At 47.5% G+C, this 111,096-nt stretch overlaps 5 protein-coding genes across 9 annotated transcripts; 3 read left to right on the forward strand and 2 right to left on the reverse strand.

Annotated features, from left to right (window-relative positions):
- Positions 1-14,206: 14,206 nt before the first annotated feature.
- Positions 14,207-15,826, reverse strand: TOMM5 (translocase of outer mitochondrial membrane 5). The gene is made up of 2 exons (XM_042787866.1): positions 15,420-15,826; positions 14,207-14,691 (listed from the first exon to the last, which is right to left on the reverse strand). The coding sequence occupies exons 1-2, from the start codon at positions 15,538-15,540 to the stop codon at positions 14,657-14,659; spliced, it is 156 nt and encodes a 51-aa protein (XP_042643800.1). The 5' UTR covers positions 15,541-15,826; the 3' UTR covers positions 14,207-14,656.
- A 14,740-nt stretch (positions 15,827-30,566) lies between these two features.
- FRMPD1 (FERM and PDZ domain containing 1) lies at positions 30,567-74,749 on the forward strand. 5 transcript variants are annotated; one of them, XM_033008246.2, is made up of 18 exons: positions 30,588-30,680; positions 44,134-44,233; positions 45,136-45,297; positions 46,624-46,728; positions 47,526-47,683; positions 50,655-50,757; positions 51,085-51,130; positions 53,605-53,712; positions 57,856-57,951; positions 61,007-61,132; positions 62,290-62,409; positions 62,715-62,851; positions 64,072-64,198; positions 64,596-64,691; positions 65,929-66,111; positions 66,589-66,733; positions 67,442-68,254; positions 69,528-74,749. In XM_033008246.2, the coding sequence occupies exons 4-18, from the start codon at positions 46,628-46,630 to the stop codon at positions 71,873-71,875; spliced, it is 4,707 nt and encodes a 1,568-aa protein (XP_032864137.2). In that variant the 5' UTR covers positions 30,588-30,680; positions 44,134-44,233; positions 45,136-45,297; positions 46,624-46,627; the 3' UTR covers positions 71,876-74,749. The 5 variants fall into 5 exon arrangements, with proteins under 5 accessions (XP_032864162.2, XP_032864137.2, XP_032864170.2 ...); XM_033008254.2 differs by lacking the exon at positions 30,588-30,680 and adding an exon at positions 43,306-43,421; XM_042787943.1 differs by lacking the exon at positions 30,588-30,680 and adding an exon at positions 43,306-43,421 and having other exon boundaries at positions 45,139-45,297.
- On the reverse strand, positions 74,149-79,306 carry TRMT10B (tRNA methyltransferase 10B). The gene is made up of 8 exons (XM_042787944.1): positions 79,104-79,306; positions 78,927-79,035; positions 78,722-78,846; positions 78,042-78,194; positions 77,246-77,324; positions 76,324-76,391; positions 75,888-76,011; positions 74,149-74,870 (listed from the first exon to the last, which is right to left on the reverse strand). Exons 1-8 carry the CDS (start codon positions 79,260-79,262, stop codon positions 74,764-74,766), a joined length of 924 nt encoding a protein of 307 aa, XP_042643878.1. The 5' UTR covers positions 79,263-79,306; the 3' UTR covers positions 74,149-74,763.
- A 448-nt stretch (positions 79,307-79,754) lies between these two features.
- On the forward strand, positions 79,755-92,153 carry LOC116965364. The gene is made up of 5 exons (XM_042787946.1): positions 79,755-80,275; positions 82,083-82,244; positions 84,666-84,765; positions 87,306-87,436; positions 91,821-92,153. Exons 1-5 carry the CDS (start codon positions 80,225-80,227, stop codon positions 92,097-92,099), a joined length of 723 nt encoding a protein of 240 aa, XP_042643880.1. The 5' UTR covers positions 79,755-80,224; the 3' UTR covers positions 92,100-92,153.
- A 45-nt stretch (positions 92,154-92,198) lies between these two features.
- On the forward strand, positions 92,199-107,276 carry DCAF10 (DDB1 and CUL4 associated factor 10). The gene is made up of 7 exons (XM_033008211.2): positions 92,199-92,887; positions 96,567-96,680; positions 98,343-98,540; positions 98,978-99,180; positions 101,241-101,351; positions 102,651-102,796; positions 105,677-107,276. Exons 1-7 carry the CDS (start codon positions 92,199-92,201, stop codon positions 106,043-106,045), a joined length of 1,830 nt encoding a protein of 609 aa, XP_032864102.2. The 3' UTR covers positions 106,046-107,276.
- Positions 107,277-111,096: the final 3,820 nt, after the last annotated feature.

The raw sequence follows: 111,096 nt of genomic DNA on the forward strand, positions 1-111,096 counted from the left end.
CAATTGCCGGCAATACCCTAATAATCCCAATAACTGTCGTATTTGCCTTTTAGTAGTGGGTGCGGTCAGGGACAGAATCCCTTTAACTCTCTCAGGATCCAATTTCTTATACCCCTTTGTAAGCCAATGTCCCAGGTATTTTACTTCTTCTTCAGTAAACTGTAATTTAGGCTTGGAGACTTTTAGTCCTTTGAGACCCAGGAAGTTTAACAATTTGATACTTTCATTCCTGACTTCTTCTTGAGTTCTTCCAGCAACTAGTAAATCGTCTACATATTGTATTAGAATCAATTCCTTCCTTAATTCGTAAGATTCTAATAGTTGTTCTAAAGCTTGTCTGAACAAGTTTGGAGATTCTGTAAAACCCTGGGGTAAAACAGTCCAGCGTAATTGTTGTTTCCTGTGAGTCTCAGGGTCTTCCCATTCAAAAGCAAAATAATTCCTGCATTTTTCTTCCAGGGGACAAGACCAAAAGGCATCTTTTAAATCTATAACACTATACCATTTGTAATCTGGACTCAGTTGGTTAAGAATAGTGTGTGGGTTGGCTACTACAGGGAATCGAGTAATAGTTTGTTCATTGACTGCTCTCAAATCTTGTACAAGACGATAGGACCCGTCCGCCTTCCTTACCGGCAGAATAGGGGTATTGTGAGGGGACATACAAGGTTCTAAGAGACCTTGAGTTAAAAGTCTCTCTATTATTGGTTTTAGTCCCTCCCTTCCTTCTCTAGAGATGGGGTATTGTTTTATTCTAATTGGCCGGTCCGGGTCCCTGATAGATATGGTTATTGGTTTTATATTTAATTTCCCTACTGACTCCGAATCATACCATGTTTCTGGGTTGATTTTAGCTTCATCCTCTGCTGTTAAGGCATAGAGCCTCACCTTCAGTTTTTCTTGATCTGTTTCTAAGCTAACCCCTAATTCTACCATTAAGTCCTGTCCCAGAAGATTGTATGCAGCCTCCGGGACTAATAAAAACATTCCTATACTGTATTTATTGGGGGTTTCTATCATCACATCTTTCACCAATGGAACTTTAAAAGGTTCACCTTTTGCTCCAATTACTTGTAATTTTTCCTTTGATTCTATACAGCCTGATGGTAAGCATTGAACAGTTGATCTCTCAGCGCCCGAATCAACTAGAAATTCGAACACTTCGTGCTGGGGACCCAGTTTTAATTTTATCAAGGGCTCCATGACCTTAGAAGTCCCCAGCAGATGGAGCCCCTGACCTCCCTAATCTTCCTTAAAGACCTCTTCATCCTGCATTCTCTTTCTGCAATTTTTCTTTAGATGTCCCCTTTTATGGCAGTAAAAACACTCCATATTCTGCGGGTCTGGTCTCCTATTTCCCACAGGATTCTTTCAGAGGCTCTCCTTTCTCCTATCATGATTTTGTCCTTCTCTCACAGCTGTCATCAGGATTCTGGCTTGCCTCTTTTGGCTTTCCTCCTCTCTTCTTACATACACCCTCTGAGCTTCTCATAATAATTCCTCTAACCCTTTTTTCTTGCCAGTCTTCTATTTTCTCTAGTTTCTTTCTTATATCTGTCCAGGACTTAGCCACAAACTGAGTCTTAAGTAGAGCCTGACCCACCAGACTATCAGGGTCCAGACCCGAATATAATTGCAAGCCCTTTCTTAGACACTCTAACCATTCAGTGGGGGTCTCGTCCGTCTTTTGATGTTCATTAAAGGCCTTATTAATATTCTGCCCCCTCGGTACTGAATCTCTAATTCCTTGAACTATCATATCTTGGAGGTCGATCATATTATTTCTATGGACCGGATTTTGATTATCCCAGTTAGGTCACTGGGGGGGGCACTTTATATCCCCAGTGGGTCCTTGTTGATGTCTTTGGTCCCAATGTCTCATACCAGCAGTTCTGATCATTCCTCGTTCCTCACTAGTAAATAGGATTCTCAAGATGGATTCCATCTCATCCCAGGTGTAAATATTTGGGCCAAGGAACTGATCAAACCATTCTGCCACCACTAGGGGGTCCTCCAATAAGTGTCCCATTTCTTTCTTAAATTCTCTCACATCCCCGGAGCTGAGTGGGATCGATACAAAACCAACTCCAGGCTGGGGTCCTCCCATTGCTGTTTCCCTTAACGGATATAATAATGTTTCCCTTCTGTTTTCCCGAGTCTGACTTCTAGTTGTCCTCCTAGGTGGAGGAGGAATTACTGCCTCATCAGACTCAGAATTTAGTTTTTTAATTAACGGGGACTCTGGGGGAGCGGAGGGAGAAGAATCCTGCCCAGAGTCTTGGGGAAGATTAGAAGAGGAAACATAGGGAGGAGGAGGTGGAGTGTCATCTATATCCTTCTTTTTCCTGTTGTTTTTCTTTTCCTTTAGCGGAAATAAATTTGCGGTTCGTGATGTACTTAGAATCCATAAGAAGGCGTATTCACTCTCCTTATTAAATGGCTGTTTGTCATTTACATAAATATTTAATTGTTGACATATCCAATCTTCAAAAGAGCCATAAACTGGCCAATATAAATCCCTTCTTATCTCCTTCCATCCCACACTTCCATACAATAATGGATCATCTTTTCTCTAAATTTTTCCCTTCGGGTGGGGGAACTATCCCAATGCTGAATCATAAGCCCTAACGGACTATCTGGAGGTATTTTAGGGAGTTCACCACCCCCACCCTGCTTATTCTGTATGGTGCCAGAAGCCTTACTTTTGCTCTGGCCCATCTTCCGGCAGTGCCTTCTGTCACACAAGTCACTCGCTTTCCCCTGTTCGTGGCCCACGCCTTTGTGGACAATGGGAACCGCACTAATGGGAGGTCCACACTCGCTTCGTCCGTTGGACTCCTAAGTCCGGTGGACACCTCAATCACCCACACTCTGGGTACCCAGTCCCCAACCAAACGGTATCGCAATATACTCACTCAGTCCAGAGTCTTCATTTGGTCTTCGTGCACAAATATTACGGGGAACGGCTGTCTTGGGGTGTTACCAGGGAGTCCGATCCCCCACCCCGTATCCTCTTTGCTCTCCTATCTCGGTTTGGAAAATCCAGGTGAGCTAGGTCGGGATTCCCCCTGGGACCATCCAAGGATGGGGGCGCCCTCCCAGAGTTGAATTCCGAGTCAGCTGTCTGGATCCGAGTCACGGCACCAAATTTTGTTATAGGTAGATTAAGGCAAATCACATCCAAATATGGATTAATGAATCTTTATTAAGGTAAGAGAGCAAATGCAGTGCTGGGGTGGCTGAGGAGTCGCAGCTCCGTCCAGGCTCACCAAATTGTTTAAACCCCCCTTTATCCACACAGCTGCCGGTTTCAACACCTTCAGCACGCCTCCTGGCTCCTTCTACAATCTTATCTTCTTCTTTCTTCAGTCCTGTGGTCACTTACACCTTGTCCTTCAAGTCTGGGCCAATTTGCAGCTCCTTTGTCTTTTATGGCTCAGTGGTTTCAGTTCCTCTCTTATCTCAAGGACAAGGGATACCAGAGATGGCCCATTCTGTTATTTCTCATTCCATTGCAAAGGAGTTACCACTGTTTGATATGGATCATCTGGTGAGCATCCCAAGGAGGGGGGGCTGTTGGGTTGGTGTTTCCTCAGATCAATTCCCCCCTTTTCCTTTCCCAGTAGTAAAGTCTTTTACTTTTCTTAAAATTTGGATCATTGTACTAATAATAGCTTTAGCCTAAGAAGTAATTGTTTAATTACTTTTAGCGAAAACAAAATTCTTCTATTATTTATCACAAGGTAATCCTAAAAAGATTAAACAATTTAAATGAATGTTTGCACATGCCTAATCGGTTCTTGCTTGGCAAATATATCAGCTGTGTTCAGTCAAAAAGATTTACAGAGTCCTTCAGATTCTGAACAAGGCAGCCCCAGGAAAAAATACACCTGTTACACAAACTTTTCATTTAAAAGGCTGGTTGTAAATGGAGAAAATGTAGGAGATAGGGCTTCTCCAGCTATGTGTTGTTTTATGTTTGTGATAGATTTAGGAACTAATGGAGGCCTAGAATACCTTCTTGTAAAAAATGTGAAGGGTCTTCATGCATGAGGGCCACCCAAACGTCATTCAGTTTCAGATGCAAAGCTGTAGTTAGCTGAATTAAGCTATTTAATTGACGTGCGGAAAACAGACTCCACAATCTGATAGATTGTAAAGTAGGTATGTTTATTCAGCGCTGGGCACACAGGGGATCACTCCTCCTAATGTGTGTGCAGCCATGTGGCACCGTTGCCTTAGATTTATAGAGCAAATGATTACATATTCATAATATTTCGCAATACGCCTATACATATGCATCACCTATCCCTGCTTCGTATTAAAATTAGTATTTCCATGATCTCCTCCCAGTTGAGTCTGCGCAGTGAGTTCCTTTGGTCCTGGGCAGGGGTCGTGAAGGACTGGGCGGTGGTCGTGGGAGGAAGTATCTCCTCTTCCTCAGTGCTGAACTTTTCACCCCGAATTCCTGCGCAGTCTCTGTCACCCCCTGGACCCGCAGAGCAGGTTTGTACTGGTTGTGGGGTAATCTTCACTTACTCAGGGGTGGAGGAGGCTTTTTACTTAAACAGGAGATAGTGGTCGAGCAACACAAACACAGCACTATCTATCTTGTGCAATCTAAGCAAACTCTTATCTCGACTATTTCCCTTGTCATCCCCTTCTTGCTATTCCCATATTAACCCTTACATCCCCTGTTCCTATCTAGGCCCTGTATCAAATGTTCTGCATTAGAACTGTTATTTGAAGACCGAGTAGCACAGATCACTCACATTAACCTTTCAGGCAATTAAATGTAATGCACAAATCTAGTTATGTTTTCCTTTTGCTAGCAATACACAAAGAAGGTTGTCTGCTTTTATGTTCTTCTGCACTTTCTTCTTTATTTTAAAATCTCTCTTGAAAAAAAGTCTAAAATTTCAAGTAGTTGGAAGAGAGCTGCTATTAGGATAACAAATACCATTACTAAAAACCCATCATAAACTTCACAAAGGTACTTTCTTGTTCTCAGAGACCTTATTCTTTTTTTAAAATCCATTTTCTACATTTCAGAAATCTCTATATTGTCCCTAGATGTGGAAATGCTTTTTTACCAGTAGCACAATCTTGCTGTTGAATATATGTATTGCAACAGCCATCATTTGTGACCATGTAGTACACAGACATGGAATTTTCCTGGGAGCTGTGCACCTGTGAGGCCTAAGCTCCTGGGATGTGTTGCCTGTATCCACCAGGAAGGAGACCTGGTGCGCCTTGCTATTCAGAGATGCAATGTGACCTGGTGTCCTGCTGTGCTTGTTTTCCCAGTTAATGGGTTTGACAGAAAGGACTAAGATACCAACAGAAACAATAGACTTACTTTACTATCTATTGCAAAATAATACAAAACATAAGATAATACTTTTAGTCAGAATGGTAAGCTTATTACACTTTAGTTATAAACAGTGAAGAGGATAAAGAAGATAATACTCCTTAGTCCTAAAACAGTATGACAACAAAATAAAGCAAGACAAGGTAATGTACCTCATCATTACTACTGTCCTGGGTTGAGTGAGTGGTGGAGATTTTTTGGTGGCAGGGGAGGGGGCTATAGGGGCGGCCCCCTGTGAGAAGTTTCTTGAAGCTCCCCCAGCTCCAAGTCATCTCCAATTCTGTTTGGAAACTGAGCTAATCAGCTGCGCCTCTGCGATAACGTATTTAAGAAGGCACATGGTGACTTGCAGTCGGACTTGGGAGGAGGAGTTGCTGCAGCTGTGTGAACACCAAGGTCAGTGGAGGAATGGAGGAAGAAAGGAGGGGGGAGGTGTGCTGGAGCAGAGACCTCCCTGTATCCTGTGGTGAGACAGCAGGGTGGCCCCCCCGCTGCCATGCATGAAGATCTACAGTGGAGCAGACACTGATTTATGGCCTGTGTTTTGCATGCATGATAAAGGTGACTGTGCCCAAAGAAACCAGGGTCTTGTGGAAAAAAGAATCCCTCGCTGTTATAGTTCAGAGCTGGAAGGATTGCAGCATGCGGGGGAGTCCCACGCCGGAGCAGCTCGGGAAGGGCTGCAGCCATGGGAGGGAATCCAGTCAGAGAAAGTTGGTGTCCCACTCCAGAGCAGTGTAAGGAAACGCTGTGGCCTGTGGGAGGAACTCATGTCAGAGAAAATTTGTGGAGGACTGTCTCCTGTGAGAGGGGGACCACGATGGAGCAGGAAAAGTTCCAGAAGCTCCCCCCACTGAAGATGGAAGAAGTGGCAGCACTGACTGCACCCCCCCATTCCCTGACCTTGTGCCGCTGGGGGGAGGAGGTAGAGATATCGGGAGCAGAGCTGAGCCAAGGAAGAAGGGAGGGGTGGGGGGAAGGTGCTGTCAAGATGTGGCAATGCTTCTCACAGTACTACTCTGTTAAGTGTTGTTATTAATGTCTGTAATAAATCTATGATCTTTTTTATTTCCCCTAATGAGTCTGCCTTTTGTCCTTGACCATAATGGGTCATTTGCCCCTCCCAGTCCTATCTCAAATCCTAAGCCTGGCTTATTTTTCCCTTCCCATTGCTGGGAGGGAAGGGAGGAGTGAGTTGCTGTGTGGTGTTCAGTTGCCCTCTGAGCAGAAACCATGACACAGTCAGTGGCCACCTTTGCTTCCTTTGTCATAGAAGTCTAGAAAATGTTGCATTAATACTCTTTCTGTAGGTTTAATGTCAGTTTTACACATTTTCCTACTTAGAAAATATGCAATTAATTTTGAAAATATGTAGTTGAAAATATGCATTAATACTTCAAATTCATGGAAAGTAAGTAGGGAGAAAACAGAGCAGTAAAAGCAGGACTTTTAAAATAATTTTAAGTGGCATACTATCTGTGGCCCATTTTCTCATGTTTCTCAGATAATGTTAAGAGTTCCTTATCCTGAGGAAAAGGTCACCAGTTGTTAATCCCACACATGTTTGCCCCCAAGAGAAAAACCTGCAGCATAATCAGGAAGACTAAGCATTTTTAGAGCAAACCATTTTTGAGCAACCTGAATATGTAAGTAAAGCTTTGCTAACAGATTTCATCTGCTTATGCAGTTGCACTGGATTTGCTCCCCAGCTTGTACCGTACAGTTTGGAGGAAGTGGAATTCTCCCGTTTGGGGCCAAACATCTGTAATTGTGCTGGGACATATTTGTTCCTACCTGGCTGCACAGTGGAGCACTCTGGGCTCAGGGTGCAGAGTCTGTGTCCCATGCACCAGCCAGAGGACAGAACAAAGATGACATACTCAGAGTAAGGACACACAGTGCATGCAGTGGTGTGGCGCATTCGATCTGCACCAGACTGCTGGTGCACCAGGTGTAGGGGTGGGAGGAAAATCCCCCCATGCTGCTTTCCTCCTGTTATTACAGGAGGGCTGCAGTCAACACTCCTCCCACCCCTGTGCTCAGTACTCTGGCATACATGTAGGCTTCTCGTGTGTGGGCTGTGTGTGGACCTTGCTGCCTGTGTTTGAGCTTTCCTCTGCTGCTGCAGGCCAGTGGTGTTTTCAGAGTCATGATGGACACTTGGCTTGAAGCCTGGCTTTTTCCCCATGAAGCACCAGCTGCAGGGTGTGCCATGTTGTGTGCACAAGAGCTGAATAACAAAAGAATAAGCACCATCACCCCCTGTCTGAGTCCTATCATCAACCTCTCTGCTGAATATACAACATAACATGTGCTCCAAGAATGTTTTGCTATAGATGCTGTCACGCCCAAACATGGAATTGTTTCTGGAAATTGGTAAATTGTGGGGAGTCAATTGCCCTGGAAATTTAAAGTTCCTGGAGATGCTGATGGTATTGCACCCAGGATTGGCAAAAGCAATGTAGCCAAGCTGTGGCACTTACTGGGTTGTAAAGGTTTGGCTTCCATAGGGCAGAAATGCAAAGCAGAGTTGTCTTGATGTAAAAAAAAAAAACATATAAAGGGAGAGTTGTCTTCTAGAAAAGACATAATGCCCTCTGCTTCTGTCACTGTGGTGCATCTGGGTCAGAATATGCTTCCATTCAAAGATGAAATTACATGTGGGAAAGTCCAAGACAGGCAAAATTAAGAACAAGAAGTGGATGTGATCTAGAAACAAAAAAGCTTATGCTAATAAACATGCAGAGAGCTAGAGATGTAATGCAAGACAAGCAGAAGTCCTTCATGACTGCTTGCCTGCTGCAAATGAAACAGGACAGTGAGTCTATTCTAGTAAACTGAGGATATGAAAAAAAAAATACAGAAATCCATTTCCCACTACATACGTTTGCAACTCTGGACCACTTTTCTCCCAAAGTACTGAGGGCTATCTGATGAAGTCTCTGCTTGCACGTATTGCCTATAAAACGTGTAGATTCTGAGAAAATGACATAAAGTCAGAGACATACAGATGAAGTGCTGCCACTGTTAACTGTTTGCTGAATCCACATAACAAACTAGGTTACCAAAACACCAGTCAACTAAGAACAGAGAGACAGGGAAGAAATACCAGTCCAGGCAGTTTCTTTAGCTAAGGGGGATGTGTTGGTTAACCAGGAGACCATGAGTTCAAACACATGTGTCTTGGTTTGGGCTGGAATAGTTAATGTTTCTTTTTGGTAACTAGAATAGTGCTGTGTTTTGGATTCAGCATTGGATTTGGTATGAGAAGAATGCTGATAGCACACTGATGGTTTTAGCTGCTGCTGAGATTTCAAGGGCTCTCCAACTCCCCATGTCCTGCCTGTGTGCAAGTGCACAAGAAGCAGGGAGCTGGAACAGGGTCCCCAGGGTCACGACACCAACTCTGTCAGAGTTCAAGGAGTGTCTGGACAACACTCTTAGTTATATGGTTTAGTTTTAGGTAGTCCTTCGAGGAGCAGAGAGTTGTACTTGGTGATCCTTATGGGTCCCTTCCAATTTGAGATATATGATTCATGGGCTAGCTCCCCGACACTGGCCATGGTGGAGAAATATGATGTAGAATTTGGTTAGTAAAAGGTAGGGATGCTGGCAAGGGTAGATGCTGTGGGTCTAGGGCAAAGAGGTCAAAGAGAAAGTATTTAATTCTGCACGATTAGTAGCAGCTTTTGTACTTATGTGAGACTTCTTGCAAGAGTTTTTTCAGCATTGTTTTACATAGCAGCCATTTTAAGGCAGTACCAGTGTGGGCAATGGGTCACATACACCTTTAAAGTGGTTTAACATAGACAACCCTCAGATGCTGTGGGTATTTCACAGGGGCTTGTGTCCTGTGCAAGTACTCACAATTCCCAGTAGCTCTCTGAAGCTATGTACAAAATGACTGTTGAGTTGACCTGCAGGGGAGTCAGAGTGTGGGGGATCCCAGGCTGCCTGAGCACATGTACATTCAAGCACAGGGTCTTGGCAGGAATCTAGGAGCAGACAATGTGAGTTCTGGAGACAGAATTGGGGCCTCTAGAGAGGTGCTGGAAAGATTTAGGCATGGGAGTGGACAAAAAAAAAAAAAAAAAAAAAAAAAAAAGAGTCGATTACATGGTACAGTTATCTATGTAACAAAAAAATGTGCATTAGTAACAGGTCTTAAATGCAGGAGAAGTGCAAGAACAGTTAATTGGCTGGATGATGAAGTAATTGGTTTCACATTAGGGGATAACTGTAAATACCATTGTATATTACAATGAGTGTACTTTACAATGATTAATTACTCTTGCTTTTAAACAGCACTTGGTTTCCACTGCAAGCAGTTTATGTTACATACTAATACAACCATGTTAGTCTTTGTCAGTGTGATGTCACGGCTGTGAACAAAAAGGCTGCATTGTATTTAACACTGATTTAGAGAGAAGTTGTGCTGCTTTTCAGTCCTTACACATTACACAAGTTTTGCAGATGCGCTTTTCTACACTTTCCAGTCCAGTATTTTTATCTAAAACAAGCTGCACGCTAAACACTCTTCTGTGCTAATTCTTAGTTCTAAGTGCTTCACAATTTCCTCATTATTTTACTAGTGTCTTTGACACGCTGCTACATCATCGAATCATAGAATGGTTTGGGTTGGAAGGGACCTTAAAGCTCATCTAGTTCCAACCCCCCGTGCCATGGGTAGGAACACCTTCCACTACATCAGATATTTCTACACACTGTGCTGCCTGTCTATAGCCAGCTGTTCTCCAGTTGAGTGCTTGTTTTCCATCACTAAGTGCAGAGATGACTAATCTTCCTCAGTCATAATTATTTTGACTGAACTCATGTACCTGCAGCCACTGGAACACAGTTTTGGCAACTAGTACTTTTTCCATTTCCTCATTTTTCTTCATTTCCAATCTCAAGAGTCAGTTTGGAAGGCATCTTGATCAAATGAGTCACTGAAATCAGCTCCACAGTTGAAGGGATAGACTGCTTTCCTTTGCAATTGCTTGGTGTGTAGCTACCCATCCAACTCTAGGGAACGAAATCACAGCTTGTTGGTCAGTTAACAGATCTATGTCATGGAAATGACAGAATTCTGCTTAATTTTCACAGAATAGGATAATTTCAGCTGGAAGAGACCTCCAGAATTGTATAGACCCTCCTGCTCAAAGCAGGGTCAGCTAAGAGCCAGACCATGTTATTCAGGGTTTTATCCAGCCTGGTCTTGAAAACCTATGAGGATGGGGACTGCCTGGCCTCTCTGGACAGCCTTTTCCACTGCTTGACTTCTTCTTGTGGAAGAAGTATTTCCTTATGCCCAGTCAAAATCTTTTTTTCAATTTCTGCTTGCCGTCTCTCATCCTTCTGCCATGCACCACTGTGAGAAGCTTGATTCCGTCTTCTTGATCACCTCCTTGTAGTTACTAGAAGGCTGCTACTAGGCACTTCAAACGTGATGCGAGGGCCAGGAGGCTGGTGCAGGGGAGTAGCAGCCCTTCCCATCTGGAGGCACCCCAGAATCTGCATTCATTCATCCCAGGATTTCACACGGTCTGTACTGCAGAAGCTACCGATTTTAAACAGCACTGCCATGTGCTGCTCTTGCCTTTCCTGTTACCTATGAACTAAACCCAGTTGAGGAGGCTGCCTGATTCATTCATGTCTTCCTGGGGATACTGTATAATGGCATTAAGAGGTTTTCCTTGCCCCCCTGCATGCCCTTTTCCCTGAAGTGTTAGCAAGTCCCACACTCCTCACCTTTGAGCTCTAACACTGTTGAGCATCGTAGCACAGTGGTGAAGTCACAGAGCTGCTGAGCAGGACAATGTCAAGGACTGACTAGAAAATGGAAGACAGATGCCACAGTGGGAAGAGCACTCCATTAGCAAAACAAATACCCTGTAAGATGAGTAGGAGACCCAAACTTGAGATAAGCCTGGGAAGAATTTGCAAATAGAAGCCTGGCTAGTGCTGGTAAACCATACAGAGATTCTGTATTTTAGGTCCAAAACTATTATGATGGTAAGGTTATTTTAGACAATGCCGAGACATTGAAATAGCTGCTTTGAGGAGCATGAGTGCATGGAAATGTCATGCTGATATTGTCACATGCTGGACTTAGGAACATCTTTGTTTTCACTCTTATTTCCTTATGCAGGTAAGCCTGCAACTTACTTGCATCAAATTAACTGTAGTCAGACAGATAAGGATTCCACACAGAGAGTTTTGATGCAGGCCTAGACTGGCCCCAACACTAGGACTTGCATCACAGGGGTATGATGGAGGTCCCTGAGACAGAGCAGAAAGAAAATTCTGTTACTAAGAGCCTAAAATGTGAGTGAAAAAAAATTAGTGCCTTCCTCCTACTGCCAACAGCCATAAAGTCACCCGAGAAAAGGTACCTACAGGATAACCTGAGCTCTGAGGTACACAAGGACTTATGCTCTACTCCTCTTGCTATCCTGTCCCTACACTTGACATAGGCACTCTACTTCTGCTTGGAAGATGAGTAGCTGTTTCTCCAAGGTCTGAGACCACACAGCAGCACATCTTGTAGCTTAGCAGGATAGGCCACAGAAATGAAGAGGCAACTCCTAAGATGGGAGTCATTGGCCAGACTGCAGTCTGACATCCTCGCCACCCTCCTGCCGCATATCTCCTCTCCCTGAAGGAGAAATAGGCAATTGCTCGGTATATCAGAGATTGCAGAAAACCAGTCACAAGATGTGCCTGAAAGCAGCTTCATAGAAGAGTCTTTAACAGCTCCCAACAGCCAGTTTGAACCCACCCTTGAGCAAGTACATTTCTCCAAGATTAACGGTATGCAGAACTGCTATCAGGTCAGCCATGTTAAGCCTTGAAATGTGCTTGTAAGCACACAAAAATGGGTGCCATATGCATGATTTTAAGTAAAGTGAAATTGCCTTGCTAGAAACCTTCACATCCCTGTACTTCCTGAGGACTCTACTGTACTACCTCTGACCCGCACAAAGGCCCATGACCAAAAGGGATACCGGTGTCTCATTCTCCATAGCAGGGCAGAGGATAGGATGGCTGAGGATTCTGGCAGGCACAGGCAGGGCCAAACTCTTTAATGTATTTCATTACTCCCACCACCAACATTATACCTTCAGTGCATTTACCTGCTGCATTAATTCGTCAACTGGATAGTATAATCCCACAATTTATTCAATTGTGGTTGTTCCCTTTTACAAAGATATCAGAGTAATTAAGCTCAAGAATATACTTGCTTTCATTTCTCAGCAAAATCCAGAGAATTAAATAGGACTGGGTTATTTCACTTGACTGTAGTGGGCATCCAAGGCTCCAGAGCCATATGTCAGCTCTGGTAAGAAGTCTCCAAATTATTTGGTTATGCTTCCAAATTAATACCCAGTTTTCCAGCCTGCTGTTCATGAACTGCACTTTCAACCCCTGCCTGTTTTGGGGATGGGTAGTTTGGCAGGGGGCCTTTTTACATCAGGCCTGAAGCAGAGACAATATACAGTCCTGCGTTTGTCCCCACTCCTGTATCTGTCCCTCTTCCAGCTTCAAACCTACATGTGCCTCAAGAACAGCTTTCTGCAGGCAAGCTCAAGCTCTCAACAAAATGGAAGGGTAGAAATTTTCAAGGGTCAGTCTCTCCATTATTTGTAATTCCTCTCTCTTCTGATGCCAGCCACCAACATCTGCCCCTTCTGTCTGAACTGACCTAATGACCTTTTCCCCCTTGCTTTTCATAGAAGACTTCATGATCACAAAATCTGGGCAAGCATAGCAAATATTCCACCGTGGTTCATACAGGTACTATGCTCTTAGCCAAGGGCACAATAAACTGCAGGAACAGATTCTTCTTTCCACCGTGGTTCATACAGGTACTATGCTCTTAGCCAAGGGCACAATAAACTGCAGGAACAGATTCTTCTTTCAGCTCAGCAAGTGAGCAATAGAAAAGAGCAAGTGGTGCCTTTGCTGCAAGTGGCTCTGCAGGAACTCCCTTAACCTGAGATGAGAATTATTTCAAGGAGCCAAGTACACATCCGAGAAACATTTAAGTCTCTCTGGAGACCTGGCATGTAGCTATCAAGTCAAATCCTACACACATCTTTTAAGGCTTAGGCAAACAGAGAAGTAACCCTAAATGGCTGAAAACCCAACTCCTACTTTAGCAACTCAGTTTAGGGTCATCTTAAACAGATGCATACTAGTAAGCATATGAAATCCCTTTCAGAGAGGACAATCAGAACTCTTCACAAAGCAAGCTGCTTCTCTAAGGAAATACCCCGGTTTGACATTGGCATAAGCAGTACAAGGTAAGAATACAGCAGGTGGCCTCTGAGTAAAGTAATATTCCTGAACTACTAGAATACAGCAGTTTGTCACAGTAAAAAGAGCTCAGTTCAAAGTATGACTAAAACACTGTAAGTAGTGGCACGAGGCACAGGCATTGTAAAAAGTCTGCTGTGACTAAAATTCAGTTACTAGCTCATAGAAGAAATACGGCCTTGTTCCTGCTTTAAGTTGCATAAATTCAAGACCCTGGGAGTTCTAACTGAAGGGAAAACTGGCACAGATCTCTTGGAAAAAGCTGAGCCACAGTTCCCCCTTTAATTTCTCGGAGTCTTGACTACATGTTCATGTTTCACAGCTGCTACACATGTAGCAACTTGAAAAATGCATCATCTTGTCTTTTTCACTCCCCTTTGCTTTTCCTCAATACAAGTTGATTTTAAAAGTGGAGAAGAGAGCAAGATTAACACAAGAGCCAGGGAAACAATACCAGATAACCACTAGTTTAAGTGATGATTATTAAAAATAAATCACTATCAGAGTTCAGTGACATGACTGCTATTCCATTTATTTAAAAATCAAACTTTTTGTGAGCTGGGTTCATTAAACACTTCATTTTTATACAGACAAGTTCAGCAAGGTTGATAGCCATAGCATGTGCCAGTTTAGAGGTAGCTGCGTAACAAAGCAACTTGCTAGCACTTCACATTTTGTACAAAATGGAGATGGACCTTTTTTTAAACAGTACAAGAAATGTTCCATCACAAGTGATTGCTTGGTGATACCAGGGAGTATTGTTACCAAAATTCACCTGCAGGGACAACAGATGTCTTCCCTGTGACCCCAACTAGGCCACAATTCTCAGGTCAGATATGTTTAAGTGAAACATTTTTAAACTATTTAGTATCGTATGTTGCCTCAGGCACGATATTTATTTAACAAAACAGAGGAAAGCAGCGACAGTCCATTTTATGTTTTAATATACTGAGTCTTCTTAAGTGTTCATATACTGTCCAGCTTCTTCAGGATAAAAGGAGCTGAAAAGAGAAAATAAAGCAGCATGGACTTAACTCAGCTGAAGAGAACAAGAAGTCTGCAGTGAGTCTGTGATGAAACTACTGCACACTTACATGGCATCTAAAATATTCAGATTCTGGGTGAAACGCCACCCTCTACCTCCCACATAGTCCCTTTTCTCCCTGCATGACTGCTTTAACAAGTGAGGCAGCATGATTCATGGGGGGGAATCAGGTATGCCTTCTTGTGCTGCACGTCAGAGCCTTGGTCCTGTTCTCGACACCACCGAACGGGTTGGGGTGGAGGCGAGGGAGGAAAGAAAAAGAGTGACCCAAACATGACGTCTTGCTTGCTAGACAGAAGGGCATCCTGGAGGGAAAGTTGCAAGCCTCTGATGCAACACACTAACGCACTGCCTACGAGACAAACAGCATGCCCCCGGCCGCTCCTGCTCGAGAAGGCTCAGAAGCGCGGCTGTTGGCGCAACACGCGCTGCAGGCCCCGCCGGCGCTCTGAGGCGCTGCGGGGATGCCGAGCCTCCCCCGCTCCCCGGGGACGCGCCCAGCCCCCGGGACACGGAGCCCCGCGCCGGGCCGTGGCGGCTCTGCCCCGCCGCCTCCGCGGGCACCGAGGCGGCCGCGAGGCCGCCAGAAGCACGGACGCCCCGACGGGACGCGAAGGGGAGGCCGCTACCCCGCCGCGCCCGGCGGCCCGCGCCGCGCCGCGCCGCGCCGAACAGAGCACTCACTGATCCGCAACAGCGCGACGTAGATGAGGAAGTTGCGGACAGAGGTGAGGACGTCGCGGCGCATCTTCCGCTTCAGCTCCTCCGGATCCATCTTGGGCCCCAAGCCCTCGATGCGGAACATGCCGACGGCCTCCGCGCGCTACGGCTCCCGAGGAGGGACAGGCACGGCTGCTGAAGCCGCCTCGCGTCGCGCATTCGCACGGAGCTCGGCGAAGCCGTGGCCCGGAGTGGGGCGGAGCCGCGGGGCGCTGGGGGCGGGGCCGCGGGGCGCCGGGGCCGGCTCGCCAGGGGTGGGGGAGCCGTGTCTCGGTCGCTGCCCGCGGGGCGACCGGGGCTCGCGCGGCCCCCGGTAGCGGGGCGAGGAGCTGGTAAGCGGGCCCGCGGCCTCGTCCCGCCCGGCTGCGGAGGAGCCTCCCGGAAACGCGGCCCGCGGCCTCGTCCCGCCCGGCTGCGGAGGAGCCTCCCGGAAACGCGGCCCGCGCCTGGGCTGCGGCCCCTTTCTCCTCCTGGAGGGATCGCAGCGTCATCTTCGGCAGCCAGAGGTGCTGTCAGGAGCGCTGGCCGTGGTTGCACCTGCTTGTGCCAGGCCGACAGTACAGACGCAGGGTTTGGCCAGGGGCGGGGAACTCGGGGTTCCTGCAGACAGGAGTTCCTCTGGTCCTGCCTCCAGCAGCGTGTGCCTCTTTTGCTCCTGACAGGTTGCAGACAGTAGTGTGCTGTTTCTCGTGGCGAAGAGGACAGGGATGGGTCAGTGATGAGGAGCTGTGACACCTGAGTCACTGCTCCTCCAGGGCTGGAGGGCAGCTCTCTCCACCCTGGGGCTAAGATTTACAGACAGAGCAGCCTTGAAGTGGCCTGTTCTGGTTGCCCCGTGCATGTGAACTCTGGGAGACTTTTTGCTGGCAACACACTGGCACAAGTGCGTTGAGCTTGAGTTCTTCTGGTTAAGCATAGCTGTCATGGAGGAGACTTACGCAGGAACCTCTCTCCTTTGCCTAGTGCCTTCCCTTAGAAGGTAGAGAGTAGGGAGCAAGCACAGAACAGCCCTACATAGTAAGGCACAGAGAAACTACAATGCCTTTCAATTCTGTTGCAAGTAATAGTGCTTGGAACATCTATTACTGACAAGGCCTGTGACTAATGATTGGCCTGAGCGGCTGGAGTTAATGTCTGAGCAATAGGTACCAGATACTTGTCTTGGGAATAGAAGTGCATTGTACAGCTCTGTCTATGGGAAATAGACACAGATGAAGCAGAGCCTGCTTTTGCACATCACACCTCACGATACATCAAAGCACACCACAGTATGACAGTCTCAAACGCAGCAGCTGTGGACGAGTGTTTGCATCTCCTGCTGCAAACCCCACTGGCTTCCCAGTCTCTGTTAGGTGTGCATGAGAACACACTCCTGAAGTGAAAACTAGTCTTAATGTGCTTGATATCAGGGGAGAGAGGGTTATAGCCACACCATGAAGGGCCTTAGTCTCTGAACTCTGCCAAGTGTTTTCATTCTGGGCAATCTATTTACAATTAGACTTAATAGATATCTGTATTTCTCTAATTGGAGTCAAGAATTCATGTGACTGTGAGTCAATGTGCATCTGGCTCTACTAGCTTTCCTGAAATATGCACCGTTGTCTCTGGTATCACTGCTGATCTGCAGAGTTTGTTAATGCTTCAGCAAGTAACTGACTTATCTGTGCTGCTTCATTTAGTACACAGGAGCCTTCACCCCAGCACAGAAACCCATCATGCAAAGTCTTGAACAAAGGCAACTCCCATTCCCAAACAAGCCCAGGAAGATGGTTGGAGGCCAGAAATATTTAACAGGTACAAAGAGACTGAGAGGGACAAGGATCTGGGCTTTGGAGAGACCCCTTGTCAACCACAAAGCCACTTCTCTGGGAGTTGGAGTTCACAAGAAGATGAGCTGTGGATGAGTTTCAGTCAGGATAATGGATGACCACGAATGCTGACTTGAATTGTGCCCTTTTTTTAGGGACAGGAGCTGTTTCAGGCCTGAGACCAGGCTTACCCAGAGAACTGTGCACACAGTCCTCTGGAACTCTGTCTGCACCATGCAGGCTTCAGCCAGCCAAACTCTGTATCTCCTGCCCATAGCAGGCAGGTGGCAAGGCAATGTTTTCAGATGCACTCCTCAAATGACAGGAATGCTGTCAGAGATGCACACAGGTGCTAGTGGTGCCTGGAGATGATCAAACAGGGAGTGTCTCGTGACTCTCCACCAGCCCCATAATATGTCTGGGTTCTGCAGCCCACCCTGCTCTGCCTATGCTACTTGGGACCAGGCAATGCACAGCATGCAGATAATTAAAAAAACCCCAGATTTCTCTCAGCTAAGCTGTCTATGACCTGAGGCAAAGCCAATTACAGAGCAGCTGTTTTAATTGTGCCAGTGATTAACAGGGCTAATTGCTTCTCCCACTGGCTGGGGGAGCTTTTCTGCTTTCTGTGCTACCTTAAGGGCCCTTCTTGACTTTGCGAAGGATGGCAAAGGATGAATGTTCCCATACCACCCTACTTCCAGCATATTTACAGGACATTAAATCCCAATCCTCAGTGCAAATGAAGGGGCAACTTCTGGTCACAGAAGTTGTAAGGCTGCCTTCCAGAGAGCTTTACAGCAAGGCTCTGGAGGAAAATACAATAGAGCTGCCCACATCTGCAGATGACAAACTAGCCTTGTTCTGCTGGCTTCCAGGAAATCTTGTTGATTTGCTCAAGGTTTCATTCTGAATAGTGGCTTTCTCTGGTCTTTGCTAGCAGAAACAGATTGGCAGGTACAAAGCCCATCTTGGCAGGAAAGCAAGAAGTCTCATCCTATATTTCAAGACTCCCAGTCTTGGTTTGTATGTCTGTCATGGTTTAATCCCAGACAGCAGCCAAATACCACACAGCCACTCACTCACCCTCCCCCATCTCAGAGGATGGGGGGGAGATTTGGAGGGGTAAAGGTAAGGAGACTCATAGGTTGAGATAAAAACAATGTAATAATTGAAATAATAATAATGTTAATAATAGAATATACAAAATAATAATGCACAATGCAATTGCTCACCACCCATCAAACAATGCCCAGCCTGTTCCTGGCTAGCGGTTCCAGAGGAGAGAAAATTCCAAAACTGCAATCCCAGAAGGGAGAGCGAGCTTCCCAGCCAACCCTCCTCTATATACTTAGCAAGACATTTTATGATATGGAATATGCCATTGGCCAATTTGGGTCTGGTGCTCTGGCCGTGCTCCCTCCCAGCTTCTTGTGTACCTGCACACTAGCAGGACATGGGAAGTTGAAAAGTCCTGGATTTCTTAGCAACAACTAAAACCATCAGTATATTACCAACATCCTTCTCATACCACATCCCATACTGAATCAAAAATGCAACACTATTCTAGCTACTGAGAAGAAAAATTAACTCAATCCCAGCCAAAACCAGGACAATTTTAAAAGCAGAAGTTATGCTGTTTTCCCAAGCATTGCTCTGGAGAAGATAAAGGAGCTTGAGCAAATCTGGGCAAAGCTGAATCAAACATGAAACAGTATTGAAAAGTGACTGGAGTAAGAAGACAAAAAAAATGCTGTTAAGAAGCAATGTGAGCAAGGACTCTGTCAGGACATTGACTGGAAATTTGCTGCCACAAGTTATTTCACTGGAGCCACCCCATTCTCCTTGTCCTTTTGTGAGGTGGGAGTGTGAGAAACTTTTTATTTGGGAGACATCCACATTAGAAACATAGGAGACTTCAGGTCTGGAGTGACTGGCAAGGAACAGAAAGCTTTGGTTTTGACAACAGGATGAACAACTTCCTGAGCTGTCCTTGAAATATTTGTGGCAATTTTCCAGAATTCCCTCAAAACTCCGAACTATGTAGTTTTGAGAGCTCATACCATGTCCTTAGTTTTATTCAGTCCTATAATTACATGAGAATTTTGCCGTTCATTTCCTGGGGCTACAGGCAGATTACTAGCCACTGACCAGGCACTGGCTTGAGGTTAAGGTCTCTGAACAGAGCATGGACAACTGCACAACTTGGTATGTGAAATGTCTGCGTATGGCAGGTAACAGTGTGAAAAGCTGACAAAAGTTGCAGATAATGCCACAAGGAGCATCTAGATTTCCCAAGTGATTATGGAGCAGTGATGTGAGGAAGGGCCAAACTTCACAGGTAACTGGAAAGAAGCACCGAGGTCCTTCTGGGGCAAGGCCAGCAGTTCCTCAGTAACTGTCAATAATAGCACATCATGCCAAGATTACCTGGTAACAGTATCAGAAATACTGAACTGGACACAGATGTTAAAAAAAAAAAAAAAATCATGATACCAATGGGGAAAAAATAGAAGTCAGTTGTTCCTTTGGGAGCAGACTGGTACAGACAGATGAAGTACAAGGATTGCAAGAAGGAGGGTCAAGAAACAGGAAAGGGAGTACCAAGGTACGCAAATGTTGTGACCAGTGCTACATGGAAGAAGTAGCCAAGCAGCCCTGTGTTTCATTACCATTGTTAGATCAGAATCTTAAACTGAACCTTTTGTTTTGGCCATAGCATGGATATCAAACCTACTGTCCTGGTCAGGAGGATGAGGGTGAAGGCACGTTGTTTACCCTACAGACTTGAGAACACTCAGGTGAAGGGACTGAGCTTTGCACTGTTACCATGTAGCTGCACCTTCTAGGTGTGATGGCTTTGGCAGCTGCCTATTACTTCCTAATGTTTAAAAACAAGTTGAGCTTTTTCCAGCCTTGCTGAGAAAAGATTGACAAGGTGACACAGAATATGAATTTGCACTGGTTTACATACCAACCTAGCAAGGAGACCATTCCACACGTCAACCAGTTAAGGTCCACATAAGCCACGGTGCATTTCACGTACCAAGAATAGGCATGATCTGTCTGCCTCTACCAAAATGACAAAATCACCAAGAAGCAGGCCCAGGTCCAGGCATCCCCCTGTTTGCACAATAAATAAAGCAACATTCCCCTGTGTCTGTGATTTGGATGACTTGTTTGTACCTGAGTGAGGAGCGTTGGTTCTGGCTGCTTCTTGCCATCACTGTGGGTGGGTGGAAGCTCTCTGGAAAACTGCAGGATCTAGGTGCAAACAAGCTCTGTCGCCAAGGAACAGAGGCTCCAGGTGAAACTGACAAGGCTGCATGCTGGGTGGGAAATGCAGGGAAGAGGGGCTGGCTGGGCAAGGCTGCCTGGGGACCCAAGCTAGGACACACTAGTGAAAACTCAGACTTCTTGGCCCAGGAGTTCTCCTCCCATGAAGTACTGGCACTAGCACTGGGGTAAGACATAGCTAGTGCAGAGGACAGGCAAGAAATAGTGCTTAGAAATGAAATCTGCCCTGATTACCCTTTTTGAGATCCCAGGCAAGTTTATTGGGAAAAGGAACTTGCCAAGATGGCTTGATCCTCCTTGATCAAGATGTTTTGTGAAGTCGCCCTCCATGAACTGTTATGGGGTGTTTCTCCAGGGCTGTTCCTACATGATGGAGATGGATCATCAGTCATCTGAAGGACAGCATGCCTTTCCCTTAGGCAAGGCAGCATTAGCCTACCCTTGTCCCTTGAGCATCTACCAGTAAGATCAGAGAAGTGCCAGAAAACTCCACTTCTGGAGTTGGATCAGGACATTTATCACAGATGCATATCAAAGGCATTTTAGAAGCCCAGGGGAAGCCTTGCAGAAACACAGGGGAGCGGCAATGTAGATAGTGCTGGAACCTTGGTGCTACCTACCATGTTGAACCTTTCACCCCATCAAAAGAATCAATATTGATACATACACTAATGGCAGCATTTGCCTTTGTGCAAACAAAAAGACTTTTTCTTTGGCTAATAAATTTCAGCTTGCCATTCTGTAGTCTCTCTCTGTGGGCTCCACACAGTCGGACTGATACATTTTCTGGGGTTTATCAAACCAGTCTGAAAAGCAAATTAACGTGACTGCCAAGTCAAGCTGAAGGGGCAGTTCCAACCATGCTACTGATGCCTCCCAGCTTCTCAGGCCTGGTGTAGAAGGAGATGCCATCTCTCCTAGTGCATGGATGTACAAATAATGTGCATGGCCCTTGCTGCTGGAGTCTGATGCTCAGTGCATTGGCTCCCTAGCATCCATACTCACTGCTCTTAGTTCATCTGGTCTAAAACCAGATGTGGCTAAAGACCAGGTGTGTGTTGGGTCTAGGACTGATGCATCTACTGCAGGCAGTGCTACACAGGTGTGTGAAAAGATACAGGTATCTAACCCAGGCTTACTCAGGGCAAAGACTGACTGACTGAGTTAGGCTGGTGTAGGATGGTTCATTTAATGCAAGGCAGGTCTCTCTCATAAAGAAGCAGATGTTCCCAAACAGGACTGCCCTGGCAGTATTGCCTGTGAAGCTTGGTCTGCCAATTCAGTCCACAGGCTGCTTTCTTTTGGGACAGCCACTAGTGAACAACTTTCCCCTTTATTTCCTCTGTTCTCCAGCCTGGATCTTCAGCCTCTGGTTTGAAGGTCAGGAAAGAATGCAGGGGCTATTATATAGGATTCTGCAAGTTTCCAGCAAGTTTGTCTATGTATTTAGTTTGAGTGTGGTGGAGTTTTGGTATCAGAGATGGGCTCCAGGGGTGGTTCCTGTGAGAAGCTTCTAGAAGCTCCCCCAGCTCCAAGTCAGACCTGACTTTGGCCAAGGCTGAGCCAATTAGCAACAGTGACTGCACCTCTGTGATGATGTATTTAAGAAGAGGAACCTGAGAGGAGGAGTGCCAGTTATGAGGGAGACACCTCTGCAAACACCAAGGTCAGTGGAAGAAAGGAGGAGGGGTGGGGGAGGTAGGCCAGAGCAGAGACTCCCCTGCAGCCCATGGTGAGAGGGCAGGCTGTGTCCTACAGCTCGTGGAGGTCCACAGTGGAGCAGATGCCAACCTGCAGCCCATGGAGCACCCCACACTGGAACGGGTGGCTGTGCCTGAAGAACGCTGGGTCTTTGTGGGAAGCCCGAGCTGGAGCAGTCTGTTGCTGGGATGACTGCAGCCCAGGGGAGGGACCCATGCTGGAGCAGTTCATGAAGAGCTACAGCCCATTGAAAGGACTCATGCCAGAGAAAGTTCATGAAGGACTGCCTCTTGTGGGAGGGAGCCCACTCTGGAGCAGGGGAAGAGTGCAAGGAGTCCTCCCCTTGAGGAGGAAGGAGTGACGGAGACAATGGGTGACAAACTGACTACAACCCCTATTCCCCATTCCCCTGCACCACTAGGGGGGAAGGAGGGAGAGAAATCAGGAGCAAAGCTGAGCCTGGGAAGAAGGGAGGCGTGAGGGGAAGGTGCTTTTAAGATGTGGTTATATTTCTCACTATCTTCTGATTTGGTTGGTAAATTAGCGGTGGTGGTGTTCAAATTAAATTTATGTGTTTTTTTTTCCAAAGCTAAGTCTGCCTTTTCCCTGTGATGATAACTGGTGAGTGAGCCCTCCCTGTCCTTGTCTCAATCCCCAAGCCTTTTGATATATTTTCTCCTCCCCATCCCCCCAGAGGGGAGGAGTGAGTGAGTGCAGCTGGGCCTAAAGCATGACAGCCTACTCAAATGGTGTGCAGCTAAATGCAGCTATTGCACATGGTGTCTGGGACAGCTGTATAGCAAGATCAGCACCCATGGCTCACACAGGAGTCATACTGTCCAGGGCTACAGTAACAGACATGCAGAGATGACGTGGTCTTCCATCCATTCATTCCCTCTCCTCAGTTCTGAGGCAGGTAACATCATCCCCATCTCACTGGGGGGAAAGTCTGTAAGATAGGCACGTGACTGTACAAGGTTAGAGCTCCACCTCTGACTTCACCAGGTCTGAAGTCTTTTCCTTTCAACTAATTCCAGACAGAAGTTCTGTCATGGACTGCAGTTAATGGCAGCTATTTAAGGCTAGGAACATCAGCCGTGCCCATCACTCCTTTCCAGCAGGACTCCTCATGACTGTACAAGGGGGAAGATGCTCTGGCACAGATAACTCAATTGAATGATCGACTCCAAAATGGAAGCTATATCAGCTCCTTGTAACACTGTGCTGTAGCAGAGCTGTCAACTGGATGGCTAATCCAAAAGGGAAGCAAAATGGTAAGGAGCTTAAGCAGAGAAAGATTTAAAAAAGTACATCATACTGACCTCTTCTAGGAACAAGGTAGGAGACTCTAGATGCTACATTCAGCATAGTACTGCTGGGGAGAGTGACCACCGTAGCTGATGCTAGGACTGTGGGAGAGATGTTACTCTTCTGCAGAGCAAATAACAAGAAATAAGGCAGCATTCAGGTTCACAGGGTATCCTGAGGGTTATGTAAGCTAGGCAATAAAAAGGAGCAAAACCACACCAAAGCAAACACTCCAGCAACGTATATTGCTGTTAAAACACAGCTGAACAGCTCCAGGACAGGAAGATTCAGCCCTCCTCTTATTTACACTTTGCTGTGGACACAGTGAAGAGGTGCAGTGGTGCCCAGAGAGATGCAACGTGAAGAGACAGTGCCAACCACACGAATGGCTGAGTCCTTAGGGCACCTTGGGCTGGAAGTCTCCCACTTCACAGCAGTGTCATGATTTTACCTATCTCCCTCATCCATTTTGATGGGGGTTGTATCTCCCCAGAAGCTTCACCAGCTACTTCCTGCTTGGTGGAGACCTGGGGCAGAGGGGCAGTCCTTGATGTGTAATAGAGGAGAAGGAACAGCAGGACAGTGCTCACTCAGAGCACTGGTCTGGCCTCTGCCCTGGGACCCTTGCATGATTGCCGAATGTCTGGACATCTAGGGCTCAGCACCTTAGGGTCCAGACTGGCACAGAAAACCAGAGGCTGGCTTTCTGTGACGGGATTTCCTTTACCATCAGAGGTCACCATCCCACCATGCATCCCCAGGCTAGCAGCCTGCCAGCCCTATCCCAGTGACTTTAGTCCACCCCCTTCCTCACTGCCTGCGTTGGCAGACAGGTTAGCACTCAGGCAGCAGGGCTAAGTTTGCTCCTCCCAGAGGGAGCACACCTCTGACAAGGGGTTCTTCTGCTTCTCCTGTCACTTCCATATGCAATACTCAGGCCACCTCTGGCTCTTCTGTGAAAGCCTGAAGCTGTACCTGTGGTGGCTATGCCCCAGAGCTGAAAGAAGACCAGCACAGCAGCCTCACACTGCAGCATGGAGGGGGCTAGTGGTGATGCTCCAGCTTCTCCTGTCTGCTTCTGCCAGACTGCTGGGACTGGTGCATGCGCACACACATACACACATTACAGTACACACACATTACGGTATACAGGTACACATATATACTTTGCTGGCCACACACATCAACATAGACACCTTAAGCACTCACTCAAACACAGACAGCATAAGCAGCCTCAACCTGCTCCCCTTGCTGGCCCGAGACCATCATGAAAACACATGCATGCCAGAGAAGGTCCCTCAGGAAATCTGTTAGAAGCAAAGTTGAACAAGGTGGCAGGACAGACTTTGCTAACCTAGCACAGGGCATGTCCAGACAAGCATTCTGACCAGAAGACCATTTATGTGCTGCTGGCGCTTTTTATTCCCTTATCCCTCTGTTTTCCCATGTTTGTTCTCCCCAAACCACATCAATGACTCTGTTTCTACACATTTGGTTCCTTCCCTGGACATCCTGTAATAAGCCTTGTGCAATCCCAGAATGCTCTTCTCTTGTACCCCATAGCATGTCCTGTACCCCTGGCAGTGACCCCTGGGTCTGTGAGGTTCTTGAGAGGGGGTGGGTGTCCCCCAACCCATGGGGCTGAGCTCCCCTGGGACTGGGAGGAACTGGGCAGGGGCTCATGGCTCTGAGGGTGTCACTAGGGATCTCCTGTGACTTGAAGCTCTTCCTGTGTGTGCAGACCAGCTTTTTATCACCAAAGTTAATATTCCCAAGCTGTGATCTTTCTTTTCTGAGAGAGACAATGCTGAAAGCAATGTTATTTGACCAGTTGTGTTGGAATCTGCCTCAGTCAGCCCATGTGAGGTCAGAGAGTTTAAAATCACCCATCAGTTCTTAATTCAGGCATCCCAAGGATGTCTTCAATACTCCAGGTCTGTTTTATCACCCTTTAGTCAGTCCTATTGTTCTGCTGTGGTCTGGAACTACAGCAAAAGGGGCGCAGGGTACCCTGGAACTCTTGACATTCCAGAGGAAGATTTATCTTCCTGCTGTTTCCCCTTAAACTTGGGAGGAGCAGAATGTGGCCCTGTCAACAAGTGGCTCTGCTGCTTATGGAGCTGCACAAGCTGCTGCTTGGCACCCTGTGCTGGTTTGTACGCCAGGTGGTGAAACCAGCCCTAAAAGATTGAGTAGGAAGTGAAAAAAAAATGCTAAAAAGCAATGCCAGAGCCTCAAGGTAAATATTTCAGACTTGCTATCCATTTACGTGTGCTCTAGGACATGAAGAGACAGAGCTAACAGGAAACGTGATCCCCCAAAAACTGTTACACATAACCACAGCATGTTCTGCCTATGGTGGTTGAACATGATTTCTGATGTCTTCAAAAGGTTTAATGCACTGACCTTTATGTTGAAGGGAACCAGAAGGGGGACATCATTTGTATCATTTGTCTGTGTCACTTTAAGAGGTAATTGCTACTCCAGTAGAATTAGAGCATGTAACAGAATATTATGCTACCTGTCTGCACAGTTTGAGAGAGTTTAAACCTTCAGGACGAATGTTTTCTGGTCACTTACGTCATTAACATAAATGTTTCTCTTGTCACACTCTCTCCTTTTTGTCTTCTAGCACAGATAAAAAAAATGGAGGCTCCTTTTTGATCTTTCTGTCATTGAAACACATTGTCAAAGATGAAAGAAGGAAGACAGAAGTTCTAAGGCAAATGGTGGACTGTAGTTTGGCTGTCATTTATTTGAGCTTTTCTGCTTCATGGGTTCATTTATCCATTCCTTGCTAAGGGGTCTAACAGCATTTCCTTAAAAACAGCTTGGTGAGGGGTGCTTGCAGAGCAGGCTTTGGAGCTTCTCTGTGCTGTCTCTTGGCCTGGTTTGCTGTCCACACTTAAGAAGCTGGCTATTAGCAAGAGTGTCAGGGTGAGCTGTAATGAGGCAGGACGTGCCCTTCTTAAGCACACAGAGGCAGGCACCCTACAGGAGAGATTCAGAGAGATGCCCTGACTCAACCTACAGCCTGTCCTTCCAGACAGGTCTTCCAACTGGGGAGAGAGAGAGCTGGTGCACACAGAAAGGCTTGGACGGACACTCACCCTCCTCATGAGTGCCATTTCTCTGGGTGGACTCCAGTGTGACCACCTCTGCAACATGTTTTTCTCACTTCTTTTGTCCTCTGAGCTACTCTGTCTTCCTCTGGTCACACAGGTTGTGTTGTATTTTAAGAAGGTATCCTGGGTAAGATAAAAAGAAGCATGGCCAGCAGGTCAGAGGGAGGTGATTCTACCCATCTGGTCTGCTCTGATGAGACCCCACCTGCAGTACTGTGTTCAGCTCTGGGGTCTGCAGTACAAGACAGACATGAGCTTGTTGGAGCAGGTCCAGAGGAGGCCACAAAACTGATCAGAGAGATGGAACACCTCCTATAAGGAAAGGCTGAGAGAGTTGGGTTTGCATCCTGGAGAAGAGAAGGCTCTGGCAAGACCTTATTGCAGACTTTCAGTGCTTAAAGGGGGATTATAAGAAAGATGGGGACAGGCTTTTTAGTAGGGCCTGTAGCAACAGGGCAAGGCGTAATGGTTTGAAACTAAAAGCGAGCAGATTCACACTAGGTGTAAGGAAGACAACGGGGGTGGTGAGACACTGGAACAGGTTGCCCAGAGAGGTTGTAGATGCCTCATCCCCAGAAACATTCAAGGTCAAGTTGGACAGGGCTCTGAGTAACCTGATCTAGCTGAAGAGGTCCCTGCTTATTGCAGGGGAGTTGGACTACATGACCTGTAAAGTTTCCTGCCAACCCAAACCATTCTCTGATTCTAAAGTAGTTTCAGTCACATAATTCTTAATGACATTTGATGGATCAAACATCATCAGACAACTGGGCTGGGTGGCAGCAGCAGAATGGCATGGCCAACCACACAGAGAAGGCTGAAGATTAAAGGTGTGCCTTGCCTGCAGCTTTAGCCTGCAGAATGGCAGGCAGAATGTCAAGGAACTTGAGCTGTTCCTAAACAGCTCATGGAACCAAAAACCTGCAGCACACAGGCACTCAAACATGGCTAGGAAGCCCTACTAAGTTCAATTTTTTAGATATGTGAAATATGAAGGTTTGTGTTCCTTCACAAGATCTTAGTCATTCTTCTTCAACAGACACAGCTTTCTGGATCTTTAAGCCCAGCAATTCCAGAGCAATTATCTGGATCATGGGACATGTAGATGGGTTCACGGGTTCAGCTCATAAATAGGATAAGCTCCAAGAGCTTTGATTCTTCATAGAAGCAGCTTGGCAGGCAAGCAGCAATTGGTTGGAAGCTTCAAAATAGTTTTGAAATGTTTCCCCAGGCAGAAGCCTTTTTTTTTTTTTTTTTTTTAGGACAGCTGTGACATAATCAAAACATGAGCAATGAAAAATGCTATTTAGAAATGAAATGTCTCATAACTTTCTGGAAAAATGTTCCCCAGGCTTCTGAATCTTAGAATAATCAGAGGGAAGAAAACCACGTGTTCAGTTCCACCACATACAGGTACAAATCTAATACATTTGGTAGTTTGGCATAAAACTCTGATTTCTCTTGTTAGTGGATGCAACTTTTCATCCTCAGGAAAGAGAAGTATGGCTTAAATTATTTTATAATTAAGTTCTGCTTCCTGTGTGGATTGCTTTGAAAACACCATTCAGGGGCACTGGTAGAAAGGGAAACGTGATGCAGATTGTCCAGGAAAGCTGCATGAATCAGCAGTTGATGCAAAACCTTTTCATGGGCTCTGTTTAATGTTATATTTATTACAGATGCAAGGCCCCAACCTCAATTTTTCTTAAGTTCAGTGAGTGCATAGTAGTACTGATCATGAAAAGTGCCAGCCAAACTCAGCTTTTACATCAGCAGGAAAGAAAAATAACCATAGTTTCTGTAGGTGAGTTGATTTGGGGGAAGTGCAGTCCCTGAAAAAGGAGCAGAAAGAATAGCAAAGGTAAAGGCAGAAGGACCCGCAGTGCAGAAATACTTTTGCTAATTAGGGAGTATGAAAGAGCAAAACCAGAAAGGCACAAAACAGAAAAAATCAATACTTTTCAGTAGGTGAGTCTTAGTTTCCTGACCAGCCTTGTGCTAAATAAAGAGCTGCACACAGTTGCAGAGGATTTTAAACACAGAGCAGTGCATTTTTACAGCAAAGACTGGTGTCGGAGAAGGAAAGGAAGAGCTGACACAGTGGATGTGGGTTCCTGAGTCCCCATTTGTTCAGTGCCTAATGATAGTGCCAGTCAATCTCCAAGCAGCTTTGCACCCACTTTCTCTGTCTTTAGCACCACCAAGACCTTTATGCCCAGAGTACCAGGAGCAAGAGTACTGCGCACTGCGTTATGTGATAAAAGTGGCTCTGCACACCCACAGAGGAACACAAAGTGCCACAGCAGGGTGGGAAACCCAAATACTCCCTGCCCTGTCTACTCCCAGGCCCATACAGGAGTCATCAGCCCATCAGAGGCCCACCTCCATGAGCCCAGAGGAGCACAGGGGCACAAAGACAGTTGGGAACACAAATTAGAGACCCAGAGGAAGGGAATTCCTGTCCAGGACTCTCCTAGGGCTGTCCCAGGAAAGGCTCAGCCCCATGGTCCATGCACAAAACATATCAAAAGGAGTCAATGTCTGAGCTCCCTTGGAACCAAGGGAAGTCCCTGCCATCAACATGGGACACTCTATAGGGTGCAGAAGAGCATTCCAGGGTTGTACAAGGCTTGTTACAGGATGACCAGGGGAGGAACCAAATGTGGGGAAACACAGGCATTGGCATGGTTTGAGGAGAACAAACATGGGAAAACAGAGGGATAGGGGGATGAAAAGGCCCAGGAGCACATAAATGGTTTTCTGGTCAGAATGCTTGTCTGGACATGCCCTGCGCTGGGTCAGCACAATCTGTACTGCCTCCGCTTCTAGCAGTTTTCCTGAGTGAGGAACCCTCTATCTGCTGTGCGAGTGTGTCAGAGCAGCTCAGGTGTCAGTGATGCAGTACCTATGGTGGTATAGGTGTGCAAGAAAGTGTGTGAGTGCTGGTGACAATCCAGCTGGGTGAGCGGCGAGGAGGTGATGTAGCCAGGGAGTCGGGGCCTGTGGGTGTCTAGGGACGAGCCCACCAAAGGGGCTGGCTATTGGGGGGACCAGGGCAGCACTGAGCACCTCTGTATGCCCATGTGTTTGTGCTGGTGTGTGCAAGAGGGTCTGCTCCAGCTGCAGGAGAGGGGCCATGGCCTTAGGGACTTGAACGTGCTTGTAGGTGCCAGCAAATGGGGAGACTGGGACCCAGGGGCAGCTACCGGGCTGACAGTATCTATGCATGGCTGCTGGAGGGACCCATGTTGTATGCACACAGACACATACACACCTATGTATTTCCCACTAAGGGACCTTTATGCTGATCAACCAGAGAGAACAAGTTGAGGTGCTGGTGCTGTTTCTGTTTGTGTGGTTGCAGTGTTGCTCTGTGTGGATGGCCATGGGGGCATGTGCTATAGATGTATCTTTTTGAATGTGCCTTTGGGGAATACATTCTCAGTCTTGCTGCTGGTTGGACCCCGGGGACAAGGAGGTGCAGCAGCTTCACCTCTATCAGGCTGCTGGATTTGGCCTCTCCAAAATAACGCAGAGGCTGGGAAAACCTGGGATTTCTTTGGAAACGTGAAGTCACAAAGAGCCTCTCAAAGCCAGTGCAGGTGCAGCGAGTAGCGTCAGGTCACCTGCAGACCTGGGGGGTGGGAGGCAGCCCGGCTGCAGCTGTAGGGTCCGGCGGCACGGCTCGACTGCCCCGGTTTTTGTGCAAACCGCCTTAGTTGTCTTTATCGGCGGGGTTGTGGTGGGTCTGAACGCGGGTTCTCTGTGGTAACACGATGCCCACCGCGACGGGACCTCGCCACCGGCGCGGGGAGGGAAGCGAGGGGTCTCCCGGTGGGCGGGGCGAGGCGGGGTGGGGCGGGGCCCCGGGTGGGCGGAGCGCCGCGCCCCACCGCCCCGGCCCCGCCTTCCCGGCCAGAGGCCGCACCTGCCCCGCCGCCGCCGCCGCCGCCGCCGCTGGCTTCGCGCTCCGCTCCCGGCAGCAGGTAACGGGAGAGCCTTTCTCCGCAGCGGCGGCGGGGCTGGGCGTGGGTCCTCGTCTGTTCCGGGAGTCACCGGAGTTGCTGGACCCCCGGCCGCGGGTGGAGGCGGCTCGGGGAGCCCCCGACGGCGCGGTGGCTTCGGGCCCCGGGGCTCTCGGCCAGGAGGGCTGCCCTCGCTCTCGGCTCCCGGCGGCAGCGCGGGCGGTGCCGGGCTCGGCAGCAGCCGGGCTGCGCCCTGCGCCCCTTGCAGGGGCCGCGCCCCGCAGTCGCCCCTCGGGGCACCCCGGCCGGGTCTCCCCGCGCCCGCCGTCCTGCCCTGCCCGGCGCTGCGAGGCTCGGGGCCGGGGTCCGGCCCGAGGAGGCGGTGGAGCCCTTCCCGCCGGGGGAGCGGGCGGGCTCGGGCCGGCCCCCGGGCCGCGGTGCTGCGCTCCCCGCGCCTTGTCCAGCGCTGCCGCCGCTCTCCCCGCGGCCCGGGCCGGGCCGGGTCCCGCGGCCGGCGGTGCCGGGGAAGGTGCGGGCGGTGCGCGTCAGGCGAGACGGCCGAAGTTGGCGGTCTCGGCTGAAAGAGGTGTTGCAGTAAGTATTACTGCTGGTTGCGTTCCTCATCTACAGTTTCTCAAAAGCTACGTGGAAAACTGCTTTGCTGCTGGAGTTTATAGCCAGCTCCAGGGATGTCTGACCCGTGGCTGGCTGTATTCAAAGAAATGATTGCTGCCGTACTGGCTTAACTGGTGGTGGCCAGCCTGATACAGTGGGGGAGATTGTGCCGTACTAACTCAGGGGTCTAGCAGAAGGCTGGCAGCTCTGAGGTTTGATCTAGTGTCCTGATGCTATCTTTTGTCCAGAAATACCTGCCTCACTGGGTGGCATCTGCTTGTACTATGTCAGTGTGAATGAAATGGTCCTGACCTTGAATTTTGTGTTCGTCTTTTCTTATTTAGGTGATTCGTTTAGTGGTTTCTGGCCTGATCTTGCACTAGATGCTGTAGGAAGAAGCTATACAACAAAACAAGCAAATAAAAGCACCCCAGCACCTCTGGGTTGTGGAGTTTGTGGTCAATGATTTTGGGTTTTTAACCACAGTGGGGGACTACTGTGAAAGAAATTTCACCTGAGCTTGTGGGAACAATGTCAGAGTGGCTTTAATATGTAAGCATCAGGTACAGTACACTCTGAAGAGCTTCTTCATCACCAAGGGTGGTGGTCTAACTGGGTGAAGGCAAGGTCTCTGTGTGGCAGCTGGAGCACAGAGATTGAACTTGGTGAAGGACAGCAGATGTCAGGGTGGTAGTGCATGTTCGTCTGGTAGGTGTTACGGATTTGTGTTGCTGGCCAAAGTGCCAGGGTTTGCTCCATTTGTATGTGCTTGTGATGGTTATCTAACCGCTGAAAACACCCGCCAGCTTCCACCTGGGTAACCCGTTCTGGATGTGCGTGCTGATCTCCACCTCTTAAGCATTATGGATTTTTGCTAATACTCTGCAACAGCTTGTCTGTAGCTCCCTTGTTGGACACAGGTTTACTACAGTAGTGGGAAGCTATATGAAGTTTCTCCTCCTTGGCAGATTTGGCTGAGACTTAACCTGCCAGTGAGATGTGGGAGTTAAAGCTGAATGGTCTAAAGACGCTATAAGACAAGAAATGTTAGGAAGCCCATTAGTCATGGGGGTCTTGTCCTGGAGGAGCGGTACTGCAAACCTAGAAGACTGCAGAGCTGGAGATGGAAATGATAGTCCTGTTAGATAGGAAGCCCTCAGTGAACCATTTCCTCCACTTTATCTCTTTCTGTGGTGCTGTTCCCACTCCTGTATGGGGTTCTGTGTAGCAAGGCAGAAAGAGAAATGTTCAGAGGGCTATTCTGTAACCTGGTAAAGAAAATTCTGAAAGTCTGCAAGGCAGCATTTCATTCTCACTGCATCAATTCCAGTTGACATCGGCTAGAGAGGCACCTAACGCATGTTCCATCCTGCCATTTGTGAATCAGCCCATTCTGCTCTGGAAGGATTGAGGAGTGACCTCTAGGACCAAATTAGGTGGGAAGACCAAAAGCAAGGGTGCACTGGAACGATTGATTGCAAGGACGCAGCACAACTCAAAGGAAGAGGCTGGCCCTCTGTCCAGCTTCATGATACTAAAGAGATAACAGAGAGTGATGTAGAGACAGGTCTTTCTCAGACAAGAGTAGAGGGGTAGGAGAGCTCTGGATGGACAGAGGCCTTGAAAAAAGCTGGTGAAGCCATCCAGGAAATGGCAGCTGAATTTCTTTTCCACCAAAGCTTCTTGGTCATGTCTTGTACCAGCTGCAACTGCTATGGGAAATAGTGGCTTGGCAGCAGAAATGGCAGCATTTGGGTGTAGGTGGGTTTACAACCAAGTGTGGATCTTGCTGTGGGGAGACTCCTTTGCTTCTCCAATCTAGCCATTGGTAGCAGGCATATGGCACACATTTCCAAGTGTAGTGCTATCTAGTTTATCCTGGGTTTCACTCCTTTAAGTTTTAGGAAACTACCCTCTAAATTCTTGCTAAGAAAGCTGCTCACAAATAGAGCAGCATGTTTAATGCTATTTAGTTATCTGTGCTCTAATACTTGCAAAGAGCCTGGCATTTTTAATACTGAAGAGAAGCTCTTAGGCTGTTGTGAAATGGCTCTGTACGCAGCATGAAGTTCCCAAATCAATATTTTTTAAGTGCATATATTTTCCCTTTCTTTATTCTTCCTTTCTTGGCATTTGCCAAAAGGCTATGCAGAAGTTGTTTGCCAGCATATAGTCTTGAAGATCAGTGAAACCCAAAGCACGTGTAAAGATCATCTTTACAAACAGGTATGGAGTAACCTGCCCTGAAGTTGTATACGCTGAGATGAGTTTTCTTCTGTGTGAACAATCCGAGGAAGACACTGGAAATACTCCAGAGTGCTGAGCTTTACAGGCATGTTTGTTGGTTCAAGGTCTGCACCAGGACATGGAGACCAGTGCCAATATGTGGAGTTCTGAACAGAATTATTTTTTTTTTCTCCCTGTTGTGCAAATTGCAAGTGGCATGAATGTGTTGCTAATGGGGTGAGCTGCTTGATTTCATGATATAGTGTGTACAGGGCCTAGGGAAGAGGATCTCACTACAGGCTGAGAGGCAGCTTTCATCACTGTGAAAGGAAGTTACTCGTGGAAAGTTAAGGCGGGAAATTAAAGGGAAACATTCCTTCTGTGCTGGCAGTTCTTGTACAGAGAGATATAACTGAAGGGATGAAAGTCTTCACATACTTCAACACTAGTCTATTTTTAGAAGTGAAAGCTATTCAGGAGGGGAAGTATTGATTTTTCTCCTTTCCACCTTGAACGTTCTGTTTATCATTTTCTTCAGTTTGTGTGTAATGGACCATACATAAAGCTATTATTTCTTTTGTCCTTCTGCTCTAAATATATGTGCCAGGCAAGGATGTAGGGCCTTTGCTAAAATGATTTTTATTTGGTGCCTGAAGTCTTCGCATGCTATGTCCAGAACCTCATATTTTAAAACTAACTCAGATTTTAAGCCTCTTAAGTCTGCAGGAAACCAGAGCACAATGAGAGTGTAATGGTACAGGCCAGACTTGCAAATGACTTCAGAAAGCAAGCTAACAGCTGGCACAGCCCTTCAGGGTGTCTGGGGAGAGCAGCAGTGAATGGCTGACTTGTGCTCGTGATCACTAATGACCTCTGGCCACCAGTAGTATGTCTTGTCAAGCTAAAAAAGACAAAGGGACTATCTTCACAAGTATTGGGCAGCAATAGGTGTGATCTTGAAGCACTGGTCATGCTGCTCCTCTGATGTTTGTGTCTCTTCTCAGGCAAACTACAAGATGTGTTCCTGGGTCTGGCCAGGTGTTGCTTTGCTTTTGCTAAAAAATGCTGTGTGAATTCCTCTGGGCCTCTTGGAAGATGGCTGTGCTAAGTGATTGGTTTGGAGGATGTAGCTCATCTGGACCTTGAGGTTCATCCTTCAGCTGGCCAGCGGTCACTTGTATCTTCATGTTGTTCTGCTGCAACGCAGCTCTGCTGGGTGTGGAGCCACCTTGCCAGCAGTGCTGGCACCAGGTCCCAGCAGTGCTAAGCGTGTGCCCCCACCAGTAAACCATATGTCTGCAGGTTGCATGTGGTCTCATGCCATTCTTCTCCTCCACGGTCACCTTGACCCCAGACCGTGCCAGTCCAGGTGTGCATCTGCTGCACATCAGGTTCCCCCGTGAAGAGCACCCAAAGGGTGCAGCTGGGGCTCTGAGAAGCTCTGTCCCAGGTGACGTGCACCTGTGAAGATACTGTGGCCTTTCAGAGCCAGACTGTCCGTGTAAAACCTGAACAGTGCTGTGGGAGAGAGAAGGGTTGGAGGACTTGGGTAGTTGGGATGTGCAAGTATGGGCAGCACAGTCTGTGTCCCAGCTGTTCTTGGGAAGCCTCATCTGTGTGCAGCAACTGCATCAGGTGGTGTTCAGCAGCAGCACAGCCTGAAGCAGAATTTCTTCTGTGTTCTCTGGGTTGCCAAGTGCTCAGAATTCTCCTGCTCGCTGTTTTTGACTTATGGCATGTGGAAAGTTTATTTTGTTTTTTATTTTTTTTTTTTATTGTTGTCTTCCTGCTTCCTGGCAGCAACTGCTTGTAGTTGGAAACTTGGATTTCCAATAACATTAAAAAGCAACAGTACTGCTTTTCTTTTCTTTTTTTTTTTTTTTTTTTTCTCCTGGGGTGGGAGGTGGTAGTAGTGGTAATTCTTTTCCTGATACTACAGGGAAGTGCTGATCATCAAAGGTTTTTCCATTTTGCATGAGAAGGGAATAATACTATGGCTTGGCAGCACTTTGTGGGAACTGTGGCTCAGACACATGTTTCTGACATGGGTTGCACCTCCTGAAATACTTCATGGCTTTCTCACCACGTGATGTGCTACTTTACTCCTTTAAGACTGGATGACATAGTGCATCAGAAATTACACTCCCTCAGGCTGCTGCAGTCTGTGAGTGGGCATGGTGGTGGCTGTCGCTTTGTTGTTTGAGCTTTGGTGAGCCACTCAAGTACAAAGTACTTCCATTATGTTGAAACAGAAGCCTAAACCCCAAGATATGCTAATTAAGTCAGATTTGTGCTTTTGCCTGAGGTAGTTGATGACCACAGCTGACAAGGCAGAACTTGCTCACCTGCTCACTGAAATCATTACAATCTGAAGTGGTGACTTCTTGCTTGAAGGGCTGGAGAAGGCTTGTGAGCACTGGCACTGTAACTGGATGGTGCTGGACTTGCCTGGTCTTGGTTGGCAGACAAGGTCATGTGTTTCTGGCATGGAACAGGTTCTCTTGCAGGCTGCCAATAGCAGTAGATGAACCAGAGAATGTAGAGAAGACTCCAGGATTATTCTGGTTGGTGTGCTGCCTCCTGACCAGCCTGGAGGGATGTGGCCCATGCATCTGCACGGTGCTGGGTCATGAGCTTGTTGGCCCACTGGCTGGTGCTGTAGGGCTCCTTCCCTTTTTAACCAAGTCAAAACTGCTCATTTTCTGGGTCCCAGCTCAGCTTCCCTAACATGGCCAGACTGAAGAGCTCAGGATTGTCAGAGGGACATCAGCTCAGCTGTGAAGTCCTTGTTAAAGAGAGCAGGCCATCCTGTTGATACCAAAACAATTATAACTAGGGTGCCAGAGGTGATCAGACAAGCAGCTGATACAAGAGCGTGGAGGATAAACTCTGCTGAACAGACCTCAATCCTATTAGTGACATCTGGCACTATAGAGTGGTATCACAGGGGTGTTTTCCTTGTGAGAAGCAGCAGTGCTGCTGTGATTGATCAGGGGACTGACATCACAACACATGAGGATGTTGGTGGCCATAGGGAGGATTCTGCTCTGGACCCTCCTCCTTGGGCAGCAGGATGAGCCCTAGATGGATCCATGACTCTTATATAGCAGAAACTTGTGAACAATTTGGGATGGCCTTTGATCTGGGGAAGCCCTATGTGAATGCAACTTTTCTCTGCAAAAGCCAGGGAAACATCACAGATTTGCTCAGGGAAAAACTTCTGCTTAAAACGTGCTGACTTATGAGACAGAATGACCATAGTGATTTTTTTCCTTTCTTTTTTTTATTTTTTTTTTCTGTTTGCAAGGATTATGTTGTGTGATTGTGGAGACTGCAACAGCAACAGGACAACCACAACCAAATAATGACAGCAGCATGGCTCACCTCAGCTCATGTGCTCATGTTCCTTTTTCCTTAACTGTTCACCTGCCTTGCTGCAGGGGCTGGAGATGGGAGCCATGACAGGGGCCTGTAACACTCCTCTATTTCTTTTAAAAAACCCTGGTTGTTGGAAGAGCAAGGAGGTCTCCCCTGTAGACATCTGCTGTTTGTGTAGAGATGAGCCTGGGGAGAGTCCCAAGGGATGTGAAAGCTGGGAGATAATGGGTGAGTTCTGGCTACTGGGATGCACTTGCAGATGTGTGCTCTGCCTCCATGGTCATGTGCCACCCAGGTGCTTCTGGGCAGAACTCAAATCATGAGGCTGGGCATTTCAGTAGCATTTCAGGGTTGATGTCTTGGGTAAAATTCTCCTAAGAAAGAGGAGAGTCCTTGTGGGCCAGGTGCTACAGAGGCAGAAACATTCTTGGGGTGATTTCTAATATCTCCCCAGCTGGGGTTTGCTCACATTCTGGTGGAAGTGCATGTTGCCATGGAAACTTTATTCCCGGTCCTCTGGCTCAGCTATCTCCCCTGACCATATCTCAGAGAACATCTCTAGAAGCTACCATGTGGAAAATCTGTAAATTATTGTTCTGTCCCAGTGCCTTGTCAGGGCTGGCTGACCTCCAAAAGCTTTGCTGCAGAGATGCCCAGTCCTGCCAAAAGTGTCTTCTGATGCAGCCCAGGCTCACAATGAACTATGTTCATCAAGAATCAGTTTAGTTTTCAGCTGCCTGCCTAGGAAGCAAAGAACATGCTTACCCTTTAGTGGTATTTGGACAAGAGCAGCAGCTGAAGGAGCAGGCGTCACCAATTGTATCAATATATGCCTACCCGGTAGTTGACCCATTACATGGCCCAGATCCCTTGGCTGGCCAGCAGTGATGTGTATTAGTCTGTGTGAGAACCTTCCTGTTCTCTTCAACCTGCATCTGCCTGACACTAGCAGCTCCACATCCAATTTTGCTGTCAAGGGTGAAGAGTCTTTTCTTGGCTGAGCAACCACAGACAGGTGCTCTCATCCCACAAGAGCCCAGGCTTTCTTTGGAGTCAGAGGTGTTTCAGATGGCTGAGGAGGACTTCAACAAGAACCTGGGATGAACCTTTCTTTTACTATCCCTGTGACCTCTGTAAGCAGGTGGAAAAAAATGTGGCTTTCTGACAGCAGAGAGGCCAAGCATGAGCTGAAGGGTTTCTTTGTGCTGTTCTCCTTACCAAGGAGATAAACTGCATGGTGAAAGAGAATACCCTGCTGCTACAGCTTCAGCTTTTCAGGGCTTAGCTTGTGAAGGCAGCACATAGCAAATAACTGGTCTCCAGGATAAACCATGCCTGATGAGTTAGGGTAGCTGAAGCAGGGACCAGCCCTACTTTGTCTCTGAACTGCATAGCATGAGGATGTGTCACCCGCTACGAAGAGGTAAAATAATAGAATCTTAGAGGAAGGGAAACTTTACAGGTCATGTAGTCCAACTCCCCTGCAATAAGCAGGGACCTCTTCAGCTAGATCAGGTTACTCAGAGCCCTGTCCAACTTGACCTTGAATGTTTCTGGGGATGAGGCATCTACAACCTCTCTGGGCAACCTGTTCCAGTGTCTCACCACCCCCGTTGTCTTCCTTACACCTAGTGTGAATCTGCTCGCTTTTAGTTTCAAACCATTACGCCTTGCCCTGTTGCTACAGGCCCTACTAAAAAGCCTGTCCCCATCTTTCTTAGAATCCCCCTTTAAGCATTGAAAGTCTGCAATAAGGTCTTGCCAGAGCCTTCTCTTCTCCAGGATGCAAACCCAACTCTCTCAGCCTTTCCTTATAGGAGGTGTTCCATCTCTCTGATCAGTTTTGTGGCCTCCTCTGGACCTGCTCCAACAAGCTCATGTCTGTCTTGTACTGCAGACCCCAGAGCTGAACACAGTACTGCAGGTGGGGTCTCACCAGAGTAGAGAAGAGGGGGAAAGCCACCTCTCTTGACCCCTGGCCACAATTCTTTTGATGTAGCCCAGGATACGGATGCCTTTCTGGACTGCAAACACACGTCCCTCAGCCTGTATTGATACCAAAGGTTTCCCTGGCCCAAGTGCAGGACCTTGAATTTAGCCTTGTTGAACCTCATGGACTTCACATGGCCCCATACCTCAAGTCTGTCCAGGTCCCTCTAAATGGCATCCCATCCCTCAGATGTGTCAACTGCACTACTCAGCTTGGTGTTGTCTGAAAACCTGCTGAGGATGCACTCAATCCTGCTGACTCATTGATGAAGTTATTAAATAGTAGTGGTCCCAATATGGACCTCTGAGGGGCACGACTTGTTACTGATCTCCATCCAGACACTGAGCTGCTGACCGCTACCCTCTGCGTGTAACTGTCCAGCCAGTTCCTTATGCACCGAACAGTTCGCCCATCAAATTAATCTCCCTCCAATTTAGAAAGAAGGATGTTGTTGGGGACCATGTCAAAGGCCTTACAGAAGTCCAGACAGATGACATCAGTAGCTCTTCCCTTCTCCACTCATGTAGTCACTCCATCATAGAAGGCTACTAGGTTGATCGGGCAAGAATTGCTCTTGATAAAGCCATACTGGCTGTCTTGAATCTCCTCCCTGTCCTCCATGTACATTAACATAATATCTAGGAGTATCTGTTCTGCGGTCTTCCCAGACATAGAGGTGAGGCTGACAGGTCAGTAGTTCCCAGGGTCCTCTTTTCTACTTTTTTTAAAAATGGGTGCAATGTGTCCCTTTTTCCAGTCACTGGAGACTTCGTCTAACTGCCATGACTCTTCAAATATCATGGAGAGTGGCTTGGCAACTACATCAGTCAATTCCCTCAGGACTCTGGGATGCATCTTGTCAGGTCCCATAGACTTATCTATGGTCAGGTTCCTTAGGTGGTCTCAAATGTAATCTTCTCTTACAGTGCCCCAGTCCTTGCCTTGAGATCCATCCACTCAAGAGGTGTGAGAAGAGAAGTTGCTAGTGAAGACAGAGGCAAAAAAATTGTTGAGTACCTCAGCCTTCTCTTTGTCTGTTGTTACCAGTTTGCCAGTTGTGTTCCTTATGGGGGGTATACTTTGTTTGACCTTCCATTTCTGCCATATCTATAGAAGCCTTTCTTACTATTCTTTGTGTCCTTTGCGAAGTTCAGCTCCAGTTGTGCCTTGGCCTTCCTGACCCTCATCCCTACCCAACCGAGCATCATCCCTGTGCGCTTCCTAGGATACCTGACTCTGCTTCCACAGCCTGTGCATTTCCTTCTTGCCCTTTAGTTTGACCAGCAGGTGTAGATGCACCATTATCCACAGTATCAGTTGATTGACCTTCCAAATCCAGAGCCTCATATCTGTTGTACAGCGGCACCTGGGAAGGCGAGGTAGGGGTAGGGCAAGAATGGGGTTCACCTGCCACCCTGAGTTTAGACTTGCCTCCATTCACTCCTTTCCTTTAAGTTACTGACTTCTGGCTAGTGTTAAGAGGATACAGGATTTCTTTGATCTTGTGTTTTTTCTAGTAGATATATCTGTCTGGGGATGGGAAGGGCATGGTTCCACTACCACCTTCAGCCTTTTTGGCAAGAATAGCTACAGTTTGGATACTGGTAGGACTGTGGACTTGTTTATATTCTTCTGCCATGAAAAGGCAAAGGGGAGGGAGGATGTGACAAAATGTGCAACCCTGTCATGTATTTTTCACAGTTTGTTCTGGAAGGTGGTTTTCACATCTGTAATGCGTAGCATCCTCATAGCACTGCATGGATGGCACAGAGACCTCTGTTTTTTCTCCAGAACTGCTGAACTTCAGCATCACTGTGATTTCTTTGAAGCCCAAGAGCTCTGGTCTGGAACTAGCTATCTGCCAAAGGATAAGAGGAAAGAGAAGACACTGAGGCTGCATTAGCAGCAATGAATGGTCTTGCTGCCTTTGGGAGACTTGATAGCTCCAGGAACCTCTGGAAGAGGATGAGAGGCCATTTTTGGAGCTGGGAGCCCCTCCTGTTGAACAGCAGATTCCTTTTTAACGATCTAACCCAGTGGATAGGTTTTGACCACGTGTCAAAAGAGAGATTTGGTTTCAATGAAAAGCAGAAGGGACCAGCACAAAGCACTGTATTTATACTTTGGGCCATGGATGTCACTGCCATTAAATCTTACCGCCTGTACTTTCAAGACCACAAATTTTGACTGTGAGCCGTAAGGCTTCTCCAGTTAACAGAAACAGATTAACTTGTAGATGCATCTGCAAAAGGAATGGTCTCCCCCACAGCTGCTGGGGAGGTTCCTGCTAGTGTCGGGGTCCTGGCATGTTAGTGTGGTCAGAGGCAGGGTTTGTGTCTTCCATGATCAGACCACCTTGTTGTACATGGCAAGGCTTCCTGTGAGGCCTGTGTAGGATTAGCTGGAGATTAGGGGCTGAAGCTGAGAGTCTGGGGCTGGCTGCTCTCCTAATCTGCTGTAAGCATTACTGCAGAGTGGCTGTGGGGGCTCCCATCTTGATGATGGGAGGTGGAAGAAGCCTTAAAGGCCCTTTACTCCCTTAATAAATTCACATGTGAGGCAGGAGTACTGCGTTAATCTTTGTGTAGCTGCACAGGCTCCTGATATGTGCTCCTTAAACCCCATAGAGAGCAAGTTACATTAACTGTGTACCTGCTGCCAAGTCTGGCTTCATCTTCCACTGGCAGCAGCAGTGGTAAGGCAAATACTGATACTCTTCTTTGGAGATAGAAAAGTATATTTTTTAAAGAAAATGTAATTGTTCTGCGTCTGCTATAAAAATATGTATTCTCAGAGTAATATTTGTGTCATTGCTGCTGTTTCTCAGTATTTAGAACAAATCAGGCCCCAAACATCAGGAAATTTAAAACAAACAAAACCTTATTCTCTATTTGCCTTGTGAGGATACAGGTGGGATCGTGTATCAAGGGTGGGGGTTTTGCCACTGTAAAAGTTAGATACTTCACTCATAGTGAAAGCCAAACCAAATATGAAACTTCCAACCATAAGTGTAACTCTAGCGCAGGGGAGTTGGGAACATTAGTATGAGCGTGGCTGGGCTGTAATGAGAACAAGTTGTTAGTTATGATGTGAAGATGGAGTGATGGAGAAAGATCTTGTATGTGCACCCCCTGTGTTGGCCGCAGCTGGGCGTCCTACCCTGCCACATCCAGTGAGTCACTAATGTCCACAGGAGGTTTTGGGGTCTTTGCGGAGAGGTGCAGGTTCAAGGAAGCCCTTAAAAGCCCAAGAAAGGAATTTTCCTCAGCTGTCTTGACCACCTCTCACAGTGCCTGTGGGAGAAGGGAGAAGACAGGTTGTCTTTTTCAGTCTGTCCCAGCTCTCAGAGCTCAGCACAGACAGCTGAAGTCAGACCTGCCTATGATTTCCTCCTGACTGCTTCCCCACAGGTTGCCTGCTGTTCTGGTTGCTCTCGAGTGGTCTGCCTGATGTCCCTGGCAGAATCAAAAAGCTGTATAAGAACAGCCAGCATGCTGAATATCCTGAAGAGAGCCAGAGGTCATTTAACCAAGGTTGTCTGTGTTCTCCTTGCTGGTTACTCTGAGGAAGTCTGGATTTTTGGCCTGGTGCTGTCTCAGCAATGTGTGTTCTTGCAAGGCGCCAGTGGGGAAAAAAAATGCTGCAGAAGAGCAAGGATTGTGTTCCCACAAACCATTATACTCTCCTTAGGCTTGCAAGGCTACTTGCCATGTGCACAGTGGTTTGTACCTTGCCATCTTGCTGCATGGACAGTGAGTAAGTGAATTATGAGCAGCAGACCTCTGTTCACCCAGAGGAGTACTGAAGTGTCACAGCTCTTTGTCAGTACCCATTATTGTACTGTGCTTTCAGGGCTGGGGGCGGACAGGGCATGTTACACACTATGTGGATTTTTGTATTGCCTTCCTTGAGATTGCTCGCTACTGACTGGCATCCATTACAAGAAGTACTTGGAAGGATGCTTCCAAAAGCCAAAATGAGTGGAGAATATGGTTGGACCACATCCAGAACTGTTTTATGACAGCTTATTGCAACTACTTCTGTTCATGCAGTTCTCTGGCATCAGTGAGTGGAGACCTGGTGATTCTGACTACTGCTTCTGCTGCTAAATAATTGATGGTAGTGAACACTTTAAAACAAAGACGTAATTTAAAAAACACCAGTTAAACTTTGCCTATCAGAAAAACTCAGTTTGATGGATTATTATTTTCTCTATAACAGTGTGAGAAAAATTGAAGTATTCTCCTTGAAAGTTGGTTTTGTTTTTTTTCTCCTGCCTGTCAAATCTGGGATAGCTGGCTGAATACTCTTCCATTCGGTGCCTTCTTCACAGCTTCCTCCCCTCATACACCAGGCTGCCACCAACTTTCCATTTCACTTTGGAGCGGACAAAACCCAAATAATTTGAGATCAGATCTGTGTTTTCTTTGTTTGCAGCAGGGGTGGAATATATGAACAGGCTCTGTGCTGCTGCAGTGCCTGAAAGGGAGTCTGTGGAAAAGGAAGCTGAAGGGGGAGCAGCAGTTCTCACTGCTGTGGCAGAGGTGCATGATGTAAGTGAAGGCTGGAAGTTCTCCTTCTGTCCTTAGTTCCTCCAGACGGGTGACAATGCACTTCATGACACTGCTCTCTGTTGTACCACCCTGTGGCTGCATTCTCTGAGGTTTGCCAAGGCCCCCATCTTCAAGTCAGTGTTGTTCCTGAACAGCCAGAATCACCCACCCAGGTTTCCTCTGAGACATCCAGCAATGGCTGTCTGGATGGGTTAGTTCGCCGTGCAAATACCTAGCAAGTCTTGGTTTCCTCTGACAGAGTTAAAGGATCTTTGTGTATTAGGATCCTAGCCCACTCAAGCTGCTTAGTGACGTGCTTGAGAGCTTGGCTCAAAAATAGTTGCAAAAGGGCAGATGGGAGAAGGACTCAGGTCAGAGCTTTCATAGGACATCTTTGAAGCAAGGAGGAGGTGCCAACTGCACATGCATGATGGGTCTGTGCAAAAGGCTGGGTAATCCTGGCCCACTCAGCACAAGTGCAGGTGCCTGGGTGCCCTGGGGACACCATGAGAAAGAAGGCTACTACGTTATGTTTTGCACTATCATAGGGAAATATATGCTAAAACTGCTGCTTCTAAAATGCCTATTGTCTGACTCAAGCATTCTGGTTTACTGAAAGGACAATGTGGGATTTTTTTCCCTTTTAGTATTCCATCTGTGTTTTTTTCAGCATTTATGTTTGTTCTTCAGACTTTTCCTCCTTGTCCTGCAGGTTGAGTCTTTCTTCAGGAATTCTGTTTTGTGAAGCACAGCAGAAGCATAGGAAGGAAAGGCTGTCCTTTCTGCAAAGAAGTGAAAGATACTGGGCAAAGGTAGAAACTGCAGCAGCACACGAACATAATGAGAAACCACCAGAGGACAGTTGATATCAGTGCATCAGTAGCTGAAGCAGGTGACTTCTGGGCATCCAGTGAGCCTCTTGGGAGGAAGGACCAGCTGCAAGCAGGACTTTCCCTGTGGCTCAAAGGGGAATATTAGAGCATTTGAAGGGATGTAGGAAAGCCAAAGCACTTTATGCTACTGAGAAGAGAGATTAAGTCAGTCAGATGGTTGCAGTCACACTGTTGCATGAGTGTTAAGGTATCTAAGGAGCTGACTGTCAGAAACAGTGAAATACAGAAGCTGAAAGGGAACATAGACGATGACTGCTCAGGCCTTGGTTTGACATGTCCTACGTGTGTCTCAGGCTGCAGAACTGCTGTTTCTACTTGTTCTGTGGTTGTTTCCCAGTCATCATCTGGAAAGGGAGTAGATTTCTCATCCTACAAGCTCTAGTTTCCTTCAAAAACCACTGCTTGATTGCAAGGGTACATGGTTTTGGTTCAGAGATGCTGCTCAGAGGCAGATATAGGAGCAGATATAGTTTTGAATTGTGTTGCATAAGAAAGAGCAGCCAAGAGAATCCTCAGTGAAAAAACTCCAGAAGGGTAGAATTTTATGGCCCTCTTTTCTGTCCATTGCTGCACAAGCTTGTAGTGAAATGGACCAGAATGAATTCCTAGGAGGGAAAGAGATACCAACAAGTGTTGGTCCTGTCCTCTCACCCTTGTTAGAAAAGATGAGTTAGAGGGAGTGTTCTAAGTTGAGAGGGTGCTGAGGGGAAGAAGTCCGGTTTGTGACGAGACAAAATGTTTTGTGCCTCACTTCTGTCAGCTTCCAACCATTTCTTATATTTTGTTATTTTGAAGTTAACTTACTAATATTTCTGCTACAGCAGAGCTCCTGATATGGACCAGCAGCCCACTGTCCTGTGCACTGCCCCAGCATAAAAGACAATGTCCCTGATGTGCAGAACTTACTGTCTGAGCAGAAGACACGAGGGAGGAGCTCAGGACATACAAATCTTGCAAGCTGACCAGAAGACACAGTGTGAAAGGTGGATATAATAATTCTGTTTCCTTGCTGAAATACAATTGAAATGCAAAGAGTTTATGTTCTTTATGACTTCTTATAGATGCAGACATATTTTCTGTTTCATTTTGTGTTTGGTTCAGTTGCAGCCCACAATTCATTCTTTCTAGTGTTTGAATGAGTAATGAAAACCATATGTGACTACAGGATTTCTGTGTCTTGGAACGCACAATGTTAAAGTGGCAAATTGTCTGGTTTGATAGAGGAATTGTGGACTGGCAGGTTCAGTTTGGGGTCTGGAAGCTGACCTACCCTTTGCATCTTCAAAAAAAAAAAAGGAATGTTTTTAGGTTCAATTAAAGTCACAATGAACTAACCAAATCTGAGCCAAACCCTTCTAATGCCTCAGTTCATCAGTTCAGTAGGACTAAAAAGATCCTGTCAATGTCAGAGGGTACACACACAAGGAGCAGGTTGGGTGAGTGACCATTTTCATATTTTTGAACTAGATCTTGTAAATGGACGATCCTGGATAAGTCACTGTACTGATTTCTGGAACCACATATGTTCACAGAGCTCCAGGACTAATAGCCATTAGTACACTGGACCAGTTTTATCAGAAACAAATTTGAGCTTATGAACTTGGTTTAGAGACTGTTTCTGCTAATGCAAACAGCGTTGTGCAGGAACTTGCACTGGCCACTCAGTTTCTTGCTTCGTTACTGCTCTTTGTATAATTACTGTGACTGTATTAATCTGAGAGGAAATCTGTCGCACTGAGGGAATACACCAGCTCTTTGTCTCCTCAAGTCATCCAGGAGTTGGCCATAAACCTTACTGTCATGCCCTGAAGTGTTTGGCCCTCTGAGGCTGAAGGCTGTGTACTTTTCCCTGAGATGATGTTCAGTGGAAGAAGTGTGTCTAGTTTGAATCAGTGTACAGGTGGATGTTAACAAATATATCATTCAGAGATTCCAGACTAAAATAGAGAAGGGCTTTCCTATGAATTGGCATGGCAGTTTTCTCTTGTTGAGAAAACAGATCACTGGATCCAGAAACCATGAAAAGGGAATGCAGAGGTTACTGTGTCATTCTCTGCCATGAGTGGCAAATGCACTATGACCACCAACACGGACTAACCAGAAGCACAAGGCAAGGGAGGCTGGATGGGCAGGAAGAATCAGTGTTACAGATGTTAACATCCTCTGTTAAAGCATGTGGTCTTCCCAAGGTGCCAGTGAATCTCTTTATTACAAGAGTTGTGAACTGGTGTTAGTAACTCTGAACCGTGTCTAGAAGATTCCCTCAGTCTTTCATCATTCAGTTTTCCTGTGATTTCTGTCACTCTCAGGTAAATGGAAGATTTGGAGGCTAACTTAATCCAGACACGCAAAGCATGTAAAATAGAGCAGATGGTAGCAAAATGGCTTCATCGTTCTCGAGATGGTGCATCCAGGTAAACATGTTTTCTGTGAAAGGAATGTCTGTTGATCACATTTTATCAGAGACAGCACAAGCTTGTTTCCAACAGGCAGGGGCAGTCACAGGTTGCAGATCTTACTGTTCTGGTTGTTGGAAAATATGCATAGAGTAGTTGCTAGGAAAAAATCCAGTGTTTTTAAGCATCCCCCACTTTGTCTCCAGGAATGGATGTTCCTGCTTTCACCCATTATGGTTTTGAGCCACATCTGCAGAAATACAATACTGCTCAATGCAAAAAGTGCATTTCTTGAAGATGGGGTTGTACTTCTTTTTGTGTCTTGCCATTGGCCCATGTTTTTAGGGCAAGGCTGAGTTGCATGTACAAGGGATCTTGGCCCACAGCTGCTTTACTTTCTTAAGGTCTGTGAATCAAAATTAAGCTGGACTGGATCCTGGCAGAAGCAGGGAACTGTAAATTCTCTCACTGCCTTGCTGGGTAAAGGTGTTGCTGTGGTCTGTGGAGGTCAGGGCTTGCTGTGGGGCAAACCTGGAGTTCTCCTTCCGTGTGACCACTGGGCTGGTGTGGCTGAAAGGGTTGTGGTTACAACCAGCTGGTGCCCCTGGTCTGATGTCTTCAGCTTTCTGTGGAGCCTGGAGGGATCACCACTGGCCTGCAGAGTGCTCAGCCACCTGTGGGTACCCAGAGAGGCGCTGGCCGCTCTGTGTACTGGTGCAGTCTACTGAAAGTGAGGGTGTATGTATGTGTGTGAATCTATACCCCTTCGATAAAGTATCTTCTGACTGTATCTTAATCACCATCTTGTCTCACAGGGGCAGAGTGTCTGTGACAGACAGTACCAGTGATGGCAGTGGCCAGCCTGCCAGCCGTGTCAAACTTACTGTCACGGTATACAAAGACTTGGTCCTCCACCACTATGGCTTTGAGATTTGTCCAGACCTTCCTCTTAGGATTGCATCTGTCACTGCAGGTAAGTGCTGTTTCCTTCTCCCTGCAGTTACAGGTGTGAGAAGCCTGAACTGTCCCAGATGGCCTTAGCGATAAACTCCTGCCAGGTATTTATGAGTTTCTCAGGCACCTCTGGTTGGCATGTGATCCTTGAATACTGAGGACAAGAGCCTATGTGCCTGTGGTGTGCAGAGCACTTGAACATCTACCTGGTTGTGGTGGCACGAAAGAAATTTAAGCCAATAACAGGTTCACTGCTAATCCTTTGCTTTCACAGCTGTCCTTTAGGGATGCAAAGAGCTGCTTCAAAGCAAAGTTCTTTCTGGTGTTTTATCTGAAATGCGAAGGAAAAATTTCATCTAACCTTAGAGTTCTTATCCTGCATTGGCCCTGGGGATCTGTTGTTGAAAATGCTTTCTAGGCTTATAGCCCTGTAATGTGAAGAGGATCACTGCTAGTTACAAGGCAGCCCTTGTAACAGATCAACTCTTCCTGTTATAAAACAGAGGGATATAACTACTTTTAAGGTGATACCGTGGTTTGAGCTCAGAGTGCAACTGTGCACCACACAGCTGCTCACTCCTCCCTTCCCCCCCCCCCCCCCCCCCCCAGCGCTAAGAAGGAGAAAATAAGGAATGGCTTGGGATTCAAGATAGGTCAGGGAAGGATAATAATTGTCACGGGCAAAAGGCTGACTCATTAGGGGTAGAAAAAAAGAACATAAATTTACTACAGATACTAACAACACCACTTAACAGACAGAGTAGGACAATAAGAAGCATTGCCACATCTTAAGAACACTTCCCCCCCACCCCTCCCTTCTTCCCAGGCTCAGCTTTGCTCCTGGTATGTCTACCTCCTCCCCTCAGCAGTGCAGGAGCAGGAATGGGGAGTGCAGTCAGTGCTGCCGCTTCTTCTATCTTCGATGGGGGAGAACTGGAACTTCTTCCCCCTGTTCCATCATGGTTCCCCTCTCACAGGAGAGAGTCCTCCACAACTTTTCTCCAATTTGAGTCCCTCCCACAGGCTGCAGCCCTTCCCTAGCTGCTCCAGTGTGAGACACCCCAGCATGCTGCAGTCCTCCCAGCGCTGAACTACAACAGTGGGGGCTGCTTCTTCCCACAGAATCCTGGCTGTCTTCAGGCACAGACACCTTAATTTTTCGTGTGGCGCCCCTCACGGGCCATATATCAGAGTCTGCTCCACAGTAGACCTTCATGACTGGCAGTGGGTGCTGCCCTGCTATCTCACCAGAGGATACAGGGAGATCTCTGCTCTGGCAAACGTCCTCCCCACTTTCTGTTTCTCCACTGGCCTTGGTGTTCACACAGCTATTGCAACTTCTCCGCACAATTCCAACGCCTCCTCCCAGGTTCCTTCTTAAATACATTATTGCAGAGGTGCAGCTGATGCGCTTGGCCTTGGTGCAGAGGTGGGGATGACTTGGAGCTGTGGGAGCTTCAAGAAGCTTCTCACAGGGGGCCACCGCTGTAGCCCCCTCCCCTGCTACCAAAACCCCCACCATTCACTCAAACTGAGGACAGGTGGCTTGGAGATTTTGAGTCAGAAACTGTGAATCCATTTTTTTAATGGGTATACAAAAATGCTTGCTCTTTACCTGTTGGTGTGAGTGTGACAGCCAGAGAAAGACTATGCCTGAATGGGACAGGAAGGTGTTGTGGGGAGGGTGGCTGGAGGGCTGGCCAGAGCAATGCCTCTGGCTGCCCATGTGGGCTCTGGCATCCCCCATCTGCCTGGGGGAACAGCCTGTCCAAGTGCTTGCGGGATGTTTAGCATAAAAGCACTACAGTATGCTCTTTGTCCTTTCACAGTGCTTCTAAGTGAAATTTTCTTTTTATGCCCCTCCTGATGTGAAATGTGGCTAAATTAGCTGAGAGTTTGGGGGTCTAAGAAGCGAGGAAGGAGGTTTTCTGTTAGCGCTTTTCTTTTTTCCTGATCAGAAATAATCAACATTTTGTTAAAACTAAGGCACAAAGAAACCTGTCCTTTTAAGTCTTGACCTTTGCTGTGGGACCCCATGGCTAAAAGCCCTGTGTTTAATTCCAAATTATTGTCTTTGTGTTTTGCCTTTCATTTATGCCACTTGGCGCAGGGGTTTCCCTGAGGGAGTGGTGACAGGTGCTAGGTAGGTTTGTGGACAGAGCTGTCTGGCAGAGAAATTCAGTAGTGTGCCTCAGTGGTGGAGCTGGGGGCTGCATGCGTGTTCCTCCATCTCAGACCAGAGGTCCACCTGCTCCTGAGCCCCTTGGATCCTGTGGCTGCTACTCTCCAAGAAAATAAAGCTCAAAAACCATCTTTCTTCCTTGTCGTGGGTCCTCCCAGCAGACTGTGGCTGCGAAGGAGACCTCCTTTGTGCTCTCCCGGGTTAGAGAGGGGAGTCGCCATGCTGGGAATCCACCCCACATCTCCCCGGGGACTGCTGCAGCACCTTGGTCTGAACAGGGGCATGCTGAGAGCACTGAGCCCCAGCCTGTGTGCTGTGCGTGGTCAGCTGCAGGGTGTAACCCCCGGGTCAGGCCAGGGTGCGGACCCTGCAGAGAGAGACCGCAGTGCTTGGGCAGCTGCCCAGGCCTCACGGATGGGGAAAGGGCAAGGCAGGGCTGCTACCTGCCGGTCCTGCTGTGGTTTCCTGAGTGCCTGCGAGTCCTCCTGCTGCATCCTGGACAGGTCGTGCCTGAGGACTGTGTGGTGGGCTGTGGCAAGTGAAGAAGACGTGTGCAAGAGTGATTTTCTGTGGTGCTGGGGCAACTTGTGGGGCCAGAAGACAGCCTGGGTGAGGTGTCATGGACACACGGGCAGCAATACAACAGCTGGCATCAGGGCCCGGTGTCCTTTGGCCCCTTTTTATTTTGCCATACAGAGGCAGTTGCTGAGGCAAGTGGGTTCTGGGTGGGAAGAGCAGCGAGTGTCCCCAGTGGGAGGAGGTCTGCCAAGGTGGTGCTGTAGTGACTAACTGTGCTGGTCGCCCGCAGGGAGCACTGCTGATGGGAAGCTGCAGCCAGGTGACCAGCTCCTCCTGATCAACTCCACAGCGGTGGATGACATGTCTGTCGAACGAGCAGCTGACATCATCAGGTGTGGTCCCGCATGGCCCATGGGGACAAGGTAGCAGAGGGCTGAGAGGCGATGTGTGGGGACCAGGTCTCACCACGGGTTGCAGAGGCCTGCCCCATGGGAACAAGTCGGGCATGGGGCCAAAGGGCGCAGCAGCCCAGGAGAGCGGGGTTCCCCTGCTTCCCTCTGACATCTCAGTATGTGGTGGGCTGTGCCCTGCCTGGTCGAGAGCCTTCCCTCTTAGTGGGGTGGAGGGGCCAAAGGCCTCACCAGCACCATCTGCCACGACACTGGGAAGGAAGGCACAGGCAGCTGCTGACCCTGGCTGACTGCATGTCTCTGTTACAGGGAGGCCGGCGACGAGCTCCTCCTAACCGTCCTGCGCTGCACGTCGGTAAATGGCCTTTCTTCAGCACTCTCAGCATTCCCAACAGCACTTCCCCAAAGGGCTGTGGCCGGCAGTGTGGCTCGCAGGGAAGGTGGGGCAGTTGGGCTGGCACACAGGACGCAAGGGCCCGACCGAAGCCATGAGGGAGCTGCAGGGGTCCTCTGCTTTCACACATGCCCTTTCAGGAGGTTTTGGGGAGAGTCAGCAATAATTCCTCACAGCTCCCCTGGGTGCAGGACCAGGGTGGCTTGCAGGGCCTGTCATGTGGAGAGCGGTTTGAGCCCGTGATCCCTGAAGCTGGAGGCTTCATCAGGAGCCATGAGGGCCCAGCGGACTCCACAATGACTGGAATGCAGGCAGGTCTTCTGAGCAAGCTGTGGCTAGGTCACAAAGAGCAGCCTGCAATGCTCCCTACTTGCTGGGGTTGACTGGGCCGTGGGGACCCCCTGAACGTGAAAGGCAAGTGCTGTGGCTGCAGGCTCAGCATCTGCCCTAGGTGCTCCTTGGAAGCTCTTGTGGTTTTCCTTTCCAAGTGCTGGAAAAATTTATCCCTTTTTCTCCAGGTTCCATCTGGTTAAGGGCTGGGACCTGGGTGTGGATCATACTTTGGGAATAGAAGCGAGGTTTTAGTATGAAACTTTGGTGCTGATTGCCCGTTCTTGTAGCATAAAATTCCCCAGAAGGCATGTACTGCTGACATGCCGTGTTTATGCATGTGGATTTCAATGTGTGTAAAAGCTGAGCTGCAAAGCAAGGACAAAATTGGGTTTGTGTGCTTTTTGGCTTCTTGTGATGTATGAAAGTGGCCTGAGGGGGATTTTCCCCCCACACTGGAAAGCATTTTGGCAGTGTTTTTTGTTTATTTGGAGGTTTTCTTTATTTTTATTTATTCTGATTATAAACAAGAATGGCGGTTCCTTCAGAAGAGTTACTGGAACTCTCAGGCTTAAGATTACAAGGTTTCTTGACCATTCAGTAAAAGTACATTAAAGCGAAAATTGCTTAAATATATTTTTCCTGCTCAAAGTTCCCCAGGTGTTGACATTCAGTGGATGTGCACAAAGCCGAAGTAACAAGAAAAACTTTAAGTAAACCCACTGAACAGTGGCTGCCCTCTTTTTTTAATCTGATCTCCCTTGCCTAGTACATTGATTCTCAGTCTTGCCAGTGCTTGATCTGACCCTGGAGATCAAGGAAAGAGTGAGAGTTAGTTATGCAAGACTGGAATGCCTACCACAAAGGGGAAAATGCAATGGCTTTTCAGAGAGAAAAGGATTCGTAAAACCCTTCACGGGATTTGGAACACCCTTCACAGGCCTTCATGCATTGTTGAGAAGCAAATGGGGCACAAACCCATTTTTGTTTTTTCCTTTGCAGGTCACTTTAAGGATACCTCCAAATACAGCCAAGGCTGATCTTGGGTTTGGGGTTGGCTCTTGCCCCACTCTGAAGGCAGCTGTGCTTAGAGCTGAGAGGTAACGCCTCCCATCGATGGATACCAGACCCTCTTCTGGGGCTGCTCTGGCCACACTGGAAGGGATGTGGGAGGCCTTGGCCCTCCTAAGGGCAGCTGCAGGGCACGATGCTCCATACAGCCCAGCAGGCTCTGGAGGGCCTTGCTGGTTGGGCATAGAGACTCCTGCCTGTCTCCCTTCCTCTGTCCTTGCCAAATGGCCTTGGGATAAGATGGGACTGTGGCAGGTTGGGAGGCATCTCTGCCTCTGGCAAGCGTGTAGGAGTTTCTCTATCTTGAAGTTGTCTAGGAGGATACTAAAGGACACTGCCTCTGTTTTTCTCAGGGAACATGCTTTACAAGAGCAGGACGTTTGGGCAGAAGAACTCAGTGGTTCCTAGGCTTAGCTGGTGTCTTGTGAACTTGGTAGTCCCTTGTCATGGGAAAAGCATGGTTATGTGACAACAGTGCGATGAAGTAAAGTTGGCTTTTCTCAAACATTTGCAATATGAGAGTATGCTCTAGAAACGACAGCTTAGCTGGGAAGTGCTGCATACATGACTATTCTTGATACACTGACAGGAGATTTTGTCTATCTCGGGACACTCTGCATGTGTTGATTTCTGGTACTATGTAGCCCCACTGCAAGTCAGCTGTTGGTAGATTAACAGTTGTTCTACAGAATTCTGGCTTCATTGCAGGAGTTGGGGAGATGTTTAAACTCAGTAACTGCTTAACATGCAGTGAAATTAGGAGTGTGTACAGCATGTGTTGTACATGTGTCCACTTGCTGGACAGATGGGTTTGGGTTCAGAAGGCATCAACCACCTAGATAAGTTGAGAAGGCCTGTAGCAAGCCTGGAGGCTGAGAGGCTCCTAGCAGCGCCTGTTCCTGTAAGTGTGAGGCAGTGTGGTATGAGCAGCTTCAACCTGGGCTGTGGTCACACCCCTGCTTGTACTGTGGACCTCTGCCTCGTATGTAACTGCAACGAACTGAGCTGCCAACCAAGTGCTGTTATTTTTCCAGGGTGGGCCTAAGTCATCATTTCTCACTGCAGAGAAGAGGGCAAGGCTAAAAACAAACCCTGTGAAAGTACGGTTCGCCGAGGAAGTGCTGGTGAATGGACACACACAGGTCAGTGGGGCATGGCTGCAGCCAGTCACCGTGGGCACTGCGTGCTGGGAAGAAATGGGTCTGTCCTGTGGACAGATGCTGGGCTGAGTCAGTGTGGCCAGGAGCTTCAGAGTGGCTGCACCCTTGCTGTGCTAGTCTGCCCTGGTTATGCTTCCAAGTATCTGGCCCCAACTTGTTTCCTAGGCTCACTGGTGATTGGGGGGAAGTGCTGGCATCTCCAGAGGGTTTTATTGTTGATTTGCTTACTTAGACTAATGGAAAATACCTGCATGTACCGCTTTTGTCCTTTTAGCATCTGGTAAACTTTACACCAGCATTACACAGCTGTGGGAGGTAGCTGTCAACTCTTGAGGTGCTAATGTCTCCATAGTTAGCCTAGACTGAAGTTGAGGCATGAGAAATCCTAACCCTAAAGATGGGAGCTGAATCCTACTGTCCAGGCCAAGCTTATCTGCTGCCAGAGTAGCTGGGATATCTCTTCCTGGCCTTCAGCAGTGTTCCAGTAGCATTGCATTCAGAGAGTTTGGTACTAATGACTTTGCTTTTCTGTTAAATTTGACATGTGTTCTCTAGCTGATATGGTTACAGTTTTGTTGTGTTGCATATCCTTGCAGAGGGTTTCCGTAGAGCATTCACATGAGAGCCTCCATAACAGACCATCAGTGAGATAAGCCAATCTGTTCTTACATGAAACAAGATCACAGCTCATTGGAGGAATGTTGCAAATTTATCACAGGGTTTCTAACACTAATAACAATGAGCTGGGTAGATATGGGTCTGACTGCAGCAGAAGAGCAAACATTGAGAACACTTATAGCTTCTTCAAAGTGCAAGAAGCTCTTAAATATTTCCTTTTTCTTTCTGTGTGACTTGCTAAGCTCAGTGTGGTTGGGAGTGGACTGAGGTCATTTGGGAGTCTTTAACTCTGTTGAGTTTTCCTTTTTCCCTTTGGAACGAAAATTTACAGTGGTCAAAATCCCTCACTCCTGTCCCCTAGTCATTAGTGCTGTTCAATTGTTCAGGTCTGACCAAATTTTTATTCTTTGCACTTTGCAGTGATGATGAACCAGACACTAGGCCCTTTTCCTCTCTCCTAGGCTGTCTCTTGTTTCCCATCTTTGGCGGCAGAGAGCTCTCCTGACCCAGTTCAGGCAGAGCCTTCTCTGTGGCAGGTGTTCCCTCTTCTCACCTGCACCAGGGCAGAGGTGCAGCCAGAGATGCTATGGATGTCACCACATTATTAGACAGACACAGTGTGAGTGCCTTGGCACCTGTACCTGACTCCAGGCATGTCACGACTTCTCCTTCTCTGGCCTGCTCTCCAGAGCAGGATAGGGTCAGGTGTGACTCCCAACATGTTTTCCAGTAAGTCTCTCTAGACTCTGGGATCCTTTCCTTCCTACCAAATTGTTGCTGTATGTGCTGGAGCCACTGCAAGACTTGTCTCTGCTCTACCAAGGATGATGTTCATATCCCTCAGATCTTAATGACAGGTCGGTCTGGGATCTTGCCTGAGCATTACAGCAGCTGGGACACCCTTTCTGACATAGAAGCCAGGTAGTGGATCTCTCATGTGGTTAGATGTCAAACACAGGCCACAGAGCTCACAAGGCAGGGAGTAGGGAACAGGATGGATGTGCTAGGAAGTGGTCCCAGGCAGAGATCACTGAGAGACCTTGGGCAAGGCTGGTCATGACATAAAGCCAAACCTGAAAATGAGAGCAGTCTCTGTTTTTTTTACTGGCTAGAGGTTCGCACTAGTATCTGCTTGGGAGCTTCCATGGAGCTGTTTCAGCCAGAGGCTCGGCACTGGTGTTGCAGCATGTGGACGTCTCGTATCTGTGCCATTCACTTACTGATTGCAAGGCAGGTCTTAAGAGGTCTAGAGAAGTCACTTCCAGAGGGGACACTGTACTCCATGCTTCCTACAAAGCCTCTATCAATATTCTAGTAAGTTAATCATACCTTTACAAGTGCAGAGGAGGGACACAATCAATATATAGTTTGACATCCATTTAATGAGAACATAAAGGTAAGAGAAATTAATTTGGGTGTTGAGGTCCCGCTGGTGTTAGCTTCTCTTTTCACCAATTGAATATGAACCCTGTTTTGAACAATAAAACATTAGCACAAAGGAGGAGTAAATAAATTTGTTGCATATTTACGACTTCTTTCTGGGAAAGCACTATTTACTATAGACAACAGCTACTCTGCTTGAGCATTTTAGAACTCTCCTTTCAGTGGGCTGATGTATTAAGACAGACAAAATGGATGTTCTGGCTCTGAAAAACTGCAAAGCCTCCTGTTTCAGTAAATATACTACTCTTGTCATCTTAATGGAGCATTGCTAAATGATCTTTGTGGCAACTGGAAGGGACCCAGAGTCTGTCTTTTGCAGCTGAAACCTGAAACTCCAGTTTTTGAGCATAAATTGTTAATAAGCCTCAATGCTATCCGGCCTCCATTTTCTGTTGCAAACTTATTATGCATTTCCATATAACTGAATGATATGCAAGAGATGGGTCCCTCAGGATCCTCAGGTCAGCATCAGTTGGTGTATTATTAGAAGCTGTGGGCCTAGCTTTAACATGGAGTAAATCAACCTTGCACCAGATAAAACAGGAGGGGTACAGCTGCTTAAGCTGTAGCAGAAGCTTTCAGAATTAATTCATAGAGCCTGTACAAAAAGAGAGAAATCCCAACTGGGTGTTCTGGCCAGCTAATGGGATCTGACCAGGAGAGTGGTGATACTTAATTTGAATATGACTTTCTATCTAGATTTCAAGTTCTGATATGTGCTGGCTTTACAAGGCCCCATTCATATGATAACCTGTGGCTGCAGGAGCTACCAGAGAAAATGTGCAGTTGATGCAAACCAGCATCACTTTTCTGAAATTGATCAAGGACCCAAAGCTTGTCAAAGATGTGATGTGTTTGTGCTACTTAACATGAAGGAGTTATAGCTTGGGCTCAGGAGTAGTGTCAGTGTTCACTCTTTCTTCTCAGTGATGACTGTAGGCAGCTTGAACCCCACAAAACAGGGAGAGGAGGAGCTAGAAACAAGATTCATAAGTGTTTTATGTTTGTTCTGGTTGTATTTCCAGGGTATATGGGCTCTCTACAAAGAGGGACCAAGGTTATGAGATTTATAAGGTGTTGCACATCAAATGAAACATAGGGGAGACCATCGTAGAAATGCCATTCTCAACCTTGAGACTGTCATGACAAGTAGGTAAACTCTTTTAAGATTGGAGGAATGTGCTGGTCCAAGAACATAAGAAAGATAGGCTGAATGGGAAGTTCAGGGGTGGAGAAGTAAACCTCAGCACTGAACAACAAGAGTAAGGCTGAAAACAATAAGGAAGGTGCAAATGAGCTCTACTAAAGGAGTAAGGTGGAAGGCCAAAAGGTGCTGCTCTAGACAGCCCCAGATGGAGAAAGGCCAAGTTCCCAGATCCTTCTCAGAGCACTCAATGGAGGTGCTTTTGCTATAGGAGTCATTGCATTATCTAATGCATTTGAGACCTATCTCAAGAAACTCTGGTGACATCATCTCCTGTTTGGGAAGCCCCAGAGTAGCAAATCTTAGGGGAATGCTCAATAAAGGTACCACTGACTTCTTTAGTTGGTTTCAGGTTTAGCTGACTTCTACAACCTTCCAGTGGTGTGCAAGATCTATTCATGGTAGCATGGAGGGCTTGGTAGCTCTTGAGTGAAGTCATGGGTGCTGCCAGTGGGAAAGTGTCAGTGTGGGGATTAGTGCTGCCTGGTGCCCAGAAATGGGAAGATGTCTTTTCCGGCAGACATCGCTGCCTTTCTGGTAATGAGCGGGGAGAATGGCTCTCAGCTTTCAGTATCTGCAGATCTTCCTATGCCATGTGGGAACAGAACAGTGGACATATCTGGGGCCAAGTACAGCTATTGCGCTGGCTGGAGTTCTATGGTAAAGGCATTTGTTATGCTCTCTTTCTCTTGTTCCATGCCAGAAGCATAATCAGGAAATAAAGCTCGGTGCCACAGAAGAGGACTGCAAAAGCAGAGAAAGATTTTCATTTATACCAGGATGTGCTGTGTCAGGCAGAGCAACCTGGTGCCCAGAGGCTTTAATGTCCAAGGATTAGTGCTATTGCTTTTGTTCTGCAGGGGAATTCTCTTCTTTGTATGCCCAACGTTCTCAAGGTATACTTGGAAAATGGACAGACGAAGGCTTTCAGGTTTGAGAGAAGCACTACTGTAAAGGTAATGATGCTTGGTTCTCTGTTGCTACCACCCGAATTCAATTTGGTAGCAAAAGTGCATGAAACATCTTGGTTGTATTGGCCAGCTAGTGGGAAATGGATTGCTGGCTGATGCTGAGCATGCTGGATTTTTCCATGCCCTTCCTACAGAGAAGGCGTTGCTTTGATTCACCTCTGTTTTCTCAGCACCTGAGTTTCGCAGAACTTAAAGCAACTAGGCTATGAGACTACTAGAGCTTTGCGAAGTGTGGTTGAAGTTGGACAAGAGAACAGGTTGCTGGGGCACTGGCAGATCGACAGCTGTGCACACAAATGTTCTTTCCTTGGAAACCACATGACACAATACAGGGGTTGTTTAATATAGCAGTGACAATGTCATCTCTGAGAGGGAGAACAAGTCTCCTGGCTTGGGCCCTGGACAGGGGAGTCTGGGTTTGAATACATGTAACCTCAGTGAGTGCAGTTGTGCCTGTTGTTACTTAAAGTGCCTGTCCCTGTTCCAGCCTCATTTCTGCACTAGTGAAGAAGTTTCCCTGAGGCGACATGATAACTGATTAACCCCTTGAGATGGAAAAAACAGCACCACCTCCCTTGGATCACTTTTGCTTGTACACATTATAGACAAGTTACCATCATTCTTTTCAAGCTACAAGGTGCTGCTCTCCAGAGCCGCTAATCTATCATTTTCTGTAAGTGTTGTGTTTAGATGTAGTCTTACAAACTTGAAGGTTTCTAGCCCGATCTTTAGAGTTGCTCAGTGTTTTTGTTGGAGTTAAGAAGATTTGCCTGTGCAGGGTGACTGGAGGCCATAATATCTCTAAAGGATATATGATGTCCTACAGCAGTACTGTTACTGTGGAAAAGATGCATGATGGAGAGACATTCTGGAGTTGTAAGGCTGAAAGAATATTAAGGGGAAAAGCAAAGATATTTTATTTATAATGCACTGAAAACTTTCCTGAAAAAGAAAGTTTATTGTCTAGTTCATCCTAACTTCACAAAACTGTTATGGTCTCTCATGCAAGTAAGTCTCTACAAGTCTTGTGACTTGCAGGGCAGAGAAGAAGAAAATAATGAAATAAAGCAAGGAGGTAGTAAGGAAAGGGGAGATGAATTGCAAAGAGAGATTTGAATGCCCACCTGCAAGGGACTAATTTCTAAAAGATGGATTAGCTCTTTATGTTTGACTGGAGTTCCTCACCTCTGACCTAGAACAAATTTTTCCCTACTAGGCTTGAGTGCAACTCTCACCAGTGTCCTCACAGAAACACTCAGATGAGGAAGGTGCTTCATTAATTAGTTGTTTTCAAAAATTCCTCTGCTGTTTGAGAGATCCTTGCTTAAAACTGAGATGAGTCAAACATCTATGTTTACCTGAAGAAGCTCGAGTGAGTCAAAGGAGTTCTCTTTCAATTTGTATTCAGTCAAGCCTTATGTAGTGTTTTCTGTTTGCCAAAAACAAACCTAGTTATTTCCATGACAGTATTCCAATAGAATTCTCTATACAACTGAAACACCAGTTTCAGTCAAATTTAGTAAGATTTTTACAGTTATGCTCTGAAATTCTTGTTTGTTGGTGGGGAGAAGTGTTTTTCACCAGTTCTTTGTAGTTTCTTCAAAAGGTGACATGGAGTTCTAGAAAGCTAGAGTGGTTAACAGCAGACATTTGGATCAAGAATGGCAGAAAGTGTTCAACACCACCAAACTGAAAACTGTAAGGCCAAAACTTTCAGCATGAAGCAGGCCAGAATGTTACTTGAAAAGTGGATTTGTGCCCAGCGTGCAACAAGCCAATCTTAACACGCTCAGGAGAGATGCTGTATTTATTCAGGCCTGGCTGCTCAGTGGACTTTTCCACAAATCAAACACACCTAACATCAGGTTTTGATGCTTCTTCTATACACAAAAATCAGAAGTTAGTACTTTTCCAAACACACCTGCTAGATACTGGTTGGTTAGTGATTAACATACAATTATAAGTAGAACCTTACATAATGCTTCTACTACTACACATGCTCAAGGGTGGGGGCCTTTTTGACCTGTGGGTGTGGTTTTTAGTATTATAATGAAGGTAGTTCACTTTCAGGACACTCAAAAGTTAGTTTCATTGCTAGATTACTTAATCTAATAGTTGCTTTGCCTGATTGTCAAATAACTCATTCTCAACTATTCTCTTTATGGTTCAGGATGTTCTGCATATTGTCTAAGGTTTGGACATCAAAGGCTATCCTTTATGAATTTCTTATTGCTAATCAAGGTCAGCTTGTTCAAGATTCACTCAACTAAGTTTCAAAACTTTGTAGTTGTCCCATATGTGCAGTAACTATAGCTACTAGCACAATTAACCATGGCTACTAGCAAATGTGAAGTATACTGTATCAAGGACATGCAACTCTAGGAAATGGATTTGATGCCTATTATGCCTTGATGCTTGCATTTTACTGCACTCTTACCACAGCAAGCTGCAGTTCCCCTACCTTGTCCTCCTGATCTACTGAAATATGTTGTCCTCCCTTTATCTGTGCTTCCCCTGCAGTTCCCTTGCCTCTCTTTCCTTACCAGTTGGCTGACAGCAGTGGGCATGGGTGGCTCTGGCCACCATCCTGCCATCTGCCTGGCCGGCATATTCTTTTGCTGCTCAAACATCCAGCTGGAATAGCACAGCAACTAACTGCCAAGCTTGTGCTTGGTGTCCCTAAGAGGTTGCTGTCTCACATACTTCTACTTCTGATGAACTTGAAGACTTTCTCTAACCTTGAGACCTCTGTGGTTTGTCTAGGTCAGTGCACTCAGAGGCTGTCAGTGAAGAGGGAAAGGTGGTACATCATATAGGCACTAGGTTCCCGTGAAAGGGCACTAAAAATTTTGCTCTGTGTTGCAGCACCAGGCATGTTCTTGGCTGCAGAGAATTTTGTGTCTGGCCACTGCCCTTTCAATGCTGTCCCACATGGCTGCCAGCAGCAGGCTAGAATCATCCACATTCATGCGGTGTGCTAGCAGTGCTCAGCAACGGTGTCTAAATTCTGTTTGACCACCTCTGTGCCTTCCCTTCCCAGGACATTGTTCTCACACTGAAGGAGAAGCTCTCCATCCGGAGCATTGCGCACTTTGCCCTCGCTCTGGAGGAGCAGTACAATGTGGCAAAGATCCACCTGCTGCATGAGGAGGAGCTCATCGAGCAGGTGAGCAGAGTCCCTCGCATGCCCACACAGCCATGCTGGCGCAGGGGGGCACCAGCACCAATGAATTGTGACCAGTGAGGTGCAGAGACAGCTCAGCTTTGCAGGTGGCACAAGAGGGAGTGAGCTTGCCCCCATCTCCACAGGGGCTGTCCTCTTCTCCCTGCCTGTTTCATGTGTTACCATTGCATTAACCAGAGCCCCTAGAGAAATTATGCTTTTAGAAGTGTCTCGCTGTTTACAGAGCCCACAGAGCAATACCCATGGGCTGGTATTGCTTGGACCATGTAGAGCAATTGAGGATGAGCATGCTTTGTGCCGCCTGTCAGATAGGCCAATCTACAGAGGACTATTTGAGACAGTCTTAAAATAGCTGCGTACCCAGCTATTTACAGTTACCTAGGTAGTCAGAGAGTTAACCCAGCCAGGTGCCACTTTGATTAAATTCTAAATCAAAAGTTTGTGTCCTGCAAACATGAGGTTAGCTCTGTTAGTATTCTGTTGCTCTGCTATCAATTCTGGGCTAATCGGATTTGTCAGAATGTGCTTCCTTGGGAGGTTCATCTCCATGCTGTTGACTTCATTGGTTGGTGATCCACTGTGGTGCAGAAAGATTTCTAACACTGTCCAACCACTGAGCACATGTGCCTGAGAATTTCTGCTTTGTTTCAGTTAGTGAGCCTATATGGGATCTGCCCAGAAGAAAATATTCTAGTGTTTAACCCAGGCACCTTAACCATTGTACTGACATTATAATGATGATCCAGGTGTCTGTTTAGGGCTGCTATATCTTATGACTGAGCTTAACTGCAGAGAAGCTTGCTCCTTCATGTGTTGTTATCATATGGCCTTGAAGCCTCTGTCCTGATTATACTGCAAGTATATGAGATCAATGGATATTCAGTGAAGTTTTGCTGTCAAAGGACTTCCAAACTACCACTGAGAGAAGCAAAAACCAGAAGAAGAAATGAAGATAAAATTACAAAATACTAGCAATGTCTCTTTGTATATCCTAAGGACAATGGCTAATCTGCAGTCATCCCACTTGCCAGTAGCTTTAATGATTTCTGTGAGTTCATACAAGCCAGAGGCTTACTATACATTTATGAAGGGAGGGACTACAGCAGTAGTTGTGGCATGATGCTGTTTGTCTGTTGCAGGTGGTCCAAAAAAGAGAATCTCAAGACTATCGGTGCCTCTTCAGAGTTTGCTTTGTCCCAAAGGATCCCTTAGACCTCCTGCAGGAAGACCCAATTGCCTTCGAATATCTCTACCTGCAGGTGAAATCAAGACATTCCATGCTACAGGATTTCTTTTTACCCAATTCTCATTTCTGCTTTAAACCAAGCATGCTTCAGGCCAGTTCAGTTACATGAATGTGAAATTCAGAGCACTTAAGAACAAAGCATTTGGATTCAATTTGCCTTAAATTCTTAAATCAACCTACATGCTTGGCTTTTTAACAGAATGAGATTGAAATGAGCTGGGTTGCTCCCTTTATTTGATGCACAGTAGTCATATCAGAGGTCTTATCCTGACTTCCTGAGCTCCCATCATCATGTTGATTCAGCTCTGTTTGTTCCAGAGCTGCAGCGATGTGCTTCAGGAAAGATTTGCTGTGGAAATGAAATGCAGTGTGGCGTTACGTCTGGCTGCTCTGCACATACAGGAGAGGATCTGTGCTTGTGCTCAGCCACAGAAAGTATCCTTGAAATACATCGAGTAAGTTCCCACATTTCTGTGTAATGTTGTGACAGCCTGGCAAAAGAAGGAGCCAACTCAAAGTGGCATCAGCTCTGTATTTGCCCAGTGTTTATCTCTGGATGAAAGACTGTCTCTGACCCAAGGAGACTGCAGTCTCTTAGTTGTGCTGGTCATTTTAGGGCAAGGTGGCTTCACGAGCCTTCCTGTCTTTGCGCTGCTGAGTTGCTTAAATAATATGGAGAGTCTAACATCTGGGCATGTCCCTAAGCAGAGGGAGGTTCTGATCTGTAGCTAGAGCAGCGACGTGAAATTGCAAATCTCTCGCATAGTTATGGTTACCCAGTCTGCTCCTGCCAGTATACTAAGATTTGCATTCAGTAGTTGAGAGGGTACAAATTCACATAGCCAGTACTTTATGTCTCTTCATCCAACAGAACTATATCAGAACTAACTAATTTTAGTCGAAGTGTTGGGTCCTGTGAAGTAGTGGGATCTAAGAAAAAATACCAAAAAATGCTTTCACAAGCAGCAGGTGTGCTGTGCTGCATGTCAGTGGTGTTAGACCACAGTCGCCCAAAAGAACAGCCTTGCTTTGAGAACTTGTGATGAACCAGTGATTAAATAACAGACATTTGTGTGGTAACTGCACCACTGAACCTCCGCCAGCCCATTCAAGCACCACTGATTCCTTGCATACAGACAGACATGCCGAACCATGTGCAGTTAGTGGAGAGTGAGAAGTGACTACAGCCAACTGCAGCATTCTTAGTTTCTGGATATTTAATGCTTGGGCTTAATAAGCTTTTCAGCAGGACAGATGGCCCACATTTTTGGGTCTAGGAAACTGGACATGTTAAAATGTAATCTTGTAACCAAAGTAAATTGAATGTAAAGACAGAATCTTCATCCTCTGGGTGGCAAGGACAGATTGGGACCATTATGCTGACTAAGATTGTAGATTATCTCCTGTATAACCATGTAAAAACAGGCATTGTGCATGAAAGTGTGTGTTCCTCCAGCCCCATCTCCTGACTCAGCAGAAGTGAATTTGAGTGAGGCACTCACATTGCATGAGCTGTCCGGACATGTTACAGCACCCTGAGGCTTGGTGCATCCTGGACTGGCATGGTGCCTTTGCCCTTCTCTGCCTCTGGCCAACTGCCCTTCTGCACATTCCTGTGTTGCTTGGGGACAGCGCTGCTAGGACCCACTTTTCTGCCTTCCTGTCTGTCTGACAGGAGGGACTGGGGAATTGAAAACTTCATCTCACCAACGTTGCTTCGAAACATGAGAGGGAAGGATATCAAGAAAGCTGTCAGCTACCACATGAAGCGGAACCAGGTGCTACTGGACCCTCGGCAGAAGGTAGTGTGCATCTCCTGAGTTCAAGGTGCTTCCCAGGATGGTGGCAACATCTCTCAGGGCCAAAGCGGCAGTGTCTTTCTTCTCTGGGTCTTCTCTCTGTGGGACCACTTGGGGCTTTTCTCCTATCTTTTCCTCTTGTAACTTTCTCTGCTCCACACACACGCAGGTTTCCCTGCATAGTGTGTTCTGTTGCAGTTTGCTTGTGGGGTTGCCAAATGGCAAATGTGGTACTGTGGGATGGTCCTGTACGGATCTGTTGCCTATTCAGACTAAGGTAGATGTGTTAGTCAAATACTAAGCCCTGTATGAAAAGAACATCATCTGGCCTACAGGCTACCTGGCAAACTTTATCAAGTGTCATGTTTCTAAACAGTATTTCTTCTCTTGCAAAATGAAGCATATGCTCGCAGCAGTCCAAGTGCGCCTGATCTACCTGCAAATTCTGGGAGACCTGAAGATGTACAATGGAAGGATCTTTAATGCCACCCTGATGGTACGAGTGCTGTTTATTTATGTAATTGGGTTTTGGCACACTGTCCTACTGCCTTGCTTTGTGCATTTCTTTTGACAGTGTACTTGGACAATAACTGCAAAGATAGGGCACAAGAAGCAGTTTTAACCCTTTTTTCTTCACCAGTGGGTAAGATCGTGTCTTAACCAAAACAAACCCTATCTAAAGCAGAAACGTTTAAATATTTTTCTGAATTGATTGTTGATGTGAGACTAGCAACCTGTTACTGAGTCTCCTTCCCTGTCTTATCTTTGACGCTTGTCGAAAATGTACCAGTAGCTCTGGTGATGCTGTTCCAGACAGCTCCAGTCACACCACTTTTCCCTGTCCTGGGACATCATGATAAATATTGGTAAGGGACTCTTCTAGGGTAATTCAGCATAGTTCTACTGAAGTGAATAACATACCAACCTACACAACAATTATGCATATTTTTTCCAATTGAAAGTTATGACTTGCTCTTCAGACAAGCTCTGTCTATATTTTGTGTGTTGTAAAGTACTGAAGAGATCTGGGGAGGTTTCAAAAACCCTTGACAAGATATTAGCCATGCTTAAACCTTACTGTAAAAAAGAACACTGCTCCTTTCACAAGAGATTTCTTGGGGTTTTTTTCACCTGTTCCGACTTCAATCTGTACTGTGGACCACAAGCTGTTTCATACAGAGAGGTAAGCCATGTATGTAGGTCTGTACCAGAGGAGGACTTTACTGGTGGGTTGCAGTAATGCCTAGGCTTGCACCTGTGTGCAAATTGAAATATTTCTGCCAAATTATATGGACGTTGATTCACTTTTTTCAAGTGTCTGATCCTAACAGAAATTGTTGACATTTCTTCCAAAACCAAAAATGCCTTCCTGAAGTTTCTAGCTAGCTCCAGTAGATCTGGTGCAGCCTGCCAGGTGACACTTCTGATAGCAACCTGCTGCTGACCACCTCTTTGGATCTGCTAGATGGCTGGTGCATCTCTGGGGCCACCTACCCTGAGGGTACAGGGAAACTGGTGGTCCCCAAGCAAGAGAAGAGAACAGCCAGGAGCAGGTGACCTGACAGCCTGTAAGTAATGAGAGGCTCCCTCTGCAGCTGGTTACAGCCCAGTTGTACAGCGAGTTCGGTGTTAAGATACCACACAAGATTGGGTGACTTAGGAGTCCCTACCCAGCACAGATGAATGGGTTCCTGCTCAGATTTTAGCTACAGATTTAACCTCTCCCCCTACAGCTACAGGACAGAGAATCGTATGTTGCCTTGCTGGTGGGTGCCAAGTACGGGCTGAGCCAGATTATCAATAATAAGCTCAACATCATAACAAGTCTGGCAGAGTTTGCAAACATCAGCAGGGTGGAGCTTACAGAGGAGTCTGAAAAAGTGAGCATGGTGAAAATCTACCTGCAGGATCTGAAGGTAAGTGGTGCTTTCATGAATGGCCAATGTGTGGCTGTGTCAGGGCCAGAGACAAGTTGAGAGTCATTCACACCATCTGTTCTTTTCAAAATCTGACATGTAGTTGGTGGTGTTATCAGTACAAAAGGCTTAGAACAGACTCAGCAGGGGAAGCTTGAAGGAAAAATACAAACTATTTGAAGAAAATTGATTCTTCCTGTTGTCCTCCATCAGTGAGACATATCAAAGAAACAAAATGCAAGAAAAACTATTTCTCTTCTTTCTCTGTGCCTCATGCAAAAACAGTGCTCTGCAATAGTGGTGGTATGGGAGAGAGGGAGTGTCTTCTGAGCATGTAGCATGTTCCTGCAGATTGTGGTACAAGCAGTATTTGTCTATTCTAACATTTTTTTACTGTTTTCTTCTTCCATCCACCCCAACCTCCCCATCCCTGTCTGTCCAACCCACCCCCCCGCCGTTCCTCCCCCCCAAAAAAAGCTGCTGACTCTGCTGCTGGAATCAAATAGTGCAAAAGATCTTGTCTGCCTCATCACTGGCTATTACAGGCTGTTTGTGGATGCAAATGTCTCCATATTTACCTGGGGAGAGAAAAAACAACTGCACCGTGTCTCAGCTGAAGAAGGTTTAAAAAAAAACAGCCATTTTTTTGCGAAAGGATGGGGAAAAAGTGGGTGGATCCTCCAGCAGTAGAGGTGTTATTCCCTCCTGGGAATAGCATCATGCTAGAACAGTAGCCAAGGGGTGTACAGTTGCATCTTCAAATTATTAAGACTGTCAGCCTTAGTGCAGGCAGTGCCAGGTTTCCATCAAGCCCAGATATGTCAGGCTAGGGAAGGGCGGCAGTAATTGTTAGCTTTTTCCAGGAAGTGAAGTCTCAGTGCCTGCCATTGAAATGGAAAACCTGTCACTGAGCACTTGTGCTCTTTTACCAACCTCCTGGACAACTTCCTCTCTGCTGGCATCCCTTGGCCAGGAGACAGAATTTATTTGCCATGTTGTCCTGTCCTTTGTCAGGATAACTGCAGCCTCGTAGTGGTTGCAGACTGAAACTTTGGGCAATGAGTTATCTGGCTGCTGTTCTGCAGCTCCCTCTGGTACTGCTCTGCAGTAAAACCAGGCAAAGCAGGCAGGAGGGACCAAGCCTCCACTGACAGGTTACGGCCCTGCAGGTCAGATTGCATCTTCACTTTGTTTGCTGAGCAAGTGAGGGCAGCACTCTTCAGGCTTTAAGCCACTCCTGTGCAGACAAGTTCATAACCCTTTCCTGACTGCTCCTCCTTGCCACTGCAAAGGACAGGCTGATAACATTATTATTATTATTAAATCTCAGGGTATGAATCTCGAACCTGCAGTGACTCTGAAGACTCCTGGGAGCTGGATTCCTCCTCAGAGCATTGCTTGGACAATCCTGTAGCATACGGCAGTGCCCATCCTGTGTGCAACAAGGATAAGCTGGGAGAGCTCCACAGCCTGGAGGACAACACAAAGCCCCAACCTGGAGGGAGTGACCAGTGCGATGTGGGTGACAATGCAACAGACAGCACATCTGAGGCTTCTGATTCAGCCAACACTGAGAGCCGAGGCTTTAAGACAAGTGGCTCCAGTGACTCTATGGATGCACTAGAGGAAGATGAGTTGGAAGCTTGCTCTTCCTCCAGGCCAGAATTCTTCCACTTCTATATGCCAACAGTGCAGGAGATGAGCAGCTCAGACAAGAGCTTTTTCCCCATTCATGCTGCAGGAGGATCCAGCAGGGCAGAAACCAGAGACTACTTTTGCTTCTTGCAGGTACCACATGCAGAGAAGCCTGGGTATGAAGACAGACCCTCTGAGCAGAGAAAGGAGGACATTGGTGCGTCTGTGCTGGAGACCAAGCTGTCTGAGAGAAACACCATGGGATACTACAACCTGTGCTACAGCATATGCCCTTCAGGCAGTATGGAGAGGAGCAACATCAGTTGCAGCCCTCGAAGAAGTCCTTGGAAGGATGGGTCTGCCCAGGAAGAGGCACCATGTGGAGCAGAGCTGACAGCAGAGGCACGCGACCTCATTTTGGAGCCACCCCCAGGCTTTGGTGACACCAGCTCTGAGGAGGAATTCTATGATGCTGCAGACAGGCTCAGCCCTCCAGATGGCCTGGCAGGTAAACTCTCCCCCACATGCTGCAGGTTACCTTCCTTCCATCCCCTTGGCTGGTATGTTGCCTGTTTCCCATGTCAGTCTTCCTGAAGGGGTTATCTTTCAGATTTTCATGGTTTTCCCAAGATTTTTGGAGGCCCTTTCAACACCCATTCTTCATAAGCTACTCTTTAGCAGAAATACAGTGGATGTACACACAGGGGTCAGAGTGGCAACTTTGCGGGGAGATTTGTTGTCACATCCAGGGATTGGATCCCAGAAAGTGAGTTTTCAAATGAGTTTGGAGTTCTGGAAAGTTCCCAGGTTTCTGTAGGAATTCCAGAATACTGATGTGTGGCTCTGCCTGATCCTAAAGCCACTATGCTGAATGAGTTAAGTTCTGTGCATCATTCTGTGTAGGCTGAATCTTTGGTGATGAAAAGTGATGAGTCCCAGAAACAGAACACAGGAAAGGTGTGTGTCCTTGCACTGACAGGGAGCTCTATGGCACATATTCCCAGTGTCAGGCAGTACCTTCATTGTGTTCTTTTCCTTCAAGCTGGGGAGAGCTAAGAGCTGTAAAACATTCTTGTTCCATTTACCCTCAAGATCAGAAATAATTTTGGGGTCATGGGCAAGTCACATAACTGGGTCAAGGAGTCCTGTGGCTGAGCAGCTCCCTGGTAGTTGCCTTTTCTCAGAACGGAGAGGATTCGTGTTTCTGAAGTATTCAGCTCTTTCAACATTGGCTGAACTTTTTAAGAATTTGGTTAGTGTAGTTAAAACAATTTTGGCTTTTGCATTCATGCATGGTAACAATACCATGTTCAGGCACAAACCTGTAATCTCTGGAAATGTTTATTGTCTAAATGTCCAGGCTGAGAATTTCTGATAATGCTTCTATTCAGTGTTGATAAATCTACAACTGTAGACAATGTTCTCTGTAGACACTGCTAATATCACCAAATTTAACTTGAGAATTATAGCTGTACCTGCAGTCAGATCAATGAACAAGGGGAAAGACTATCTAGCACCCTTCATCACTAGTCCTGGACTTCAGTCTTTGAAGCCCCAGGCCCAGACTCTTTATTTTTCTTGAGATAGCTGATTCCAAGTATGTGCTTAATCCATAACGTAAGAGACGGTTTCCTTTGGCACTTAGGAGTCAGGCTTTGCTGCCAAACGTTTATGTCTGCAATTGCAGGACCTGTGTTAAGAGCTTTTTGGCCTACTGCATAGATGCATGGATATTCTGTGCCTGGGGCTATTTCCTGACTTGCATGTTTTTTTCTTGACAGGAGGCTGCAATACGACATCTCAGGAGGGTACAGACAACAACCCCTTCATCCTAAAGAAACCGAGGTGTTACAGCTTGCGGGAAAACCTGATGACAAGGCAGACAACAGGGGAGAAACACAGAAGGGAGAAGGAGCTGACACATGCCAAGAACCTGAGGAAGAGGAGATCTTTCCTTAAAACTGATTACACCTCGCAGGTGACTTTCCCTTTGGCTTTGCCAGGCTCTCTGCAGAGCTACTCCTCTTGGCCACCTCCCCCACCACTCCTTGCTCAGCCCCCCACTCCACCCTCCCCAGAGAACATCAAGAAGGATGCAGAGCTGGGACTTCCTGCTGCCACTCAGGCTCAGAGAGACACTGCTAGCACAAACCCATCCTCTGACCTGATGGAAATGGAGCCTGACACCATGGAAACAAAATCAGTGACTGACTCGGTGGTTTATTCCATTTCAGCTGTTCGCCTGCAGGGTGACCAGCACAGGGAGGAGAGCGCAGGCATTGCCATACATGTGGACAGTGGCCTCCAACCTGCACATGCTGTACATCCACCTTTCTTGTCCCTGAAGGATGCGGTACCCCTTCCTGGGGGCCAGAGCAGAGCTGCCTGGGAAAGTTCCTCTGTGAAGACAAATACTGGGTGGCCGAATGAGGAAAGCTGTGTGGCCACCAGAGGCTGGCTGGCTCAAGTGGCACTGGAGGAGGTGAGGGAGGTGATGGCAGCCCAGCACAAGGCTGGTGATGTACCCCCATTCCTGGACCAAGAGGTGACCTGCCCTGCTGACGAACACACACTGCCACCATCAGCTCATGGCCCCAGCATAGCTTCTCCCCACGTGGTGGACCAGGACCAGGAACTGCTCCCCACTGCCAGGAGGCATATAGCCTGTGAGGAGCCTGTCCCGATTCCCTGTGAAGAAGAAAAATCTAATTGTGACAGCTGTGCTGAAAACAGCAGTGACAGTGCCTTGTCACAGGCAAAAAGCAGACAAGTGATAAACAAGGAGGCCTTACGGAAAGTGCACAGTAGAAGTCACGTGGGTTTTCCAGATGCAACCCAGCTCTTAACAGATTGCAGCAGCACTTCAGGGATTGTAACTCGCCTCTCCTGGCTCTCATTTGGGGTGAGGACAGACCTCATACCACCCAGCTCATCTCAGGAAAGGATAGATATCTCACTAGAGCTTATGGCCTCTCAGAAGAGCAGTGGATGCCTGGGGGCCGATGCTGTCAGAAGGGAGATACAAACATCCCTAGCTGGACCACCCTATGAGAATGAGTTGGTAAGCAGCCAGGAGCTGGATGAAGGAGAGCCCAGAGAAGACACAGGAAAGGTGGCTCACAAACAGCTGTGGCCGGTTCAGACTCCTCTTCCCAGAGAACAGGCTACTGAGGTGGAGAAAGAGTCTCCTCTGACTCCATCTCTAGGGCTTTCCACCTCCTCAGGCCCAATTCCTTTGGGCTCACTGGGGAAAAGAGCAGGAGACCAGGGGGCTTCAAAACACTCCTTTCTCTGCTTTAACCACAAGAAGGATGAGCAGACCCCTTCTGACCCCATCATGACCAGGTCCTTGGGTTTTTCCACAGAGAAGAAGAAATCTCCACCACAGCTTGGGATGGACAAATGCAGCTGTCGGCTGTCCTATATCAGCTGCTTCCACAGGCCTGATGACAAGGCAGAACACGAAACCACAATCCCCATGTGCAGCACAATTCTTGGGCCCCTCACCACCCCACCATCCAGCAGCTGCAGTCTTCCTGGGACTCCTGTGAGCAGTTACCCAGTCTCCATTGCTAGGGATGTGGCATGGTGGGATCCTCACGTCCAAGCCCTCGGCCAGCTGAAGGACCAAGCACATATGAGCCCTGCAGATTTCTCCTGCTTCCTAGCCTACACGACAGAGCTGCAGGAGGTTGTGGGGAAGCTCTCTGGGAACCAAGCAACCCACCTGCAAGATCAATGTGCAGAGCAGGGTGCTGAGAGCAAGGGTGCCCTTGGCTTAGCCTCCCAGGACCTGCTGTCCAGTTGCCAGGAGCTCCTGAAAACAGAGCAGCCCCTCAAAGAGCTGCAGGGTGTTCTGAGGGTGACATTTGATCACTTGGTTCAGCTGGCAGTGGCCTGCTTCCAGGTGACGCACTGCCAGATGTGCAGGCAGAGGCAGCAGGAGCTTGGGTCTGCGCTTGTGGATGTGGTGGATACCTACCACCAGTTTGTGCAAGCTGTTCACCAGCAGCTTTGCAGGCAAGGCTGTCCAGATCTGGGTGCCAAGCTCCTCACCCGCCAACACACAGCCCTTACAGCTGCCATGTATTGTCTCCTGCAGCAGTTCAGGGTACCCCCGTTGCTGTGATGGGGCTGTTTGGTGGCACACGAGTGCACTGGGTGGGGAAGAGCCCAGCCATATTCTCTGTCCACTACCAGGCTCTCCCCCACAGGATGTTTAGCCCCACAGCTTCAGAATGGTCATGGAAGGACATGTCCATGCGTGTCGGCTTAGCTCCACCAAGAGCCACCCTGTCTAGGGGTGGTCATGGGGCAGGGCATACTGCCCTCCAGCCTAGCTTTTGTGTAGTTCTGCTTACACAGTTTGTATGTAATATGCAACCTCTAGAGAACTAAAATGGCTTATCTATTGTGCTTGGGGCTTGTCCCACATCTCCCAAAGGCCTTGCAGGTGGCCAGTCTCAAGGTATTGTCTTGGCTGCCTTCTGTTGCCTGTGGAGAGAGACATGAGCCTTTCAGCCTGCTTTTCTTTCTGCTCCTTACTCTCCAGGCAGACTCTGGTAGAGTGACATCAAATCCCATCCAGGCCCGATGTGAAGGAACCAATGCTGCTTTGTCCACCTTCTGTAGTGGAGGGTGTGTCTAGATGTATAAAGGAAACCTCTCTGGGAACAAAGCTATGCTATATTTAACTGCTTTTTCTTGCAAGGTCAGGAGAGGTCTGTCCCAGGCAAGGGAGGCAACACCATATTTCTGCTTGTCTGATGTGGTTTGTGTGTCAGCCAGCTCTTTGATTTCCATTTGCTGATACTTGAGAAAGTCCTCAATTAACTCCTCCCCCCATGCTACTTACGGATCCGTGTCTTCCAGGAGGAACAAGCAAGCCCTGAGACCTAAATGCCACCTTCAGAGCTGTGGAGATGATCCATTATGCTGGCCTCCCTAGGAGAGGGCAAGCCTTTTTCCCAACCTCATCAGTAGCTCTGCTTCTACCATGTACAGTACAGCCCTAGCTAGGTATGAGCTGTTTGCCCTTAAAGGTCATCTAGCTGTGCATCCCTGTTGAATCATCACTGCAGTGCTGGAGGCATGACCTCAGGGCCCTCTGAGAAAGAGGACAGAAGCATGTCCCCGACTGCTGCTGTTTAACTTAGTGGTGTGTTTGGGCCCAGCTGGCTTTCTCTGAGGGATGCCTGCAGCAGATGTGCTGTGTGACGAGCTGTTGATGCAGCCGAGCATGCTCAGGGTGGAGGGGTCTGCAGCAGGGGAGCATGGGTGGGCCACAAGAGGTGGCCAGCTCTGCCCTTGCACACTGAGTCTCCCCAAGCACCAGGGGAGCATGGGGCCAGGATGGTCCTGTGGCTCTAACATCTGCAGGAGGCCACCTCCACTTCTGTTCATTCTTTGATGCATCTGGAGGGAGTAAAAGGCAAGTCCTTGCAGCTGCTCTAGTGTGGAAGAGGATGACTGGCACAGGAGTGCGGCAGCACCCCTGAGAAACCTCCCTATCCGGGCAGACTCCGACAGCCAGGCAGACAAACACCCACAGGAATTGGGCAACCTTTACCACCCCCAAACCAGATCCCGTACAGCTGCTACTCTCACTGTGCCTACAGGCAGCAAGCTAGCTAACCAAGGGCAGTCTGCTTTTCTGGCCACACAGGGACAGGTTGGCCAGAGTACCTTCAGCCACTGGGGAGGTGAGCACTGCCAGGTGTTTTGGGCGAGTGTATGCTGCTGCCTAGCAAACTCGGGCTCAATGAGACAGTTAGTCTCTTACGCTGAAGCCCACATGCAGGCCCTTGACCACACAGCAACAGCTGATGAGCAGGGGGATATGAAGAATAACTGGAAGAGCACGGGATGCTGAGAGAGTCTGTAGGGCACAGCAAAGCACCAGGCACCAGCAAACACAAATTCAGCCTATGTGGGGAGCAACACCCTGTGTCCACCAACAGTTGCTGCTGCAGGCCCTACTGCCAGTCTTGTGGACACTGAATGCCGGGTGGTATAAAAAGGTTCTTCATCTGCAAGAGAACTTAAACACATAAGCAAACAAGATAGGTAAATTACCTCAGAAGACCTTCAGATTCTTCCACTGGTGTTTAGCCATTGTCATGGCCTGGGAGGCTTGGTTTTTTTTGTTTTGTTTGGTTTGGTTTTTTTTTTTTTTTTATGGGTTTGTTGTTTTTTTTTTAGCAACAAGGGCTACAGTAATTTATCAACTTAGATGTATCAAAAATGCTTTCTGCTGTGTCTGTGAAATACATTACTGCTCTTTGTGCAGGGCACAGTTGACTCCTAGGTACCTTCCCAGGAGGAACATCAGGGTTAGTGGACTTTGCATGTCAGTGTGTGATGATATACCATGCATCAGTAACTGTAAGGATGCAACAGGAGTTTATGAATAAACATTTTATTTTAGATTAGATGCACAGAATTAGCTATAGGCTTCAACAACTCACCAAGTCTTCAATTCAACTGGTTTAAAACCGTTAGGATGTTGTGCACCTGGGAACTGTTTCTCCCTTGGGGAATCACTTCCTGTCTTGCATTTCCCAATTGGAACAGCACTGTCCTTTTCCATGGGAAGGAATTTTCCTCACCAGTTAAGTTTTGCAGTTCTAACTTCACCTTACTGCTTAATCAAAAGGAAAGAAATACCTTAAAGCTCTCTTCCCTGTCTGAGAACAGTAGATGCAGTAGTCAGAAACACTGTAACAAGCATCTCCAGAGAAGCAAGACTGAATTCCTGACAGCTTTTACTTGATCCCAGGGCTCCATCAACTTTGTTTTCTATTAAATGGGAAAAGTAATTTCCAGCATTGTACTGCTGAGGTAGAATGCATCACTTGCAACAAGGTCCTTAAACAAGATTTAAGCAGAGCCATTTTCTCTATGCACATCCATACTGGTGCCTCTGCTTGAAATTTGGAGTTTGCCTCTCATCTGCACAGCTCCATAACACCACAAAATAAAGGTCTCTTGTGCGTTGCCATGATGAGGTATTTCCACTTATTTCACTGCGTCGGGTAGCACGTAGCCTTTTCCAGAAGAAACTCCAGCTTTCAAGGCTGCTGGCCAGCTTCGGGTCTCATAGTAAGTTGATAAGACATCAAAGACTGTCAAGAACAGAGAGACCTACCGTGCTGTGATACCAGTATCAATAGCAAGCTCTATAATATGCACCCCACTGGCTGAAAAACGTCAGGATGAGACGTTAGCATGGGGTTGGCATTCCCTCCAATTTAAAATCTGATGAGCAAATGTTTGAGGCAGCTCATCTAGGAGCAGGGGACTATTTTGAATATGACTTTGGGGAGCTATGGCTAGGAAAAGCAGAGGCTGTGTCAACTAAAGCAAGATGCCCCCAGTCTGACTAACCTGTACTTCCCATCTGTGCTGCCAACAGCACACCCATGGTGGGTCACTCCTACTGTGCTTCAACCATGGCTGCTCAGATGCTGTGTCTCCACATCAGGACTCCCTTGGGACACAGTGGTGTCTAGCAGCTATGCCTGGTGCTCCGCAGAGCCCTCCACCACCACCTTGGCCTTGTGCTGATGGAGATGGTAACAAAGTCCTCATGCCAGAGGTAAGAACCTACAAGAGCTGGCCTAGGACATGACCCCTCCGTAGTCCCTAGCAGAAAGGTGCCAGACAGCCCACTGAGGCAGAGGAGCATGGGCACATCCACTGATGTGACCAGGTGGCCCAGCCCATGGTTATGACTTCCAGCCATCACAGTGGTACAGCACACCAGCACCCCACCCTGTTGTGAGCCCTGCCTTGATTGAGCCCAACACAGGCCTGAGAATGTCCTCCCTTGCCTGGGACCTTCTGTGACCAGTAGCAACAGCAACCCCCTCACATTTCCCCACACTGTGTTCACTGCTTTGTACAGAGCAAGAGTGATGCAAGTCCTGCTCCCCTGAGAACAGGCTGATGCAGAGAAGCACACAAGTCCTTTAAGATGGCGGTAGCAGGGATAAAACCTAGTAAGCAAAACGTTTGCTCCCAGTGTTTCCCCATTACTCAGGACTGGGCCTCCACTCTGCAAACACTGCTGCTCCCCCGCTTGATAGCTCCCACCCTCTCTCCAGCCCAGGCAAGTGACAGGACACAGCTCAGCCTCTCACCTTGATTAATTGCCAGTGTCTCCGAGTGGTAGTTCTTGGTGTTAACAGTTTTCACCATGTACTCACGAATGGGGAGGCGGGCTGTTTGCAAGGACTGCTCTTGTGCCCTTTGCAGCGTCAGCTTCTGTAAGGGAAATAACAAGGTGTCCAGTGTGTACAGACTTGCCCATGCATAGCATGCACATCATTTTGGGTACAAGCAGCTATAGAGCTGAAAACTGTCCTGGGGCTCATTTCATGCAGACTACTGCAGTCTCTCTCAGCCTGGTGGTAGACCCAGGCAGAACCTTGAGGGAAAACAGATGGCAGCACAACAGTGATGTCCCAAATCAAGGCAGCAGCAGCAGCAGCACTGGTTGCTACCAATGGGCTGTCTCTGCTCTCAGGAGAGAATGGGGCAGAGAGCACCTTCAGGTTCTGACAAGCTACTACCCACCTTATGAATACTTTCATCCACCAGGCCTCCGAGGACATACACTTTATTTGGCTCAATATCTTCAAGGACTAGAAATAAGATAAGCACATGCTCAGCATTGTACAACAGTAAAATCATGCACTACACCATTCTCCAAGCAAGACCCCAGTTCCATGGGAAAGCTGTGACCAGTCACCTTTCACCCCGAAGCCTCAGACTGTGCAGAAAGCTGAGGCTTCAGAGACAGAACTGCCTGCCTGAACCCGCAGGTAGACTGAAAGGGGGAGATCAGACACAGGCTGAAAGCACATAGTGCTAGAGATACCTTACACTGCTCCCTTTAACCGCTGCCTGTTCTGAGATGTGACTAATCTCATCAGTCTGATCCCAATCTGCTCTGCAGATGCCTCCCCACTGTCAAGGTCACCTACTAAAACCTTCCTCCACCCTTAACAGATTCTTTATCAGAATAAGGCACTTGCATAAACCAAAAAAGGGCTCTATATCCAGGGACACATGTGGCCGTTAGAAATGGAGGAAGAGAAGAAAATACAGCAGCAAATTAAGCAATAAAGGGAACAGTGTAGCTGCTCCATGATTTCAGAGAAAGATATAATTTAGACTGTACCCAAAACTGCCACAGCATCCCCACTTGGCCACCTCATAGTATTACAAACTGCAGGGGGTCTACACAAAGGTTTTAAGTTAAAAGTCTGCTGCAGATCACACACATAGCCCTGAGTTGAAACCTCATTCCCTGTCAAAACAGACTGAGAAAAAAATGGGTTTTAGCATCAGATCAAAGTACACAGTACATCTCATGCAATTTGAGACACTGAATGCTTGGAACTGAATCACCTGAAGTATGAAATAGTGTCAAAAACTTAAAAATCAACCTCTTGCCCTATTGTCCCCCTATGCCTAAGACATGTAAAATATTTACCATTCTCAGAATCAGGAGTGAGATAAACAATTGCATCTAAAGGAAACAAGTCCAGGTAACTTTCTTGAGTTGTATCCATCTGAAAAATGCAAGACAGTGACAGAAGCAGCCCATTAGCCCAGAGTCCATCTGCCAGAGCAAAACCCACTCTCAGACACAAAAAAAATACTGGAACTGCCTTAGGTGTTTAAACTCCTACAGATAAGACTGTTGATTTTTTTTTTTAAAAACAGAAAATGTTTTTATATGAGCACTGAACAATACATGTGTCAAAATCAATTAAATTCTCTTCTCATCAAAATCCTTAGATGTGTTTTGAGGAAGGGAGAGCAGCAATAAATACCTAGTATTAAATGAGATTGTAATTCTTGAGAGATTCAGGAATCTCCACCTCAGGTGGCTTTCTCCCCTTCACTGTTATCAGGCACAGCCCTACATGTGCTGTCAAACACACCGCTCAACATCGCTGCCATAACTTAAGTAACCAAGCTTAAGCGTCTGCCTTTTCCCAGTATCATGGGTCTCTTTGCAGAAGTAACATGTGGAGAAGGAATTCTCCTGCAGGCAGGAGGGACACAAGCTCTAACCTGAAGGCCTTGCACAACGCCCCATTATCTGTCAGTTCTCAGCTTCTGCCAAGGGGCAAGAAAATGTGACCTTAACCACTGTTACTGAACGGCATTCCCACACCACTCAGCTCTCACCCGAGGCCACCTCAGCCTGTCTTGGGTCAACACTGAGGGCCAGCACTGGGGCTGTAGGGTGCTACAAGTCTTGAAAGCACTGTGGCGCTTACCAAATAATTGGAGAAGCCGTCATTCATGCGAAAACACTCCTCATAGATCAACGAGCCCACCACAAACTCCGTCAAACAGAGCCAAAAGGGCTTCTCGGCCCGCCTGTTTGCCCCGTAGAGTCTCCTGATCTGGGAAGCGAGGCGGCTTGTTTCCTTCCAACAAATAACAAGCACAGTGACCCACAAGTCTAGGGGCAGGGGGTAACACGGCTCCATTCAGGGCCTGCAGACATCCGTGGTGCCCGTGTTACCATCTGGTTGCTGAGTCTCTGGACAGGCTCTTCCTGGTGAGCTCAGCTCAACTGCGTCTGTCTGGGTCTCAGGGAAAGCCAGAGCTGGGTGTGCACCCAGCCAGTGCTGGAGACCAGGCAGCCACGAGCAGGCACTGGGTGGAGGGACCAGCAGCCCCGCACCGGCTAAGCTCAGGAGAGCTGCTGCGTGCACCCTCACACAGCCCAGTTCCTTGGAGTTCCCCAGCACAGCTACCGCATACCAGTGTCCTGCCTCAGCCCCCGCCTCTCCCATGGAAACTTTCCAGAGCAGAAGCGGAGACGGACAGACAGATGGGAAAAGCAGCTGCCAGGCTGCGCTGTGGCTATGACGGGACACATCCCCAAGGTCTCCAAGAAGTCTCCGGGGGCTGGAGAGGGACCGTGCCGGCAGGCAGGGACCGCCCGTACCTTCTCGGTCATGCAGCCGGCCACACCGAGGTCCACGCAGAGCCGCGGCCCCGACTCCCTGGCTCGCAGCAGGCGCTCCTTGGCGAGGGCGGCCGGGGCCCTCCCGCCGGCCCGGCCGGCCGGCCCTGCGAGAGGGAGCAGAGAGAGGGCAGCGCCGGCCCGGCCCCCCAGCTCTCCGGCGGGGCCGCGCCGCGCCGCCTCTCACCTGGGCCCTCGGCCCGACGGGCCCGGCTCCTCTCCCGCTCCTGCCGCCGGTTCCGCCTCTTGGCCGCCAGCACCCGCTCCCAGCGCCTCCGCTTCCGCAGCGCGTTCCTCTGGGGGGGGCACCGGGGCTCAGGCCCGCGGCCCCCCCCGCCGCCCCGCCGCGCCGCCCCGCACTTACCGAGCACCGCGCCGCGCTGCCCGCTCGCCCCGCGCCGGGACCGGGGCCGAAGGCCGAGGGCTCGATCCGCAGCAGGCGGAGCGCCTCGCAGGCTGCCGTCGCCTCCCCCTCCGACTCGGCCGACGAACCGCCGCCATCAGCAGCGCCGCCGCCCGCCATCGCCACCGCCCGCCCCCGCGGGTGGCGGGGCCTCAGCCGGGAGGGGGCGGGGACGGGGGCGGTCCCGGGGCGGGGTCAGGGGCGGGGCCATGGGCGGAGGGCGTGTCCCCGCGGCAGCGGCCGGGGAACGTGGGGCGCGCGGGGGCGGGCGTGGCCGAGCCGGGGCCGGAGGCGGGGCCACCCCGCTCCGCGCCGCTCCGCATCCCCCACTCCGAGCTGCTCCGCTCCGCTCCGCTCCGCACCGCTCTGTACACCCCCGCACCGCTCTGTACACCCCCGCACCGCTCCGCTCCGCGCCGCTCCGCATCCCCCACTCCGAGCTGCTCCGCTCCGCTCCGCTCCGCACCGCTCTGTACACCCCCGCACCGCTCTGTACACCCCCGCACCGCTCCGCTCCGCGCCGCTCCGCATCCCCCACTCCGAGCTGCTCCGCGCCGCTCCGCTCCGCGCCACTCTGTACACCCCCGCACCGCTCCGCACCGCTCCGCACCGCTCCGCTCCGCACCGCTCCGCACCACTCTGTACACCCCCGCACCGCTCCGCGCCGCACCGCTCCTCATCGCCTCGCACCGCACCACACCGCTCCGCACACCCCCGCCCCGCCCCGCCCCGCCCCGGTCCCTTGCAGCGCGGCCCAGCCCCGCTCACGGCTGGCGGGGCTCCGCGGGGCGGGAGGACGGGGATCGGACCGCGCCGCCCGCGGAAGGCGCTGACCCGCTGGCGGAAAGACCGACCCGCGGCGACCCCGGCGGCGGCTCCCCGCGGAGGGGGCGGCGGGCCCGAGCGCCGCGGCCGTTTCCGAGCGTTGAGTGCGCCGCGGCCCCGGCGGCCCCCGGCTCTCAGCCGCGGCCGGTGAGGCCGGCGGCAGCGGCGCGACGCGGCGGGGCAGGCCGTGGCCGGCTGGGGAGGTCGTTCCGCGCCCCGCCCCGCCTGCCCGGCCGCCCGCCGAGGGAGGACGAGCCATGAGCGGTTCCGTGCTGCGCGGCCTGCGGCTGCGCCCCGGCCGCCCGCCCGTGAGTAGGGGCTCGGCCCGGGGCGGGGGGGTCGGGACCCGCGGGGAGCAGCGTTGCGGGGCCGGGGCGGCGGGCGGAGGGGCCGTCTCGTCCCGGCGTGGTGCGAGCGGCCCCGGTCCGCGGTGGCGATCGCGGCCGGTCCTGCCCCGAGCGCCCCGGCCGCGGTGCCTGCCGAGGGACGCGGCCCCGGCGGGCGCGTGGAACAGGCCCGCGGGCCGCGGCGGCAGCGGCCGGGCTGGGACCCCGGCGCGCACCGGCGCCACCAACTTCTGCCCTGGGCGCTTTCTCTGCTTCACGCGGGGCGTCACACGCCGTTGCCAGCTGGGGGTAACTCTGGCAAGCACTCGCGCACCGTCCCGCCGCGAAGTTGCTGCCCCGTGTCACGCGCCCTGTGTCCTCCGGTCCCCAACGCTCCTTCTTCCAGTGGCAGGAAAAGCCACCGGACCTTTGTATCGATGTGTGCAGGTTTGCTTTGGCTTTGAACCGGGTGCACGGCTGACCTTTACACAAGGGGAATCCTTGCTTTCAACGGCCTCACGCCCCATTATATTTTTGCACTTACCCTCAGAAGTTTCAATTCTGAGATGGTTTTCCTGTTTATACTTGCTTCAGTGTTCTTATCATAATTTTCATAGATGGTACCTTGATATGTTCTGGTACAGCACGTACAGCTGTTTCAACATCTCCCTTACTCACAGCAGCAAGTGTAGGTGTCTCTGCCCCAGTTATTGTTACTCATTTTATGCTGCAGCAGTGTGTTGGTGTTTCAGGTCAGAAATCAAGTATGTGCCAAGCAAAACCACTTGGAGAATGTGTGATCCAACAGGTTTAGTCTTCGCCCGAAATTTGTCAGGGATGTCATACAGTGGTGGGGTGACAGGACCATGCGGTGTTCTGGAAACATTCAGAACTGCTGTGGTACATGCCAGAGAGCTGGGAGGATGCTTGAGGTGCCCTCCAAGCACCTTGACACACGGGCTCTGCTCCCATGCCTGCACCAACCACCCAATACGGAGTCACTCCACTCTCCTGCCCAGCTTGCCCATTTGTAAGATACAGCTGCTTTTGTAAAGCCCTTTGTGATAGAGATGAAGAGCTAACAGGTCCTGTAGCCTAGATGCTGCAAGACCACAGCTACTTCTTACAGTAACGGAGCATTACAAAGGGAAATACAGTCTTATCAGCACCAAGCAGTACTCCCAACATAGCAATGCTGTTTGCTGCAGGCCTCCAGAAGACCTGATTCTAGTGCCACTGATTGTTCTGCAAGAGGGAAGGTGGCTTTGCCTGGAGAAAGGCTGATTGGCAGAAAAAAAAAAAAAAAAAACAAAACAGCCTTGAATTTATTATTCATGCTCCTTTGCTGAAGGAGATCTGTTAGAGCCACTGCTGTATGTCCATGTGATGTTGTTATGTACAGAGGGGTGGGAAACGCCTTTTAAACTTGGGAGATGCCACAGGTTCAGCATTGGTGCAAATTGGCTGATCCATGGCTGGTAAGGACCGCAAGGAGCAGCAGCCATGGCTGGCAGCTGAGATGGTGCATAGGAGTGGCACAAGGGGAGGTGATGCTTGCCAGCTGTCCACATAGAAGCTTAGGGCTACAGCCAGGAATGGGACTTGGACTTTCTTTCCCAGAGCACTGACTGCCCCACTGATCGAGCAGCAAGTGGCTTACAGCAACAGAGATGCCCCTGAGTCCTGTCAGAAAGGCAGGAGTAGCTGAGGAAAAGTCCTCCCTCCCCAGGCTGCCGAGATGATACATGTCCTTCCAAATAACAAACTTTCCTCCCTCCTTTCTCCCCAGCTTCTGCCTCTTCTAGCCTCAGGGGGACTCCGGAGGTGGCCCTGGGTGGCATACAGCACCAGAGAAGAGAACAGTGCAAGGCCTGTTGGCCGATACCCAGTGCCCAATAAGAAGGACATGCCGTATGACATCGTGGAGCTCATGGAGGAAGTGGAACTGAAGGTAAAGGAGTTCTGCTGCAAGACTGTCAGTGGAAAGGCTCCGAAGTCCAAGTAGGTCATATACTCTAAGAGAGCCGTTCTGGTCTGTTAAGTCTAACACAAACCTGAAGGGAGACTGAGGTGAGCGGCGCTTCTTGCAAAGCTCCGTCCCTTCTACAGGATGGAGATTTTACTGGAAATCCTGCAGTGTGCTGACAGGATTGTAAGTCTGCCTGATTCCATGAAACTAGTGGGTTGTTTTGGATGGCATCTTGTGCATGGGGTTAGCTGGAATACTGACATGTATTTGTTCTCTGGGAGAGCATCTGTGTTTACTTGAGGCACGATTATGAGTATTTTTAACACTTAATGGAGAAAAAACGGGGGAGAAGCTGTTTTAATGGCAGTATTAAAAGGCTCGGGGTATTTCTGCTTTTGAGCTTTGATGTTTTTTCTCCAAAGTCAAACGGGCTGCGCAGTGGCAGAACACTAAGCCTAATTCAGAACTGTGTATAAGGGGAGAAAGAAGGTATTGAAAAAGAGTTTCTTTCCCTGCTGCTGTGGAGAAGGAATGTCACACAGTCCTTCCTGATGGCTGAAACACTCTATCAGCCACAACCCTGTGGAGACTTATCTCTTCCAAGAGCTTCCTCTGAGAGGAGTGCCAGTCCAGCCCTCCCTATCCTTCCTGCTGGCCCATTGAGTCTGTGATCTGCTACCATGGCAGTAGCCCCAGTGCAGTTTGTATAATAATGAAAGGATTCAGCAGTCTTTACGGTAAATATGATGTACAGAGGAAGAGTCAGCTCAGATTTCACATGCTGTGATGCAGACCCCTGTGTGTCAGTGCACTGAAGGGGTCAGCAAAGACCTACATATAGGATCCAATCAACCTAGCACACTTGGATATCCAAACAGTGCTGCCAGAGTTGTCAGAGGTTCCTAAGTAAACTAAGGGGTTGTGGATGAAGAGGGAAGAGCCTTCTCTTGGTTAGCTAGCAGTAGAGAGGTGGGTGAGACAGGAGGAAGGCACAGGCAATTGTGTGGCAGTGGAGGGAGGTTGCCAGAGGGGTCTATGAAGCCTGGGCTACTCTCTTTTTCTATAAACACGCTGAAGAACAGCAGACAGTAAAGCGATGGAGCCTGTGGGTAGTTGCCAGAATCACAGTGAACCCACCTGTTTAGAACAGACACTGAGGCTGAACCCCTGCTGATGAATGCTGACTGCTGGAACGCAGGCATGCATGGGTGCTGCCTGGGATGAGCCTGCATGTGAGAGTCAGCAAGTCATTCTCTGGGAAAGGCAGCCTTGCACACCACCACAGAGGTGGATTGGGCATGGGAAGAGAAGTAGAGCAGCATCATTGAGCCAGCATATACATCCACTGTGTGCTGGCACCTCAAATGGTGTGCTATTTGGATAGGGCCAGCCTTTGTCCTGGTTTCAGCTGGGATAGGACTGATTTTTTTCTTCCTGTAGCTAGAATGGTGCTGTGTTTTGGATTCAGTATGGGATTTGGTATGAGAAGAATGTTGATAATACACTGATGGTTTTAGTTATTGCTAAGAAATCCAAGACTTTTCAACTTTCCATGTCCTGCTAGTGTGCAGGTACACAAGAAGCTGGGAGGGAACATTGTCAGAGCAACAGACCCAAATTGGCCAATGGCATATTCCATATCATATAATGTCATGCTCAGTATATAGAGGAGGTTTGCTGGAAAGCTCACTCTCTGTTCTGGGATTGCAGTTTTGGTATTTTCTTTCCTCTGGGATCACTAGCCAGGAACAGGCTGGGCATTGGTTGATGGTTGGTGAGCAATTGCATTGTACATTACTCATTTGTATATTCTATTATTACTCTTACTATTACCATTATTATTTTAATTTTATTTTATTTCGATCATTAAATTGTTTTTGTCTCAACCTATAAGGCTCCTTACCTTTAACTCTCCCGATTCTCACCCTCATCCCCCAGGGCAGGGGAGGATGAGTGAGCAGCTGTGTGGTGTTTGTCTACTGGCTGAGTTTAAACCACAACACCCTGTCTTGTGTCCTGTAAGCTCAGAGGAAGAGGAGAGCTATAGAAGGTGTAGGATAGTCAAATGGGCATAGCAGGGTCTGTGCCAGGAGACCGCAAGTGGATGCAGCCAGCCTCTCTGGAAAGGAGCTCACTGATGTGACTGTGGTCGTTACTGTTGTGGCTGAAGTGAGCAGGGCTGTTAGCCGTACTGTGAAACTGCAGCAACATCTAATTAAAAACCAGGTATACATATTCAGTCATATGTATAAATGGGCTCAAAGGGCAATTGAATAGGTCTGTGGAGATTCCCCAGCACTGCTGTGCTAACAAATTATTCTCTAAGTGTAGTATATTTATGTTGCCCTCTGTGCTCTCGGTTAAGTTACAGTTCTTGACTTGTTTTTCTTTTTCCTTGAACAGACTGGATTTCTGCCCAATGTGTTCAAAGCCATGTCTCACCGACCTGCTGAATTCAGAGCTTTTTTTGCTTATTATAATGCCATTATGAACAAAGACACAGGTAAACCATACAACCACCTCCAAACTCCCCTTCCCTTTGTAGATGTGAAAACTTGCTAGAAGCGACGTTTCTGACATCCTCAGATGTATTGCCTCACCGTGCCTTCTCTCAGCCTGTAATAACAGCTGGCAGAGGCTGGAACTGCACAGCTGCTTCTGTCTTTGCTTGTATTGCATGCAGCTTCATACTCTTTAGCCTGTGGTTAAAAGCAGCTCTTGAGCCAAGCTCTGCTGCCTTGCTGCACCGTGCTCTGTGTCACAACAAAGAAAGGACAGGCTGCTGCCTTAGGGAATAGGAGCCAAGAGCTGAGTGTGCTGGAAGGGCGCAGGCAGAGTGGTTTCATGGGCAAGGCTGCAACCCCACACTACTGCAGGGCAAGCAGGACAGGTCTGGCAGTGGTGACCAGGGCCAGCCAAGAGTCCAGATTTCACAGGCAAGTCCATGGGGATGAGGCAGATCCAAGATCAAGCCCGAAAGTCGACCTGAGGGTCAGTCAGTTTCCAAACCAGCAGCCAGGCACCACAGCCCTAACGTGGCTCAGGTGGGGGGTCACAGCCCTGGGCCCCCACATAAAACAACTCCCAAGGGAGGGGCAGGTCCATGTTGAGCCTGCTTGCAGCTCTTCCTTCGCAACAGTTCTTGGCCCATGATCAGCACGCAAAATTGGTGTGAGGGAGGCTGTGCCCTCCAGCACCTGACGTGCTGCGCTGGAGACTTTGAACCCAGGGGTGTCTGTGCCCTGCAGCAGCAGGGAGAGGAACAAAGTGCTTGCTGTGGTCTGGGATGCCTGCGCAGCCCCTGCCTCTGGGTGCCCCAGCGTGGAGATGAGGGAGGGCTGCAGCAGTGCTGCTGGGCAGGCCTGTAGGGAATTCTGCATGGCCCTCCAGCCTTCAAGGAAATGCAGTCTGAGGACTGCCTATTCCTCTCATACTTCCCGTGGTACAGGGCACCAAGGGGCCTGTTCTCATTGCTTTTGCTCTGAAGGTACATCAGTAAAACACAGATTTTTAAAATAAGCTGGTCTGTCTGGACTGCTCCTCCTGCTTATGGGAGATGAGGGCTCGGGAGGAGTGTCTCGGCAAGTTCTGGGGGCAGCGAGGAGTGCAGGCTTATGCCTCTCCCACATGGTACATGCAGTCACTGGGTGAAGCTTTCTGCTCTGCTTGTGCTAGTGGAGTGAAGCCATGCCCCTAACTTTATGACAGTCCACTTTTCCCTTCTCATTCCTATGCATCCTTTTTGTTTGAATTGAAGAATAGGCCTATTTTGGATCCCACCCTCTTCAGCATCTCTCTTGCAGTATCATGATGTTGCCACCTTCTGGCACTGAACCAGAGCAAGAAGGCCTCTCCCCCTGAATCCTGTTCACTCAAGAGGTTTTAGTAGTGTCTTTCATGCTCTTAGAAGGCACTGATTTTATGGGAATATTTTCAAAGTCCAGTAAAGCAGTAGCTTTTGTCAGGAGCAGGAGGGAACCTGGCCTTCCTTGTGAAGTGTAGTTTCCAAAAACCCTGCTACTAATTATCTTAAAAAAGCCAAAGAGCATGAGTGCTGATATGCAGCCAGGTAAGTTCCTTGGATCCTATGCACAGTCCTGTTGTGAAGCTGTTTGTGCAAATGATTAGGATTGCTTATGATTATAACAAAGCACAGCCTTCTTTTTCACAGCTTCTTCAGAGCAGTCACAGGGATAGACACTCTGCAGAAGTTATGTTTTTTCTGTTTGGTGGTCACTGGAAGTTCTCAAAGCTTCTGTCATAGGGTACCTCATTGTTCCTTTTGTTTTTTTCTCTCTGCCTTCAAAAGCTGCCAATAGTATTTACTTGGTGAAACATGCTTAGCGGGTTATAGAACACTGCACTTTTCTGTAAAATCAGCAATAAAGCATCAGAGGAAGAACAGAGAAAGCCCTCCCTAGCCATTTGCCTCTGAGATGTACATGGAGAAGTACCAGCCGAGCTTCCTACTCGGTGAGCAAGTAATTTTGCTCCTCTGAGTTTTCCTGTTACGTAGAACTGTTTTCCTGTTGACCAAATCTCATGTCCCTCATCCAAATTATGTGCCTCATGAGCAGCTATCCAGGTAAATTGGTCATATGGATGATCACAGAATCACAGAATGGTTTGGGTTGGAATTGACCTTCAAAGATCATCTAGTCCAACACCTCACCTGCCATGGGCAGGGACATCTTCCACTAGATCAGGGTGCTCAAAGCCCTGTCCAACCTGACCTTGAACACTTCTGGGGTGGGACACCTACAACTTCTGTGGACAACCTGTCCCAGCAGTGTTTCACTACCCTCATCATAAAACATTTTCTCCGTATGTCCAATGTAAACCTACCGTCATTCAGTTTAACACCACTGCCCCTTGTCCTGCCACCTAGGAGCTGTGGTTGCAGTGTCTCCCTGCATGTTCTCTAGAGCTCTGTCTGCAGGCAGCCTGTACCCAGAGCGCTCCCCTCCCTGTCTCCCCAGTGATACTTTCCGTGGTGTCCATTTTTGATAGCAAAGTGTGCCAGATCTTTTGCTGTCCCTCTAGGGCGACTCAGCAAGGCAGACAAAGAGCTCATCATTGTGGCTACGAGTGTTGTGAATAGATGTCCCTACTGTGTGGTTGCACATGGAGCACTTCATCGGATACATTCCAAGCAGCCAGCACTGGCTGACCAGGTCAGTGGGATTACAACAGTGAGCACCCCACCTCCTTTGCATTGTCCTTTGGGTGGTGGGAATAGCCCTCTCTTGTCTGTTTTTTCACCTGAAGTTTTGGTATTAAGTCTGTGTGGTTCCCAGAAATCTTGACATGTCTGGGACCCTAGCTGGCTTAGTAAGTCTACTGGTGAGCTCTCAGACCAGTAGCCAGTGGGGGTAGGACCTCGAGGTGGGGGGGTTGTTGGAGAATGGCTCAGAGACAAGGGTCCTGAGCCCACCGAGCAATTGTACGATCAGAGCCTGTTCTAGGGGCTGATGCTGCCTCGCTGATGCTGGGCCTCACTAGGGTTTGCCTGCAGCTGCTGATACATGAAGAATGTCAAGGACGCTTCGGCCTTGTGTACCGTGGTGTGTCGAAAACAGGTTGAGAGGAATTGGGAATAGTGGTTTGAGAAACCCAGTGTTATGGTAACGGTGGTCTGAGAAACATTGTGTTATGGTACTGTTGTGTATCAAAAACAAGTCAAGAGGAATTAGAAATAGTAACATGAGAAACTTAGTGTTATGAGAAGCTTGTGCTGTTAGCTAACTGCAAGTAGGTGGACCGTGTGAATACGACCTTTAGAACTTAAGCCAATCAGCTAGTGACTAGTAGGCATAATAATTATCATTGTCTGTATAAATGTATGTACCCTGGGCCAATAAACACACACGTAGATTGATGCTCTATCCCCCACACTGAACCCGTCTCGGCGTGTCGTTCGTCCGCGGCTCCGCAAGATGGCGCCCGAACAGGGACCTGCATAGAAGAAGAACACGGACGAAGCGGCAGACCTGGAGAAAAGAGCAACGACCGAGGAATTCGAGAACGGACCCGGAGAAACACCAAATACAGCAGCGTCTGGGGTCCACGAGCTGAGACGGACAGGCGCCGGCCCCGGCAGCCCCGGGAGAGCACGCGGAGAGAGGCTGGCTGAGGCGGCCCCGAGAGCGGAGGCGGAGAGGTGCGGGAACAGACGTGGTAAGGAGCCGACTGTGGCAGCCCCGGGAGTGGACGTGAAGGGACGCTAGAAGCGAACGCAGAGTGGCCCCGGGGGCGGAAGTGGGGTGGCGCCGGAAGAGACGCGGAAAGGCGCTGCACACAGCAGCGGCAGAAACGAACGCGGGGAAACATCAGATACAGCAGCACCTAGCCGATCAAGAACGATCGGACAGTGGGCCTCCGATGGGTCGTTCCGAGGACCTGAACCGAGATAGAGGGTCGCTCTCTGCAAGGGCTGCTGGCAAGAGCTGCAACTGGTGCCTTAGTCACGGAGCATCAGCAACATATCAAAGTAAGGGGGTATTTTTTGTGCCTTAATCAGGGAGCACAGGCCGGCGGGAGTATTTTTGTGCCTTATCCAGGGAGCACAGGACCGGAGGTGCCTTAATCAAGGAGCACCAGGTTGACAATATGGAACAGGAGGTAGCCCTGGATTTATTACAGCGCTTTTTAGAAAAGCGGGGAGTGGATTGTATAAAATCACTTGCAGGTTTAACAGCAATAGGACGGGTCAAAGGATGTTTTCAAGATCCTAATTCTCTTTTTGATGTCGAGGAGTGGAGACTATTAGGTGATATTTTGTGGGATATGGTAATTGACGAGGATAAAGCTGCAAGGAAAATGATGAAACCGTGGCGGGAGGTAGTGAGTAATATTAAGCGGTATCAGCTTGAAAAGAACCTTGCAGCTGTGGCAACTACAAAGTGTGGGGGGGGGAAAGTTCCACCGTTACCCCAGAAAGTGATGCATCCGGACCTATGCTCTTTGACAGTGATCATATTCCTGCACCATCCACAGCAGTGCTGGTTTCAGTTAACACAGGTAGGGGCAGTCCGGGGGCCAGCCCCCCCCAGTGCCCTTACAGCCATGCCCCCCCCCCCCCCCCACCTCGGAGGCGGAGGGGCAGAGGGACGATGGCCCCTCGCTAATATTTAGCCAACAGGGGTGGCGCGCAGTAGGTGATTTATTGTGGGACGAGACCATCACTGGAGGCAATAAAGGCAGTGAAGCACGACAGCAAGGGCTGGTCTGGCGAACGCCCGTAAAAGCCCTGAGGGAGATGCCAGCAGAACAGAAAGTAGCTGCTGCTGCCATGGCGGCTGTCGGCGCTGTACCATCCCCGCCGGTCCCTGCTGAAACCAACCGCCCGTCCCGATCAGCCACCTTCTTCGGGGTTAATCAGCAGCTCCGCTCTATTAAGGGCACGGCACCAAGTGTTCCTGTTTGCTCCACCGCGCAAGAAGCGGCAGAGAAATCAGGCGGCGCGGGGGGACAGGGGGGAGCGGCTGCCGCCCGAACCTCTGCCCCCCCCCCCCCGCCCTTCGGATGGTTCCGCCCCTGACGGCGCGTCAGCGTCTGAGTCGGAGAGAAAAACGGCGGCTGTGTCCGAATTAAAGCAGCAGGGTCACACACCGGTAAGGGACAGGGACAGAGTCCGAGAGCTTGACAGAAAATTACAGAAGTTGAGCTACGGAACAGAACTCTGCATTTACAATGACAAGAAGAGGAAGCGCTGCCGGCAGCCCCCCCACACCCACTCCCGTCACCCTCACCAGAACCAGCTCCGCTTTTAGCTCAGCCCCGATGGAGTGGGGTGATTCGGGGTGCCTTGTTAGAAGGGGACTGGCATGCTGCTGGGGCTTTGGCCTGCCCGGTAGTGACAACGGATGGGGGACACCTGGGAACACAACACCACAAGATTCTCCTCGGGGGGTCTGGAGACTCCTTACAAACTTTAGAACTCTGAACTGTCATTGTATGTTGTTCAACATCAACACTGGTATCAAAAACTTGTTCATGTAGTATCAGGTTCATTGTATGTTGTGGGTTCATTGCAATGTTTAGAACATAGCATGGTGAAACCTGTATTAAATTCTGTGTGGCATACTCTTGTTACAATTGCTGACACTTTTAAAACTGTAAGGGTGGTTTTCTTGCTACATAAGACTGCATAAGACTGGAACATGGACTGACAGAATGGTTACAAAACTTGGGAATTTGGAAAATGGACTGACAGAATGGTTATAAATCTACAAAACTTGGAAATTACTGGGTGGCTGAAAGCTTTGTTGATGCATGGACTGGTAATGCTGATTGTCATTATGATTGTCATGATGGTATTGGGGTCTGTGTGGAAATGCTTTATGAATGCTATGATTCAAATGTTAAAAGGAGTCTGGATTGTCCAAAAAGAAAAAGGGGGAAAACCTGGTAGGAATGTTTTTTGGGGGAATCAGGGTCATGCACTGATCCTACAGGGTTTGGACAATCCAGGCTGGGTCTCTGAGCAGAAAACTGCCACGTGGTAATCCTGCCCTTGCGGTCACCTGGAAGGGCAAGAATGAGGAATTCAAGCTAGTGCTTCCTTCCTGTTTGAATGCCTGGATACACTAACTGCAAAGTAGATTTAGTTTGTTCATGCGTGCTAACGATGCAGACCTATCACAGCACTCCCGGGTGCATGATAAGTGCCTGTAGCCAGTAGATTGTAAGCCTGCATGCTTAAGTTGTGCCTTGTCATGTATTAAGAAAATCTTTGAACGAACGTTAGGGCAGGCTCTGCTCATACAAAAAGAAAAAGGGGGAATTGTTGGAGAATGGCTCAGAGACAAGGGTCCTGAGCCCACTGAGCAATTGTACAATCAGAGCCTGTTCTAAGGGCTGATGCTGCCTCGCTGATGCTGGGCCTCACTAGGGTTTGCTTGCAGCTGCTGATACATGAAGAATGTCAAGGACGCTTCGGCCTTGTGTACCGTGGTGTGTCGAAAACAGGAATTAGAAATAATGGCATGAGAAACTTAGTGTTATGAGAAGCTTGTGCTGCTAGCTAACTGCAAGTAGGTGGACCGTGCGAATACGACCTTTAGAGCTTAAGCCAATCAGCTAGTGACTAGTAGGCATAATAATTATCATTGTCTGTATAAATATATGTACCCTAGACCAATAAACACACACGTAGATTGATGCTCGTCCACGGCTCCGCAGGGGGTCTGTGTATCCTCATCCACTTTTCAAGCAAGATGCAGGGTGGAACGGTTGACCTGCAGAGCATTCATGTTGCTGCCCACATTCCTTGCTGTTTTAATCTGGTCTATGAAGGAACTTGCTACCGTTGGGGAGCTGCAGCACCCCGATGGCATTGGGTTCCGTTTCAAGAACTCCTCCATAGCCTCCTCAACAAAACTGCCACAGTCCCTGAGATAAGAAGGAAAGTAAAATAGGTATTTTGTCTGATGGTTCAGGTGCTGAGTAAGAGCCTGTGTACTGCCATCACTGGTTTGCGGAGCAGAGAAGGTGGTCAGCCAGCTTGACTGTTTGCCAGGCCCATCTGTGCTACCTCTGGTTTCTGTCTTCTCACAGGTCATTGTGAACTGGAAGCTGGCTGACCTGAGCGACAGGGACCTGGCAATGCTGGAGTTCGCTCTTGCAGTCTGTCGAGCTGATAACATCACCGAAGAGCATTTCCAGAAGCTGGAAAGGCATGGTTTTGACCGTGAGGATGCCTGGGACATAGGCATGATTTCTGCTTTTTTTGCCATGTCCAATCGCATCGCACATTATATTGACCTGCGCCCAAACAAGGAGTTCTACACGATGGGCAGGATGCCCCAGGGAGAGGAGGGCGCAGAGCACGCCTGACGCTGCTCCCGGACGCCTGCACGCCTGAAAGATAGATCAAGCTCTTAATTCTGACGCTAGCGTGGCTCGTTTCTGAATGCGTGACGGGTTAAAGGGCTGATGGCGGCCACGAGGGGTGGCGGGGCCGCCCTCCTCCCCACGGTTTGGCACCCCGGCGGAGCTTGCCGGCTCCCGCGGCGCTGCGCTGCTGTCGGCGGCGGGGCGAGCGCAGCCTCGGTCGCGGCGCTGCTGTCGCGACGTTTGCCGCTCTGCCTTGCGGCCCCGCGCTCTCCCGTACCCCACCGTCGCGGCCGGCGGGACCCCAGGGGGTCGCGGCTCCCCGCGCCGGGGGAGCGGGGCGGGGCGGCCCGACCGGGCGGGGCGGCCCGACCGGGGGGTGCGATCACGTGCCTCGGTCCGGCCGCCGCGGGCGGGGACGCGCAGGCGCGGTGCGCAGGGCAGGCGGAGGCGCGGCCTGGCGGTGCCCACGCCCGGCGCGCTGAGAGCGCCAAGGCGGAGGAGGGATCCCCCGGGGCGGGCGCTGGCTTCGCGGCTCCCGGTCCCGGTCCCGGTTCGCCGGCCGGCATGGAGCCGTCACTGCCTCCCGCCTGCTCGCGGGCCGCGCCGGGGAGCGGCCTGTTCGGGTGGCTGCGCGGGCGCTGCCTGGGCCGCAGCGCCGCCGTGGACCCGGCGCGGGACACTTTCCGCGCCATGACTGGGCTGTACGGCTCCATCCAGCCCGCCGACTCCATGTACCTCAGCACCCGCACGCACGGCGCCGTCTTCAACCTCGAGTACTCGCCCGACGGGTAGGGGCTGCGCGGGGACGCCCGGTGCCCCGCGGGCTGCCTCGGGGGGGCGGGAGGGGAGCCCGCGGGGCCGGCGCCGGGACGGCGGCCCGCTGCTGCCCGCTGCGACGCGCCTGGCTCGGCCGTGGGCCGCAGGAGCCGGGTCGCCCGGGTGCCAGAAAAGGCTGGTGGCTCGCCGCCCTCCGCTCGGGGCACCCCCGTAGTACCGGTGCGGCTCGGCTGCAGGAGCGGCGGGGACAGGGCTGGGCGCCGCGGGCCCAGCCGCCAGGCTGCGGCGCGGGGCGAGCCCTCCGGCGGGGCTCCGGCTCCCGCTCCCGTCCGCTGCCTCGTGGTCAGCGGGCGCGCGTAGCGCAGGAGAGCGGTCCAGGAGCGGGGTGCCCTGCCCGGGCCGCGCTTCCCGCTTCCCGGCCGCGCTCTCGGCACCGCTGCGGCTCTTCCCGCCGCAGAAGGGGGGACGATGAACCGAGGAGCGGGATTGGGAACGCGGTGGGGGGACCGTTCCTTAAACTAGCAGTTCGCATCGGGTGTCCTCAGAGAGACTAAATTGCTGTTTGGAACGCGATGCATACTCATTGTGGGTTCTGTGAATTTTGCAGGGCTGCACTACCCAATGAGTTTAGAGGTGTCCTGCAGTACCCCTGTGTAACAGCGTAGAAAAAAAGCAAGTGGCAGTTGGAGTCGTTTAGAATTAAAGAAATTCTGGCACACCAGCTTAAAGCAGAACGAATTCAATTCAGAGATGTCTGCATATTTGTATATTACAGCATGCCTGTAGGTGTGGTTTTCTTGGCAGAAAGACTGTTTAACTTAGGGTAGTCTCAGCAGTGTTTTCAGTTTGCATAGTCAGAATTTAAATCTCTGTTACACTTGATAGCTAGTTAGCTTTTCTGTTTCCAGTGAGTCTTCATCAGAACAGAGTTCGGGTTTCTGTGAACTAATGATTTTGCCATGTTTGTGCTGTAGAACCAAGTTGCAACTCTTGATTTGTTCCTCCATTTTTTGAAGAGAACAGAGTTAAGATCCAGAAACTATCAAAACCATTCTCAGGTGACTGTAGCTGGAAAGCAGTTCCTTCCGTAGGAAATTCTGGGTGTAGGTTAGGACTTTGGCACTGTACCTCAGTTGCCCTAATACCAAATTAAACAGCCCAAGCCTTGCTCACTTCTGTGTGATTCTCTGCTGGTTAGGCTTAGCTTCGAGCAGTCACAGACCTGCCCTAACCCACACAGGCCAAGCCCATCCTGTGCAGTGGAGTCTTCTGGTCCCTCTGTAGCCACCCTCAAGGGAACTGACTGTGGTTAGTGGTGCTGGGTCCTGTTCCTTGCCCCCTCTGTCCGCTTCCGGCTCCTCAAAGTGCTGTTCTGGGGCCGCAGCAGGGATCTCGCCTTTGAGCAGAGTGTGTGCTGCAGTTTGGGTCTGGCCTGCCTGTGGGGAACCGCTCCCCAAGGGCTTCCTTTGTGGACTGAGGGTCACGGGGATGGGCTGTCCTCTTGTCGTAACACTGCTGTACTGGTCGGAGTCGTTGCAGTGCTGGGGAAACTTCCGAGCTTTCCAGGAGGTCAGCTTCACAATTATCAGGCCAAACTTCACTGTCATGTCATTGCACTGTCAGACCTTTTCAACATACGTGAACGCAGTAAATATCAATATCCTGGGAGAGTCTGGTGCAAAGATAGACAGCCTGTCCAAGATGTGGACAGTTGATGTTTTCTGTGCCTGTTGGGACCCCTGTGAACTCTCCACAGAGATCTCTCTGGTTTCATTCACAAATAATGTGTATTCTGGGCAATGTCTTTGATTATTTTTTTTTTCTTCAAGAAAAGCTGTAAGTGGATACACAGAGGTCTTCATGTAGGGCAGCAAAAGTTCTTTTTTTAAAGGGGTTAAAATACTTGAAATTGCAGTTCTTGGAATTTGTTTGGTTTTGGCAAGCAAATTAGGTAATACAGTAAGATACTAAATCTTGCTTCAGACTTTTCGGTGTCCTAAGCTTAGTAATGGTAGCCTGTTTTAGTGTCTGCTGTGAAATTAATCTCAAAAAATATGGATAATAATTAGCTATGTTCCCAGCCTGAGTCTCTGCTCATGCCCAATTTAGGCTGGTGCCAGTGCCTTGCTATTGCTACCTTTGACCATTGCTTCCATAACAGCAATACTCCATTTAGAAAATAACACCTTTTGTCACAGAATCCTTTTCTTTGTAGTTAATAGCATGTCATGTCTGATAGCAGTTCCGTGACTTTGTGCTATATTGAAAAATAAAACTTTAAAATCTAAACTTTGTAAGGTTTTATTGAAAAAAAGACTCAGGTGCAGAAAGGCTAGATAGTTTAAATAAACCTTTGATTCGGTCTTACTTCTGTCTTTAGCATTTACTGGCTGTTCTGATGTGGAAAAATGCAGGCAGTCAGCAGAGCTGCTTTAGTAGTCAGATTATTGGGGGAGGGTGCTATCATTTAGAGTTTGGTTTAAAATTCTGATCCTGAATACGCAGTCTGAGTGTCATCTTTATACTGCTTTTGAGTGGATGCCAAACTAAGTAGCCATTGAAGTCAGTGTTATGGAAGATGAGAAAGTGGTATGTGTACCTTTACCCTGAAGAGGTTGGTGGTTGCGTTTCAGCACTGTCTGCCTGTTACGAAGTGGTGGTGTAGCAGGGGTAGCATCTATAAAAGTCTTAGGGGAATATTGTCGTAGTTGATAAGGGAGGGAGTTTGGAGGCATTGTTACCATATGTTGTCCTCCTGAATGAGGAGGGTTAGTGCAGTGACCGAGCAAAAGTTAACCAAAGGTATCTCACCGGTAGTTGTTTCACACGTATGAGCAGTCTGCGCTTCCTTTCTCAGTACAGCCTGTCAGACCCTTGTGTTTTACAGAGCTTTTCAGCTGGTCATCTGACACCCTGAACGGCAAGCAACAGTGTCTTGGAACCCCTCAAAGAGTGTTGCCAATGAATGGACAGAGGGATACCATGACCTGGGCACAGTCATATGGGAAATCTGCAGTAGAATTTCGTAATAGATGCCATTCCACTTACTCTTGGGTGCTGTTGTCTTTTTTTTTTTTCCCCCTCTTTCCTGTGAAATTAAACAAATATTTTCATGTGAACAAAGCAGCAGGCTTCATGCCAGAGCTTGTTTCTTCTTTTTTCCCAGATGGGAACCACTGAGTTCATGTACCACACTTCAGTGATGGGACAGATCACCCGCAAGTAACTTCTAAAAAAACCCACTGATGTAAATACACTTAATGATGTGATATAAATAATGCCATCGCTGAATCTGTGATGTATCTAGGCATTATAAAGCAACTACCTTGCATGTTAAAAAAAAAAAAAGAGATCACATAGTCTGTCCAGTGAATGCACCAGCTGTGCATGCATTGTGCCACCAGCCAGGCAGGAGAAGAGTTGTTCTCTCAAAAAGGAGTTAGAGAAGTTAGCTTCTCCAGAATAAAACAACATGCTATTTTCTTCGACATGTTCTGTGTATTTGGTGCTTCAGCACAGGCATCTGCAAGAAGGCAATAAAAAAAATCAACACTGCTTCATATTCTATGCAATGCAAACAGAAAGCCAAGCTAAGTAATGAGGATAGGCAATGCAGGTTAGCTGGATGCACTCAGGTGTCATTTCTTCTACTGAATACAAATGTTTCTGCTTTACTGTGCTCCCCTGCAGATCAGTGTTGACTGTTGCTTGTGAACAGACTGAAGTTCTGCTTTTTGACCCAATATCTTCAAGACACATCCAAACTCTCTCTGAAGCTCATGAAGACTGTGTAAATAATATCAGGTAGGTCAGAAGGAATATCTTGTCCATTGCTTTTTGATGGAGACTGTTGGGACTGTCCAGATGGTACAAAACCTTCCTGGATGCAGGAGGTCTGCGTGGCTCCTCCTGGCTCCACAGCTGCAGCAAGCATTGCACCTGGGACACTGTGGAGCTGGACAGGCTCCAAAGCAAAAGATAGGCAAAGGAAAAGTAAGGATCTAGGGAAACTTGAAAACAGTCACAATGTTCAGATTGAAATCCAGTATACATGTTTCCAAGATAGCAATATTGTGTGTAGTGTAAGCCGTGTGGTTAGTAAAGCAAACCATACATTGAACAGTTTATCCGCTGGATTAAATCTTATCAGAAAAGCACCGTTTTATGTCCTGTGTAAAACCATTGGGCCAGCGTTTCAGTGTCCTTGGTGCAAACATGTGGTACACCTTAGGTGTCTGTGCAGAGCTGTGGCCATTCACTGAGTGGCAAGAGGTCTGGTTGGAAAGGGCTTCCGGGGATCCATGATCTGTGACAGCCTTCTTCTGGCAAGAGCAGGGCTTTGGGATGACACAACAGCACCTTGGTAAGCCTGATGCTAAGCTTTTCCAGCACGGGCAGTTCCAGCACTGCCTGTGTTGGGCTGGCTAGGCAGGGAAGTTCTGAAAGCAGGTCCCCATTGATCAACTCCTGTCTCAGGCTTTGTGACAAGTGCTGTGTTCTGCCTGTGCCAGTGGGGTCAAGATCCGGTGAAAGCTTTCAGGAGGGACTGACGACACTGGATGCCAGGCAACCATGAGTGGTACAGAGCCACGTCAGGTCTCGCAGAGTGGTTCAGGCATTGGCTAAAGGCAGCTGGGACACAAAGTGTTTCAGTTAAGCTGGCGGGATGTGCATGGTACAGAGCAGCTAGGTTTAAAACCAGTAGGGGGCTTCCAGTAGGAATAACAAAACATGATCTTTATTTCAGAAACCTCCTTTGAGTGACGAGAGCATATGTCTGTGGTTGGGAAGAGAGAAAAAATTACAGGAGAAGAACGAGGGTCAATATGTGGGTGGAAATAAAGAGAGTAAAGAAGAGCATGTGTTTAATTAGTTACGAGCTGGTAGGACCTTGTGTGGTCTAAAGCGAAGATGGAATTGCTGTGCCTTCTGGTGCTGCCTTTCCATAGTAGTGAAAGGATCTGGCAAAAATGGGGAAGATGAAAGGCAGAAATTACAAACAACATGGGCTAGCAGACCTCTGTTGCAGGGACTGCCAAGCCAGTCAGTGCGAATATCTTGCCAGTGGCTTAAAAGCTGACCAGTCCTAGGGTGTTTGTCTTATAAAGACTTGGTAAGTTTAAAGATGAGTATTGTCCAGATGGGTAAGTGATTTAGTTACCACAGGGATTCTGTGAGCATTTGTTCCACTGGTGGTTTGGTAGTTGTGTGATCTTTACATGATTCATTAAAAAAAAAAAAAAGACAACAAAAACCCCTTCTGTTACACTTCTGAAGGTTTACTGGTTCACTACTACAGACGTACTGCTGGTTCATATCCCAACAGTACTGTTTTTTAATGGAACTGTTTTATTGGCAAATATTTTGCTTTATGTTAACTTTTTTGTGTTAGCTTAAATTCCTGATTAAGAATATTTAAATTAGAAAAGGCACTAAGCAGCCATAGTATTTTTCTCCCATTTTCAGGTTTCTAGATAATCGACTGTTTGCAACTTGTTCTGATGACACTACAATAGCACTTTGGGATCTGAGAAAGCTGAACACAAAAGTGTGCACTTTACATGGTCACACCAGCTGGGTTAAGAATATTGAGTATGATACTAATACGAGATTACTAGTAACATCAGGGTTTGATGGAAATGTGATCATCTGGGACACAAACAGGTATGTGGCTGTGTTTATGCTGTTGTGTCTCTAGAACACACAAGAATAGGTTCTTCTGTACAGGACGGAAAACATACTTCCTTGAATGGTGCTATAATGCGTTCTTAAATACTGTGATTAGTTAATAGTCCTTATCAAGAACTTGCATCACCTTTATATGGTAATAGTCCAGTAGCTAAAAAGAGACCTTTTCTTGCTGATGTGCCAAATTGTAGTTCTTTTTGAAAAAGTTCTGTCTCCACTCTTGTGGTAGTATGAAAATGTGACTTATGCCTTTTCATTAAGATCTGATTTAAGTAGGATAAAGACAGTACTCAAAGTTTTAATATGAACAAGGATTCTTAACACATCTTGGACTCTTGGACATAATTAGGGACTTGAGTTGAAGCTAATTGCAGCTATTTATTCTTTTTTTTTTTTTTTTTTTTGCTGTCCAGGTGCACAGAAGATGGATGTCCCCACAAGAAGTTTTTTCACACCCGTTTTCTTATGAGAATGAGGCTGACACCAGATTGTTCCAAAATGTTGATCTCAACCTCCTCTGGATATCTTCTGATTTTGCATGACCTTGACCTAAACAAATCTTTAGAGGTTGGCAGCTACCCAATTTTAAGAGCTAGGAGGACTACAGCAAGTTCAGGTGAGTGCTTGTGGGAAAGTGTATGTTAGCTTCTGTGTTAAGAGATGTTTTATGGGATACTGAGCTAGCAAAAGAAGGTGGAGATGGGGTCTGAAGGATTCAGCTGAGGAACTCTTTGGCATGGTAGCTGTTCTGTTGTTCAGGGATCACATCCATCTGTACCACTGAGTGGTATGTTCTGACTCGGGTGAAGTGTCTAGGGTGATTTTTGGTATCAAGACTTCAGCACTACAGGATATAATGGCTGTGCAATTTTGTCACCTTGAGCTGGCAGTCTCTAGCTTTATCAACTGTCCTTCGACCTGTAATAAAAGAAATGTAACCCAAGTTTAGTGGACTGACTGCATGTGAGATCCATCCACTACTGATGACTGTTGTGTAGTGGTGTAGTTGATCTTGACAGCAGACCTGGAAGAATCACATGCTCTGAAATGTCACTGCTTGCTTCTTCCTACTTTGCAGCAGTAACAGAGCAAGAACAGAAACTGCCATTTGGGGTGCTGAGATAGAAGGGGAGTGTCTGTCCCATCCCACTCTGTGACCTAGGGTGAGGTTGTTTCTAATTGTCTGTGCAGTACAAGGAGTGATGACAATCACCCAAAAAAGTTTCTTCAAATAGCAAGTTTTTACTTGAAATTTGACAGTGGCACAACGAATAGCGGCTAGACAAAAACTTGAATAACAGCCAGAATTTGCAAATATTATGAAAACAGTGGCTGAGGCAGAACTTACAGCATACACTGACAAACCATAAATACACCAACAAGTTGTACAACATGTAACATATACCAACAAGCCTTAAATCTTATAACATGTACCAAAAAGCCATATATACAGAAAATAGAGAGTGGGAGAGAAGAGGAGAAAGGGGGGTGGGGTGAAGGACAAGCAGGAGGGAGAGAATGAATGAATGAATAAATAAATCAGGGTCAGGGGAGAGAGAGAGAGAGAGATACTCCAGCAGTCCTGGTTCCAGTGGTGGTCCAGCTAGCCTAGAGGTCCAGTTCCAGAGGGGAGCCACATGGGGCTTCAATTTGCATCCTTTTAAAATCCCTTGCCCCTCCTCCAGGTGGGTACTTGGATTCATTAAGCTAATTATGGGTCATGCACATGTGAGAAACAAGCCCACGTATATATAAAAAAGTTTTATTGGGGACAAAGTCAGTGGAGCAAAGAATACAGCACTGGGCGAAATGGTGCGCCCTGGAGCCAAAAGGGGCTCCCTTTTATTGTATAAATGGTTACATATTCATCTACCCTAATACATATGCATCACTACTTCTAAGGATAGGGAGGGAATATTACAATTAGTTCCGAGAAATCATTAACATATCCCCCCACCCCAAATTCCTCCCGTTGCGCTTGCGCAGTGCTCCCTGGTGGTCGTGGGCAGGGGTCTGCAGGTGAAGGCCCGTAGTCTTCTTCACTGTGTTCGCCAGTTGACCCTTACTTCTGTGCAAACTCAGTCCTGTGGTCACGTACATCTTGTCCTTCAAGTCTGGTCTGGTCTGGTTTGTTGCTAATTTGCAGCTTCTTTATCCATGTTTCTTTGCACCTGCCACTACAAGGCCAAACCGTCTCCAATAAGATTATTTATGAGTTCCTTGTCCTACAGTTATTCCAACTATTCCTCAAAAGATCAGTGTTTGTTCTGCAGCACAATTGTTAAATGATTAAAACATCTTAAATTGATCTTAATAATTCTATTCCACAAATATATATTTTCTAATAATCTTAGTTTGTGGGTATCACTGTTAGAGTGGTCTGGGGAAGAGCTGATACCCTAGCTTCCAGTAGTGACAGAACATAAGAGGGAAGGAGGCAGCTTGCCTCTTATTCTCAGTAGAGTTTGTTGTGCTGCCAGTTTATTTGTATGAGGCACAATCAAGGCGGTACTTTTACACTATAATCTGAGCTTTGAAAAGTGTTTTCTTAACAAGATGCCTTGCCCTTACACTTACCCTTTACTTAACATTTCTAAGGAGGGTTACAGTGAGGGACATGCATGGTAAGTGGTCTGTGCTTAGCTGTTATGTTCACATGCCTGATGCTGTTTGCAGACATAACGTCATCAGGTTCGTCTGGTCCTCGAGCTGTTGGTTCACCATGTCACCAGAATGATTCAGGTCCACTGTCTGAGAAACAGATGTCACGCTCCTCCCAGCGAGAAGGTAGGAAAAGATTTTTAAAAACTAAAGAATAAATTGTGGACTTTGACTCATTGTACCCAGAAGAGGCCAGAATATAATAGTTAAAAACTGCAGGTTTTGTCTCTGATCTTTAAAACAATAGTGTTGCTATGACTTCTATCAAACCAATAAAATACTGCACACCGAAGTCTGGGGATCTAATTATTTTTTTCCAATAAATCTGACAACAGCAATAAGTTCTTTATTTTGTATTAGTATGTTATTGTTGGTAGGTAGAGGTGCTCCCTTTTCCTTGTGCTTTTTCCTCAAAGTTTGTGTGAATGACCTTTAGGGGGGGAAAAAACAACAACAAAAACAAACAAACAAAAAAAAAACCACCAAACAAAAAAACTAACCAAACAAACACAAAAAACCAACCAACCAACCAAACAAAACCCAACAAAACAACAAAAACCTCACAAAAAATAACAGAGCAGAACATAGATATGCTTCGTTTTTCCTTAATGATGGGAAGATATATCTGCAGTTTCTCCATGAGGAGTCAATAGCATGGAAAAAAATACGCAAACAGGCCTTAAATGTGAACAGAATGTTTTGTGAAGTTCTGATTACTAAGTCCTACCTAACTACAGAGCTATGAAAAATGATGATCCTGTGATTAGCAGGCTTCCTCTGAATCTAGGATAGACTTTCTCGGAGAGTCAGCTTGAACTTGGCAAATTGGTAAATACTTTGTGAATCACATGCAATTTAAAAGAACTATAATGTTAAATTTTAACTGCTCATGTTTGGGAGATCTTCAGAGATACTTATGAAAGGAGGAGGCTTATCTGGATGCCAGGGCATGATTTACCTGTGGAAAGCTTTCAAGGGCTGTGGGGGAGAAGAGAGGCAAGCTGCATGAAGCTGAGCAGACTTTGGAAAGAATTTGGAAAGGAAATCATACAAGTTTGAGAACCAGCAGTCCTTACAAAAAAACCCAAAACAATTCACTCTTTAAACTTTGTGTTAATGATAATGAAGAGCATGTGTGGTAAGTTAACTCTGACTTAGTTCACAATACGAGGTGATTTAATGCAGGTCTTGGAAGGCAAATTTCAAGAAATAAGCTATTTGAAATCGGGACTGAGCCCATTGCTCTTAGCTTCAGTTTTTCATATATCCTCTCTTTTGATTTATCCTTTCATAAAGGTGCAGTCTTTTGTAGCAGTCAGATGCAAGTGTCACATGTTTGACCTCCTTTTCAGCAGCAGACTGATGAGAGAGGTGAAGATCAATGTATAGACTTCATTGAGACTTACAGTTGACTTTCTGTTCTAGGTGGATCGCCTAGAAATAGTTTGGAGGTCTTAACACCAGAGGTTCCTGGAGAAAGAGATCGAGGCAATTGCATTACATCGCTACAGCTACATCCAAAAGGGTGGGCTACGCTTCTTCGGTGCTCAAGTAATACAGACGACCAGGAGGTAAAACAAATGTTTTTGGCTTTTTTTTTTTTTTTTTTATTATGTTGTGTAAGATGTTTTGATCATAAAACTATATTGAAATTTCCTTATTTTGGGGTAAATTTGCATTAAGTTAGTTATTTCTGCTTACAAATGCATTAGTTTTACACTAAGATTATGAAATAATTTTTTTTAATGACCTCATATGACTTTGTATCCCACATTCAGTACCCCTGTTGCCCAGATTTTTCACAGAATACATTTTCTAGTTTATCGCTCTTAGAAGTTTTCGAACAGTAGTTGTGCTGACAAATACATGCCTTAAAAATATGTACCTGCCAAAATACAGGAGGCATGAACTTGGAAAAGACAGAGAAATAGAGTTGTGTACTGGTGAACTTGGTTTAAGTTAGGCACAGAAGCTCCTCAAGTTCAAGAAGTTCCTCAGGTGCCCTTGGGATGTTTTTTACCTCCATTGGTGCTCCAAGGATGAAGTGCTCCTGCTGTGCTGATGAATGCTTTCCAGAGGCTACTCTTATACTGCTGTGAAAAAACCTCATGGCATATTTCTTTATCTACTTAAAACTGCCACACTATAGGTCTGAATGTGATGAACTCCAGTCATGTTTATGTAATGTCAGAGTGCCTTGGTCTCAACTCCCATATTGAAACACTGCATCTAAAATTTGAAGGGGTTATCAATGATCTTCCTGGCAGATCCCATTTCAAGCCTTTACTTGAAGTGCTAAGTCATAAGACCAGCTACAGCTCATCTTCAACTTGCAGATTTTGCTCCCCTAAATACTTTAAAGAAGCAATGGCAGATTGTAAGGCCGGTGTTGGATCATGTTTCCCCAGATTTTTGTTTGTGAAGTGCACATAATAGTTGCCACATTGCACTGGGACCCTGTTTTAAGACAAACAGGAAGTCTGTAATGCACTCAGAAATAATGAAAAAACTTTTGTGGACTGTATACAGAAATCAAGAGCCTGCAGGTTGTGTTTGGGAGCGCTGGCTTTTGAAGTAGTAACTTGCAGGCTAATACAAATTCACTTAAAGCCCAGCCAGAGCCTTCAGAACACCTGGATTCTACCAGATGGCCCTTTCACAAACACTTTTTTTTCCTAGGGTTATTTCACAACTAGTGCTGTGACAGTTGTGCAGACCACTCTGTTTGCAAGACACAGAGGCTTTAATTTATTTGTTTTCCAAAAGCACAAATAACTCTTTGAATACTTGACTAATAAGGAACAGTCCAGTTAATTTGATAGCTGATGTAAATTTGGGTTGATTTGGTTTTGGGTTTGTTTGGGGTGGTTTTGGTTTTGGGTTTTTTCATTTAATGGTGTCGTGGTTTGAGCCCACAGGACAACTGAGCACCATGCAGCCATTCGCTCACCCCTTCTCCTGCAGGAGCGGCAAGGAGAAAATAAAGGCTCAGGAATCAAGATAAGGAGGGGCTGGCAGGGTGTGTCACCCGTTATGGTCAGGGGCAAAAGACATACTCCTTAGGGGAAGCAAAAAAGATCACTTCAGTTCAAACACTAACAATGTTAACACTTAAAGTGGAACGTTGGTAAGTGTCTGTGTGGGCTCCAACACAGGCTTCAGGTCGGGCTCTGCTCCATCGGTGACCTCCATGGGTGGCAGGGGGGCAGCCCTGCTGTCTCCCCACGGGATGCAGGGGTCTCTGCTCTGGCACACCTCCCCCATGCCCTTCTCCCTCCTTCCCTTCACTGACTTGAGTGTTCACATAGATGTCTTCCTCCTAACTCCTCCTCCCAAGTCCCAGCCCCCTCCCAGGTTCCCCTTTTTAAATCTGATCTCTCAGAGGCGCAGCTACTGTCCCTGATGGGCTCAGCCCTGGCCAGAGGTGGGTCCAACTTGGAGCTGGGGGAGCTTCAAGAAGCTTCTCACAGGGGCCACTGCAGTAGCCTCCTCTCCTGCTATCAAAAACTGTGCCACAGAAAGCCAGCACAAATTCTTGAGGGTTTTTTCTGAAGAAAGCCACTTTTTGTAATGGTAGCCTCTTACAGATGTGTAGAGGACTGAATGGAAGCATAGCAGATTTCTTACAGATTTTAATGCTGATTCTGTAACTTTATAATCAAACTGCAATACAACACAGAATTCTTTGAAAATGTAAATATTACATTGAGTTGATACTGATGATTGACCTAGTTATACTTTCTATAGTTCTAGTGCTGGCCTTACTTTCTTCTATTAATATTCATTAGTATTGTTCCCTTTTTGTTTATTTCAGTAGGATACATGGAACAGAACTAAGAACACTTATTTTGTCTTCTGGCTGAAATTGAATCTTTCAACGCAATATAAACTTTGTCATAGAGCTGATTTTGCATTTAGTTTGAGATTAGATACTTACATTACACATTAAAATCCATGGCTGTCTCAAGTAACAAGCTGGCTATAGAGCTGTTCATAGCATTCTTTCAAAATCTATTTCCCTCTTGTTTAAAGATTCCTTTCCTTTTGAAGTTAAGGGCACAAAATGCCAACGGTCAGTTGTAAATTACGGTAGACTGAGTTCTACTTTATTGTAGATTTAATTTAAATGTTTACTAATTTAGAGCAGATGTCTGGCCAAAGGATTAGGCTTTGCTCTTTCCAGATAAAAAGTAGATTTAAAAGATATCTAGCATCCATTTAATTGAAAAAGCAGCTTTGACGCTAGACAGCTGTTTTGCTTAGACAGTTCAAAGTGGAGGAGATGCCAGGGAACCGTCCTGTTTTCAGTGTTTCATAGCAGGTGCTTATCAAAGAATAGATAAGCAATAGCATTGGTCATTCCTGTGTTACTTACCATGCAGCGGGAGGGAATGAATATTTGCAGTACTTTACTTTTCTTTCAATGTTTCTTTCTCTGCCTCTCCCTTTAGTGGACTTGTGTCTATGAATTCCAGGAAGGAACCCCTGTGCGCCCCGTCTCACCTCGTTGTTCCCTGCGGTTGACTCATTGCATTGAAGAAGCCAATGTGGGCCGGGGTTACATCAAAGAACTTTGTTTCAGTCCTGATGGCCGAATGATTTCCTCCCCGCATGGCTTTGGGATCCGCTTGTTGGGGTTTGATGCACACTGCAGTGAACTTGTTGACTGTTTGCCCAAAGAAGCCAGTCCCCTGAAAGAAATCCGTTCCCTCTACTCTCATAATGATGTGGTACTGACAACCAAGTTTTCTCCAACACACTGTCAGATTGCCTCGGGGTGCCTTAGTGGACGTGTTTCTCTGTATCAGCCAAAGTTCTAGGCACATCTTGCATCAACAGGACTTTCAGATGTCTGTGGCATTTACTTCAGTTCAGTTGAAGTGTGTTCTTTCTGAAATCTCTAAATCCAGATTAGGTCATAGGTACTGTGATCTCTGAACACAACAGTGGAACAAGTTTCCAGCCCAGCACTGTACACATTGTCATACTGCATCCACAAGTCTGCTTCCATGTGCTTTGTTTTCAGCCTTCCAAGCAGACCTCTGGTCCTGTGCCATCAAGTAATTGTTCTGGTTGGTTTGTATCATACTTGTTGATAATTTCCTTCAGTACAATTTGGAAGTGGGCTATTTGAAACGGCTGTAGAAAGGGCAAGGGTATCAGTTCAGCCAAAACTCGCCCAGGCTCCACAGGTACGACACCTCCTTATTCCAAATGAGCCGGACTTCCTCATGTACACTTCCTTGGCCTTTTGTGTTGCTGAAACTAGTATATGGTGATTATTAGATAATGAGCTCATTTTCTACATAACTAACATCGTTAGTTACTGTCACAAAGAAAAGAAATTTTTGTTTCCATTTGTATATTAATTTGGCTGTTTGTGATTGGCTAGAAAAATGAGCCAACTTTCTGTAATGTTTTGCTGCAGTTAAAACATTTGGTTTCCTGTGACTGCATATATTGTGTTTATTGCTAGAAGGAAGAGGTCTGGATGGAGATGTAGATGCCTTTTTTCCTCAGAGAATTTAGTAGGAAGAGACTGAGGCAGGAAAACAGGAGTTGAATGGGTGAAGACCCTGCCTTGCAGCTGCTGCTGACGAACTGTTTGGATGTTTCATACAACAGAGGTGTCCTTGGTTGGCCTCTCTTGGGGGCTTTGACTCCTCGGCCTCCAGGGTTTCTGTTGTAGGGAGCTTTCCACATCAGTAACATAAACCTTCATCCCATGTTTGAAATTTAACACTACAGAATTTTCTGCTGAAGTTAAGGCTATTTCCCACCTGACCGTTCTTCCACATCCTTGCCTGCACCATTGCTGTGAGAGGAATTTGTCTAGGATGTGTCCGTAGTATCACCAGATAAGCCTTTCTTCATGTGTACTGTCAGTTTGGGAACAGATTAAAAGCATGCCTGTCTACAGTAAGATCTATTTGGATTTAACCAAGCTTATCCTAAGATGTGAAAAATGTTAATGTTCAACATTAAATCACATGTTAAGTATGAATGCCAAGTTTCACCTCACAAGGTAATACAGCTAACTTTGTAACTGCAGAATGATTTTGGTCTCGTGTGTCCATAACCGTTCATAATATTCTTATCACTTACATGTCCTTTTTTTTTTTTTTTGTAGTATTTCACCAAGGTTTTGCTGACCAATCACAGATACAATTCAGCAGGAAACTTTATTTAAAAACAACTGTGATACTTTGATGTTCAGATTCACCAGCTCTGGCTTGGCATGTTTTTTAAAGGTTGATTCTTATAAAGCCTTTTGCAAAATATGCGCTTGGGGGAAGAAGATGACATCTGTGAAGATGAGTTACCTGGAAATACGTAAGCCTGATGACGCTGTAGTTTTGAATATGTGTAGGTAGAATACTCTGGGTGTTGGTGGAGAAGTCACTGAAACTTAAGGTTCCTCTACATTATGAGGAAAAAAATCTTAACATTCCTCTTTTGGAGAATTTCTTTACTAACACGGAGGCTTCAATATTGGGTGTTTGGTAATCTGAGGACTAGTTAATTACTCCTGCATTGGGTTTTCATCATCTCTAGCAACTGACTGCTGAAGGGCTACATTCAAGTAATTAAGTACACACAGCTGACAGACTTCCTGCTGTTCAGTGAAAGTTCTAAATTTATGTTCTCATAGGTTTTAACAGAATTATTTGATGGTGGTATCTCAGTAGAGTATCATCCCAGATGGAGGAGGAAGAATAGTTTTTTAAGGAAATATTAACTTAAAATGCACATAAATGTCCATAATCCTCTTACATAGCAGCTCACAGGTTGAAATGTTCCATAGCATATCTTCTGAGCAATTCACTTGTTGCTGAAACTATTGTCTTGAACTTGAAAGTAGACTGATGAAATTGTAAATGAAAAGAGATGCCCTGTTTTCTAAAACACTAACTCTTAAGTTCAAACACATACCTTTTGAATGCTTTTGGAACTATGTGGAAAGAACACAGTTCATAAAAAGGTATTTTTTCACTGTGTTAATTGGCCAAGCTATGAGAAATGGGGTCTAGTTAATGACTGAATGCATAAAAGATGCAATTGTACATGAGACCAGTTAGAAATGCATCACTTCATTGGCAACCAGCTTCCTTTGCATGTGTATAGTAGCCTGTGAACCTGAGACCACATCTGGGGCAGCTTGGATGTGTTAGTTTGTTAGAAACAACAAGGGGGGAATTCCCTTGTTGCCACTTAAAGCAATGGAAGTGGAGTGTGCAGAAAACTTGAGGACAGTTGTGGAATACAGTATTATGCAGAGGAGGAGCTAAACTACAAAGAGTTTTTAATTAGCCAAGTTGGGGGGGGGGGGGGGGAAAACAAAAACAAAAAAAAACCACCAAAGCAAATTAAAAAAACCCAAAGCAGTAGCAGTGTGTGGCAAAACTATTGGATACCGTGTTCTTGACATTAGTTCAGAAGAATTTCTAAGTTTCCTGTTCCTCAAGTATTCTGAAACAGAATGCAGTGTGACTGTACGAACACTTGCATTTCTCTGCACTTGCCTCCATTAAAAGTTGTGGCCTGTTACAAGCAAACAGGATCTCGCCCTATCCCTGCACTGGACCATGATGGCTTTTTCCCTAAGCACTCACTCCCCCCATGCCTTGGCTGCTGTTTTCTCATTTGATGTTTTACTAAGCAGCATTAAAGGGACTACAGGTAACATTTTGAAGAAATCTTACTGTTCTCATGGGCTTGAACGGTGTTCATTTCTGAGGTGAAGAAGCATCCATGAAATCAAAGCATTTCTTGGGTCTGTTTGTTTTTATAGCTGGTTTTGGTTTTTCCTCTCAAAAATTCCTTGAACTGGTAGATTGCTTGTGACTTAAATTCTTTCTATGCCTGTTAATATGCACTGAGTGTTACTTTTTTAATTCTACCTCATGATATGCTGTTTTTTTACATGAGTATTGTGCTGAAACATTGGACACTAACTTTTCTGCACAAAGAACTGTTACTCCAAAGTGACACATGTCACATCCAGATACTACTTGCAGTGCACAGCACCCGGAGTGGTGGGTTGACCAGCCCTGCCCAACTCTGGAAGCCAGAGCCACTGAGCAGGAGTGTAGGACTGATGCTAAAAGTTGGCCTGGTTAAGGGGTTTGAAGAGAACATTGATGCTTTCATAGTATGTCCAGCAGATGCAAATTAAGATGGATTTCTATCCATGTATGCTGTAGAAATGTTACTTAGTTCTTCTGATTACATTTGTAGTAAGTTTGATTTAGAGTAAGTAGGTAATCTTAGATTTTGATCGTTTGATTACTCATTTCAACAATACTTGGCAATTTTCAGTGAAAGTTCATCTTTTTTACCAATGAAGTTCATGTAACACATTGAAACACTAATGAAGTTTATAACTGATATGACTTGAAGTTGCATTGTGGTGGAAGGAGTGATTTTCAGTTGTCTTTCTAAATAATACTACCTTGCCTTATTGAATTAATGAAGTACTTTGTTGGTGAGCTTTGGATTATTTCTAGCTAGTCAAAAAAAAAGTTTGTCATATTGATATGTTTCAGAAGATGAATATTTAACCTTCCAGAACTACATAAAACTGTCTGAAACAAATAGAAGAAGAAATTTCAAATGGTAGATGAAAGACTGTACTAACAGCGAAGTATGGTAGTAGCTTATACCAGAGGTTTCTTTAAACTGGTTTACTTTTGACCACACAAGTGTTACATCAGTTGATAAAGCGCCACAGCATTTCTACTGAAGATAAAGCTCTCTGTTTGATTGTAGAGCATGCAGTATGGGGTTTTTTAAGTGCATGATTTCATACTCTTTAACTTCTGTAGGAAAAGAATCCCTCCATTCACAGCATGATTGATCGGCAGAAGCCGATCAACTGTGTAATTCAGATCTCTATAGGAATGTCAAGGTATAGCAGTGTCTACAGGAACCAAACTAGTGTTTGAAGCTAGTAATCCTTTTGTAGTAGTCCAGTGACTGTATGTTGTGGGAGTAAATGCATTTTCTGAGTATTCCATTAGAGGTCAGTCTTTAAATCACTGCAGCACTTAGAAGTCTATTTGTGGGGAGAGGGAGAGAAACTATTAATGGGACTGTACAATGACATTCATGTATATGTACTTTCTCTGTATGAGGTGTGTGTGTGTGCGTATTTCAGTATAGAGCCAGCCATGGGGCATGAGTCCACTTGTCAAACATGGGTAGTTCAGGGAAAAATGTAACCTCCAAACAGAACTATTGGGGATAGGAAGAAAAGCACAGTGATAGAGACAGACACATGCACATTTGTTTGCACTCTTGAAGTCTTGGTAAGGACAGCTTGATTGCTTACTACCAGAATTAGAATGTAAACATCAGATTTTACTTTGGGTTGAGGGAACGGGGTTGGTTGATTCTGGTGGGGTGTGCTTGGTGGTGGCGGGTTTTGTTTTTTTCTTTAATTTGGGCAACACTGATATGGAGAAGGTCCTGATACCGTAAAACATGGGTCTGTTGCTCTGGGGAATGTTGCCAAGTGAAAGCTTTTCAAGAAATCTAGTTTACATGATTCTAAAAGATGGAGTTAAAGGAACAAGTCAACAACCCATAGTATTTTTGTCCTGCAGGAAAAAGAAACTTCTAATTTCCTGATCTTAGACAAAGGTGCATTTTCTTAAGCACTAGATCTTCATTAAGTACAAAGTTTTTAATACGAAAACAAATTGTGCATGTAGAATATTTTGAAATACCTGAGATTTCATAGTAAAAATTGTAGCCTTTTAATACAGATAGGAAGTATCAGAACTGCTCTAAAAATATTGTACTTTCAGCCGTACAGTAACTATTTATGGACAGTTTCTCTTGCTTGCATGATAAATTAAACATTTAATAA

This window comes from Tyto alba, unplaced genomic scaffold (genome assembly GCF_018691265.1).
Source record: "Tyto alba isolate M040663 unplaced genomic scaffold, T.alba_DEE_v4.0 Super-Scaffold_13, whole genome shotgun sequence".
NCBI classification, from domain to species: Eukaryota; Metazoa; Chordata; class Aves; order Strigiformes; family Tytonidae; genus Tyto; species Tyto alba.

Coding starts and splice junctions, on each gene's coding strand:
- FRMPD1 (XM_033008271.2), top strand. CDS start 46,628: ATGGAAGATTTGGAGGCTAACTTAATCCAGACACGCAAAGCATGTAAA. Junction 46,729..47,525: donor TCTCGAGATGGTGCATCCAG/GTAAACATGTTT, acceptor CTTGTCTCACAG/GGGCAGAGTGTCTGTGACAG. Junction 66,112..66,588: donor TCTACCTGCAGGATCTGAAG/GTAAGTGGTGCT, acceptor CCCCAAAAAAAG/CTGCTGACTCTGCTGCTGGA.
- TOMM5 (XM_042787866.1), bottom strand. CDS start 15,540: ATGTTCCGCATCGAGGGCTTGGGGCCCAAGATGGATCCGGAGGAGCTG. Junction 14,692..15,419: donor CGTCGCGCTGTTGCGGATCA/GTGAGTGCTCTG, acceptor TTCTCTTTTCAG/CTCCTTTTATCCTGAAGAAG.
- DCAF10 (XM_033008211.2), top strand. CDS start 92,199: ATGGCGGCCACGAGGGGTGGCGGGGCCGCCCTCCTCCCCACGGTTTGG. Junction 92,888..96,566: donor CTCGAGTACTCGCCCGACGG/GTAGGGGCTGCG, acceptor GCTCCCCTGCAG/ATCAGTGTTGACTGTTGCTT. Junction 99,181..101,240: donor GAGGACTACAGCAAGTTCAG/GTGAGTGCTTGT, acceptor TGCTGTTTGCAG/ACATAACGTCATCAGGTTCG.
- TRMT10B (XM_042787944.1), bottom strand. CDS start 79,262: ATGGCGGGCGGCGGCGCTGCTGATGGCGGCGGTTCGTCGGCCGAGTCG. Junction 76,392..77,245: donor CACTCCTGATTCTGAGAATG/GTAAATATTTTA, acceptor TCTTATTTCTAG/TCCTTGAAGATATTGAGCCA. Junction 76,012..76,323: donor TGGATGAAAGTATTCATAAG/GTGGGTAGTAGC, acceptor TTTCCCTTACAG/AAGCTGACGCTGCAAAGGGC.
- LOC116965364 (XM_042787946.1), top strand. CDS start 80,225: ATGAGCGGTTCCGTGCTGCGCGGCCTGCGGCTGCGCCCCGGCCGCCCG. Junction 84,766..87,305: donor CATTATGAACAAAGACACAG/GTAAACCATACA, acceptor CTGTCCCTCTAG/GGCGACTCAGCAAGGCAGAC. Junction 87,437..91,820: donor AGCCAGCACTGGCTGACCAG/GTCAGTGGGATT, acceptor GTCTTCTCACAG/GTCATTGTGAACTGGAAGCT.